The sequence below is a fragment of the Wolffia australiana genome, chromosome 4 (assembly GCF_029677425.1).
Source record: "Wolffia australiana isolate 7733 chromosome 4, ASM2967742v1".
Taxonomy (NCBI): domain Eukaryota; kingdom Viridiplantae; phylum Streptophyta; class Magnoliopsida; order Alismatales; family Araceae; genus Wolffia; species Wolffia australiana.
The window spans coordinates 11,060,688-11,204,866 of record NC_135838.1 but is presented as its reverse complement, the minus strand read 5'-3'; the positions used below and the strand labels follow the sequence as shown (position 1 = coordinate 11,204,866).

Sequence of the window (144,179 nt, the reverse complement as noted above, 5' to 3'; positions counted from 1 at the left end):
TGCTCATGCGCAGCGCCCACGACTAATGCACGCAGCCCACGATTAATGCACGCAGCCCCCGCTAGTTTGTGCGTGCAGCCTGTCACGTATCCCCCGTGTGCGCACGAGGTGTAGTGCTTCCTCCTACACTTCCTCAATGGCATGCGCAGACAACACACATGACCTGCATGCGCGACTTGCCTTGATCAGCCACCTTTGCGTGCCAACAAGCACGAGAACCTAGAGGGCATTGGGTTTAAAGATCACGACCAGGAATTGGCTTTAAAGAGCATGAACACTTAATTAATGAGTGGTCATTTAACCAATCGATAGGTTAAGTTTCAAACACGTAGGGTGCAAGCTACACAGCGTGCTCTAGATACTAACTCTTTCATGGAACTATCATTGTCGGTTATTATATAAGTATAATTCTTCCTCCACACAAGACTCTCAAATGACTTCTGACCTAAATATGTCTCTAGCAAACTAATCACACATTTCATGTCTGGTTAAATATTCATTACTAAAACTTTATAATGCATGTGTGATACTTATGATAAATTCCATGAATACATGATTCAACTAAGTGAATTATGATGATATCATAGTACATAGATCACTAGTATTTAAGCATGTATTCTGAATATTTTGATTCGAAGGATATCAAAGTATCTAGATAGAATATCACTATCCAATATCAATCATATGATGAGTATGGCCATATGAGTATCAACAATAGCACCTTGCAGAAATAGTTCATCGAATTGATCCATATGAATTAGTAAACTGTATGACACCAAGTTCTCAAATTGATTCATGTCAAGGTCGTGTATGTGGCTCTTAGATGTGATATACTATAGATGTCTTGTGGATGAATGGTTGTACATTGAATATGAATTATGAGTTCCTAATCATGGAATTATGAACAATCTTAGTCTGGGCGCATTGAGAAGTTTAGAAAGACAATTGAGTGGTCAAGATTATATTTTCAGATCTTGGTATAAATGTAGATAAATCTCAGTATATTAACTCAAGTAAGACAACTGTCGATAATGTAATGGCATATCAAAGATTAGTTTTTTGATGAATTTTTAATATATAAGTACTAATTTGAATGATTAAGAGGTACTTGATAGTTTAGCATACCCTAAGTCATTCATGGAGTGTCAATCAAATAAGGGACTATACATAAAATGTAACCAATGACAAAAAAAATCCATAAGTTAGTCAATATACTCCTTTCTATCTTCTAGAGCACGAGGTGTTGCCTGGCACATCTTGGACTAGATGCTTGGCCTATCTAATAGTTTTTTAATGCCATTTTGATTTCAAAATAATCTTCCTCAATAGAAATCCCTTTAGTACCATCCAAATTAAGGTCATAGAACCCAACGCTAAGGATATGTTTAACCATCAAATCCTAATCTATCTGTCCATTAGAATTGTTGCCTAATGGGGATCATTCGAGAATGCATCATCTTCTTTGAACCAATCTCCTCTTATTTTGAGTACAAGTGTGATGGAAATATATGTGGCCAGTAAGCCAATCACACATTCTATTCTCATTCCATGTTCATTAATAAAACATATTCATTATAATCCACGTGTGATGCTCATAATGAAGTCCGTGAATACATTATGATAATTAGGGAATTATGATGAGATCGTAAGACATAGATCAATTGTCTTTAAGTATCTGTTCTAAATATTCTTATTCGAAGGATACTCAAGAATGACATTGAGGTATCCTAATAGATTAGCACCATCTACTACCCTCTCTCATTTGCTGGATATGGCCAGTCCTGTAGCTATTAGTGCGGAGACACTGAGAATATATAGCGGATGCTGTTAAGTGGTGTCATACGGTCAAATCTCAAGCTAGGTTTCTTGCTCGGAATTGGCGTGTGCCGGCCTCAGTGCTTGGAGCAGAACACTAAGCAGCCTTGATCTTTTGCAGCGAAAGCTTTTGCAATTGCTTCAGATCGCTTAGAAGGGGTTAGAGGAGAAGGTGGTGCTAGGCACCGTCAGTGAATAGGGTCATTCCATTCATATCATAAAGAGTACATCGTCATTAGGGATAATTACACGGGGGAAGACGATGGGTGATACAACGAACGAGACGAGGCGCCATGCGCCGAGGTAATGTCGCCACACCACCTCAAGGCCGCCGCTCCGCGCGCGCGCACCCGCTCTGCCGCTCCACAAGTGCGCCGGGCCAGGCGCCGCGCCACCCCTGCCTGGCGATCACACACGCCACCCCTGCCTTGACGATCACACACGCCACCGGCACCCGTGTCGACACTCTAGCGCGCAGTCTGCGTGACGCCGCCGCATTCGACGCCCCCTAGTTGGGCGCTGCACGCCCAGCACTACCCGCAGGAGCGCTACGCGCCCGCTGTGCCGTCTTGGCGCTCTTAGTGCGCCACATGCCTTAGTCTCCTGGCAAGATGTCTCCCCGCCCCACGCCCCGCACACGCAATGCGCGCGTTGCCCGCGCGGCCACTGTGCGGCACCCCGTACAACTCCGTGCGCTGCAAACATGGCACGCCGCCTGGCCTGCGCGTCCCGCATCCGTGCGCAACGCTCGGCACTAGCGGGTAGCATTGGCACCCGCGCGTGGCGCTTGGCATTGGCGCACGGCGCTTGGCGCGCGTGTGCACACACCGTTCAGCCCGCGCGCTCAACACGCGCGGACCCCCACCTTGGGCGCGGACGAGCACGTGCACAGTCTGCCGTGAATCACCACCGACAGTGGCAATGGCCTGAAAGATCAGGTATTGGGCATCGCTACCCATTGTGACTCAGTCCTTAGAATGTCGTGAGCCGAAATACAACAGACACACCCTCCCAATAAGCACGCAGGTCTCTGGGCAGGGAATGACGCCTAGTTAGGGGCCTAACAAGTGAGAATAGTTCACTTAATTAATCTACACTAATCTGTAAAATTGTATTATATCAGATTGTCAATCAGGTTGATTCAGATCATAGTTGTGTAAGTGGTCCTTAGACCTAAGACACAAAATACGTACTCTAGATAGACAATTGTACTTTGACTATGAATTATGAGTTTTTAATAATGGAATTCTAAATAGTCTTAGTCCGGGTGCATTTAGAAGTTCACAAAGATGATTGGGTGGACCATATGGGATCGTCGACCCTTAGTATTAGAGGACACATCCCCAAGGAAGAAGATGTGATAAAATCCTTGGCAAGAGTAGTGAAATAATCAAAGAAAAATTCTCCGAGAATTTCCAAAAGTATAAGTACTAATTTGGATGACCGATTAGGGACTGATAGTTGACCATACTGTAAGTCATATTAAGAGCATCAAGTGGATGAGTGACTATATGTACATGGTAATCGATGACAAACATGTTCTATGAGTGAGACGTATACACTACTTTGTATATTCTAGAGCACGAGATGTAGCTTGGTACCTGATGCGTTGGAGACTTAACCAATCAATTGGGTTAAATCTATATAGCATTAATTTATCTATATGATGATATAGTTAATTAACTTGGAAGGTCCATAAATTTTATTAGGCCACTAAAGTTGTTAACTAGAATAATAATGGGCCTAGAGGGTCACACGCAAATGGTCTTTTGGATGTCAAAAGATATATTTATATTTTAAGGTTTTAATAGAAAATACCCATTTAGTATAAATAGGGAAAATCCCTGAACGAAATTCAACCAAGGACATAATTGCTTTGGATCATTCCCCTTCTTCTCCCTTCTCCCCGCAACTGTGCTCCATTCCCAATGCAATCGGGTTGGCATAATGACAACAACGAAGGTTGACTAGAGCTCGTCAAAGCGAAAGAGGAGATTTGACGTGTTGAAGATCATGTTGATATGTCTAGAGGCTTCACACATGAAAAACTAGACTCATCTCGCTCAAGGATCCAATAGATCACAGTTGTAATTTGTGCTCATGTTATTTGTTTCATGTTTTTGTTGATGCCGTTAAAATTCTGTTATAAGTCTTACGTTGCATGGAATCCTTGTGATTATCCAGATTAAGGACATTAGAACCCAAAAATGATCCCATCTTGACCAATTAATCACATTCATTCTCTTATTTCTATATCTGAGGCAAGACTTTTTTCAATCCTTTGATTAGTGATTCATAAGTCATAGTCAGAATATAGTTGTTCATCCATAATATGTCTTTGGTGTGTTTGGTTAAATGGTCACTTCCACAACTATAACATGAATCAACATGATTGATATTTTGGTATACTACCAAACACATATATGGATGACAACATGATTGACATTTAGGTATATTACCATTTAAGGACTCATATAGAACAATTCAGTGACTCTTTCCCTAAAGAGCACCCACCACTTGTCCTAAGTGTTTTTACACCAAGGGACACATGAACAGACATATTAATCATAAACATACATATTTATCATATAAGTAGGATCAAATAATGATATTATTTCTAGATAGTTTGATGTTTGCCACTAGTATCCTTCAAATAAGATTATTTATAATACAACTTTAAAGACTAGTGATCATTATATTATGATCACACCTGATGTTGGATGTCAGCGGTGACATGGTCCGACGGGTAAAATTCCTATGAGAAATGAAGCTACGTGATGCGGTGTCCTAGGCGGATGTACTTGTAGGCCCCGACTCGTGGGGTTTTGCCGAGCATTGAGCTCCGGGGTGGGCAACCACTGACTGTGATAGGGACGGTGACCTTCTCACCCTCGTCGGAGCGATGACATGGACTATGGCATTGAACAGAATAATTCCATTGGCACTCACATGTAACAAACGAGCTCGACTCATACCTAGGAATTCACTCGGTTCATAGTTCTCGATGTATAAGCTCTCACTTAATCTATCCCGAGCGCGGTGGAGTGCAGTAAAAAATATACTGAAAAAAATAATATAGCTGACGAGCAAGGGGAACGACCTACCTCGTCTGTGGTGTTGCTCGTTGTTGATGTCTTCGTCGGTGTGAGAACCAGTGCGGTGGGAGCGTGCTAGAGATGGCTAGTTGTCACTTGATTGGCAGCGGGATGCGGCGCATGAGGCAAGGTCAGAGGTCGGATGCGAGGAGAGAGATGCAGTGATGAGGCTGGGCACCGAGCGGGCGCGGGTGCGAGCTGAGTGATGCGATTGCGTGAGCGCTGTGGCAGGAGGTGGTTGGGCAGTGCTGGTGCACCGACACCGTACGCAGTTGGTGGCCCTGGTGTGAGGGTGAGGCGACAGACCAGCAATTGGCGCGGGACTAAGCAGTCGATGCCCCTAGGGTGAGTACAGCCAACGGTGCTAGAGCATGTAGTCAAGGCCACAGGCGGTGCTCGGGCTGGGCAACGCTGGGAACATAGCCGTGTGGTGTAGAGGCGGGCGGATGGTGCCGCACGATGCAACGGGCTGGGCAGCGCTGGGCGACATGCAGGCTATACCGGCGTTGGCGGTTGGTGCCTCGAGCACGCAGCGGCTAGACGAATAGCGAGAACGACGCATTTCGGCACATGTAGGTCGACCACGTATGCATGCCGCGTTGACCGGTTGCGGGATGACACAAGTTCACGATCTCACAACGGTCAACCAAGCGGTGATGGCCGTACTATACACTGGCTAGTTGCTAGTGGCTCGGGCACAAGCCAGTGCATAGGGAGGAAAGTCTGGCAGGGCGGGGCAGTGTTGGGCTACATTTCCGTCCTTCCTCCTCTCCTCCTTTCTCTCCTCTTCATCTTCCTCATCTCCTTCTTCCTTCTTCTCGATGAGACCAATAAAGGGAAAACAAAACTTCTTAATTTGAAAAAAAACTGTTCTGAATGTTAGGGCAGCCATCGTGCCCTTATATAGGGGCAAGATGGGCCCTTACTAAGGGCACTATACCCTTACAAAAAAAACATAAACGTGACATAAAATATCAACAACACGACGTTACGAACATGATATGACGAACACAAACACACAAACACGAACACAATAAAACAACAAACAAGACAAGCATGGGTTGCGGAAAAACAAAATGTTGAATGCGCAAACGTGCTTTACCTGGGTTATTTGAACCTAGGTGTCTTCACCTTCGCGTTGGCATACTGGTCGGCCTGGACGCAAACCGGTAAGGCCGTCGATGACGATGATGGTGACTCTGAAGACGTCTCTGATGGAGTGGGCTGGCAAGCCCCATCAACACCATAATTCATTAAGTCATTGATTTTGTTTGAGAACTTCATTACTAACTTACACCATGCCTTTAAGGCGCATACCGCTGGAGCCCAACCTCAAATGAAACTCTAGGAAGATAAAAAGTGGCACAATATGGAATTCTATGAAGGATTTGGGGCTCATGTCAACCGTCACCCTTTTTTAATGAAATCTACTACTTGGTAGTCGAAGATAAATTTGGGTTTTTTATTGTTTAGGATATTTCATGTCCTTAAACACGTTGGAGCAGTACCCTATTGCGTTGACTTTCCCCTAGATGTACATCTTTATCTAGTGTTTCACATGTCAAAGCTATGACACATGATTGTCATACTCGAATAACTAGCAGTTCCCTATCTATATCACCATCCCTTTTGGATGAAAACAAGTGATTGTCCTAATTGAAATCCCACACCGTTTGTCAAAATATGATGCCACGTGGAAATTGGCATCTGTTATTCCTCAACACTCTATGGTCTTTTAACTTGAAGACAAGCTGTTCAAAATAGAGGGGACAATTACCTTCCCCTCTCTGGCCTTCTCCTCTTCACTTCTTTCATCTCTTTCTCTCTCTCTGCATCTGAATTCTTATAATAGTTGATACACTTTTAGGATTTCTATGCTGAAGATTCATTTTGACAAAAAAATATCGTTATTGAAAGACCTTAACGGGGACTTATCAATCCGAAAATTATCTGAGAAAAATTCATTGCAAAATATCTTCAACATATTTCATTCATTGATTACTTCTCTACCCATTACGTATTCAACCTCCATTGTAGAAATGTTTTATAGACTATATACTGGATTTCCATGATTGAGCAAATCCATAGAATGTAAAAACAATGCCTCCCAGTGATCTAATCTGATCACCCGTACAGTCTTTCTTTGGATGCAGGCTATTTTAATTTGAATTTTTATTTCATTATGAAGATGTTCATAGTATATTTTGATTAGTCATGAAAAGTATCCCTATTCAAACTTCTAGTCATAAGCAAACGAGGATGTAATTTAATTTTTTCAGAGTTACCGAAAGGATAAATACCTAACTTTAAATTATACCATGAGACAGATCAACCATTATATGACTATGAGGTATAAAAAATGTTAGTTAAATGTAGCCTTACATATTATTTAGTCTCGAAAAAAAATCCCAATGCCTATTCAGTACGATGTGAGAATAGCCTCAATTTTTAAATTGAATCGTGGTTTCTGATAAGATAGAATTATCTGTTTATCTTCGTTGAAGATCTGATAATCTGGTTTGGTTTTTTCATTCATAACTATTTAGTTTACTGAAAATCCAATACTGATCAATATCTTTAGATCTTTGATTGGGTAATCTGAAAGCGTATCTCCTCTCTTATTCGTTGTCAATCTTCGAACGTGTTTCTTTTAATGTTTTCTTAACTATTTCTCTCATTCGTCGTCTATCTTTTAATATTTTCTTCTCTGATCGTCGTCCATCTGTGAATATTTACCCTTTGATTGGTCGCCAATCTCCAAACGTGTTTGGTTTCTGTTTCTTCAATTAATCATTCAATTGGGACCAAATCGCCAATAATCTTTTGCTTCTGATTCGCCGTCCCGGTCGGTTCATCAGCATCTATTGACTTGCCGTCTGGATATTTTTTAATTCTCTGATGATTTACAACAATTTGGTCTATGATTCGCCATTGATATCAGAACGATTTGGCTACTGTTTCCCAATTGATCTCTGAAAGAATTGATTTAACCAATGTCGTAATTTGGATTTAACCATGAGTTTCAAATATGATTGATTTCTGAGTCGTTCTTGGAACACTTCATGTGTAAAAATCTATGTGATATTAGATCATTATACGTATTACTACCTGTGTCTGGTTTATTGAATTTGATTTCATTAGAGTTGCACTTATCGTACTATCGATCTTTATACTCCAGCCTAATTTGAACCTCCAAGAGGAAATTATAAGATTAAATAAAGTGCATTTGGAATAGACATTGTAAATTCAATTCTACTCACAATATCTATTGATTTTAAGTTAAAATTGGTTTCGTGATTTTACATGGCTTCACGGTGCGATTGTGCTATCTGAAATCCTGATTTGTGACATCAAATTTCTAAAATAAATTTGCATTTGGACTATTAAAATTAAAATTTTAAATTTTATCTTCAAAGTGGATTTTATGACTGGTAGCACTGGGGTTATCAATGGTGATGTGATCACCATCCAACACAGCAAACTTCTATTTCAAAATATGCTGTATGATTGTTCAATGAACAGAAGAGAAAATGATAGGGAGATGGAACAAAATTAAAAGGGAGAAGAAAGAGGTGGTGCATGGCTGTGGCAAGCCCATGTTTTGCCTCATGGTCCAGCAAATCTAGTCACCTTATGAGGACAGTGGACCTTGGGAAGCTGGTCTAAATGCAGTCATTCCTTCTGCGATCACCAACTAGTCACTCTCGTCAGAGAGAGAGAGAAATCATTGTTAATCCATCAAAGAAACCATTACAATTGGTTGGTATTTATCCTAATAGCAAATAGTGTTAAATACAGTTAATTTCCATAACTTAATCATAGCTGTTATAACAATATATAACGGCTACATTACGATGAATATTTTTGCCGTTGGATCCTCAACGGTTTATCTTTAATCCTAGCCGCTAGATATTTTCGTATATATCTTTAGTCCTAGCCACTAGATGTTTCCTATCTATCTTTAATCCTAGTCGCTAGATGTTTTCCTATATTTAATCCTAGCCGCTAGTCTCATACCGAGTCTAAGAATACATGTTTTGATTTTACTATCTAATCTTGTTATAGTTCCTATTTGGATGCTGAGGTGGATGCTGATGTGGCGCCGAGTTTCCAACTCCGTTATCAGACATACCTCAGGAGAAAAATCCAAGAGGTAGGTCGCGTGACCTATGCGCTGGAAAAGATGATACCATCCTAAACATTTGGATCCCAACTTCTTAGTTGGCTGATGAACTAAGGTCTTCATCTGAAAGGGCTGGAGTCTAACATAAATCTCAACACCCTCTTGGAATAACACCTCATGCCATTTTTTGGTCAAATTTGTCTTTCATTTGTCCTAGAGCCCAGTCAACGTGGGTCTTCAAGATATCGAGCAAGTCATCTCTCTTGACAAAACTTGTCCAGGTCGTCAATCTGTGAGAGCAGAGCACTGTATTGAGAAATTAGGGGAGGATCTCGACCAGTGTCGTGAGACATATTTTAGTTCAATTCTGCACATGGAAGACAAGGGCTCCAACACCAGGGTGGTCTGCGGCAAGGCATCGCAGATATGTCTTGAGGCCCAAGTTGACTAGTGTAGTCTATATGTCCATTTGTGGGTGATATGAAGAGCTCCTTTTGAGCATAGTTCTGGTCCTTCGCGTCAAGCTGTGTGCCTGAATTCCGGTCCTTCGCGTCGGCTCTAGCTCCCCGGCGCGGTTGTTCACGTACGGCTTGATCTCCGGGATGGTCCCCCATCACTTTGTGATGAATATTGTCTAAATTGAGCCACTAAGTCATAGTGGTGGAGCCAATAATGGAATCTCGGGTGGGCAGGCAATGATGGAATTTCCCTGTTTTGTATTGGATAAAAAATGAATTTCTGAATTTATAGTAGTCCATATGGAATTCCCTCTATTAGAAGAGGTGTTTGAGAATACAATGGTGGGTCTGAATGGTGAATTGCTGGAAAAGTAGATAATGCCATCTTTACCTATTCATATGCATATTTGGAGCATGATTTTGACTAAAGAGCATAAATGTAAATGTGATGGGTCAGTCCTGTTGCGTGATGACAATGCGTACACCTATGGCCGAAATATGAGTTTCCATGATAAATTCCTTGGAGAAATCTGGTAGGGCAAGGACACGAGCTATGGAGAATTTTATTTTTAGTGTCTCAAATATCTCTTGTGTGGAATTGGTCCAATCAAATTACTCCTTTTTGAGAAGCTGGGCAAGGGGTCAGGCTAGAGTATTATATCTGATTATGAAGCAACAACAGCAGTCAGCCGACCATTAGAATCCCCAATATCTCTCAAACACTACGCTGGGTGGCCCATGAGGTGATGACATCCACCTTGCACATCAGTTTCTAACACTAACACTATCTAATGGCCCAATTACTCTATAACTGTGTCTATAAAAACACTTTCTTGGGGTTGATATGCAACTTGTGTTGAGCGAGAACATCTAGTGCTCGCCGAAAGTGGTTGGTGTCCTCGGTGTTATTTTTGCTAAAAACGAGGATGTCATGTTTTTGGTGCACTAGAAAGTCTGAATGGTATTACTATGCATTTATAATGTCCTTGATGCATGTGGAGCATTGTGTTTTCGATGTCTTCCTCGTGCATCCTCATATGATAGTATCATTGCTTAAAATCTAGCTTGTACAATGTTTTTATGCTATGCAACTCCTTGACAAGCTCTTCCACTAATTGATCTAGAAGCCAGTCGGGAACACTGATCTTCTCAATGCCCTGAAATCCGCACAAATTATAGGTATTGTCCTTATTCTGATCCAATAAGATGTGGCTTGAATAGGGGCTAGGAGGGTACATGTGATGCATGCTGCTAGTTTCTCTGCTAACAACATCTCATTTTTCTGCAGATGAGAGTAGTGATAATCACAACAATTGGTGGTCGGATACATGCCATGAGGATGATCTTACGATCTAGCTGTGGTGTAGGGGGTGGCATGTTGGGAGAAATCAAAACCATTATAAAACAATGGATAAGGGTGGTGACTGCCTCACCATTGTCTGTTCATGCGCAGGCTTGAGGTGGGGAATTTTTTTATGAGTAATCGGTTGTGTTGAGATGCCCCTTCCACAAATTCTAATGAGGGGCGTCCGGGGGGGGGGGGCATCGTGAGGCAGTTGGGTTGCCCTTGAGTGTATGCTAGAGTCTGTCCACCTGAAAAGGCAACATCAGTAAACTCAAATTTTTTTGGGTGCATCTAGAGATTTGAGCCATTCAAGCCCAAAGATGATGTCGACGCGTGACCCCTTGGCAAGTAGTAGATCAGTCACTTCAATATGTTCATGGAATAGTATGGAAGACAATGATAATGAGTGTTCCTAGATAGTGCGACCATCTCCTTGACAGGTGTCGTACGGGTCGTTGTTGATTTTATTTTAATCAATGAAACTTATAAAAACAAACTCAAGAAAATAAATCTGGCTAGCAAATGAGTAGGAGTCATTTTCATAGGGAACATATCTGAGGGGTTTAACTCTCTCTATGTACATATAAGGTATGATGAGAAGGGATATGTATAGGGTAAGAAGAAGTTACCCGATGAGAATGCTGAAATGAGAGAGCAATGGAAATATATGTGCCCGTCAAGCCAATCACACATTCCACATCTCTTTCAATGTTCATTGGTAGAAATTATTCATTGTAGTGTATTTGTGATGCTTATAATGAAGTCCATGAATACATGATCAGACTTAGTGAATTATGATGAGATCGTAATACGGAGATCACTAGTCTTTAAGCATATGTTCTAAACATTCCTATTCAAAGAATAAGCGAGAAGGACATAAAAGTATCTAGATATAATAGTACCATCTAGCCTCACTCATATGATGAGTATGGCTGGTCCCGTAGTCATTAGCGTGGAGACTCGAAGGATAGGTATTGGGTGCTCTTTAGTTGAAAGAGTTCACTGAATTGATCCATATGAGTCTGTGAATGGTACTATACCTAGCTCTCAATCAGGTCTATTCACGTCATGGTTGTTTAAGTGATCCTTAGACATGAGACACCAAAGACGTATTGTGGACGGACAGTTATACTTTGGCTATGGCCATCAACTCTCTAATCATCGAATTCTAAATGGTCTTAGTTCGGGTGTATCAAGAAGTTCACGAAGATGATTAAGTGGTCAAGATAGGACCGTCCACCCTTGGTATAAGAGGTGGCAGCTCAAGGAAGATGATGTGATGAAGTCCTCGGACAAGGTAGTGAAATATCAGAGAAGAGTTCTGTGATGATTTCTAAATGCATCAGTACGAACCCGGATAATCGATTAGGGTTTGAAAGGTTATCATATCCTAACTCATCCAAGGAGCATTAAGTGGACGAGGGATTATACACACTGTAGCCGATGATGAACAGGTTCCATGAGTGAGTCGATACGCATTCCTTTATATCTTTTAGAACACGAGGAGTAGCTCTCCAGTTGTTGGAGACTTGACCTATCGATTGGGTAAAATCGATATGGCATTAATTATTATATATGATAATATAGTTAAATAATTTTGAAGGTTAATAAAGGTTATTGGGCCACTGGAGTCATTAACTAGACTAATACATGGGCCTAGAGGGTCACATACAAATGGTCTTTTGGACATCAAAAGATATACTTAAGTTTTGGGATTTTTATGAAAATACATAGTTATTTTAAATAGGGGAATGCCCTGAACAAAATTCACCCAGGAAATAATTGTTCAAGGGCCTTTCCCTTCTTCTCCTCTCTCCCAATTCCCCTCTCCATGCATGACGCGATCAGAACAACATAACGACCACAGTGGAGATAGAACGGGACTCGTCAAAGATAAGGAGGATATTCGACATGCAGAGGATTACATGTATATTTCTAGAGGCTGCACACTTGAGCAGCTTGACTCGTCTCACGCTGGGATCCAAGAAATCACAGATGCGATCCATGCAAAGGTACTTCGTTACATGGTTTTATTGATGCCGTTCGATTTTCGTTCAAATTTTCTGCTGTAGAATATTTTGATTTATTCATCCATGTTAAGGCCTCCATAACCCAACAAGGGGAATATGCTGGATGTAGGAGACGAGTGAGAAAGGAAATGGACACATAGTGATTCACGGTTTATGATTCAAATAGAGGAGAGAACACAGGACAAGATCATGATGACGTAGATAAGGTATAGTTATGATAGCTATATAATAAGAAAAAAACAAAAAAGAAATAAATGAAAGTGATTAGAAAGTGGATAGAGGGGGTATATGAAAAGATGATATATATGGATAAGTGAATGAGATATGGATGAGAAGGCTATAGAATGGATGATTTAGGGTTTTATATTTTAGATGAAAATATAAGAAGATGTGTGGTGGAGATGATGTGAAGTATGTGATGAAGATGGGTGATGGTATATTGGTATGGAAAAGATGAAATGAATATGGATCTAACTAGTGAATGCGATGAAGACAAAACAAAGTAAGCAAATGTACTAACCTTAGATCCCTATGTTGTTCTGGGATTAAGGAGATTTCTTGATACAGATCAGCCTCTTCTCTTCTTTGTTGACCTTCTCCAAACACTCAAGCCACTAAGAAAACCTTGATGGATCTTCAAAACCTCACTCTGTTTTATCTGCATCTCTCAAAGGAATTGAGCTCAAAGATATTTTTTACAAAGATCTAGTGATCAATTTATAGTTCCAATTGTATGGATGGGTAGAGGGGAGAAATAAAAATCTACCCTTAAAAGTTCAGCTTGATTGACGGATTCTTCGGCGTTGATTTAAACCAACTATTTCTGTCCTCCTCATCAGTACTATCCCATCAATTATAGGGTTTTTATCTTAATCTATCATTAAATAGAATCATTGGCTTAGATTCTCTCGCATCATCCTTTATTGACGGCTTGTATCACACCATGTATCCCTATATGAAAAGACAAAAATAATAATATAATAATAATGGTACGATGAGCATGAATTTGTGACATGTCAGCACACAACACATCAACACACTTTTTTAATAAAAACTTAATTAATGTTAGACACATCAGATCCACGTGTAGCCATGCATGATACATGTACACGTGGTGTTCACACTACAGTTGTTGACCAATCAAAAGTAAAAATAATAACTACAATTTTAGACCCATTAAAAGGAGTGTCCTTGAATGTTGAATAAGATGATGGTAAATGCATCATGAAAAGGAATCATAGATCTTCCTTAATCAAGGTTCTCACATCTAGTACAGTGAGTTCTAAAATAATTTCGTAGAGAGCCTATGAAGAAATACCTTATTTTATAGCAATGAAAAAGAGACTTTTATTTGAAATATTTTGACCTGTGATTATCTTATTTTTCATAAAACTGAAGTTTAGATCTAAAGTAATAAATGTACATTTAAAAACACTCTATGAGATTTTAGTTAGAGATAGAAAAATAGAAATTTAAAAGAGAAGTTTCTCTATCATTGTACTATCCATTTTATATCCTTTTGGAGTTATATCTATTTAATATCTTCACAAGGAAACAGTCCAACATGCTAGGAAATTTCACATAATATGTTATATTTATTATAATTATTCATAATATGTTCAAAGATACCTATGTAAAATATATATTAAAAACTGAATGACACAATTACCCTCTTGGGCTAGGACTAAACATTTATTTAGTTAAATTTTGTAAGATTACATGACCTTCCTTTGTTAGAAAACTTCCTGGAGTATGCCCACCAACCAAATTTTTAATAAATTATAATAGCTGAATTTTTATGAGAGAGTCCAGCCATAAATTGGTAGAAGAGATCACTTAACTTCTCAAATAAATTTTCATGCACATAATTTTAACTGCATACTAAATGAAATTCAGATCAAAATACTAATATTTGACCCATTGACCTAACTATCAAAGGTTATATTATAATATATAGGGATACTAAGTACTAGCTCAATACATTTATAATTTAAAGGATTAATTTATTGCCAAATGATGCCTTGGAGATGCACCTATATTCGTGGATATATTAATTTGATATGAACATGTTTGCCAAATTTTGACTCTTGTTTTTACTGGAATGAATAAATATTAGGTTCCAAAAAAGTGAATCAAAATATTTCATTTTAATCGTCAAACAATTTTTCACGGACAGACAAACATACAGTTAAAAATATAAATTCGTAGAAAGATTCATGGACGGACATACGCATAAACAATTGTAATATACAAATATACAAACAGCGGGGTGAAGTGCAGTCTATATTGGACGGAAGAAATAGAGAGGGCACAACATATAACACAGTAAAAGATATGTTCATGATCCAAAGCCTAAAACACCATCGCAGACAAAGGGGTTGAGAGTAAGGATCGTCAAACGTCATCCATCACGTCACGCGTCACCGTGACTGACACGTGACGGATGACGTGACGGTGATGGTGATGAATCAGATGAGCCGTGACGATAACGATGACGCGTGACGGGTTGCCCGTGACGGTGACGTGACAGTGACGGGGTAGTCCGGACGTGTGACGTGACGAAAGGTCCATCACGGATGACGTCCGTGACAGAATTTTAATACAATTATTTTTTTTTATTAAATAGATGTAAATAATTAATTTGTTTAATATGTTATGACGGGGAGATTTAGGATTTATTAATGCAAAGTACAGTAGAATTGAATAATTGTTTTTACATATTTAAAAAATTTAGCTACATTTACATAATGAAAAATCCGAGTATAAGAATTTAATAAATTAATATCCAGTTGGGAAAATGTAGTATTTACTGTTGTATGGTTTAATATGTTAGGATACCAAAATTGTTGACATAATGTAAGTAACTTAAGATTTAAGTGCTTGGTTGGGAATTCAAATATTTAGCTAAAATATTTTGAAAAAATTAGAATTTCTTTTAAGAATGTGAATTTATGAATGTAATAATTAACCTGTTGACATAGTCTTCAAAAAGTCATTTTAATATATTTATTTAATAATTTATTGAACAATTTAGTGACTCATCAGTGATAGAGAAAAGATATAATAAATGGATATAACGATAGAGAAAATGCCAAAATGTAGAAACTGATTACAAAAATGGTATCTGTTTTGAAGTTTGCTCAAGATAACGTAATGATAAAAGGTTCAGCTCATTTTTCTTGCAACCAAGGCCCTCTCTCCTCCAGGCTCCAACCAGCTGCTCCTGTTACTTGAAGCGTAGCGTTTGGCACCGGCTTCTCCACATGCTAAGCAACCAAAGGCATAATTGAAATAATGAAAGAGATTAATTGAATGAAAATTCAAAATGTCTGCGGTGTATCCATTTTGAACAGAGATCGTACCTTTGAAGAAAATGGAGACCTGATCCCGTCCTAAGTGATGTACAGTTTCAATCTTTGTGCTGACACCTCTTCCATAATTTTCAATTCAAATTTCAAAGGCACACCTCAAGGTAAAACAAAGTTGGAACAAAGAACCATATTGGTCAAAAATTTTCATGATACGATTGTCATCAAAACGGTTTTTAATGATGATTTCATACACCTAGATGTTGAACCAATAAACCACCAGGATGTTAAAAAATGAAGAAAAATTCCATTGACTCAAAAGCATTTGGGATGTACGATTATAAAATGGACTTTATTCTTGTGCTTAAATTCAGGCGACTCGATTGCAGAAAGGTCTTTCCCCAAATTACAAAATTTTCATGGATCTAGAAATAGAATTAGAACGTAGAAAAATAGAGGAAAATTGAGAAAATTTGGATCTAGAAATAGATGTGAATTTATACATGTTTGATATGATTCGATCAAGTGTTAAATTAGAGATCAGAAAAAATGGATCTAGAAATAGATGTAAATTTATACATGTTTTACACAATTAGATATCAACACTTATACCATAAACTCCATGATCCTGACCACCACAGATCAGTTTAGCAAATACTACAGCATGCGTAGAAACTTTCCCCAGACCTCCAGGCCATCACTGTTCACAATAATACAGAAAATCAGTTAGATTTCAAAATTTTCTCTACAATTTAAGCGTGAAGAGATGTTTGGTTCTGCAGAAATGTAGCGGTATTCATTTTCCGTGTATCATTGATAAGAGGCAAGGCCTTCTAGGCTGTCCTTGACTACTTAGCATGACTTGCTGCAATTAGAGGACTCCAGGAAATGAAGTATTGTTGTAGACATTCCCCGATCAGTTACTTGTTAGAGAAGCTTCCTTATTAAAAACTGAAAACTGATAGAAGGCAACAAAAATAAAAGAAAAATAGAAATATTCACTCCATTGACAAGTACAAGAAAAATATTTTGAGTAGAAAAGGATCCTTAAACATGTAAGGACAGAAACTTGGTGCACTAGTCAATGATAAATGAAAGAAAGAACGTAAACGCTCTACAACATATTGACTAATGTGACGAGGAAAATCAGTAGAAATGTTTCACAGAAACATAGGAAGGAGACAGAGAAATAACATATGCTTTCATCAAATCAAAAGAACCTAGAGAATGTAAATAGGATAAAATGTTTCAGAGAAACACAGTAACGAGATAGAGAAATGACATATGGGTTAATTTTTTTTCGTGACAAAGTTAAGAACACGACAACAAGATCGATGTCACAATCGGTGAGAAGAAACTTACGGTGTCAGTTTTCCCCACCAAGATCCATGCTGCCGCAAAAAATTGTCCATTAAAATTATATTAGATGATTGGATCGATAGAAGTAAATTAAGAGTAAAGACTTACACTAGTCTTCATTGTCAGGAAAGTCATCCCCCCTATCTCCATCGCACAGCTGAGCGTTCTCGGCACGTAACCAACACTTCACTGTAACCAGAAGCTTGATGCTTTCAGCACTAAGATGTGCCTGCTTGAAAGTGATAACTGCACATCCCGCCGAGAATAAACATTCTGCTAGGGCACTGGTTGCACATACTGAGAGAAATTCTTGCGCAAGTGTAGAAAGCGGCGGGGAGGTTTGTGCACCTATACGTGCCTACCATCCCAACGTTGTCTCGTTTTCCTTCCTCTCCGTTGATTGTAGATATGCCTCCAATTACTTAGCTGGAGTTGGTACTCGTCGTTCCTTCTCTCTAGCTAGCGCTACGCCATCAATAAATTCTGCGAGCCGACCTCATCCTCGGGGTCACTAAAGAAGGATCATGTCGATATGTCGCATCAGTGCCTTCAAGATGCGGATCACTTCCATGACTCTCAATGTCTTCGAGCCACTAATGTATTTTGTCGTCTAACAAAAGGGCCCTAAAATGTTGCAAAAGTCTGCCAACATTTCCCACGCTTCACGTGAGATTCTGATGTCCTTATCGATCACAGACATGATTTTTAACGCCATAAAATCCATGCCTTCATGCTTCTCCAACGTGGCATGCAACATGTCATGCGTACTGTTCCACTGCGTCGGGCAATCTAACTGAAGTTGATTGTGATTCTTACTCATGTCATTTCACGCCTTCACGTACTGTTGTCATTGTTGTGTCGATGCTTGGATGCTCGTGACTAATTGCCGAACACGAGCAATTGCATCTCCCAGGACGAGGCCACTATCATGGCTGACCATTTTTGCATGACTAGCCGCAATCTCTCGCGTGGCGTCCAAGTTGTTTTTGTCAGTGTCGTAATCAGGTTCATATGCTGCGTCTGATGCGCTGCTGTCAGCAGTCTTTGGAGGATGTGTGGTCACTAATATACGTAATGACTGTAGTCCAGCCTAGACGATGATGTTGAACACGTGGGCAACACAAGGGACATGTCGGTCCTCAGTAAAACAGTCGTTAATCGGCTTGAGTTCCTTTGCGAGCAACGCTATCATCCGCCTGTTGCCTGATGCATTTTCCATAGTGATCGATCCAACCTGCATGATAAAAACGTTAGTCTTTCAATACGGTAGTACAAGCCTAAAATGAAGGCAAACTAGGAGCTGCCGACCTTTGTCTTCAATCCGAAGTCTTCCAATGCTTGGATCACTAGTGTGCTCATATTCTCGCCATTGTGTTTACCGACTAGCTCGTGTATAGCAAGTACACGTTCGCATAGTTCCCACCAATTGTTAACCCAATGAATTGTGATGCCGAGAAGACCACAGGAATTCTCGGTGGTCCATGCATCAACCATTAGGGAGACCTTGGGGACATCTGCCAATAAATGTATGAGCTTTCCCTTAATGGTCCCATATAGCTTACGCGTCGCATCCTTTATTGCCTTCGAACCTGGCGGGTCAACTTTCGTCTCCATGGTGTACCTCCACATAATCTTGAACCCCACGTTGTCTACTACAGCCCATGGGGAGTTCGTGAGATAGACAAACTGCACTATAATCTCCTTAGTCTTCTTGACGACACCACCTTGCCCTACGCCTCAGTTATTGTACATTGATCGAGATTAGTCCCTTTATCTCGTGTTATATTCTGCTATGACTGAATTCCAAATGCCTCCAGAAGATGTTTGTAGACCCATCTTTTCGCCGCTTCAAACTCTTGCGCAATGGGTCAACTTCTTGGTCGCAGTATAGTAGGCACACCCACACGCCTGACCCTACCTCCGTGAAGTACCACAGTATTTCAGCCTTCCCTTTACGTTTGGGACGTGACGGGCCTACCACCGATAGGGCCGTTTCTTGTACGTCCTCATCCGAGGACTCTACGACCAAGTCAACGCACTCGTCGCCACTTGGAGTGCCCATTGCCGACTATGTCCTAAGGAATAGGTGAAAGAACTCATTTATTCATTCATAAATTTATCTTCCAATGAAAGACTAAATATTTCACATTAAGGGATCCATCTATCTCGAAGATATTTCACTGTCAAGTATTTTTAAGGTATTTGCAAGCATTTTCCACAAAAAAACCAAAACTAACTAGATGAGCACAACCTTCATTGACAAGATTTATCTCTAACACGCCATTTCAGTCGGCTCTAAAATCTACACCATTCAAGGTGCTTTACTTAGAATGAGAAAATGAGAGTGGGACAGAAGAGCGAGAAAAAAAAGAGGAGAGAAAAAAGAACGATGAGAAACAGAGAGAGAGAGAGAGAGAGAGAAGAGATAAAAAAAAGCGATAAAGAAAAGAAGAAAGAGAAGAATGAGAAAAAGCGAATGAGAGAGAAGAGTGAGGAAAAAGAGAGACAAAAGAGAGTGGTAGAGAAGAGTAAGAAAAAGGAAGAGAGAAGAATACGAAAAAGAGAGTGACGGAGAAGAATGAGAAAACAAAGACAGAGAGAGTGAGAGTGAAGAGAGAATGGGAGAGAGTAAAAGAGGAGAGAGAGAGAGAGTAAGACAGGAGAGAGAGAGAGTGAGAGTGAAAGAGGAAAGAGAGGGTTAGAAAGAAAAGAGAGCAAGAAGAGAGAATGAGATAGTGACAGGAGGGGGGAGAGAGAGTAAAAGAGGAGAGAGAGTGATAGAGAGGAGAGAAAATGAGACAAAGTGAAAGAGGAGAGAGAGGGTGATAGAGAAGAGAGAATGAGAGAGAGTGAAATAGGAGATAGAGAGTGATTGAAAAGAGAGAGTGACAGAGAGATGAGAGTGAAGAGGAGATAGAAGGTGATAGAGAAGAGAGAGTGAGAGAGAGAATGAAAGAGTGAAAGAGGAGAGAGGGTGATAGAGAAGACAGAGTGAAAGAGAGAGAGAGTGAAGAGAGAAGGAGAGAGAGTGAAAGAGGAGAGAGAGGGTGAGAGAGAAGAGAGTGAAGAGAGAATGAGAGAGAGTGAAAGAGGAGAGAGAGTGTAAGAGAGAAGAGAGTGAAGAGAGAATGAGAGAGAGTGAAAGAGGAGAGAGAGTGTAAGAGAGAAGAGAGTGAAGAGAGAATGAGAGAGAGTGAAAGAGGAGAGAGAGTGTAAGAGAGAAGAGAGTGAAGAGAGAATGAGAGAGAGTGAAAGAGGAAAGAGAGGGTGAGAGAGAAGAGAGTGTGAGAGTGAAGAGAGAATGAGAGAGAGTGAAAGAGGAAAGAGAGGGTGAGAGAGAAGAGAGTGTGAGAGTGAAGAGAGAATGAGTGAGAGTAAGAGAGGTGAGAGAGAAGAGAGTGTGAGAGTGAAGAGGGAAGGAGAGAGAGAAGAGAGAGTGAGAGTGAAGATAGAATGAGAGAGAGTATGAGAGGAGAGAGAGAGGTTGGGAGAGAAGAGAGTGTGAGAGTGAAGAGAGAATGAGAGAAAGAGAGGAGAGAGAGAGGGTGAGAGAGAAGAGAGTGTGAGAGTGAAGAGAGAATGAGACAAAGAGAGGAGAGAGAGATAAGAGAGTGTAAGAGTGCAGATATTGCATACCACATGGAATTTCCCCAGGACTACTCACTGCACCCATTATTCAGTATGACAAAAAGTAATAAATATATAGATTGCACTAAACAAGATCAATCTATCCCTCATAGGTTATTTTTCAGAGATGGAGTGGCAACTCAATCTAGACCAAAGAAATTATTTAATGCCCAAATCAGACCAGGAGGACATAACCAAGTGGCAATTTTTCAGTCAATAACCAAGAACAAGTTGGTTTTTTGCTCTAGAACTTCATCCGGGTTCAAATCCTACTAAGCGGACCTCAAGAGACAAGACAATTTTTCATAAAATTTAGCAAGCAATTCATAAAATAAAGAAAAACAAGATCAAAAGCAAATAAGAGAGCTGAAGAGAGTACCTTATCAGGGATCAGAGACGTCGTCGCCTCGTCTTCAGGCCCAGCTACCTTCTCCACACTTGCCCCTTCCATTCCATTACCTATATAGTTTAATATCACGTGACAGACGAAAATATACGTTTTGTTTGACAATTTATTTTTCATAGAAAAAAATAATTTTGGACTTTAATGGTTTAATGGGTGGATATAAATAGCCCTCTAACCATTTGTTTTACTTTGGAAAAAAATGCAATTTCATTTGGTCTTTTTATAAGAGGGAGGAAATATTTATTATTATGGAATATGGAATATTTATTAATTCTTCCACCCCCATAAATAGCAGAAAAAAGAGGGATCTAAGAAAAGATAACGCCCATTTAATTTCCTTCCAGAGCAGTAAGAATATCAAATTGAAATGCAACAAGGTAAATAGAGTAATTGGAGAATGAAATTTACATCCATTCCCTTTCCCCCAAAATCAACAGAAATCAAATGGGGATCTAAGATGAAGATCAAGCCGATTTGAAATAATCCAATGACTAAAAGAATAGGAAAAAGCAACTTCATTATATTGATACTCGAAGTGAGATGAGAATGCTCGGCAAACCTTCTCAGGTGTCACGCCCTCGTAGACACTAATCATGCCAGCGTAGAAGACTGTCAGCTCCTCTGCTCTTGAGAAGATCTGCAGTGGACGTTCATCCACGGTCGTTCAACAGCCCAGAGAAGGACCCCACCATCTTCGCCTCCTTGCATTCCGCCTCTCGCTGAATAGAGCAGAGCTGGTCTATGTAGCCCGCTTCCAGCCTCTCTATAAACGTCGTCTCTTCCTCTCGTTGCCGTCGGATCTTCGTCTGTACTTCTTCAAACAGCTCTTTCCTTTCTTCGCCTACTCCGTGTACAGCTGCTGCTCCAAGCTTCAACCTAAGGGCCAAGGGCCTTCGACGCAGAGAAGTAGAGGAGCATATACGTTAGTCGTTAGATAGTAAGCGAAATAATAACATATTAAAAGAAATAATAATAATAATAATAATAATAATAATAATAATAATAATAATATTTTCCCATAATTTAGTAATCTCCGTCACCGGTGGCGGTGACGCCGTCACCGTGACGGAACGAGGATGCATGGACACATGACGGGTACATGAATACTCGGTTGCGTGACGTGACGGTGACGTGACGAACATTTTGTCACGTCACCGTTCTTCACGGCTCGTCAACCGTCTCGTCATGTCCGGGGCGTCACATCCGGACGTGCCGTTCCCTAGTTGAGAGGAGGGAATATGAGAGAAAAAGAGAGAGAGACTAAGAGAGAGAGAGACAGAGAGATAGATAGATAGAGAGAGAAAAAGATAGACTAAGAGAGAGAGAGAGAAAAAGATAGACTAAGAGAGACAGAGAGAGAAATATAGAATAAGAGAGACAGAGAGATAGACTGAGAGAGAGAAAGATAGACTAAGAGAGAGAGATAGACTGAGAGAGAGAGAAATATAGACTAAGAGAGAGAGAGAGAGAGAAATATAGACTAAGAGAGAGAGAGAGAGAGAGAAAGATAGACTAAGAGAGACAGAGATAGAATGAGAGAGAGAGAAAGATAGACTAAGAGGGAGAGAGAGAGAGAGAGAGAGAGAGAGAGAGAGAGAGAGAGAGAGAGAGAGAGAGAGAGAGAGAGAGAGAGAGAGAGAGAGAGAGAGAGAGAGAGAGAGAGAGAGAGAGAGAGAGAGAGAGAGAGAGAGAGAGAGAGAGAGAGAGAGAGAGAGAGAGAGAGAGAGAGAGAGAGTGAGAGAGATAGAGAGGGAGGAAGAGACAGCGAGAGAGTGGGAGGGAGAGAGACTGGAGGGGGAGAGAGAGAGGGGAAGAGAGAGGGATGGGAAGAGAGAGGGAGGAGAGAGACAGAGGGAGGGCGAGAGAGAGGGAGTAAGAGAGAGCGAGAGAGAGAGGAAGGGAGAGAGAGTGTGGGAGGCAGGGAGAGAGAGAAGGCAGGGAGAGAGAAAGGGGAGGCTGGGAGAGAGAGAGGGAGGGAGAGAGAGGGGGAGGCAGGGAGAGGGAGAGAGGGGGGGAGAAAGAGAGAGGGGCGCAGGGAAAGAGAGATAGGGAGGCAGGGAGAGAGAGAGAGGGAGGCAGGGAGAGAAAAAGAGGGAGGCAGCGAGAGAGAGAGGGAGAGAGGGAGAGAGAGAGGCAGGCAGGGAGAGAGAGAGGCAGGGAGAGAGGGAGGGAGGCAGGGAGTGAGAGAGTGGGAGGGAAGGAGAGAGAGAGAGATAGAGAGAGAGGCAGGGAGAGAGAGACGGAGAAAGGTAGAGAGAGAGGGAGGCAGGGAGAGAGAGAGGGAGAGAGGGAGAGAGAGAGGGAGGCAGGGAGTGAGAGAGTGGGAGGTAAGGAGAGAGAGAGAGGGAGAGAGATAGAGATAGAGAGAGAGGCAGGGAGATAGAGACGGCGAAAGGTAGAGAGAGGGGGAGGCAGGGAGAGAGAGAGGGAGAAAGGGAGAGAGAGAGGAAGGCAGGGAGAGAGAGAGGCAGGGAGAGAGAGAGAGGGAGGCAGGGAGTGAGAGAGAGAGAGAGGGAAGCGGGGAGAGAGAGAAAGAGAGAAATAAAGAGAGAGGGACGCAGGGAGAGAGAAAGAGAGAACGGGAGGGAGGGAGGGAGGGTGGGAGAGAGAGGGAGAGAGGAAGAGGAAGGGAGGGAGGAAGGAAGAGCGAGAAAGAGAAAGGGGGGAGGGAGAGGGAGAAAGAGAGAAAAAGATAAAGAGAGAAAGAGAGAAAGAGAGAAAAAGATAAAGAGAGAAAGAGAGAAAGAGAGAAAAAGATAAAGAGGAAGAGAGAAAGAGAGGTAGGGAGAAAGAGAGAAAGAGAGGTAGGGAGAGAGAGAGAAAGAGAGGGAGGGAGAGAGAGAGGAAAGAGAGAGAGAGAGAAAGGGAGGGAGGGAGAGAGAGAGAGGAAAGCGAGAGAGAGAGAAAGAAAGAAAGGGAGAAAGAGAGAAAGAGACCGAGGGGGAGAGAGAGAGGGAAAGAGAGGGAGGGAGAGAGATAGAGGAAGGGAGGGAGGGAGAGGGAGAAAGAGAGAAAGAGAGGGAGGGAGAGAGAGATAGAGGAAGGGAGGGAGGGAGAGAGAGAGAGAGAGAAAGAGAGGGAGGGAGAGAGAGAAAGAGAGAAAGAGAGGGAGGGAGAGAGAGAAAGAGAGAAAGAGAGGGAGGGAGAGAGAGAAAGAGAGAAAGAGAGGGAGGGAGAGAGAGAAAGAGAGAAAGAGAGGGAGAGAGAGGGAAAGAAAAGAGAGAGAGAGAGAGGGGAGAGAGGTGGGTGATGATGACGTAACATGGTTTGGAGAACATGCAGGTGAGAGGGTGCGACTGGGTCTCCAAAGCGCCAGAGCCAGTCCAAGGTGAAGATTCGCACGAAGCCCACCGCGACGGCGTCATCTCCTTAGAAAATACCCCCAACGCCCCGCCGGCCCCCACCTGCGTCCAACCCAAAGCCGGGCTCATTTTCCCGGCGGCGCTCTCCTCCCCAAACTAAAAGAAACAAAAAGGAAATCCTCTCCCCTCTCTCTCACTCTCCATCTTTTCTCTCAAACAGCCCGTCTATATCTTTATCATTTGTCTCTGAAGGGAGAAGAAGAGAGAGGTTGAAGAGAGAGAGCAAGCCCATGGCTCGTCTTCGCGCCCAGACCGCGCTTCTGTTGCTGGTTCTCGTTCTCGCGGCGGCAGCGGCTGTAAGAGATGGAGGTCCTCGGCGCTCCTTCCTTGAGGGCAGAGGAAGAAAGATCACATCTTTCGCAGCCTCTAACTTTTTCTATGTTAGCAAGAGAAAGGTTCCCAATGGAGCAGACCCAATTCACAACCGGTGCTGTCCCTTTCTTTCATCTTCTCTTTGCCGTTCCCCTTTTCACTAAGTTCATTTCTTCTCTCTTTATCTTCCTCTACCACTGTCTATATGTTTTTGTTCATGTCAGGAGAACGGGGAAGAGGGGACGGCCAGAAGGGAGGATATAGCCGTCGAGGCCGGGGATGGGGTGTCCACTGTCCAGGAACATCGGACATTGTTTCTCTCCCTAAGATGGTGTTTCTGTTTCTAAGAATAGTGTGAATAACGTAGTCCGGAAGCCAAGATATGTGTTTTCTTCGTCGCTGGGCTCAGGCCTCAAAGAGAGAGAGAGAGAGGCCAGATGGGTAAAGATAATGATTCCACTCTCTCGTGTAAGACAGAGAACGGAAGCCAATGACAGCACTTTTCTAGTGTCTTTCGTTCTTTTCTTTATTCCCCTTTATTCGAGTTCTCTTCAGCTTTTTTTTTTGTTTTGAAGGGATCTGGACCCAAGACCCGGTCTAAATGGATAGATATCGCGAGATTGGTGTATCGAAAAAAAACGATAATTCAGGAGTCCAACTTTTCGTTTCTACTAGCAAGTTATGTTTGGGCCTGCTTTAGTCCGAGTACGGGCTTTTCTTTGGCCTTAGATCACCTGGATTAATGTAGGGTTAGAAACACGAATGCCAGGTTGTTGTTTTGAAACCTGTCGTGCATGTTGGCAGAGTCTCAAACCCGGCTCTCTGCCGACAGCCAAGTCAGCTAAGGAGCTGATGTGGCCCAATAGGACTTAAATTTAAAGATTAGCTAGTCAGAAACGACCCATATACTCGTCAAGAGAATAGACGGTCAAGACTCAATCTAGGATTACACATAGATACGATTAAATCTTACGGTTAGGATTACAAATAGATATGATTAAATCGAACGGTTCACATTTGTCTTGATCTAGCTGTTACGTTTGTTATAATAACTGCTAGGATTAAGACCAAGATAAGAAACTATTGTATCGTATTATAAATACTAACCTACATGTATCAATGCTTTTATGGATTAATACAAACGATCCTAATTACCTTGGTCTTGTTCTCTCTCCCTCTCTCTCTCTCTCTCTCTCTCTCTCTCTCTCTCTCTCTCTCTTTCTCTCTCCTCTCTCCTTTCTACAACTTCTTGTTCTTCTTGCTCATCGTGTGCGACGATTGGGGTTCGACATATCCAACCTGCTCAAATCTTTACAGTGTGGTTGATTTGCCATCATTTTTGTTGCCGGTTATTGATCTTCTTTTGATTTCTGGCCATCGCTCTGGCTCGTGAGTTGCTCTTATATTAAATTACTTTTCACCCTGATATCGTCATGGGATCATACTTCAAATAGTCTACGCAATACACTAGTAGTTTTCACTGCATTTATGTCAAATTACTTATTTTTAGTTAGATGAAATGTCACAAAAGTTCTTATCTCGGCTTTATCTAACTTGCATTTATGTTGGATAGGTGTGGCGTTGCCACAATTCAAATGACCAAAAGGTATAAAATTTAATTAGTAATGATGCCTTTCAAAAATATTAGTAATGCTAGGAACACCACAATTCCACCAACATTCCAAAATTGAGGCCCGAGTCCAACGTGCTAAGATGGTTCCTAAAGCCTAAAATTGCAGTCCAATGGGTTCCCGTTATTTATTTGGTCCAGCAGTCCTCGACCAAAAAAACCATGTTTGTCATTTGAATATGGGCTTGGTGAGTCCTCTCAAGTCAATGATAGCAACATGGGTTGCACAACATCATAACTTACTCCATCTACCGTGGACAGTCGGCTACAAACCAAATGACAAGGCTGCATGGTTGGTGGGATGACATCCCAAGGGAGCCTGGTTTGGAACAAGATGATGAAAATAGATGAATTTTAACTTGGGACTGGTGGGATAGTGTTCTGAGGGATTTTCAATATCTATGAGATAGATGATAGAATTATACGGCCTAAAATCCAACCACACATCCACATACCATTCACATCATAAATACAAATCAATTCACTGTTAAACATGTGGAATGTTCATATAAATTCTAACGATATGCTAAATGAAAAGTAAATTATGATGATATCATAATATGAAGATTACTTATCCGTAAACACATATCCTAACATTCCTATTCATAAGGTTTTTGGAGGACAATAAAAGATCCCGATACAGAAGCACTATCTACTCCTGCTAATATGATGATGACGGTTGATTCCATAACTATTTGTGTAGAGACACTGAGGAGAGATAGTAGGTGATCTTTACAGAAAAAGATTACTGCATGGATCTGTATGAATCTTTATACAGTTTTATACCAGAATGTCAACTAGGTCAATTCATATCACAGATGTTTTGATAATGGCCTAGGAGTTGGTAATCACTAGATTCCAAAGTCTTCCCTTGGATGCAAAAATATGTCTTCAAAGGTGATATGTGGTTAATATTGGATTATCTACCCTCTAAACAAAAGGAGATAATCTATAAGATGATGCAATGAAATCCATCACCAAGGTAATCTAGATACTAGAGTAGCTTATTATAATTTCCCAATGTATTAATGTTGATTCGATTACTAATAAGGTTAGATAATTGACCATTTATAAGGTCATTATAGGAGTGCTACACTGAAGAGGGATTATACATGAACAACAATTAACGATGGAGAGGTTCCATAAAAATATAAATATATATGTTAGATATATTAAATAATTAGATTATCCACTAAAAAGTTATCGCGCTTATAGGGTCATTTTCTAGTTTGATACATGACCATAGATGATAATATGAATAATAATTTATTGTATTTCAGATGATATCATTAAAGATTATTTGCTTAATTGTACAATGCATGGTGTAAGATGAGGGGTTGTGGTGAATTATATTACGTAAACTTAATTCGCTCTAATTTATATATGTGAAATATGGCCTAATTATGTAGGGAATGAGGTAGAGGATAGGGTAGAATAAGTTATTTTTTTAGATCCCAGACTAGTTATTATTGTTTGGGGTTATCCAGCCCCTGGTGATGCTAAAACCTTATCTATTTTGTATGACGATGCCCAATAGAAACAATAAACAATTAGATATTGCAAGGCTAGTCAGTCCCCAAAGCCTTCACCTAGTTGACTCCTAAGTCTACTAGGATCCACATAAAGTTTGTTTATTTGGTTAATACAAATACTCAAAGATATGAAAATATTCAAACCAGAAGTAATTTCAAGGATAGTAAATAAAAAATAATCACTTAATGAATTTTAATGGAAAATATTTTGAATTCTCAAAAAGATATAACAAGATTATCCAATTTACCTTGATTTCCTTCATTCCTTCTTTTATCTCTATCTGCTATTTAATATTCATATTTTTTTGATGTAGAGTTTATCATATTTAAAATCAAATTCATCAATAATCGAATTCCTGTTGGTACGCCTAAAATTGAGTGTCTGATTTAATGTGAATAAATTGTGCTATTGAAAATTATATAAAAAATATATTTTTCAAGATATAGGAAGCATAGGATGAGAAAGGATTTGATTGAGATGGATGAAATTGTACACAAAAAATTAAATTTATCTTTTGATTAATAATTTAAGGAAATAGGTAATTATTTCTATAAAGAATTTTTATAAATGTTTTTTTTTCTAATTTTATATATTTAAAATCCAGCATTGGAATTAATGTCAAAGATTCATTTCAGCAAATCAATACGTTCTTACATTTAGCTTATAATCTTTCTTTTTACACTCAGTGCCATGGGTGCGCTTCAGCATACGCTATTCCTCGACTCGAAAATGATGTGTATAATAATATTGAGAAAGTGCACATTAATCAAACACCAGTATTGTCAATATTTCGATTGTTCCTAAAAATATTAGCCTACTTAATATTAGTTCAACGCCCGTGGTTATTGCCGTCGTGTTTGGATTTAACAAATAAATAGACAATTGTTCTTCGGATTATGACGGTCTAACTAAGCCAAAATTTAGTCAAAAAGAATAAATGAGCCTACTAGTTTTCTCTTCCAGTTACAGTCATTCAAACACATTTCACACCGCCAGCTGGTGGCTCCATTTATATAAATATATCTCGATTCAGAAAAGAAACAGAGCAAAAGGGTAGATCGTTTCCACATGCGTCTTTCTGAATCAAGTTTCACACGTAAGGAAGAGGGAAAGCACTGGGGGACAGATATGAGTATCAAACGTCTAAGGGGAGGCTGCGGTACGATTCAGAATAGTAGTATCAAACGCCCTACTAATTTTATTCTGAATTTTTGGTACATCCACTTCCTGTTACTCACTATAAAGCAACATAATTGGAATACTCTTGACCCCCAACTTGCTATCTGGTAAAGGGGAAATCTACCTGAGAACGTCTTTCTACAACATGAAACGAAGGACTTCCCGGGAGACATGTTTGTCTGATTTCGTGACCTTACGTTTTTTCCGCAGTCGGGAAATTAGCTTGCTCTCTTCGATAGGAAGTCCTAAGATCTCTGTCTTCTCAATCGTCATAGCCTTCAATTGATTTCTTCCTTTTATTTGTCGAAGTCATGGAGGGATCGCTCATTTTTCTTTGTATCTAAAACATTAATTTATCCTTCATCAGGCAAATGTACTTCTGGTCGCTGGAAAGCTCAAGTAAATAAACAAAATCATTGTCATTTCCACACCATCTCTTGTCGGAGGCCTCAGGACGGGACACTTATTTTGTCTCAGGTCAAAAAATTGTCTCGTTTTTTTGTCCCAGGATGAATTTCTGTTCAGTGTCATGTATTGATGTTATTCAGAAACAATGTCGATAGTTTAAAATGATGGAAAACATAGACTTATCTACCTAGCTTGTTTATTTATATCTGCATTGCGGACTTTTTAATAAGTGCTTAAATAAATGCAAATACTTAAAAAAATTCTGAATAAACATAAAATCCTTATTTATTTATCTACGAAAAATGATTTCAGATTCCCATCTTAATTTCTTTTTACTTTTTTATGTGAAACCTATGGAGGACGGATGACGATTTCGTCATCTGTCATTTCATTTTCGCCATCCGTTTTCGTTCGCATCGATTGACGGATGACTGAACGGTCCTATATCCGACATTCGTCATTTGTCATCCGTCATCCGTGACGAATGACGAATGATGAAAATTACGAACGAATGACGGAAACGACGGATGACAATATCGGTTGACAAAAATATTTGTCATAATTTTTGCTACTTCTCCCTCAATCCGCTTCCAAGTCGCAGTGTCAGCGAAGTATTCTCGGAGCTCATCACCACCAAAATTTCAAGTTCGGCCTTTGATTTGCTCTTCCACGGACGGTAAGATCCGATTTATGGACTTTTTACGGTTTTTGTTTGTTTTTTTTCATTTGATGAGCTCTTGACGTTGTTTTCTCTGTTGGATTGTGGATTTCTCGCTTTCCAGGGTGTAGAAATGGAGGACTGTCTTTTGCTCGGAGTAGTGCTGTTGGCAGGATGGCGTTGGGAGCGTTGGTCTTCTGGGAAGGAGGCTGAGATGGCAGTTTTTGTTAATTATGATAGCTTCACTTATAGTCGGCATTTTTTAGGAGCTAATTTTGAAGTTTATAGAAATGACGAGCTCATAGTGGAAGAAGTGAGAATTTTGAATCCAAGAGGCATCCTGATCTCCCTCAAGATTCAGGGATTTCTTTGCAGACGATTCTGGAGCTCGGGCCCTCTATTCCCCTGTTCGGTGTTTGTATGGGCCTGCAGTGTATTGGAGAAGCATTGGGAGGAAAGATCGTCCGTTCCCCTTACTGTTCTATGACGAGAAGGGCGAGGATGGGTTATTCTCTGGCCTATCAAACTTGTTCGTTGCTGGTAATTGATAAGGACACTTTCCCTAGTGACACACTTGAGATCACAGCATGGACAAAGGATGGGTTGATCATGGCTGCTCGCTACAAGATCTACAAGCATATTCAGGGAGTCCAGTTTCATCCAGAGAGCATCATCACTGAAGATGGCAAGACAATGGTCCATAATTTTCTCAAAATGATAGAGAGAGTAGAGTCAAAAATCATGCTTCGGGAGGGAGAGAAGGGAGAAATGGAGAGAGGGAGAGCAGCGAGATATGGAGAGGGGGAGAGGGGCTCCGGTAGAAGAGGTATCAAGGCAACAGCGTCGAAGGGGAATAGAAAACTTAGAGCAGCGACAGACGCTGAAGGGGTTCAGAGAAGAGGGGAGAGACTGAAGAGTGCCCAAGGGGGAGACTGAAGAGCGCCATAGCGTTCGGAGTTCGTGAATAACTGGGGGGGGGAGGAGTGTTTTTCGTGAGAAGTAGAGGGTGGGGGGTTTTCGTTTTCTGTCACCAAAGCATCTGTTCTGTTCTGTTTACGTCAATAGACAAATCACGGAACGGAGGAATGACGGAAACCTGTAGATGATGGAACGGTGACGAATGACGAAAATGACGAAAATTTTCGTGATAAACGGATATCGGGCGGAATGCCGTTCCCATACGTTCCGTCCATTCATTTTGGTCATTCATTTCCATCCTCCAGCGCTATTTTGCCTTCTATGACTGATGGAGTCAATGCCAAGGTTATAATTATGTCAATTAGGGCTGTTGGACGAAAACAGATGACATTTTTGAACTGACGGAATGGGACTGAAGGGACTTCCATTCCATTATCCGTCCGTGGAATTTTGTTTTGTTTGCTTCATCATTCTTACAGTTTCATCACCGTCACAAGTTTGTCACCGTTATCCGTTCCGTTATTCGTCCGTTGCAGAAAACGGAATGGATAATGGACGAATGGATGATGAAGGAGAGAGAGAGAGAGGGGAGCGAGAGAGAGAGAGAGAGAGAGAGAGAGAGAGAGAGAGAGAGAGGGAGGAAGGGAGAAGGAGAGAGAGTGATCGAGAGAGAGAGAGGGAGAAGGGAGAAGGAGAGGGAGTGATTGAGAGAGAGAGAGGGAGGAAGGGAGAAGGAGAGAGAATGATAGAGAGAGAGAGAGAAGGAGAGGGAATGATAGAGAGAGAGAGAGAAGTTGAGGGTGATCGAGAGAAAGAGAGAGAGGGAGAGGGAGAGGGAGCGATTGAGAGAGAGAGAGGGAGAAGGAGAGGGAATGATCGAGAGAGAGAGAGGAAGAGAGAGTGATAGAGAGAGAGTGAGGGAGGGAGAAGGAGAGTGAACGATCGAGAGAGAGAAAGTGAGGGAGAAGGAGAAGGAACGATCAAGAGAGAGACAAAGAGGGAGTGACCGAGAGAGAGAGAGCGAGAGAGGGAGAAGAGAGGGAACGAACAAGAGAGAGGGAAGGGAGTGATCGAGAGAGAGAGAGAGAAGGGAGAAGGATACGGAACGATCGAGGGAGAGAGAAAGTGAGGGAGACGGAGACGGAACGATCAAGAGAGAGAGAGAGAGGAAGAGGGAGTGATAGAGAGAGAGAGAGAGAAGTAAGGGAGAAGGATACGGAACGATCGAGGGAGAGAGAAAGTGAGGGAGACGGAGACGGAACGATCAAGAGAGAGAGAGAGAGGAAGAGGGAGTGATAGAGAGAGAGAGAGATAGGTAGAAGGAGAGGGAGCGATCGAGAGAAAGAGAGAGAGGGAGAGGGAGAGGGAGCGATCGAGAGAGAGGGAGAAGGAGAGGGAACGATTGAGAGAGAGAGGAAGCGGGAGTGATCGAGAGAGACAGAGGGAGAGGGAGAGGGAATGATCGAGATCGATCGATCGATAGAGAGAGTCAGAGATAGGGAGAGAGAGAGAGAGAAAGTGAGGGAGAAGGCTACGGAACGATCGAGAGAGAGAGAAAGTGGGGGAGACGGAGATGGAATGATCGAGAGAGAGAGGAAGAGGGAGTGATCGAGAGAGAGAGAGGAAGAGGGAGCAATCAAGAAAGAGGGAGAGGGAGCGATCAAGAGAGAGGAAAAGGGAGTGATCGATTGAGAGAGAGAGAGACAGGGAGACGAAGAAATATTTCTGTCACCAAAACACCATCAGTCCCTTTTTATCGTCCGTTCGTCATTTTTGTCATCCATCATCTGTCACGAATGACGGATGACTAAAAGCTATCCGTTCAGTCATCCGTCCCTTGGTCCTACAGATCTAATGCCAATTCAAGAAATTATTAGGTCATCATCTGTCCTACAGCTCTAATGCCAATTCAAAATTTAAGCAATTATTAGGTCTTGAAGATGAAGATTTAAGGGCACTTTAATGTGTGTGTTTTGATGAATTTTCAAAGTAATGCATTCCCCAATAAGGTTGTGATCAAAGCACAATAGGTCCTTGGTCAACTTGTCCACTGATAATAAAGATAAAATAGGAGGCCTATTTATTTTAAAAGGCTACTTAGTTTGACCATACGCTAAACAAGTCAAATCATCTATTTAGGACTTGTATTTTCAATGTCATGAAGATACACATATTTTCTAACACTATTCAAGTATTTGTCTGAATTTGATTCCATTTGATTTGTTTAAGAACCTATTTGAATTCCAAATTACTACCTTCGAGTATTTAAGGCTGCATTTACTGACGATTTATTGAAAATTAGTTACATGAAGATATTAGTATCCAATGGTGATATCTTTATTAAAATGAGGTTGTAAACATATCTAAAAGTTTAAGATTATTTTAAAGCTCAAATCCTTGGCATAACGGCTAATTTTGCTCTTAACTCTTGAAAGGTATTTTGAACTTATCACAAAATTAAAATGATTATCATTTTATATTGCTTAATCATAATCAATACGTATAATTGTTGGACTTCAGAAAATTACCATTATGCCATTTTGGATTTCTTTGTCCATGTATACAGTTTTGAGCTGTAATTTCAAATTCTCTTCTCCTTATCCTATGAAAATACAGTCCAAATGCTAGAGAGATCTATCAATCCCTGGAGCCATTTTCAAGAACATTTGTTTCTAACATCAATCAAAGTCCATAGAACTTAGAATCGTGGTTTTTGGTGCAGGGTGTTTCAAGAGTCAACTGAAAGAAAGCTGGCCTCCAAACTTTGGACGTCCTTGATGTTGTGATAAGTTTACAATCTTTAGCATAAACTTTATAATGATTTTTAGCCTTTGATAACCATATGCATTGTTTCTAACATCCATACAAAACCAAATAACTTTGAATCACATCAGTTGGTTAAGTGTTGAAAGAGTTATAGGGGTCTCTAGTTGGACACAGAGGAATCAGGCGGTAAACTAGGGATGTGAAAAGATTGATCTTTGAAGACTTATCTGATTTGGTTTTTAACACTTTATGTGAGATAAAAGTTGTGCGCAATTGTGTTGAAAAACTGTTCTAGGTGGAATCATCACATTTAGTGCAGGACAGAAAAAGATGTTTGAGTTTTAAGCACCAAAGGTCAAACGCAAATCAAGAATTTTATCCAAAGATAGACGAGGATGAGAAGAGGACTGAAGAAACAACGACCAAAAACAAGGAGGTATTTCTGAAGGAAAGTCATAATTATATTTATGAATCTTTATCTCTAAATTAATAATTTTTTTATATAAAAGTATTCTTATTGAAATACGTAAAATTGTTCATTATCTTGAATACTATTGAAGTAGATTTCATACTAAGTGCTGTTGAGGAGAAGACACCATTTAGAAATATATTTTTACTGCTAGATCTTTGTGATCGGTTAGGTTAAGGCTTTGGGGGCCAAGTGTAAGTAGATCAAGTGAAATCATTCCATGGAAGCCTTTGGGGGTTGAGGACGACAAAGCTTCATCGACTTTTTCTTTTTCTTGGTATCCATGTTCAGCCTTATTTTCAAGTGATTTGCTTCGCGGGCATTCACATAAACACAGTTAGGGCACATCATCTCCTCGAGACGGATAGCCCAGAAAAAAATTAAGGATTAGCGTAAGCTATTTAAAAAATAATAATTGTGTCTCCCATTTCCTCTACCTCATTCTTAGGTATAAAAATCCTAGGCTAATTAAAACGAAAAACATAGTACAGATAGAGAACTTAAGTCACCCCTCCTCTTAGCTTATTCCTTGGCCACCTAAATTGACATCTCTTATTTTCTCCCTCTTATTAAATCCAGTTTACTCGTGGTTTTGTGAGAATTACAGAATTTTCCTTTTTACTTTTCATCCCGTATAGAAAAATTGAGTTTTAATTTCAAATTACCTCTTCTCCCACTTTGCAAAAAATCTAATGTCAAAGGGAAAGCATCATATCTAGCCCTTTGTACAAGTATGCATGATATTTGTTTAAAATTGTTTTAACATCACCTTTTTCGCTCGCACATTCCAGAGCCATAGGATTTAGTGTCATATTGTTCGGTGAAGGTTTAAAGAATTTGGTATAAAAATATTATTTTTCTCATCATTTTTCAAATTTATGAAACATAAATATTATTTCTAACATCAATTACAATCCATAGTCTCTACAATAATACCATTTGATTTAGTATTGGAGTTACAACTGTATTTATGGGCTTATTTATATGTTATATTGATGCATTGAGGATAGAGATAATAAATTTCCCTGAAATTTTACATCCCAATACTCCCTATAAAATCACATTTTGAAGTTTAATAATTCTTAACCATCAGATTTTTCTGTCTTCCTATATCATATGTTGGATCACCAGCATGTCACTACATTTACATATTTTGAAAAATATTATGCATTGTTTTCTGCATTCAAACAGTATACTTGACATGTATCCATCTGAAGAAGGTGTGTCTTTTGATTACCTGAAACTATTCATCAATCTACATGTCATAGCATGACATGTATACCTATACCGTTTAAATCATATCTAATTCATGATGTGATGATGAGGCCACTGAAATACATTATTTCTTTTCATTCAAGAAAATACTGCCACTTATCCTTGTGGGTTTTCCCTTTTTCATAGCATTATTGGTGCTTTAACGGCTTATTTTCAGAGAACTTTCAGGAGCCTTCCCTCTTTCCAAATTGCATTAATAGCAACCTTAAGTGTACCTCTTCTTCGTAGGACCACTTTTCCAATTGCATTAATTAATAAATAATAAGCTCATTATTGGCCCATTATGACACTATGATTTTCAATGTCATAATGATACCTTTTGCAATGATTAACTCAGCTAATCAGTGGGGGAAACCAATAATAGGTCACAATCGAAATAAACTGGATGGTGACATGTGACAGAATGCAATTAAAATCTGAAAAGCTATTAAAATCAAAATAAAGACTTAAATATTTTCCAGAATAATTTATTTTAAATCAGAAAATGTATACCTATTTGAGATTGTAAAGACATTATTATATATCTCTCTCTCCTCTATGAATCGATACAACATCTAAATAATCCAGTCCATGTATATGATATCAAATTTGAACTTCTCCCATATCTGTAGGCTAAGTGAAAGAAAGTTATTTTGAGATCCATCAAGTTCTTGCAAATAAAGAAAGTAATGTAGAAGGTGAAAGAGGAAAGGAGCGGCCCTCCCACTGCCATGCCCCATGATCCTGGTAAAAAGTTGAACTACGGTGTGTTTCCTTGTGCCCACATCAACTTTTGCTCAACTTCTATCCACCGATATCCATATGCCCACATCTATATGATATATATCCATCTCATCCATGTCATGAATACACATCGTGCATCCATATCTAATTAACCTGTTATTATTATTTATGATGCCAACTTATTCCTCTTTTTCCATTTAACCATATTTCCTATTTCATAAAATATTTCCTTGTTAGAATGAGAGAGAGAGAGAGATAAAGAGAAAATGCGACAAATGTCGAAACACAGAGAGAGAGAGAGAGAGAGAGAGAGAGAGAGAGAGAGAGAAAGAGAGAAGGCGAAAGATAGATAGACTGAGCAACTGAGAGAGAGTGAGAGAAAATGCAGGAGATAGGGAGATTGATATAGAGAATGAGAGTGAGAGAAGTGGTGGGAAATACCAAATGAGAAGGCGACAGACACTGATGGATAAGAGATGAGAAACATCAAGAGACTGAGGTAAACATAGAGGATGAAGGTTTTCACACATATTGTTTTAAATATAAAGCAAAAATATATTATGATCTTTTAGATGGACCAATTTTTCTGATCAGTTTCATACTATACAGTTGAAATTAAATTGGGCGCTGTTATTCGAATCGACCATTAGGTTGGATCATTTAAGTCAATCCAACCCACTGGTTAGATTGTTGTCCACATCTGATATTGGATTATCGTCATCATTTCATTGTTAATATTGCCGAAACAATATTTCTTATGGAGATTTATTGAAAAGTACTTGAATTCATACCTTTGGTTGCATGAATATTCTTAACAAACTTTTAATCCACATAAATTAGGAGATCATAAGATTGATCATTGGTTTCACATAAAAATATGAATCCACATCTCTAAATGCATTCATTTCTCATCATCGAGACAATTGGTTTTAGTTGCTACTTTTCAGTAGGTTTTAATAATAACGGACATTTATCTACTTATTGTCACGAGCATAATGACTTTTACCATGCCAATCGATAAAACATTCCTGAGTTCCAAAATTATATGCAAGAAAGAACTGAAAGGATAGAAGCTCAAAATATTTGGATTTTTACCAAGTAAAAATTGAGATGAAAATATATTAAGTGAAACATGCTGAAATTGCCTCTATCAGAAGTTAATCAGTTCAAGTCCTACCCAAAACAACCCAAAATTAATCAGTATAAGAATTGGATGATTGACTGGAGAATGATGTTGCTCAATTCCCTTCAAATTATTTTCAATTTTTGTCTCATATCAACCTACAAAAGTGTGCCTTTACGCCAATCTATAAGTACCATGGTCATTGAATAGGATAGAAATAATTGAACGATACAAGAACTATATGTTTGTTAAATGTCTTAATTTATTTTCCATGGGAAATGCTAATTCTCCCTTAACTAGTTATTTTTACTCATTTTGTATCTTCTACCTTATCATTTTCATATCTTATTCATACTTCATTTCTTAAATTATCTCATTACATACTTAATACCTCTAATCAATCACTTTATAATCTCATTTTATCAAACTGTAGCTGAAGTATTAAATTTATTTTTAAAGTCTTGTCCCTCCTACTATACATATTTTAGAGAGTTTTATATAATTATAATTTTTATTTGATTTTGGAAAATGCAATATACAACAACCTAAAAATAACACCGGATTTTGCCTCCATTAATCACCCCCATTCTAATCTTTCCTTGGGGAGACCTAAACCATTAAGATATTGTTCAGGTCAAACTGAATCCCCATCTCATCTCATTCTCTCATAAGCAATATGCACTTGAGTAAAAGTTCATCCCGTCACATTTCTAAAATCACATTTCAGATTTTACGTCTCCTCCCTAAAGATCAATGCTTTATCACTGTATACTTTCTATAGCATCAAGAGGGAGAAACATAAATATTATTGCATAAGTCAAAAGTTAAGTGACATGATTCATTGACATTATTCAAACACCGAATTTAGGGTGACCAGTAACATATATTTTAGTCCAGTGTGGATTAATTTAACCCAGTGGAAGGTCAATTTGCCTACATGTGAGCTGTGAATCTAGACCATATGTTAATAAGGTACAAGCTTATTATTCAACCATTTCATGGAACCTGTTTCATCAATAACCATGTACATATAATCCATCATGTGTGATACACCCCGAGAGTGACTTAAGTATGCTCAACGTTTAGAACTTGAATGGTCATCCTAATTAGGACAGATGCATTATAAGGACTTTATCTGATATAACATTGCCTTGTTTATGGACTTTATTGTGTCATTTTCCTTGAGTTATTTTACAAATATTAAGGAATACAAAGCCAATATTGACATAACAATCAATTTCATAGCACTGTTTATTCCTAGAAACTTATATTGTTTAGAATCCCCTAATCAGGGACTATTAATCATTGAGAAAATGCAAAAAACCTTTCAGAAGATGTCCTTGGTGTCGGATGGAGGCAAGTTAGGATGTTTTTAATTTTATTGCAAATTTAATTGATATAAATCAAATAGAATTCATAATTATATAAACCCACTCAATTATGTATAGTAGGATTGAGGTGTTCTTCAGATGGACTGATAGTTAAACATGGATCTAGAGTTTGAGTTAGGGTTTAAAATAAAATAGGATAATATGGATAATAAGAGAACTTAATCATAGAGTAGAATACTGGAACTGATCAAGTCATAAGAGGGAGATAGTGAGAAGGTGGAATATACATAGTAAGTTGAAAGAAGTAGTTAAAAGGATAATTACGATGATATATGATAATGAGTAATAATAATAAATTTAACAGATAACGAAATGGAGATGTGTTATTTTTATAACAAAACATGATATTTATATTATTATAAGATGTGAAATTTTTATTGATAGTAAGTACATAGGATATTGAAATTGATTTATAATATTATATTGAAGTAAGAAAGTAAGGAAGATGCTGGAAGAGTTATTTTCGGATGTTAATTCAGTTTTAGGTTTTATGTAAGATAGGAGAGACAAATATAATAAGTAAATGATTTTTGAGATTAGGGAGTCAGTGAATAGGGAATTTTACTTTAGTAGATGTAAGAGGAGAAGGGGATAAGAAGATTAATGATAAGAAGAACAATATTATTTAGTTATTTGTCTCTTAGTGAAGTAGAGAAAGATTTATATGTAACAAGATTTTCAGATGACAAGAGATTGGGGGGGAAAGGATGGGTTTTGATTTTTAAAAGAGTTTATTTAATTATAGGAATAGAGAGATGATATAGGAGGAATATGAGTAATTAAGACATTTGTATTTAAATTATAATAATAGAATATTGGTCATAAGTGTAAAATCAAAATTTTATATCCTATATTGTTTACTAAATAATTTAAATATGGGGTATAAGATAAAATCAATAGAGTATATGATGTAATAAAAAAATTCCAGTAGTTTTTTTTCAAAATGTCTTAAAGAGTCCGAACTATGAAACTCTAGCTCTGGATATGATTAGAAGTCAATCTAAGAATTGAGAGCCAATAAAATGTATATATCTGCAGATGGAGTGCAACATCTTACCTGAGTCTCCCCGATCCATGTGGTGGGAGAATGGGGTGCTGATCATTGCTCCCTAGGTTTATTTTGTGTCTCGGTCAACTTTCCTCTAGGTTGGTACTGTTCGATCTCATACAATGAGGATCCAACAATTCATATTAAATCACAGCCATGGAGCACATCTAATTCTGATGCATCATGGACTACATCAGCGGCCCCATTAGATGTCTGGCCATCCTCCCCATCAGGATTTTGTGCTTTGATTCACCATTCCATTGTCCCCATTGTCCTCATCAGCTTCTCACAACAAATAAGAGGCCAGTAAATAAATATACATAATAAAATTATTTTCGTTAAATATCACCATCTGATATTCCTTGAGAAGATAAAATAGTCAGGTTTATATCAAAACATTTAACCAAATCCAGTATGACATGGGCTTCGATCTTGGTCGGCTCCAAGCCTGGTCATATTTTCTTCCTATGTTTCTTGAGATCACAACCAGTTAAGCAGTGATCCATTTCTTATTTTCTTGGCCCAGCTCATGAGAAGCTGAAAATTAAAAGCCAATCATTAATCTCTTATCAAAAAATTATAGAAAACAAATCACAATAAACAATTCACGGGATTCGAGGCTAAATTATTTTTTCTTATTTCCCCCTTGCACATGTGTAGGCTAGGTTGCCTTTGAGTATGTTCTCAGGGCTGCACATGGGTTCTGCTTTTTTGCAGGAGCCCTAGTTCTGAGGATACTTGTGCGGTGATGCTCGCTGGCTACTGGATGGCTTGAGCACTCTATGTTGGCTGGCCTGTAGCTGTCGTGAGAACCGCTTTACATAGCTTGCTCCGCCTTCAATGCTGCAATGGAAAATTATTTTTTCTTATTTCATATTTCATTTTAAATTTAAAAAATACAATAGAGAGACTAATAAATCCCAAAAGTATTTTACACCCCAATAAAACTCACAATGTTAAAACATATTTTGCATGAAAATTAATAGGGCTAGTAAATTATGTAAATTTCATAATAAAATATTTTTTAAAAATGGTTCAATTAATTCATGAATTTTATTAGGATAATATCAATAACATGATACCAAAACAATGTTAAAATATGTAGGATTACATGCATTAATTTGGGCTCATCAATGTCTTACTAGAGAGAAGCCAAAGGACCACTTACACAAATGTAAGACAAATCAACCTGATTGAACATTAGGTATAAATCATCTAAGGATTCATATGAGAGGCATCATAAAATAATGCGGTGAAGTATTATTTTTGGGATGAGACACACTTGTTTAATGTGGAGTTTCCTAAGTCATCTGACGATGTGTGCCATAGGAGGAACATCAAGAAATCCTGGAACTCTGTCATTCCTCTATGTGTAGGGGCATTTTTCAGCTTGGATAACAGGAGACAAAGTGCTCCAAAGTGGATTCTTCTGGCGAACCCTCTTCAAGGATGCACATCAGTTTTGCCCCAGCATGTTTGAAATGCCAGTTGGCAAAAATTATATCTAAACATGATGAAATGCCGATGCAACCTAATATTGAAATGGAAACCTTTGATCTATGGGAGATAGACTTCATGGGACCATTTTCATCGCTGGAAGGAAATGAGAATATATTGATGGCAGCAGATTATGTATTGAAATGGGTTGAAGCTGTGTCGACACGGACAAATGACTATCAGCTGGTCATTAAATTCATTAACTGATGATTTTTTGTTTGATTTAGATGTCCTCAAGCAATTATCTGCGATGATGGAGCACACTTCACTAACAACAATTTCCGTCCACTCCTGATGACATCACAACCCTGTATCAACCCTATGTAAATGGACAAGCGAAAGTAAGTAATCAGGAAATCAAGAGCATTCGCAAAAAGATCATTCAACCAGATGGAAACGATTGGACCAGAAAATTACCTGGTGCATTATGGGCATACAGAATGAGATAAAAGATTTCAATCAGAATGTCTCCTATCGCTTGTCTTAGGTAAGCCTAGCCATCTCTTTGTTGAGCTTGAGCATTGCACTTATTGAGCGATCAAAAAGCACAATCTTTGCTTCGATGATGAAGAATGAAAAATATTTCTCCTACTCTAGGAGCTCCAAGAGCTACGCAATGAGGCATACAAGAATGCAAAATCGACAAAGCCAAGAATGAGGCCTTCCATGAAAATCATATAAATAGGAAAAGTTTTAATGTCAATGACAAGGTCTAGCTCTATAATTTTCACCTCCAGCTTTTCCTCGGCAAACTGTACTCTAGGTGGAATGGGTCATATCTTGTCAAAGAGGTTTAGGAAAAATTTTCCATTCTCATTTTGGACCCTAAAACTGACTTAATTTTCAAAGTAAAAAACGATTGGCTTAAACTTTACAATGGAGCACAACTGCCTACCCTGCCGCAACAGTCCTCGTGGACCCAACAGAGGCACCTTAAACGGAAGCCATATTCCTTTCTATGCCAGATCCAATTGTCTGATGCGAGAGCGTTCTGTTTGGTTGAACGCACCAAACTTAGTGCATTTTGGGAGGAAACCCAATAAAATAGTTTTCTTGTTTCCTCTTTCTATTTTTTTATGGGGAAAAATAAGAGAAGAGATGAGAGGAACCAGAGGATCGATGATACAATTGAAGAATGAACATCCCCAGCATAATCAATGAGTTTTTGTTAACCCATTTTTCACAATTTTTTACCCTCTACATCCTGCAATGCATTATCCTCATATGTGCATGAGGGTTTTATTGAGGACACTAAAACATTCAAGCTGGGGGATGTGGGTTTAGAAAACCCTAAAGAGTTCTCTGAAAGGTTGAATATGCTTAATTATGGTGAAAATTATTAAAAATTGTGAACTTTTGAAAAATTTGACCATTTCTTCAACCTAATTGCACTCCCATTCCTCTTATGCTCTCAGAACTGAAAATGCATGCCAGTTTGAAAAAGATAATATCTCTACAACATGGAAGCTAAAAATAATAGAGTACACAAAAATGACCCCAAGTATATTAGCTGACCTATAGAGAAGCATCCTAAGGTGCGACACCGAGCCAGAGGATGGGTTTTACAGTAACCTGTGTTTTTTCAGGTATTTGTTTGGGGTGAACTTTCCCGTAGTAAACCAGAACCCTGGGATCTCAATGATTTCAGAGAGTTCCTTTTGGGTGGGTTAAGTTAAGGATTGAGCAAAAACCTCTTAAGTGAGAACAGACTTAAGTGTCATCTGTGTTTCATCTGTCTTCTAATCCCTTCATGATGTATTTTCTAACCTCATTCTGCCTGATGTAAAGGGTGATCGAACAGCAAGAAAAGGCTGTGATCGAGACAAAATATTGAATTCGTCATTTTGACGAGTTCATAACCACTTTTTGAAGTCGAACTGATGTTTTCATCCATAACTCGTGTGCTTGTTGGGATTGCTGATGCTTGCTCTCTCTTTGTTGGAAAAAAAATCCAAGAGGTGGATTGATTGAGCCCTGTGTGCGTGGGAGTTGAAGGAAAATGTGGTGAGCTTGAATCGGGAGCTTAGAGGAGAAATTCTTGATGATAATCATCAATCTGGGGCCGATTGGATTAGCTCCTACGTCATCCAGGAAAGTTCTTCACCCTTTGATCAATTCAATGCTAACTGGGCCTTGATTTTATATTAGGAGTAGAAATTATGATATTTTCTATTTTCTCTCTCCTCATGACCAACTGTCTCTCTAAAATTCCCTTCACAATTTCTCCCTCAAGTTAAGCCTGATTTGTGCAATTAGGACTCATCGAAAAGATCTTTCTTTTATCACGAATTCACTCATCTGATTGCAATTGGTCACCAAATTCTCTGTAGCATGTAAGAATGTTCTGAAATCCCATCGATAGTCCCTTATTCTCCATGGATTTGACCTCGACTCGCCAATATGCCTTGTTTTCATTGAAATTCAAGTGCATTTCTGTTATGATTATTTCAATTACACGGTTTTATTATTGAGGCATGAATTTGAGTCATCAACTACTGAAAAGATACTCATGAGCCCACTTTCACAATCCCTCCATGTGGGTTCATGTCCACTAGCCCATATAATAGATTTTTTTTGACTTCTTGAAGGTGGCCTATCTTGGATCGACATTTTTTCCATTTGATCAACTTTTGATCCAAGATGGAGAGCTGAAATTAAGGATTTCTCATGTAGATATTTTGATTAGGGTTGGGCCATGTTATGTCTGGGCTGTTGGGCCTCCACATGATCCAAATATTTCATTCCATTCTGATGCATTGGGCAAATTATAATTGATGGGCTGCAGATGGTTGAATTTGTGTCGACAATTGATTTGGAGGGATGAAATTAAGCATTACTCATGAGGATATTTTGATTAGGCTAGAGCCATGTTATGTCTGGTCTATTGGGCCTCCACATTATCTAAAGATTCAATTCCATTCTGGTACGTTGGGCAATCATACTTAATGCGTTTCAGATGTTTGAATTTATGTCTACACTTTATTTGGTTGTTACCTTATTTAAGATGTTGCAATTGTTAAAACCCTTGACTCATAGTTGTAAGTTAACTGCTTCTTGCTTAGAAAAGGGTGTCAGCGACCTTAGTAGACGTAAAGCATTTGCAGATAGCAGAGACCAAAAAATGAAATCAGAAAATGGCAGGAAACCAAAAAATAGGGTCCTTGGATGCCCCAGACAATACCATATCAGATTCTCAAAATTTTAGAAAAATCATGCCAATGGCAGATTTTATATCACATGGATGGAATGGGTAGTAAAGGGGAATTTTATCACATCTATTAGTCAGACCTGTCTAGTATATGTCATAAACTAGTATTCCGTCCCACAGAAATCCTGTTGGATTTTATTACTTTTCTATTCTAAAAAGAAGGGTTCTCAGAGCACATGCAATTTTTTGTCTTTTTCCCAATAACTTATTTCTATCAAGATTTTTTAATTGAAGTGGTGATAAACTTCAAGAGAGATCTTGTGGCTTGAAAGCCAGTCACATTTCCATGTCTTGGTTATAATCATTGAAATGAATACTTATTCATTATTATTATTACTGTCTTGGTTATGAAATGAAGTCATTGAACACATCCAATGACTATGTGAATTATGATGAAATCATAAGATATAGATCATTATTTTATAATCATTTGCTCTAAATATTATTGTTCAAATGATACTTGAGATTGGAAATCAGAGTATCCATAAATAATAACACTATCTAATCCTACATCTATTAATCAGAATATCCATATGGAAATCACTTTTTTCTTTAGGGGAATCTGGTTCGGTTGCTTCTAACACATAAAAATTTAGCTAATAAGAACAATGTTTGAAGCTTGGTCTACTTCAATATTGAGATGGAATATAAACGCATCCAAATGAAGTTAATTTGTTTCTATAACACATATGGAACATAAATGAATTCCTCACCGCATTCGTTAAATTATGAATATTTTAATTTAGGTAGATTATGTAACACACCATAAATGATTAAAATATTAGCTGAAGTAAGAATCATTATTCTGCGTATGATTCCATTACCACGGGAAAATAAATATGTATCCTGACCTGAATGAGTTCATCACAACGATACCTAATTTCATTCACCATTTTACGACCTATTCATCATCCTGAAAATTCTAGTTAACACAAAGCACTTGGACTATTGCAGTGTATCTAACCTTTTGAGGTTCTGCATAGAATTTCTGTAAATATTCAGTACTAGACTAGCTATTTATATGATTTATGTTACTAAATTTCAAGAGTACGTACCTTAACGGATTTATGTCACTAAATTTCAAGGGAGCCCAGCAGTGTTCATGGCCCCCGACCTCGACCTGATACCTCAACGGAGGAGGAGAACTTGTTTGGACAGGTATGATCAAGAGTCAAAAGCGATTTACATACGTTGAAGTGGCACCCATCGATAACAACAGAGACGACGGTGGACACCACGGTAGGATCGTCAAAGAGGGCATGCCAAGAGGACACCGGCATATCCTCAAAAGATAGCTGGATCTCTCCGAGGCCAACCCTCTTAAACTTTCAGCTACAACCACGTTTTGCTTACAAATCTCTCTAGTTTGACATGGGCCCATCCGTGTTTTCAGCGTTTGGCCAACTGGGGATATATTTTATCTTTTTGGATACAATTTAGCTGTATCAAAAAGGACATCTGACATTAAGACATCGCAGAAGTTACTTTCGATTTCATTTAAGATTGATTCTGAATTTATTTGGCTTACCACGTTAAACCATTACCGGGTTCTGTCTTCCAAATGGGTTCACTAGCTTATGGTCCTGCCGCGATCCCCAGGAAAATAATTGGTTTCTAAATTCACATATGTACCGAATTGTTACGAGATAATTCTCATAAATGATATTCGGGAATGCAGGCGCTTAAGTTCTCTTTTCCAACTAATATGTAATAATCGTTGGGGTAGAAATTGACAAAGACCTGCCGACAATTTAAGTTCTTCGATTTTCGGAATCTAATATCTACCCCGGTCAATGCGGCAGCTTCAATTACTCGGACGGTATGCGCATATTATAATTCAAGTCGATCCATTGAACGTGGGCCTAAGACAGGGGACACATTGCCAGAAACAAACAACCCGTTTTTTCGGATATTGTGGTCATTAAACTGATTCTCGCATTGAGAGTGGAATATCAATGATACTATGGCCCAAAAGGCCAGTTTATTTAGCACAATCGATGATGTTAAAGTCAGCAAACACATGGCGAGAACATGAATTGAGAAGAGTGCTGATTGGTCGATATCTTTTCCGTTATCATCTCCTAAGGGTTTCCCAAATATATCAACTTCGTCTCTTCCTCCCTACACCTGCATATTTCGACATGAAATATTTCTGCGGTGGAGGTCGTGACCTAAAGAGATTAGCGATAAAGACTGTATCTGTTTTTTTTTTCCTGGATCGCGTTCAAAAGAGAATTTCGGATACTTTCAGATCTTCAAAGATTTGACGAATGCTCTGCTCTGAACATAAATTTTGTCGCTTTGGAAGATGTGGGACCTTTGGCAATGAAGAATACCACGGCATCAAAAAACTAATGCCACGCCTAAAAGAAAAAGAGGAATAGCGCGCGGTCACCTCTCAGGAACGTATAGATAACGGCAGACGGTACGACCAACTTGATGGTGATTCTTTCCTCCCTGTTTTGTATTCTTCGTCTCTTTGGAAACAAATTTCTCTTCATCATTTCTCCGTTTTTTAATTTAAGTTCCGCGTAACAGGCATTAAATATTCGATCATTAAAGATAATTTTTTGTCTAAAAGTAACGGTAATTTAAAATAACAACACGCAGCATAAAAATGAAGTTGCTTCAGTTCCAAATGGATGTGTCCAAAGATCCGCGATCATTACGTATGCCCATCTTTTTCTTTCTTTCGTCCGTTTCTTCTTCTTTTATCAAGTAATATATGTATTTATCAATCTATTTTATGCATTGTTCATTTTCTATCCCATTTTCGCTCTCTAATAATATCATTACACATCTATCACATCTGTGTATGTATCTCGAAATGAGCACGGATATATCTGTGTATTACGGTTAATTTTCCAAAATTATCCGTGAAGAGCGACCGACGTTGCGTCACTAATCCCGCCGACGTTCCTTTCTAGGATTTAAACATTGGGCGACACTCACTGGTTCCGACAACCAATGACAGCAGTTTCCTATGCTTGACCCCTTGAATTCTGTCGTCTTTAAGAGAAATCACAAAATAAAAGTTATCCTTTTCCGTCCCACAATTATTGTCTCGAAAAATATTCAGATCTCTTGTACTTAAAAGCGTCGGCAGCCGTCCTCAACCTTGGTGCGTTGGACGTTGGCAACCTGAATAATTAATTGCTCTGTAATCCATCTTCCTGATGAACTTGTGCTGTCCATTTGTACACCTCTCCTAGCAGGAAGGCTATAAATTATGCTATTGTCTGAGCCAGTGCAACAGCAGATAGCGGCCTTTTCGAGACAGCTCTTTGATCGAAACCGCCCTCCTCAAATACTCTCTTCCTAGTTCCTACCAGATAGTTACGCTAAGATATCGGAGAGGAGGTTCCCGGTGGCGGGAGCTCCTATCCCAACATGCTGAAAGTTACCTACCACTTCATGGCGTGCCATGCTGCTTACCTTTTGATCCTCTTATTTGCGAACACAGTCTATATCTACCGGTCTGCCGATAGCTTCCGTTTTTTTTGGGAGAACCTGACACATTACCGAGTGATCGTTATCCTTGGATCGATGTTGTTCGCTGCACTCGCCACTATGTTCCTCATGTGGCGACCTCGTTCTGTTTACCTCGTAGATTTTGCGTGTTACAAGGGTGAGGAATCTAACAAGTGCCCTAGAGAGTTGTTTTTGGAGAGATCGGCTCTGGCCGGCGTCTTCTCCGAGGAGAACCTCGAATTCCAGAGAAAGATTCTTGAGAGGTCCGGGCTTGGCCAGGACACCTACTTCCCGGAGGCTTTGCTGAGAGTTCCGCCAAACCCGTCCATGGCGGAGGCGAGAAAAGAAGCAGAGAGAGTAATATTTGGTGCCGTCGACGACCTCGTTAGCAAGACGGGTTTAAACATCAGGGAAATAGGCGTGCTCGTGGTAAACTGCAGTCTCTTCAACCCCACACCCTCCCTCGCTTCTATGATAATAAATCACTACAAGCTCCGGAACGATATCTTGAGTTTCAACCTCGGAGGCATGGGCTGCAGCGCCGGGCCCATCTCCATCGACCTCGCCAAGCGAATACTTCAGGTTCGGTGTTGTCTCTTTTCCCAGTTCTCTCATAGATTACCTTTGGGTCAATGCTACTTCTGTCATCTACTCTCCATCTCCTGGACAGGGAAAGCGATCTGGGTCCCCTTAGACGCATTTGTTAAAAAGCTTTTCTCTTTCGCCAACGCATACGAACCCCAATGATGAGATTAACGACATGCCTTTATCGCTATCGTGTTGAATGGCAAAGTGGCGGGGGCTAAAGTAATCATAAATATCGCTATCGTGTTGAATGGCAAAGTGGCGGGGGCTAAAGTAATCATAAATATCGCTATCGTGTTGAATGGCAAAGTGGCGGGGGCTAAAGTAATCATAAATATCGCTATCGTGTTGAATGGCAAAGTGGCGGGGGCTAAAGTAATCATAAATATCGCTATCGTGTTGAATGGCAAAGTGGCGGGGGCTAGAGTAATCATAAATATCGCTATCCTTCATCAATCGACTACGTCCACGTGCAGTTATTTCAGCCGCGAAGCAGGAGGAGGAAACATATTTTGTCCTAATTTCATTAATCTTCGTCCCTGCAGACCCGGAGGAACTCTTACGCACTAGTGGTGACCACGGAGAACATTACTCTGAACTGGTATATCGGCAACAACCGGTCGATGCTCGTCTCGAACTGCCTCTTCCGCATGGGCGGCGCTGCCATCCTCCTCAGCAACCGCAGCTCCGACAAGAAGCGCTCCAAGTACCAGCTGATGCACACAGTGAGGACTCACAGAGGCGCCGACGACGTTTCCTACAGGTGCGCGTTCCAAGAGGAGGACGACGAAGGCAGAGTGGGAGTAGCGCTGTCCAAGGAGCTCCCCTCCGTCGCAGGGGAAGCGCTGAAGATCAACATCACGCGGCTGGGGCCTCTGATCCTGCCCCTCTCGGAGCAATTACGCTTCCTCGCGTCTTGGTTAGCGAGAAAGCTCTTCAAGATGAACACCAAGCCGTATATCCCCGACCTTAAGCTGGCGTTCGAACACTTCTGCATCCATGCAGGGGGCCGCGCGGTGCTGGACGCAATGCAGAGCAAACTCCAGCTTACCGATCGGCATATGGAGCCGTCCAGAATGACGCTCTACCGTTTTGGGAACACGTCGAGCAGCTCGCCATGGTATGAACTAGCTTATTGCGAGGCGAAAGGAAGGGTCCGCCGTGGAGACCGTGTCTGGCAGCTGGCCTTGGGAACTGGCTTTAAGTGCAACAGCGCCGTGTGGCGGGCTCTGCGGAACGTTGATCCAACCAAGGAAAAAGTTAACCCTTGGCTGGACGAGATCCACCAGTTCCCTGTAGAGTTGCCGGGGAAGGCGTCCGTCGCTTCGTGAGCTAAGGGATAGGTCGCATAGCGATACAAATCTTATCCCACCCCCTCTATTAATGACAAAGATGCTCTATCCTTTGAAAGATAAAGGTATCCGTATGGAAGGCGATGGTACTATCCACTTATTATCCATAATTCATTTTTGTGTTGCTGGAATATTTAAGATGATGTTGACCTATATATATATGCAATGGGTAGAACACATTTGATTCGGCGCAAGGTGGTAAAATTATAGACTTGCTTTTGATTTCATTTTAGGGGCCCGATTCAATTAGATTTATTTCGCCGGCATGAATCATATTTGGATTTTTGGTCACTGCTCTGAATTTTTCATCTTCGGATTCAATTTGTATGATCGATGGTGACAGCTAATAACAAATTTTATAGAGATTATTTATTCTGCAAAACATGAACAAATGTGAATGTGGCGATAAAAGAAAACTATAAAATATAAATTTATGAGCTTGTACATATTTGTTTATATTAATTTATGCGCTGTCTACGATAAGCATCTCTACTAAACTTTGCGAAGTTTCAAAGGTCCAAAATTAAATTAATGCCTCACATCATTCATTTTTAGTGCGTTTGTGGAATCACCATACCAAGTCAACATATTTGCATAATTAAGAATGAAATCAACTCAAATACATGTAATCTGAATACTAACATGTATGGATGTCAATAAATTTTGTTTCTGAATTAACTTCGTCATAAAAGTTTCCAAGTGAAGTGTGCCTTATATTGGGAATAGTCCTATTTCTCTATTAGATATCACTTAGCTGACGGGAAAAGTCAAATAACTGAGTAAAAACATAATTGGCAATTAAATAATGAAATTGTATTTATTCATTTAAAATTTACCATTTCCACAAAAATGCATTCGTATGTCAAGAAATTCTCATGTTCTTGATATTATTTATATTGTATTATACATATAAATCATTTCACTGTACGTGAAAATTCAGAGTCACGTACGATAGAATTCATTTGCAGACCACATACGACTCATAATTAACAAACCAGGTAATTAAGTCGCCTTTTAAAATGAAAAACCAGAATACAATATTTAATGAAACCGCATATTTGTCACTCTCTATCCGATTTGTATCATATTTCTTTATGGTTGTGTATCTATTTTCAAAAATATATTTTGAATAAACCAACTGCATGTTTGTTCTTAATGTTATGTTGGGTTCTATATGACCATTGCATGTCTTCAAAGCCTCCTTGATCTAGGAATTTAGTACACTAATCGAGCTGAAGGTCATAGTTGTGTCTACATCGTATGAGAGATTTAAAAGATCATTTTAAACAGTTTTGTGAATCAAGACTAATTTTTTTCTGCATATGATTCCAATACTTCAATACTATACGTATGTATCCTGAGTTAAATTAGTTCATAAAAAAAAATTCCATCTAATATTAAATTTCTCGAAGCTACCCAACTACATTCACCATCTTGTGACGAACTAATCATCCTGAAAATTTGAATTAAGACAAAGCTCTTGGACTATTGCAACATCTCTAACCTTTTGAGGCATTGAATTAAGTTTCTATAAGTATTTAACAGTGGCGAAAAGGTTATTTGATTTATGTTAGTAAATTTCAAGAGTAAGTACATCTGACCTGAGGAAGCCCTGCAGTATCCATGCACACTGATCTGGACCTGATACCTATATTGAAGAGGAGACATCGGAGAACTCTGGTTAAGAGGCAGCGACTGACGGACGGACAGATGGGCACCCATTGATGGCAACAGAGACGATGATGGATACAAACTGTAGGATCATCAATGAGGGCATGCTATGAGAAGACCAATAGACCCTTCAGAGATAGGTAGGCCTCTCCGGGACCAATCCAAACAAACTTTCAGCTACAACCTCGTATTTCTTACACATCTCTCTTGTTTGACATGGGCTCATCCGTGTCTTAGGCATTTGGCCAATTAGGAGCATATATCTTTTTGGATACGGTTTAGCTATATCAAGGAAGACCTTCGACATTAAGCTCTAGGAACAATATTTATGAGATGAAGGCTCCGCAGAAGTGACTTCGGAAATTACTTCTTGACCTTTGGATTTCATTCAAGATCGAGTTTGGATATGTTTGACTAACCACGGTGTTAACCATTGCAAAGTTCTGTCCTCCAATCCGGTTCACAAGTTTGTGGTCCTCTCGCAATAACCATGAAAATTACTGGTGTCTACACTCATATCTGTCTCACATTATGACAAGAGAATTGTTATAATATGTTCTTCGGGACTGCACTCTTATGGCAGCTGAACGTCATAATTGTTGGTGTAGCAATTCCCAACGACCTGCCGACAATTTATGTTCTTTGTTTTTTCTTAGGCTTGAAGAACTACCCGGTCAATATGCCGGCTTGACTATTGTCGGACGGTACCCTCGGATTATAACATATGTCGCTTCATAGAATGTGGGCATAATAATTGTTACGAAAAGAACAGGAGAGTTGCGATGAAGGTAGACGGAAGCGAATTCGAACAGAGACAAAGAGGATCTTCACAAACACAAAATAACTTCCACTAATCTCAAAAGAAGTTGATACAAAGATAGAGAAGACACACAAGATGATAGGGAAAGAAGGAAATGACTTCAATATGTAAAGGGCCTCCTTGTCCGTGATTTATAGGCCTCCAAAATGAGGAAATCGTAACCTCCATCATCCGTAACTGCCCCGTTTGTTAGGGACAGCTGTATGAACGTGGACAGATCGTAACTGCCTGCTTTAGAAGCTTTCCACGTTTGAAAGAGGGTAACTGCTTTCTTGAAAGAATAGAAAGTAACCGTTTGGGAAGTAACCGCTCTAATGTAGGGGTCAAAATATTCAACATATCTCCCCCTTGACCAAAACATTGGAGCGACTCAGCGTCGAACATGAGAGAGCCCGATCAGTTGCTGACAGAGAAGAAATTTGTCTTGAGGCAGAGGCTTGGTCATCATGTCAGCCGGGTTCTCATGAGTGCTAATCTTCTTAATACATAAAACTCCCCCAATCAATATATCACGAACAAAATGATAACGCACATCAATATGCTTGGTGCGTTCATGGAACATTTGATCCTTGGAGAGATAGATAGCACTCTGACTATCACAAAATAGACTGATTGGCTGCATGCCAATAGTCAACTCACTGAAGAAACCCTTCAGCCAAATACCTTCTTTAACTGCTTCGGTAATTGCCATGTACTCAGCTTCAGTAGTCGATAGAGCTGTTGTCGGTTGAAGCGATGCTTTCCAAGATATGGCTGTGCCACCATGGGTAAACAGATAACCAGTGAGAGACCTCCTTCTATCAAGGTCTCCAGCAAAATCTGAATCAACATAACCAATAATTTCACCGGTTGATTTCCCAAAATGAAGACATGTATCGGCGGTTCCTTGCAGAAAACGAAATATCCACTGGACGCCCTTCCAGTGTTCTTTTCCAGGATTAGCCATGTAACGACTCACCAAACTCACAGCTTGCGAAATATCAGGTCGAGTGCAAATCATGGCATACATGAGAGAACCCACTGCAGATGAATATGGGATTTTAGACATATACTTAATAACCTCCTCCGAGTTTGGAGAGCGAGGCAGAAAGCTTGAAATGACCAGCAAGAGGCGTTTTCACTGGTTTTGCTTTCTCCATGTTGAACCGAGAGAGAATCTTTCTGATATACCCTTCTTGACTCAAGGATATAGTTCCTGCAGATCGGTCTCTTCTAATTTCCATTCCCAGAATTTTAGTTGCTGCTCCCAAATCTTTCATTTCAAATTCTTCATTCAATTGGTGCTTAATAGCTTGAATATCTCGAATGTCTTTTGCTGCCATCAAAATGTCATCGACGTATAAAAGAAGATAAATGAAAGATTCACCAGATTTCTTGAAATATACGCAGCAATCATATTGGCTTCGATTAAAGCCCAAAGTGGAGATAAAAGAATTAAACCTCTTATACCACTGTCGAGATTGTTTAAGGCCGTAGAGAGGTCGCTTCAACTTGCATACCAACCTCTCTTGCTCCATATCAACCAAACCTGCCGGTTGGAGCATATAAATCTCCTCTTCAAGTTCCCCGTGAAGAAAGGCTGTTTTAACATCCATCTGTTCCAGCTCATAATTCTTATGAGCAGTCAGCCCAAGAATAGCACGAATGGAAGAGTGCTTAACAACGGGAGAAAATATATCGGTATAGTCAACTCCTGGAATTTGACTAAAACCTTTTGCAACTAAACGGGCTTTATACCTGGGTTCTTCGATGCAGGAATGCCTTCTTTATGCTTGTAGACCCATTTGCACCGAATTGGCTTCTTGTTCTTTGGAAGCTCAACTAAATCCCAAGTACAATTCTTCCGTAGTGATTCCATTTCCTCTTGCATAGCGGATACCCATCGATCAGCAAAATTGGACTTTATGGCTTCTTCATAAGAGGATGGATCATCAGAATTATCAACTTCTTCAGCAACAGCCAGTGCATATGCAACACAATCGGCATGTGCATATCTCAATGGAGGTTGTATCTCCCTCCGAGGTCTATCCCTTGCAATGGTATAGCTTTGCTGGCCTGTTTGAGTAGGAGATAAAACATTAGTAGGAGAAACTTGTTCTACCTCAGCAGATGGCATAGATGATGAATTTGGCGATTCAATGTTGACTGTTGAATCCACCAAGGGCGACGGAGGAGTAGCAGCTTCTTGCTTTGGAGAAGACGGCTTCATAATTGCAGATTCATCAAAGACAACATCTCTGCTATAAATTATCTTTCGGTCTTCAGGCTGATATAATTTATATCCTTTAACTCCAGATTTAAAACCAAGAAAGATACATTTGACTGATCGAGGCTCCAGTTTACCCGTATTAACTCGAGCATAGGCAGGGCAACCAAAAATTCTAAGAAGAGAATAATCACAAGGAGAACCTGTCCAGACTTCCTGAGCAGTTCTCTTTCCAATGGCAAGAGATGGCGATCTATTAATCAAATAGACAGCCATATTCGCAGCTTCGGCCCAAAACTGCTTTGGTAGAGACGCATTAGATAACAGACAACGAACTTTCTCCAGAATTGTTCGATTCATTCGCTCTGCTACACCATTCTGCTGTGGTGTATGTCGGACTGTGAGATGTCGTAGAATGCCCTCGGATTTGCAGAAATCCTGAAATAACTTTGAGCAGAATTCCATCCCATTATCAGTTCGAAGAACTTTAACAGACCGACTAGTTTGCTTCTCCACCATAATTTTCCATTCTTTAAAACACTCAAATGCCTCAGATTTATTCTTCAAGAAATAAGCCCATACCTTTCTAGAATGATCATCAATAAATGTCAACATATATGAAGCTCCTCCATGGGATGGGGTACTTGACGGTCCCCAAATATCTGAATGAACATAATCAAGAGGTCCAGTAGTTTTATGTTGGCCCACTGGAAAACTAAAACGAACATGTTTTCCAAACAAACAATGTTCACAAAATTCTAGGTTGCTAGAATTCATACCGTCAAGTAGTCCTCTTTTACATAATTCTTCCATTCCTTGCTCACTCATATGACCAACACGCATATGCCATAACTTTGAAATATCCTCAGAGGATTGTGTTGATTTCACAACAACAGCACCACCAATAACTGAATTTCCTTCAAGGAAATACATATTTGCTGCTCCTCGATGGCCCTTTATAATGACTAATGAGCCTTTGCTCACTTTGAGTACACCATTTTCTCCAGCAAATCGGTACCTGAGATTCCAGCAAACTAAGAGATAAGATTTCTCTTTAGGTCAGGGACATACCTAACATTGCTTAGAGTACGACTTTTGCCGTCAAACATCTTGAATGAAACATTCCCGATTCCTTTAACATTGCAACGTGAGTCATTTCCCATTAGAACAACTCCGCTGGCCATGGATGAAAAAGAACTAAATTCTTCACGATTATAACAAACATGAAAACTACAAGCAGAATCCAAAATCCATTCTCTCAATGATTTTGATTCAGAATCAACGATAGCAAGAATCTCCCCCGAATCATGATGGTGAGTAACATTTGCTTCGGGTTGATTCGACATAGATGGCTGATCTGAAACAGATGCTTCTCTTTTCATCTTGTTCTGAAGCTTGTAGCATTCGCTCTTGATATGACCAGGTTTCTTGCAATAGTTACAAGTCTTGTCAGGATGACGAGACTGAGAACGGCTTCTGGAAGTATTCTTCTTTTTCTTCTCAGTATTACGGCCTCGAACAGCAAGGGCCTCACCTTGAGATGGCGTGGCCGCTTCAGAAAATTTGCTCATGCTTTCCTTAGATGAAAGGTCTTCATAGATGGTCTCCAAAGATAAACCCTTAGAACCATAAAATAAAATATCTCGAAAGCCCGAAAAGGATGGTGGCAGCGACATAAGAAGTAACGAGCAAAGATCCTCTTCAACAAGAGTGTTTGCATCAAGCGCATCCAATTCTGCCATAATATCCTTAAAATTGGCTAAATGAGATTCCAGAGAAGTACCTTCCATCATACGCAATCCAAACAATCGTTGTTTGGCGAGATTCCGCCGGGTGACGGTTTTAGCCATGCAAATTTCTTCGAGTCGTGACCATAACTTGTGGGCTTCAGTCTCCTTCTGAACATCCCGCAATATATCATTAGACAGATGCAACTGGATCTGAGTAAGGGCCTTACGATTGATCCGTTTCTTCTTGTCCTCATCCCAAGAATCGGGCATGGGGTCAATCAAAGCATCTTCTAGATCAAGTTGAGTCAAAATACCTCTCATCTTGATTTGCCAAATTGAAAATTTTGTCTTCCTATCAAGCAATGGAAGTTCCACCTTTGTCGACGCCATGAGAACCTTCTGCAACGTGGCTCTGATACCACTTTGTTATGAAAAGAACAGGAGAGTTGCGATGAAGGTAGACGGAAGCGAATTCGAACAGAGACAAAGAGGATCTTCACAAACACAAAATAACTTCCACTAATCTCAAAAGAAGTTGATACAAAGATAGAGAAGACACACAAGATGATAGGGAAAGAAGGAAATGACTTCAATATGTAAAGGGCCTCCTTGTCCGTGATTTATAGGCCTCCAAAATGAGGAAATCGTAACCTCCATCATCCGTAACTGCCCCGTTTGTTAGGGACAGCTGTATGAACGTGGACAGATCATAACTGCCTGCTTTAGAAGCTTTCCACGTTTGAAAGAGGGTAACTGCTTTCTTGAAAGAATAGAAAGTAACCGTTTGGGAAGTAACCGCTCTAATGTAGGGGTCAAAATATTCAACAATAATAGGTGACACGTTGCCAAATACCGCGTTTATTCAGTGTCACACAAACAAGAAGAGACTTGGCCATTAAAATTTATTATTCCCCAGAGAATGGAATTCTAAGGACACGGCGACCCAAAAGGCCCACTTATTGGACACAATCGATGATATCGTAGCCTGTAAACACATGGTGGGGACAAGATTTGGTAGAGTGCTTGTTGGGTCCATACCTCTTCTATCCCTCTTTGGGTCGCTTTCGTTGCCATCGTCTTAAGGTTTGCCCACTATATCCACTTGCTCTCTTCCTTCCTACACCAGCATATTCAAATGCGAATGGCATCACTAGTGGAAGTAGTGACGGAAAGACGTATCCTGCAAAGAATTTTTTTTTCTTCCTGGGGACCACTATGAAAGAAGATCGTCGATACTTCAAAAATCTCGAGGCTTGACAATAGATTAATTTATTCATCGATAGGAAATGATATATCTATGATAAACGAGAATTTGGGTTAGATAAGTCTTTTAGGGCTCTAATTTATGCAATAATATTTACAAAATTTTCGTTCCTTAGAAAAAGGGTAAGTAAGGGTCAAATCCACAAAGAGCAGGTAATGAGAGAGTAAGTTGTAATTCAAATATATTCTAAAATAATTTTTTGGTGATTTTATATTTTTCTGCATTTTTAAAACTATTTTCTGAAGAGCAAATCGACAAAATCAAGGAAAACAAGTCAAAACTATTTTAAAATATAAATGAAATAAATATTTTTATGTTATTTCTAATGAGTTCTAATGATTTATTATGATATTTAAGAATTTATTTGGTATTTTTTAGGGAAAGAAATAATTTTAATGACTAATAAATCAAAGGTTGCCCTTCCCCCTGTGAGATTGCTATAGAAACTAGCGGATGAAAAAAATTACAAATTTTGCGACAAGAGGAATTTTTTCCCTAAACAATACCAAAAAAGAAGTATGGATCAAAGAAATATGATGCATTAGACCTCTAAAAATAAATGGGAGAAAATATCCAAGATGAGATACATAGAGAGAGGAAAAGAGATTAAATAGAAGTTCTCTAATTCTCCCAGCGATTGGATTTAATTTCAAGGGTTTGGAGGGATGGGATTACTTGATGCACGTCCCCTCCTTCCCAGATTTGAAAATAAGCCTTTCAAATTCAAATTGTGTGTTAGTTCCCCAATACTTGCATTTAGTTGACCCGGTCCTTGAGTTTTGAATGGGCTTCTAGAGTGGGCTTCATATGTATTGTGCCTCTTCTTATTATCTATGAGATGGATTAGGTTTCTCCTTTTTCCCATTTGTATTTCAAATTCACCATTGTGTTTACCTAAGTCCCATTTTACAAATAAAACTCCAAGAATATGTGATAAGTTCACTTTACTCTAAGGAGTCAAGTAGAGTTAGTATCAAAAATCAATAAAGGGTATGAAAACAGAGCTTAGGAAAATAAATCATAAATTTATTATTTTATCCTAAATGGTGAATAATGCTAGAGAAAATCTAAAAATATGAGATAAAAATAAGTATAAAAGCATAATATTATTGATCTAATTTGATGATATCAATATGCATATCATTGCATATGATTAAGCTATCAATTAAAAATCCCAATTAGTGTGATTAACTTAATGACAATATTAAGACATTTATAGGAATACATATGGTTAATAATTATAATGATGAGATTAATTAAGATAGACTAATAATGATTAAAAATACCATCTTCCTATAAATGGGAGCCAGGTCCTTGGCTCATAAGAGTCAATGACTTTTCTCGTTATCCCATTATGCAGAGAGACTTTATAAAGTCATCATGTGCAGATCCAAAAGACCTCCCCTCAACTGTTTAATTCGATTAAGAGAAGCCGTGATGGATCAAGGTATCTTTTACATTGATTTTCATTCATGTGCAATCTTCCTCATCTTTAAGAATTGGTGAGCTTCCTACGGAGCTGACAAGAGGTATCAGAGCCAACTTGTGTAATGTTCTTAGGGATTAACATCTTATTTATCTCATGATCGTATAAGTTGCAAGTTCATATTCATGCTAACCTCATTCATCGTAGAGTCAAATTAGATATATTTTACATATCGTCGACATTTATGCGAGAATGATGTCATTTTTAGAGTAACATGATGCACGATATCAATGACAAGATGAGTATTCTTGTCAGATAATGGTTTCAGCCTTTAGAACAGTGAAAGTATTTTCATCAAAGATTGCTCGAGCGACTGCCATCGAATATTGTCATCTCAAGAGGAGGTACAACCACTCTAAGGCCCTCCACCTCCCCCCCCAACTTCCCCGCCATGCTGTCATGATTGTTAAAGGCAGTGATTGCCTGAAGGTGGCCGTACTATCCACCATGAAGTGGTCCCCACCCTGACGTAGTTGACCGCCGTCCACTTGGGTAGTGACTGCTCAAGTAGTCAACCGCCTCAAATGACCCAATTGTTTTAATATAATTATTCAACCCTAGGATTAAGCTGAGGGGTTAGTGTACTGAGACAGGTTCAATCACAACCTCCTTTAACTGCTCATTTGAATAAAGAATCACATTTTACTTTCAATTAATCTCATCCCTAACCTAATTCCCAACCCATTGATTAATTTTGATATAAATTCATGATTTTTTTGCATACATGAAAGATAAAATTTCAATAGTAAAAATCCTTGAATTTTAAAAATTCTATTGGGGATAACACAAAACATAGGGAAATACATAGTAAATTGATCACTATAAGATCCCCATTTCACAAAAATATTGCATGAAATAATATATTTAAGTATAGGCCATGAATGTTCACTAAGAATGTGTTAACATGATTTTATCATCATTGGAGGGGTTGAAAGTATCCATAACATATGTTAGTATCAGTGCATTTGTCATATTGTCAAGAACAATGAGGGAAGTAATTAGAATAGATAAAGGTAGAAACATATGCGGATAGGTCAGAAAGATAATTTACCTAAAAAATATGTCAAAATAATGATTGAAGGTATCTTAAATGCAAAAAACTTGAATGATTGGAATCAAATAAAGAATATAGTTTTGGCTAATATAGAAATTATTTTTCTAATTTGCTTATAACTCAAATTAATGCAGAGTAACTTCTAGACTAAAAAACCTTGATGCTGCATAAAAATGGTATCAAGTTTTAATATTTATATGATATTTGATTTCTCTATCCTTGGTAAACTAAGTCAAAAAATTTTCATCATTATATTCCTCAGGTCGCTGCTTTCCTGCAATTATGAATAATTTTTTTTAAATTGGGTACATGTTTCTCTGTGTTTGATTTACTTTGTTTATCACTAAACCCCTGGAAATTGAGGAATACATTGATATGTGTGTGAATAAATGCAAACCCCCATTAACAATGGAATGTATAAGTATTGAGATATTTATCATTCATAGAAACATAGCGACAACTGTTGGCCAATTCACCCACATCAAATAAATGATGGGTTCACTCAATCTAAGATAAGTCTACCCATTTGATTCAGCCCACATTTTCTTGATCCATCAAAACAGTAAGCCTGCTCGTCACCCGCTTCACCAGGGTGTTGGCCTGATGCTGCAAACTGGATAAGCCTGCTCTATGACTTGCTATACTGATATGATAAGCCCTAAAATTAAAGACAAATAAACCGATGATAGATATTTGCACTAGTGACTCATTTTGTGAGATAACGGCAAACATATAGAAAATTTGAAAAGATTAGGAAAAGTCAGGACAACTAAAATTCATTTATGTAATATTTATAGGATACATATAAGTTTACTTATGTACTCATACATATCAATATATCCATATAAAAGAATAAGGGGGCCATAATAGATATAAAAGATGAGATTGAAGATACTGCAGTTTATAGTATTTTTTCCAAATCCAAATTTTGGTAATAAAAAGTATTTAAATTATTTTATTTTTAGAGAGAATATGTGTCAGAAATTATTAATCTAAGGGGAATAAGACTGGTGGCGATGACGTCCACGCATCGACACCGGACGCGTCACCACCGTCGTCCGAAGTCAACACGACCGCTGAAGACTTGCCGCCATCGTCACCAAAACAAATCAACATGCCAGCATCAAACACGTCTCCACCTATGCACGCCCCCTCACGCATCCTGACACGTCACCAAAGGCAGATCTAGAACTGCCCCCTGACGTGACGCAAAACCACGTCGCCCGTCACGTCAGCGCTCGTCTTTATTTTTATTTCTTTAAACTGTATTTTCTCTTTCCTCTAAGGCCTATATGTATAGGCCAATATTTCAAGAAACAGTTAGGCAGTCATTATTCAAGAATTGAGTTTGTTCTAACTCTTCTTGGAGGACTGCCTAGCCTCCCCTATCCCTTCTCCAACCCTACCGTCGCCGCCTCCGCCGCTATAGCTGCCTCGCGTGGCCGGCCACCTTCATCTCCTTCCCTCTGCTCTCTCTCCTCTCGTCCCCTTTCTCCCCTCACCTGGATCGCCCAAGGCAGCCCGCCCTAGGCTGCCCAAGGCTACCCCAGATCGCTCACCCAAGGCCGCCCTAGGCCACCCCAGGCTGTCCACCCAAGGCCGCCCCAGGCCGCCCCAGGCTGCCCGCCTAGGGCCGCCCAAAGGCCGCCCCAAGCCGCCCGCCCAGGGCCGCCCAAGGCCGCCCGCCCAAGGCCGCCCCAGGCCGCCCGCCCAGGGCCGCCCAAGGGGGCCCCAGGCCGCCCGCCCAGGGCTGCCCAAGGCCAACCTAGGCCGCCCAAGGCCGCCCCTTGCCGCCCAAGGCCGCCCTAGGCCGCCCCAGGCCGCCCCAGGCTGTCCACTCAAGGCTGCCCCTAGCCGCCCTAGGGCAACCCAAGGCCAACCATCCCAAGCCCGCCCGCACGCGCACCTGCCTTGCCCGTGTCTGCACTCATCCGTCTCGTCCTCTGCCAAGGCCGCACAACGCCCGGAACGCCCAGATCCTTTCGTCCAGTGGGTCGTTCAATGCCCGGAATCATCTAGTCTCGTCACGATCAGAATTCCCCGCAATCTCTTCACGCACTACGGTGCCGAGGTACGCCTGAACTCTTTGGTGTTGACGTGTTCTTTGTCCAGTGTTCCCCGAGAATTCTCCATCATCGACAGATTTGATTTGATTTGATTTGATTTGATTTGATTTGAATTCCCTAAAATTCTCTCTCTATCGTGAGTCTCCTTCGCGACGTGAATTTGAGTATTGGATTTGGTGCTTTGGCATCGTCGCGGTGGTTGAAGACAGTACTCCCGCCCTCGACGAGGAACGGGAGTGGACCACCAGTATTTCATCGGTTTTAAGTTCCGAATTTGGTCGCGTGGAATTCGTGGTCTGTTTTATCCATCCACCCTAGCCCGTTCGGTATCCTCCATGCGTCGTCATCCTACCCATTCCCACAGTCGTCCTTTTCCCTAGCTGTCCTGCATCAAAGACTCATAAAATTATATATAATTAAAAACTTTACTTATTCATTTAGATAAAGAGATAATATTTTTTCAGTTTAGTAGACTATTTGTGAAAAATAAAACTAAAATAAAAACAAAACTAAGAAGACAACTTGTATATGTGTCATCCCAAAATAAAATTATAAATAAACAAATATTAATGTTTAGTCCCTAAAATGGTCATCAATAAATTTTAAAATAATACCTGATTTTGGGAATTTCTGTTCCAAAAAACAACCTCTAGACAAATCTATGAAATGAATTAAATAAACAGTCCAAACTTATCTGCTCTTTGTTAAGATGTTTTTCAAGGTTTTTGAAGCCCTTTTCACCTCATTGTTTAACGAGTTCAACAATGAGGTTTTCATTCACAAAACACATGCTAAATCATGAATGTATCAGGCCTCTGCCATATGGATATTTATGGGCACATGTCTGCAACACAGCGGAAAAACATCCATACCTGAGTAAAGTGGCTTCCGGCCGGACATTTTGATAAATACTCCTGATTGAATGTGATGATTCTTTTGACTCATCAGCAATCTATGATGTGGATTTAGGTGGAGAGAGAATTCATCAGCAGTCCAGAATTCTTCAAATTTTGAACATGATAGTATTGATCCAAGAGTAGTTTTAGGGATAAAATGTGAGATTAGATCTATCTTTCTCTCATCTACCCCTCCATGGCTTCAAACTAATAATTAGATGGCTCAATCATTGTAAAACTTGCCCTTGGATTTTATCGCCAGTTAAATTTCATAAACTGATTTGCCAATTTAATTTTTTTTGGCTCTATACTTGACTTTCAAGAGCTAGATATCAAATTAGCAGGGAATCGGATGAAGAATTCTGAATAAAACCACCCTTGACAATAAGGTGAGTGTGTGATTTCTCTCTATCTTATCCTGATTTTTTCATCCTTCTTCCTGGTATATGTTATTGAAGTATAGCATAGTTCCTCACTTTCTTGAACTCAATCAACCCTCTTTTTTTGCTTTCCGTGAATTTAAACGTGAAATTCGGATTAGCCACTTATTTGTGTTAGAAATCTCTACGGAACTCAGCGACAGCTTTATGAAAATCTCTTTGTGCTCCACTTCGTGAACACCAAACGTGTTGATGTAACACGACAGTCAGGATCAACACCTTGTGTTATGTGCAAAAGGTCGACTCTAAATGCAATGAGATAATGAGAATCGACTTATACAGTTTGAGTAAATTTATAGGCGAGAGATACGTTGATCGTCGAGGATTGAGACGCAGAGCAATTGGATGACACAAGACGGGTTTAGTCACTATCTGGCTCCCGATGACTCGCGTAATCAGCTCGAAGGGTCGACATGGTGGGGGACGATCTTCGTCCACTGAGATCCACACCATCAACATGAACGAGTTGAACCGATATCGCCAAAGGAATTTTCTAACACAAATAAGTGGCTAATCCCAATTTCACGTTTAAATTCACTTAAAGGCGATGATCAATCTAAAGACAGCACTGAGAGATGTAATCAACACTATAACGAGAGAGAAGGGTAGAACCTGTGGGTTCGAGTGCCCTTGAAAGATTAAGACACTCTCCCATCCAAGGGACCCGTCGATTAGGAGCGGCAGTCTTCGGAAGATTCACATCCGAGGCCCACGCTCGTCGTGATAATATAACTCGATCGTGTTCGTCCAGAGATTCAGAGCAATTGGGAAGGGGTTGACCGTGCGAGATTACTGAGATCTTCCCGTAGAAAATGCCCAAATATTCTGGCGACCAGTATGGGTCGAATGAATTACGAAAGGTCTCACGGCGGATTCCAGGAAGACCTCGGAGAAGAACAATACCAGATAAGGAAGTAAGATAATCCTCTTGGGGAAGATGGCGAATCTCGGAGCGAATTCCGCCCGTGGGTTGCGGGAAGAGTCGATTCACGGACGTTTTCAGAAAATCGGAATACCAGAATCAGGATTTTTTGTTTATGCGACGACCGATTGGTAACAAATCAGGATACCCAAACCAGAATACCAAGTGAAATATCCCACCGTGATGAAGGCAATGGCCGTCTGATGGTTGCCGGTTTCCTCGTGATTACCACATTGACGGTGGAGAATCCAGCGAGAGCTTCTTCTGTCAGCAGCGAGGGAATAGTCTTCTACTTTCCTTCTTCGAGAGGCAAGTCAGCATGAACAGCCAGACGATTTTACTTCTAATGTTGATGACGATTTCACCTCTTCTTGACGAAAACTTCTTCTGGAACACTTTCTCTCTTCTTCCTCAGCAAACAACCACGATGGAACAAAGAAAATAGAACAATTTCTTATTCAACGAGAACAAAGAACAATAACTGCCAAAACAACAACGATATCTGGATTCAACAAGACATGCCCCTCTTAACGGGATTCAACAACGATACCAAGTGATGATATATGAAGAATAACTCACGTCCATTCTTCCCATTCTTATAACGGGAAGTGGCAGTTGTTGATGGGGAGGTGGCACTATTGGGCCCCCCTCTTAAGGGGTAGCCTATTGGGCTTCCCTTAAGAGGACTCTTTAGGAGAGGAGAAACCCATTGAGGTTTTTTTCTTCCCCTAAAGAGGACACTTCCTCACAATTTAAATAAACGAAAACATTCAGGAGGTTGGTACTTGCGCAGGAGGGGCCTCCTGACAGTCCAACACGATGAAAACAGAAAAACAGGAAATTTACACCCAGACATTTGACACGTGGCGAGACAACCATGCCGCTTCTCAAACCTGATAGTGGAACTGTGGATTCTTCACGTCGGATCGGGTCCCGGGACAGGGCTGGCGATGGGTCAGGGCGCAGTGGACTGGATGGTCCTCCATCACATGTGCACACAATCGACCCTCGCCAAGCACTACTAGAGAGATGGCGAATGTATCTAACTTATTTTTAATTTGAGCTCCTATTAGCAAATTTCATAAAAAATGCAAACACTTAAAATACATTTGAATACTTTTTTTTAATTTTTTGAAATAGTTTTAATTAATTAATTTTTTTCTTTCATTAAATAAGATTTGATTCCTATTTAACTGAAGTTTACAATTTAAACACTTTCTCAGTTTGAATTCAACCTTTACCTACACTATACTGAGGAAATTTTCTCAAATATTATAGCATAATTTAGAAACTTTAAACAAAATTTCCATCCCCAATTATTGATTTGTCATTAATCAACAAAATGATGATTGAATCACCTTGCATGGAATCAAAGCTGCAATCATGTTGGCTCCTTCAATGAGTCAACCATGAGCCCATAAGTATCTGGCCTCTAGAACATCCACACCGTCCTCATCACATGGAATCCTCTTGTATTTTAGTGTGGTGATCATTTTGAATTGATCTGAAAACTATCTCATTGTCATCTAAGACTTACTAATAACAAAGGGTGTTCAATGAGAGAAGAGAGAAGGATGATAACCAAAATAAATATTGGGTCGGCGATTTTTTTGGGGCTTCTTCTTATTTTAAGTTAGCTAGATTTTTCATAAAACCCTTTATAATTGAAGTATGTCTTCCAACACGCAATACATCTTTTGTGGGTGACCCTCTAGGCCCACATATAAGCCTAACTTAAAACTTCAATAGCTTAAGAACTTTTTATTGTCTTAGCGGACTAATTAACTACATCTAATAAATTGACTAATTAATTATATTTTTCATTGATAGATGTTACCCAATCAAGTGGTCAAGTAGTTGTTTTGTTGAGTGTTGTGAAGGAAATCGAGCTTAGTGAATCAACACCAGAAATCAAGATAAGGTTGATCCTGCATGTAGCTAAGATAAAATATGAGATATTTGTTGGTACGCCAGAGATAAAGGAATGATATGCATGAATAATAAAATAATGTATCAAACTCATTAAACATTAAATAAAATCTGAAGCAGTGTATCAAACTCATTATACATTTTATAAAATCTGAAGCATCCTTCAGATCCTCTTGATTTTATTAAATGTTAATCAAAGGTAACTGAAGATGATTGGATGAGAACCTTCTTATATTTTTGATTTTATTCAGTTGACTATGGCAAATGGATAAAAAATATATTTATTTAAAAATCTTCCGTCGTCAATAATTATAGGGAAAATTTTACGTTCAGATAAAATATTTATACCATTTGACTAGTTTAATGGCACGTTCAGCGTTTGAAACGTGAAATATTCTAACCTAAGGAACCGCATTCTCTTCATTTAGTTATAACACATTATTCTATTTCATTTTAAAAAAATTAAACTTAAACTTGAAGAATTATCGCTGTCATACAGATTGCAATGGTTTAAATGATAATTGAGAATTATCACTAATATTTAACTAATCAAGGGTCACATAATCTTTTTTAACTTATTAACTTCTCTGAGAGATAGAAATTGGACTATTTTGATTTAAAGGCACAATTTATTGATACAAGTGGATTTGTAGCAAGAGTGAGAGACTGAATGAGAGGGAAAGAGAGGACGCGGGAGGGAGAGAGACTAATTAAGAGATGGTGACAAAGAGAGGTAGAGGGCGAACGAGGGAGAAAAAAAACTTAGGCAGAGAGGGAGAGCGAGAGAGAGAAAGGGAAACAGGGAGAGAGAGAGAGAGAGTGAGACACAGAGAGAGAGAGAGAGAGAGAGAATGAGAGAGGGAGAGAGAGGAAAACAGGGGAAGAGAGCGAGAGAGAAAAAAAGGACTCAAGGAGAGAGAGAGGGGGGGAAACAGGGAGAGAGAGAGAGAGAGAGAGGGGGAGGGAGAGAGGGAGACACAGAGAGAGAGAGAAGGAGAGAGGGGGAGAGAGAGGGAAACAGGGGAAGAGAGAGAGAGAAAAAAAACTCAAGCAGAGAGAGAGAGGGAAACATTGAGAGAGACAGAGAGAGAGAGAATGAGAGGGGGAGAGAGAGAGGGAAACATTGAGAGAGACAGAGAGAGAGAGAGAGAATGAGAGGGGGAGAGAGAGAGGGAAACATTGAGAGAGACAGAGAGAGAGAGAGAGAATGAGAGGGGGAGAGAGAGGGAAACATTGAGAGAGACACAGAGAGAGAGAGAGAGAGAGAGAGAGAGAGAGAGGGAAACATTGAGAGAGACAGAGAGAGAGAGAGAGAGAGTGAGAGGGGGAGAGAGAGAGAGACACAGAGAGAGAGAGAGAGAGAGAGAGAGAAGGAGAGGGGGGGAGAGAGAGAAACATGTAGAGAGAGACAGAGAGAGAGAGAGCGAGAGGGAGAGAGAGAGAGAGAAAGAGAGAGAGACAGAGAGAGAGAGAGAGAGAGAGAATGAGAGGGGGAGAGAGAGGGAAACATTGAGAGAGAGAGAGAGGGGGAGAGAGAGAGAGAGGGGGAGAGAGACACAGAGAGAGAGAGAGAGAGAGAATGAGAGGGGGAGAGAGAGGGAAACATTGAGAGAGACAGAGAGAGAGAGAGAGAGAGAAACATTGAGAGAGAGAGAGAGAGAATTAGAGAGGGAGAGGAGAGCGAGAGACAAAAGGAGAGGGAGAGTGAGAGAGACAAAAGGATAAAGAGAAAGGGAGCGTAAGAGAGACAAAAATGACAGAGGCAGAGCTAGAGAGACAAAAGGAGAATAGAGAGAGGCAGAGCTAGAGAGACAAAAGGAGAGGGAGAGTGAGAGAGACAAAAGGATAAAGAGAAAGGGAGCGTAAGAGAGACAAAAATGACAGAGGCAGAGCTAGAGAGACAAAAGGAGAATAGAGAGAGGCAGAGCTAGAGAGACAAAAGGAGAGGGACAGTGAGAGAGACAAAAGGATAAAGAGAAAGGGAGCGTAAGAGAGACAAAAATGACAGAGGCAGAGCTAGAGAGACAAAAGGAGAATAGAGAGAGGCAGAGCTAGAGAGACAAAAGGAGAGATAGAGAGAAGGAGAGCTAGACAGACAAAGAGAGAGAGAGAGAGAGAGAGAGGGAGCGTGAGAGAGACAAAAAGATAGAGAGAGGGAGAGCGAGAGAGACGAAAGGATAGAGACAGAGAGGGGGAGCGCGAGAGAGACAAAAGGATAGAGAGAGAGAGAGAGGGAGCGCAAGAGAGACAAAATAAGAGAAATAGGGAGATGGAGAGGAGAGAAAGAAAACAAGATAAGCAGAGGCAGGAGAGACGGAAGACGAAGTTTTGTACAGCGGCCGCCGGCATCAGAAAAGTTAACGACGCAGTCGTGTGTGCATTCACAGTCGTACAGAGAGAGCAAAAAAAGAAGAGATGGCGCGCAAGTCATTACCTCACACGGTGTACGCCTGCTGGATGGTGTCAATGTCCAAGCCCTTCAGTCTCACCACCGACTCTACGTGGCCCTTGAGCGTGTGAAGCTCCCTCAACCTGCATTCCATAACGGATAACGATATCGGATATCGGATAACGACAACCCTACAAACAAGCACTGCAAGATATATGGATTGAGACGGTAAATTCTACGAGAGAATTATGGGTTAAGAGTACCTGGCGATCTCCGCCCGTCTCTTCGCTTCCTCGGCTAGCTGGTTGAGATCAGTGACGTTGGTTCTCTCCGTGAACAACTTCGTGTCCGCAGAGTGAAGGCCGTGGAGAGTCCTCTGCGCATGAGCCCACTTAAGCTCTCGAGCCTCCTTGCCGAAGTCCTTTTGCCGGGTGAACGCGATCTGCCACACACTCAAGAGTTAGAGAGTAGTTCTTTTAAGGTTTTCTCTCTTACAATTTACCGTCTCCATCCATATATCTTGCAGCGAAAGCTCAGTTCTCTCTCTCTCTCTTACGGAGATAATTTTTAAATGTTTTTACATATCCGTCACCGACGTCATCCGTAACGTCCGTCACGTCACCGTGACGGATGACGTGATGGTGACGAAATAGTTGGCCTGTGACGGTGACGAAATATCCGTGACGGTGACATCACGTTACCCGTCTGAGGACCTCCGTCACGGTCACAGCACCGTCACGGGCAAACTATTTCGTCATCCTTCACGGTGACGTGACGGACATCACGGATGACGTAGGTGACGGATTTGTAAAAACATTGAAAAAGGGCAAAACAAACCTTAAAAATTATCTCAGTAAGAGAGATGGAGAAAGATGAGAAGTACCCTCTGCTCGATGACGAGATCCCAGGCCCGGCCGCTGAGGACGTAGCGGATGAAGAACTTGATGGGGTCGAGGGGAAGGTAGAAGATGACGTTGTACAGCCAGACCACCCCTGCCCATCCCCATCCAATCCCCTTTATCGACGTAAAAGCCCAGTCCGCGTACACCGCGATCAACGTCGCAATCTGCATGCCATGATATCCATCAAGAGCGCGCTATAGATACAGAGAGGGAAGAGAGGGAAAGGGAAATTGTACCAGCTGGGCGACGAAGAAAGCAATGACGAGAAGGAAGCCGGGGCGTTCACTGTATGACCAGCTGCGAGAGCGCGTGACGAAGATGAGAGCTTGGCTAATGGTGCTCACTTGCAGGTAGATAGCCGAGGCGAGCTTCTGGAAGTCATCCTGCGCCGTCTTTCGAAGGTCCTCCACTTTAAAGATCCTCTGTCGGGCCGCCCAAAACTTACGTCAAAAACTATCGTATATGATGCTAGTTTTTGGATGATAATGAGGATTTTACTAAAGCACTCACCGGGAAGAAATCGGTTTTGTAGGCAGCCCAGAAGAAGATTACCGTCATCATCGCCAAATAGCTGCCCAGGACGATGCCCGTGGTAAAGATTTCTGCGAGTTTCCAGCTGTCTGGTAGTGGCGAGGGCTTCACCCTGTCCTTTGATATTGTCATTATGGTCCCTAATCCAGATTAACATGACCACCTATGAGATTATTCACGATGACGAAAAGACAAAAATCAAGGGAGGATATTGAATCCGGACCATCATTGAGGATGGCAATGATCAGGACCATGAATGGCGGGAAATCAAACTTCCAGACCAGCGCGAGCAGCATGAACCCAAGCTTTAGATAATCAAACGATATCCATTAATCAATCAACCAATCATATGATAAATAAGAAAGAATATCAAGCAACTCAGACATACCACGATACGGATGGTGATGGAAACTGCATAAATCTGCAGACATCAAAAGTCAGATCCAGAGATTAGTTCTTAAAATCTGAGGAAATGTGAGGGATACCGTGTAATTCTTCATTCTCTGGAAGATGGCACGGCTTGTCAGAACAGCGCTGATTATGACACTAAGCCCCGGTTCTGTGAGAACAATGTCCGAAGCACTACGAGCCGCGTCGGTGGCATCTGCGACAGCAATTCCGATGTCTGCCTTTTTCAATGCCGGTGCATCATTGACTCCGTCGCCTGTCATCCCGCAGATGTGTTTCCGAGCTTGCAACCGCTTGACAATTTCATACTTGTGCTCTGTCAGAAGAAACGAGAGTAACGTCAAAGTCATTAACCCTTGCTGACGATGCCGTTTAAGAGTGGTTAAAGAAAGCATCAACATTAACAGAGCATTGAATGGTTGACGATGACATCATCAATGCCACATCAACAGGATGACACAAATAGATGGAGGCAGGTGTCAACTTTCCGGAGTTTGAAAATAACGGACATCTCGGAGAAGTTGATCATCAACACGTCACCACACTTGTGACTGGCATTGACGTAAATGATAAAACGTCCCCAACAGCGCCACTAGTAGTCCAGACATGCCGAGCATTAGAGCAGTGACTAAGAGAAAAGATGGAGAAAATTTACCAGGGAAAACTCCGGCAAACCCATCAGCCTTCTCTATCAGTTCATCAACCGGTAGTGCCGCAATAGACTCATCCTTGTTCTGGCCCAGCAAAGCAGACGACGGGTACATGTTCGTTCCCATTCCCAGACGCCGTCCTGTTTCCTTCCCGATCGCCAGCTGATCTCCTGTCAAAGACATTTGCACAGAACTTTCATCAGAGTCTATCGGATATATAGTTTAACAAGAGTTATGAGGAGCTCACCGGTAATCATTTTTACGTTGACTCCGAGATTAAGAGCTCGGCGAATGGTTTCGGCACTATCATGGCGTGGAGGGTCAAAGAGTGGGAGGAGACCGATGAACTGCCATGGTCCTCCAGGGCTGTCTTTTCTCCCCTCTGGCACATCCTGAAAGATGGAGAATCAAGTCAAAACCGAGGAAATAACGACAGTTTGCTTCCACCGAAATCATTCACTGCATTTGTCCTCCCAGGATGGCTCTTGATGAAATCTCTTGTCTCTGTCCTCTTTGCTGACTTCACTCAGATGAAGGTATACAGCGTCAAAATCGTCACGGTCATTCATCTATGCAGGATGATGATGACGGAGATGATTTTCGTCATTGCCCATGAACAATTTAGGATGACACTGGAAAGAACCCGCAAAAGAATGGGAGAGAGAGATACGAAAGTCACCTGAATTGCCACGGCGAGGGATCGGAGACCTCGTTCTGCAAACTTGTCAATTATAGCATGGACCCTTCTTTCAATCTCTGACTTGTTGTGCGCGAGATTAAGAATCTTCAAAGAGAAAAGAGAGATTTAAGAAAAAACAAAGAGGACGCGAGAGAAAAAAGTAGGTAGAAGGAAAGTTGCCTGTTCTGGCGCGCCTTTGCTGACACGGTGCATCTTCCCGTCGCTGCCTAGAAAAGTAAGAGCTGTCCTCTTATCCGTAGGATTAAATGGGAGAAAGTGAATTTCTCGGATCCCGGCACGAGCCTTCAGATAGAAGCCAGAATTATAATGAGAACAGAGAAGCCAACCGACAACATAAATATATTTTTTTTCATTTGCAGCAGGGACAGTGGACGTTGAAGAGTTTGCAATTTAGAGCAAGTAGAATTGAACTAAGTCAACGTTTCACGTTGATGCATTTGCATACCTCCTTCGGATCAGCAAGCATGCCAACAATGGCAGTATCAATTGCATCCTGGTTTTCAGTGCGGGAAGCTCGAGCAGCCATCAGAATAACAGTATCTTGGTCGATCCCCTTGGCAAAGACCTTACCAACAGGAGAACAAAAAAAAATGAGAGAAAAGACTATGATGAAATAGTCCCTTAGTTAACCTTGTTGGTCAAATGACAAGACAAATTGTTTTTTATGACGATAACGATTTTCATACCTCAACGAGGTTCTTGTCGACGGTCAACTTGTTCAGGGTTAAAGTGCCAGTCTTATCACTGCAGAGGACGTCCATGCCGGCCATCTCTTCAATGGCAGTCATTCTCTTGGTGATAGCTCCCTGTTGGGCCAGTCTGTGGGAGCCAATTGCCATGGTGACGGAGAGGACGGTGGGCATGGCAATGGGGATTCCACCGATCAAAAGAACGAGAAGATTGTCGATTCCAGGCCGGTAGTCACGGTCTTGAATTGGGTACATAACGATGATTTCCACCACCATTCCCACAGCAATTGAGCAGATACAGAAATTTCCGATCGAGGTCAAAACCTAAAAATAAAAGAAAAACAAGGGATTAAAGTTTCCAGTTTTCACTGAGAGGGAAGTTGTGTACAGTATCACCAATGACGACTCATCATGCTTCCTCGTCCACGCAAGGATGATAATGACGATTTTGCCATCGTCTCATGGTAAACTTTGGTTTGACGATGAGAGATGATGACAAAATCATCCTCATCATTGTCAATCACACCGAAGAGGACGACAATAATGGGCTTCTTGGGTGACGACGACAACTTACATCACCCACACTCATCATCCGAAAGAATGGGTCAACAAATGATGAAAAGTTTCGTCATCCAAAACCATCATCGTCCTCTAAAGCCATGACCGTCATCACCTGCAACTCGACTAAAGTTTACGGTCGGATGAAAATTAGAAGCTAACGGAAATCCTAACCGTCTCCCTCACTTCCGTTCAGTCATCAAACCCCGCTAAACTAGCTTATTTTAAATCCTTCCACGAAAACCGTTCTGTCACGTATTCTGCTCCGCCAACTCTTTAGACAAACAACAGGCACAGCGATGGACGACAGAACGGAAGGACCAAGCAGTCCCGTTCCGACCGTCCCAAACACAAAGTTTGGGTGACGGTTACGATTACATCACCGTCATCCTCCCGCCGACAGATGACGATATTCATATGATAGTGTAAACTAAGGGACGATGACGATTCCATATCGTCATCGTTTAAGGTGTAGACTATAGAGGTTGGGTGCGGGACCGACCTTCTGAAAGTGACCGACTTGGTTGGTGCTGTCGACGAGATGGGCAGCTCTCCCGAAGAAAGTGTGAACGCCGGTGGCGATAACGACAGCTTCAATTTCTCCTTGTTTGCAAGTAGAACCCGAGTAAACACCGTCGCCCGGACCCTTCGTCACCGGTAACGACTCCCCCGTTAGAGAAGACTGCAAAAATCGAAAAAAATAATAATTAAAGAAGCATACCCCGTTAATAATTATACGAAGAACAGTAAAAACAAAGATAAATAACTTACCTGGTCGATCTTCAACGGGTCGCCGTCAAGAAGCCGGGCGTCGGCCGGGATGATATCGCCGAGCTTTATACTGATGACGTCGCCAGGAACGAGGATCGACGCCTCCTCTTCGCTCCACCGCCCGTCTCTCAAAACCTGAGATCGGAATCTCAGCTCTTTCTCAATTTAAACAACAGGTTTGCTCGATTACTATTCTAAAGTGATCATGGTCTCCTCAAAGTTTGTGTATTTAGTTAAATATCTCGTCCAAAATATCCACCCCTGTAAATTATTAACCTTTAAATTCCGTAATGGAGTGATGAAAAATGTACCTTGGCCTTGGGGGCAAGCCTGGCCATGAGAGCGGCGGCGGCGTTACCGGCGTTGTTCTCCTCTATGAAGCTGATGGTGGAGTTGATCAGGAGCAGAGTGATGATACCCACGAAATCTTGCCAATCCGGAGGCTTACCCTGTCGAGAAAATTAGGGTTAGGGTTTGAAATCATGGGTAGAAGAAGGTGAGAAAGAGAAGGAAGTCTCACTCCTCCATTGGCAAGGGCAATGGCCATGATGGCAGCGGCCTCCATGACCCAGGAAAGCGGGTTCCACATGAAGCCCAAGAACTTGAGGACTTTGCTCTCCTTCTTCTCTTCGAGCTTGTTATGGCCAAATATGGCAAGTCTCTGCTCCGCGGCCTCCGTCGAGAGCCCCTCCTTGCTGCATCGAAGATTCTCGAACACCTCTTCCAAAGGAATGTTCTCCTGAAGAAATCAAAATCAAAATCAAAAACCAAAAACAAAAAATATACAAGTGACGATGGCACCAACCAGATCAACAGTCTCCTTGAGGACGGCGTCCATCATCTCCGGCTTCTCCGCCATTGCTACTCCCTAGCTCAGAAGAAAGAGAGACAGACAAAGAGTCCTTCCCTTCTTAGTAACCACCCACCAGAGTGAGGTTCCAAGAGCGTGCTCTTTGCAGTTAATTACTGCGGAGTAGGATCAACGAAATGCAATACGCCTGTCAATGTAAACAAGAAAAAGAAAAAGAAAAAAAAAACCCACCAAAGAAGCTCCAGAAAACCAGAGATACGAGGGAGAAAGCACTCACCCGGCGGCACTTTGCTCCGACACCTATCGCTTACCTCGTCCTGTAAAGCGATGCTGCTTGGACTGTTCCCTGCTATATATAGTGTGAAGGAGAGATGGGCCAACGAGGAGGCGCCTAGGGCATCAAAACCCTCCCTCCCCGCCACCGCTCACAAGGAGTTACGAAGAGAGAGAAAGAGAGAAGAGAATGAGAGAGAGAGAGAAGGGGGGGGGGGTTTGGAAACGGATACGGACACGTACATAGCCAGACATGAGACAGTTCTGCAACCTTGTTTGTCTTATTGCCAATGTACGACGGTAAAAAATCCAGCTTTTCTGAAATGGGCCACTCCGGTTTCACTTGCGAACGCGCTGCCTACGCCCGCGGATTTATTTAAACGAAAAACCTGCAAACAAAAAACAAGAAAGAACGAGTTTGAAAAAAAAAATTGGCCGGGGTAAAATAATCGCAGTAAAATCAACCGATTTCCCGGAAAAGAGAGAGTGCAGTCTTTTAGTGCAGGGATGCAGACGGGATGGTTTTTTCATCCCAGGACGAAAAAATCGTCCCGTCTGCAAGATTGGAAGAAAACTGGGACGGAAATTCATCTCGGGATGAACAGACCGGATGGTTTTCCTACTGTCGGACGAAAAAACCGTCCCTTCCGGAGGTCTCGGACGATGGATGGTAAGGAATACACTAAAATCCATCATATTTGCATCGCTTAAACAATTTGCATCAAAGTAATTGTGCATATGTCCCTCTGCTTTCTCTCTCCTCCATATTTCCCTAAAAAACTTAGAAAAGTATATTAAAAATTTAACACATGATTTTTTTTCCATCCAGGACGAGGTATGGGACAAGGTATGAGAACTGGCAAAGTCGGGACGTGGACGGGACGATTTTTTCGTCCTGTGACGAAAAAACTCTCATGTCCGCGTCCCTGCACTGATTCCGGATGTCCGTCAGGACAATCTTTGTCCTGTCCCGTCCATCGTCCACGTCCAGGGCGATCCGCAACTATAAATAATTTGAGCAGATGATAATTAATACCTTTGGGTGTTTTTTCTTCATGGGTGTCTGGGGGCGGGTGGGGGCTTGTTGAAGGGCCAGAGATTGGCGAGGCGCTCAAGAACGGCGGAGCTCTTGGAGAAATAGCCGGAGAAAGCTTGCGGGGGGGCAGCCGGGGGGAAATCCTCAGCCGGCATGGCGAAGGGGCGGAGCAACGTCTCCACCTTCCCCAGGGTGGGGTACGTGCCCATCTCCTGCAGCCTCTCCGGCCCCATGATCGGCAGCGTGTGCTCCTGATGCAGCCACGCGGCCTCCTCCCCATCGTCCTGCCCAACATCAAGACCGGCTGCTCAGAAGAAACAAAGAGGTATAGTTCCAGATCGTCCCCGACGTGGACAATGGACATGACGGGAAGAATTTCGTCCCGTCCGGCATCCAGCGTAAGTTTAGGGACGAAGGACGGGACGGTTTTTCAGATAAAAAAACCATCCAGTCCAATCATACCGGGATGGTTTTTCATCCCAGACAAAAAAAATCCATTTTATATTTTTAATATATTATTATAGATTTTTCTAAGTTTTTTAAGGGAAATATGGAGGAGAGAGAATAGAATGGACATATGTACAATTAATTCTGAGCTGCGTCAAATTGCACGTGCGAAAAATAATGGACATACGGTCAGATCTCAACCATCGGATGTGAATCCGGCTGTTTTTCTACCACATCCATCCGTCCGTTGTCCGAGACCTCCTGACTGACAGTTTTTTCGTCCCATGGGACGTAAACCGTCCCGTCCGGTGGTCCCCGGGACGAATTTCATCCCGAAATTCGTCTGTATCCTTGGACGGGACGATTTTTTCGTCCCAGGACGAAACAATCGTCCCGTCCGCGTCCCTAAACTACACAAAGAAGGCAAGGCAAGAAGACAGAGGAAGAACCTCCTCAAGCGGGCTGAGGTCAGCGCCTCGGCTGAACGTCATCTCCACTCGGTACCTTCTGGGGTCCTCCAGACCCACCTGCAGATCCGCGTTGAATAAGATAAATTGGTATTTTTGAGGTTCATTTGATTTAGATTTTTGATTTACCTCGGTGTTTTCCAACATGCGGAGGACGATGTAGCTCATGTAGTCGAGTTCGCGCACTCGGTGGAGGCGTTCCAGGGCGTGGTGGCAGATGAGGCTTTCTTCTCCTTGCAGGGCCTCGTCCAAATTGCAGTAGCGGAGAACGTTCATCACCGAGTGTATGTGGGATTCCTGCCACAGTCAAACCCGTGAATTAGTAATAATAATAATAATACTGGATAATAGAAATAATAATCGTATCCTGGTGCGAGGGAGGCTCACCGATGTGAAGTAGAGCCGGGTCCGGACGTGGCGGTCTGGGGTCCTGACGTTGGCGTACCTGCGAGATTCATGGAATGAGAGCGATAGATCGAGAGAGACAGAAAGAGAGAGAAATAGATGGATAGATAGGGAGGGACATGGGGAGAGAGATACAGTGAGATAGGTAGAGAGAGAGAGAGAGTGCGTGCGATAAATAGAGAGGAAGAGAGACAGATGGATAGGGAGAGAGAAACAAAGAGATAGATATAGAGAGAGAAAGAGCGCGAGCGATTAGAGATACTGAGAGATAGATAGAGAGAGAGAGAGCGAGAGATAAATAGAGAGGAAGAGAGACAGATGGATAGGGAGAGAGATACAGAGAGATAGATATAAAGAGGGAGAGCCAGCGATAAATAGAGAGGAAGAGGGACAGATGGATAGGGAGAGAGATAGATATAGATAGAGAGGGAGAGAGAGAAATAGATAGGGAGAGAGATAGAGATAAATAGGGAGAGAGATAGAGAGAGATAGGGAGAGAGACAGATAGGGAGAGAGACAGATAAATAGGGAGAGAGACAGATAGATAGGAAGAGAGATACAGAGGGAGAGAGACAGATAGATAGGGAGGGAGATAGAGATAGATAGGCAGAGAGAGAGATAGGGAGAGATAGACAGACGCGGAGACATAGATAGGGATAGATATAGAGAGATAAAGAGAGAGAAGATACAAATAGAGAGAGATAGACAGGGAGGGACATCGAGAGATAAGGAGAGAGATAGACAGGGAGAGATATAGAGAGATGAGAAGAAAGAGAGAGATACGGAGAGATAGATAGATGCGGAGACATAGATAAGGATAGATATAGAGAGATAAAGAGAGATCTAGACCGGGAGATATATAGAGAGATGAGAAGAGAGAGAGAGAGATAGGGAGAGATAGATAGACGCGGAGACATAGATAGGGATAGATATAGAGAGATAAAGGTAGAGAGAGACAGGGAGATATATATAGAGATGAGAAGAGAGAGAGAGAGAGATAGGGAGAGATAAAGAGATAAAGAGAGCGATAGACTGAGAGATAGAGAGATAAAGAGACAGATAGACAGGGAGAGCTATAGAGAGATAAAGAGACAGATAGACAGGGAGAGATATAGAGAGATAAAGAGACAGACAGACAGGGAGAGATATAGAGAGATAAAGAGACAGACAGACAGGGAGAGATATAGAGAGAGATAAAGAGACAGATAGACAGGGAGAGATATATAGAGATGAGAAGAGAGAGAGAGAGAGAGATAGGGAGAGATAGAGAGATAAAGAGACAGATAGACAGGGAGAGATATAGAGAGATAAAGAGACAGATAGACAGGGAGAGATATAGAGAGATAAAGAGACAGATAGACAGGGAGAGATATAGAGAGATAAAGAGACAGATAGACAGGGAGAGATATAGAGAGATAAAGAGACAGATAGACAGGGAGAGATAAAGAGACAGACAGACAGGGAGAGATATAGAGAGATAAAGAGACAGACAGACAGGGAGAGATATAGAGAGAGATAAAGAGACAGATAGACAGGGAGAGATATAGAGAGATAAAGAGACAGATAGACAGGGAGAGATATAGAGAGATAAAGAGACAGACAGACAGGGAGAGATATAGAGAGATAAAGAGACAGACAGACAGGGAGAGATATAGAGAGAGATAAAGAGACAGATAGACAGGGAGAGATATAGAGAGAAAAAGAGAGAGAGAGATATACAAAACGAGAGAGATGGACGGGAAGAGAGAGAGATAAAAAGAGGAGATAAATAGGGAGAGAGATAGATATAAAGAGAGAGATAGGGAGAGAGAGATGCAAAGAGAGAGAGATAGGCAGATAGATAGATAGATACAAATTGAGAGATAGAGAGAGAGATACTAAGAGAGATAGGGAGAGAGATTGAGAGATGGAGAGAGATATATAGATAGAGAGATATTTAGAGAAGAGAAATAACGAGAGAAATACGGATAGAGAGATAAAGAGATGGTTTCTTACTTGGGGTCCAGGCGATATTTGGTCTCTTTGTCGTCGTCTTCTTCCTGGTCGTGGGACTTGTCGCTAGAGAAACCACTGCTCGCTTCGTCGCTGCCGTTTGGAGATCTGGACAGGTTTTTGTCGCCCTCGTTTCTCGTTCCGGTCAGGCTCTGGCAGTTTTTGAGCTCTGCGACGCTGATGGCTTCATCTCGCGTGTTTCTCAAGTCTATCAGGATCTTCCCCAGCAGGCGACGAGCGATCTACAACGAAACGTGAGCAGAATACAGGGGTTTTCAGAAGGGGATTTTTCTTTGAACTATTTCTTCAGAGCGATTGGTTGCTTACATTCGACCCGATCGTCAGTTTCTGCCTTGGGTTTATTCCGTACTCGTTCGGGATGACGCCGTCCGCGAGCACCTGAGGAGATTAGTTTCCGAAACGTTAAAACTATCACATCATTCTTGCGAGATTTGACTCACCAATTCTGTCAGAAGATTTGTGACCTTCCATTCTTGTATACAAATGCGAGTCAGTTTAAAAAATGAGAAAATACCTGGGCGACTTTGAACAGCTCATCTAATCCTTGTAGATTAAGATGCGAATTATGCAGGAGGTCGTACCTGTTTATTAACGGAGCAAATTAACAAAAAAGTAAGGAGGGAATTAAAGTTGGAGGAAGTAATGGCGTACTTGCACGAGTCATAGACGTCTGGAATTTGGGTGATGTCGAATCGGCTGCAGTAAGAAAACAAAAGTTGAGCAAATTTCAATCAATTCCCAGATTGAGGGGGGAATGAGACACCACTCTCGTAGCAGAGATAGAGTGAAGTGGATGAATCGAGAAGGAAACCGAGGGCACGTACTCTTTTCGCTCGTTGTACAGGTCTCTCTCCAGCTTCTTCCAGCGAGCAAACATGAGAAGAAAACTCTCACTGCCACAAGGCAACCCGGCTGAAATACGAGCCATGTCAATGTGGGATTTCCCGAGAGCCTTGGCTTGATCGTACGGTGGAAGGACAGCAAACGAGCTCGTCAAGGCAAGTTTCTCGTCCTCGTCTTCTGCGAGCAGCTTTACTTGCTTGGTTATTTTTTTGGTTAGTTCGGCCTGTCAAAGAAAATAGCACATATCAATGAAAAGGAAGCTTTTGAAATTCACTAGCTACATTTTTTCTAGATCCAATGGGAACGAATATCTTCCTTACGGCTAAACACGTTCTAAAGAAAATGCTTTCTTAGAGAATAAAAACGTGAAAAAAGTAAACTGTCAAAACGCTAGTTTTTCATTTCAAAAATATTAAAAACAGTATTAAAGAAAAATGAAATAAAAGACGATGGGCAAGCACGGTGGTGGTTATAAGGGCTTCATTATATGTAATACCATTCTTGGAAGTAGTTTGACGGAATCGGGAGATAGACCGGCGCCGTCAACCATCCAAGGAGACTCATCATAGCCATTCTGGAGCATCGCCTTGCGCTCGGAGATGATCTCGTGTATTTTCGCCTGAAATAAAAGACGAGAAATGGGCAATAAATATAACCAACAAAGATAAAACTTATGACACGTTGTAATTTTTACTCACGGACGCATCAAAGACCAAGAAAGATAATCACGAATGTGGAAAGAATATTCAACTAAATTAATTTCATAATTCACATTTTCTGACATTTGTTTTAAATCTGTCATGTAAGAAAGAGAATAACCGAAAACTGATTTAAGAAATTCTAACCTTTGCTTCTTCCATTTCAGTGCTGGCCTCCTCTAGACCGTCCAACATTGAAGAGTCTTTGCTCACAAGCGAAACCTACAGATTTGTTCGACGGAGTCATTGAACAATATCATTTCGAAACATGCATTGGAAATTACTTCATAGGAAATACAAACCAGAATTGGCGTTAGTTGACCCTCTAAATCAAGAAGCCCTTTGGCAAAAGCCGCAGCAGACATCTGGAAAAACAAGGACAAGGACAAAGAGCTATCAAACAAAATTGAAATATCAAAAAGACCAAAAATTAAAGAACAACATGATATTTTGGAGATGTGGAACACCTGAACCCGCCCCTCATCTGAGCTGTATATTTTCAAGTCGTGCCTATACGTACTGTGGAGACGAAGCAACCCGGGCCCTTCACCTAATAATGTGAGTGTAGAAAATAAGCTGGTGTCAATCTATCCTATTATCCTTGGAAATAAATATAAAAACTGAACGAAAATAGATCCAATGGAAACATTACTATGATAAGTTTTAAAGAAAATAGGATAAATATTACGACTGAGGTGGGCGGAAAAAATGAAAACAAGAAACGTTGGAAAGCCAGGTGATATTATCGAGCCGTTCGGCTGTCCAATTATTTGAAACAAAATAAATTAAAATTTTAAGGTAAAACCAATTTCACAGTTTCTTGTTCCAAAAAAATTAGACCATAAAACTAATAGAAAGAAATCGTATATAAAGGAATTTTAGGACGCAATGTCCCTTTTTTATGACATTAGTCGTCATTCAATCCCCATAGTTGCTCTCAGTATGTGAAGAGAGAAGATAGCACGACAATCACATTCTTAAAAAATATAATAGATGGGACACCTGGATACATGTTGTTTCTGAAGTATCTTCCAAGTTCTTCAGCCTGAAGAAAAATGGATATATCAATTAATCATGGAATTAAGCAATAAATTCAATTTCTTTCTTTGATGAAAAGTTGAACCACCCTTTCAATGTGGCATCAAGAATGATTAAAACACATGATATTGAATACAAGCTGAAAGCAGAGAATAACACAAGCGTGTAATTTTCGGAATACAGTCATTTGTAATGATAAAACGCTGTCTGTTTTTTGAGAAAAAAATCGCACCTGTTTCCTTCCAGCATGGGTAAGGACACCCCCATATTTGAGGACCATCAATGCTTCGGTGGGACGTCCTTCCTCACCACTTCCATCAAGCCTTGGTACCTTGGCCCATTTAAGAGGCTTTAGCTGCACTTTTCTGTATATACCAGAGAAGTGTCCACCCTGGGATCCAGAATGCGAAGACAGTTCACAAGTTTTTTGAGATGCAATGTCTGTTTGAGGTAGGTCAAGATTTCAAAATCAATGCAAATAATGATTTGGCCTCGTTCCTACGACAGCCAGGTCTATGCAGGATCAAATTAGGGATACTTTTCATGTTATGTGGGGAGCAAGCCTTATTTCCTGATGGAGAAAGAACCAACCAATGCAGACAGTGGAATTACAAAAACTCGCAAGGAAAGTTACAAATCTCTCTGAATCAAAGGCCAGAGTAAATAGGTTAAAATTGAATTCATCAAACTAAATAAGTATCAATGCATGACCAAATCTGTCACTAGCATTGCACGCATAGTGACCCAGACAACATGGAACATTGAGGTTACAAACGCTTCCTCCTAAAAAAACAGAAATCTGAGCTAATCCTTGTTCCTTCTTTACAGTCATCACAACAATCTACAGAGTTTTCAATAAGGAACTTTCTAAGATGCAATTCAAACATCGACAAGAAAACTGAGGATGGCTGACGTTCATTCCCGTCTTGAGAAAGGAAGCCGAGAATAGATGCCTATCGTACTTGTTACTTAATTCCCCTCCCACTTTCACTGTGAGTAATTGTTTTTATCTTTACTGCTAAATTTGACCATTACCAACAGCTCAGGTGTTTTAAAAAATTGTGTCACTGATACAGGTCTTCCTAAGACATAAAAAATCAACATGACTTCAGACAATGTGAAGAGGTGTGCAGGGTCAAACCAAAAAACCAATCCCTCTAGTAAAAATGGGAGTTGACAAGAAGAGGAGTATTTTTCTTTCTTGAAGATAGTTGCTGAGGCAACCCGCTGGAGAGGGGGAAGATACCCACCCAGTCGGAGGATTCGGAGATTCAGTAAATCCTACCAGGTGTACCATTTTTTGTTTCTCTTTTCCACCATTCCCACTCAACCCCTACCTTTTATAGTACCTCTCACCATCACGAATTTGCTATTCTTGATGATTCTTGAAGTTTCTTGGTCTCTGGTTCTCACTGATTTCTACTCCAATCTGATAACATCCCAACCAGGATCGTATTGTGAATGAGGTTGACCCTGGCGGAGTGGACGACGCTGAGGGGATGAGAGCGGCAGAGAGTGGCGGAGTGGACGACTCTGAGGGGATGAGAGCGGCAGAGAGTGGCGGAGTGGACGTCGCCGAAGGAACAGGGCTCGACGGAGTGGACGTCGTCGAGAGAGAAGGAGAGATTACTGGAAGGAAATAACACTTACAACTCATGTCCTGCCTTATAACGAGGAGGGCTACATATTTATAGGAGATACAAAAGACAATAATGCCCCTAGTGAGCTTACTGGAAGTAGTGGGTCGTAACACTATCTTAAGGAAGCGTATCAGTTACTGAGTATCTTTCTTCATTTATTTATTACTCCTATATTGTACTTCTATATCGGGCATACATTTATCCTAAATGGAGCATGTGATACTTTTTAATCTGCTGCGTACCACAATTAATAAAAGGTATCCTTCTTATAATTCTTCCCCAGAGTTTCACTGCTGCAGCAGATTAAGTTTTGTAAAAAACTCAGAAAACTTTTACACCTCTTAGAGTTCATACTACTTTGAGTAACTGGGTTGTTGCTGTGCAAAATCCCATACTCGTTGATGATGAAATGTATTTACGGAACGGAATAGTATTTTGATTCGAGAACAATTTGCACTAAATACACCATCCAGAAATAATAGTGATTATAAATCCTGAAAATAGAGAATACCTCTTCTAGGACTGCTTTAACCTGACGAAGTTTTTCTGCATGTTCAGTGTCTTCAGCGTCACTATCACTTTCACGACCTGATCTGTTCATGATGCAGAAATTTATCAGATCAATAAAACTAGTGAAAAAAGTACTAATTTTATAAATTTTACGTTCTTGATAAGTTGGTGGCGAATTAATGTAAGGGGCTACTGCAGAGCCCAAGATAAACTCCATTAGCCTGTGTTAGACATATCATGTGTCTGACATGTGATACCTCCTGATAAAAATAGCCTTGGGACCATGTATCTATATATATACATCTAGCATTCCATGCTCAATAGAAGTGTTGTGTTATTTTTTCCCTAAAGAAAGGATCGTCTTCTTCCACCGCTGCTTGTCTGTATCTCTCTCGATCTTGTCTCTCCCTCGTGGACACCTAGGCGACAGCTTCATTTCTTGCATGGTATCAGAGTGGATGGTTTGAGAGGATTCAAATAGGCTTCTTGAGCGCTACGATTTTCCAGCTGTCACCAATGGCTGAAGGCTTTTTTCCTTCAACAGCAGCCAGCATCACCGATGGAAGATATTTATCTACAGACTGACTGGTAGACTTCTTACTCCTTCGGGCACTACTACCAACATATACCAACTTACCGGTGGACCGGCAGATCTACCAATGCAACATTCCACCTCAGCTGATAAGTATTTTTTTTCTTGAAGAGCTTCAGAATGACTATCGACAGCAATTATTTTCTCAGGTATTCATCTGATCACGACGATCAACGGCGAAGACTGCTTCGATCAGCTGAAGCTACTTATCTATCAACTTACCAGTAGATCAACAAAATTTCCTCTGCCAACAAAGCGAGGACCTCTACCCAACGACTGGTAGTGCTTATTCTGGAGCTTCTTATTGGTGGATTCTAGGTGTGAAATTCCAATTTTTCTTTAAATTGCAATTGGCGGATCTACATTATATTATCCATTTCCGTTTATTGTCTTTGCCTTGCATGACCAAAGCCAAGGCCACATTTGAGAAGAATGCTAGTTCCAATGTTGGACAACTTCATCTTGGGGAAAGATGGTACACTCATCTCCCCGTCACTGCACCCTGTAATCTATTTACGGGGCACAATCAATATCAATGGACTAGGTACATTCAGGTCATATTCCGACTTTGTAAGCATATCCACCCTACAGACCTCCCACCCTCTGAATCTGACAACTCTATGCACCTTATGCAAGAACATTGGACAAGTGATGGTCATACTGGTAGCACGACAAGTGAAGAATCTTAAGTGACTGGATCAAACGACACTGAACTTCAAACACAAAGTTTTAATCTTAGCAGGGAGGAACTCCTCCAACTAAAGAACCTCTTGAAGTCACAGGACTCCATCTAGAGAACTGCTTGAGACTTATGAACCCTGCACTAGAAGTCGAAAGGTTCAAATCGCCGATGGTACTCTACTGCCAATGGTTGGCATTGGTAGCATCAAGGTACGCACCATATTCTTCATTCCCAAAGTTATGCGTCAGTTTACTTTCTGTTAAACGTAGTGCTCAACTGACATCTTATTAGTCGATTTTTGAAGAGATTGGTGTATTCCTCTGTGACAAGGCGGTGGGCCTGAAGCATGGCATAGCAAGAATCTCAGAGGGACTCCACTATCTATGCCAACCACAAGGGAGAAAGGAGGCGCATTTCCAAGTTTTAGCTGCAACAACTTCTGGGGATGAATGTTTTCGGCTACTCCAATCAGTAATTAGGACACCCATCATTTTCTATTATGAAAGACATGTTTCCAAATTGATGTTCTCATTTGAATAAGAATACGTTGGAGTGTAATGTATGCCAGTTGGCCAAACATAAGCATACTACTTATCATCATTCATCAAATGGAGCAACATACGTATTCGAGTTAGGTCATTGTGACGTACGAGGACCAGGACCATTTTCTAATCTCCATTGTTTCCGATGGTTCTTGGTGTTTATAAACGACATGAATCATTTTTGTTCGATTCATCTGATAAAGCATAAGTCTGAAGTTGCTAACATAATCAGTGCTTTCCTGAGTATGATCTACCACCGATTTGAGGAACAGATTAAGAAATTTTGCACCGATAACAGATATGAGTTTTGAAACTCTGAAATAAGAAAACTCTTTAGAGATGAACACATTATTCATGAAACCTCGTGTCCTTTTTAACCTCAACAAAACAGATTATCAGCTGCTTACCCTCTCCTAATAAAGTCATATTCTAGAAAAGATGAGAGCCCTCATAATTCAGAGTTCTGTCTGAAGACATTTTCGTAGAAGCTGCTATGCACTCCGTCTACTTGATCAACTACTTACCCTCTCCCACTCTCCGAGGACATTGTTACAACCTAGTACCCAACTTCGCGTTGTGGATCCAACTGGAACTTTGTGTCTCTGGATGTGAGTGTTATGTTCATTTACATCCACACCAAGCTAACAAGTTGGCTCCGCATGCCTTAACATGTGTTTTTGTTGGGTACTCGAATACTCAAAAAGGGTATAAATGCTACCATCCTTCCACAAGATGTATAATTACAACCAAAGACGTCATATTTAACAAACTTAAATAATATTAATCTCAAGCATCCTAGATTGATGACAACAACATTCAGTCAAGTCCATTGTCATTCTCATCTTCTTATTTAGACCCACAAAATGATGAACATCAGAATGTGGATCCACAGCCTACACTTGAAACATAACCCCAGAGGTTGTCCCAGAGGGGGAAGAACTGGGAGATCCCCAACAAGTAGATAATACATCACAGCCCCCTATTGAAAGTGTTCTGCAACTTACTCGGGTAACTCCATATCCTTCTCACTATACACGCCACAGAATTAGACATTTCCCAAAATAGTGTCCAAGACCCTATAACTACGCCACAAGAACCAACCATGATCTCAGATACAAAACTACCAATTCAAAACAGTAGAATCTTATGTCATATTACCCTTTCCTATTGAGTCATGTTCTCACTTATTAGAAGGTCACTGCAGCTCATAACGCATTTCTGTTGGATCTCCAAGAAGTTTATATCCCCAAGTCAGTTCACGATGCCCTTGCTCAATCACCGTGGTGAACAGTTATGGACGCTGAAATGGAGGCCCTACATTTCAGCGTCCATAACTGTTCCTCCTAGTGTTGACTTAAACTTCAAATGTTATGCCAAGGACCCCAAATACAGTTCTTCAGAGGGAAAGATTTATGTTGATAAGGTGAATCTGGTGATACTACTCTGTTCAAGATGTGAAGATATTTCTTGGCGTTATTTGAGAAGAAATGTAGTATGCTCGCAAGGATTCACAAGGGAAATATGTTGCTGGACCACAGGCACTTAGAACAGAATACGTTGTGAAGGGACACATACTACAGTGTACTTAAATAATAATTTAAGGGACCTTCAGAGTTCCAGGATTCACGAAAATATTAGTCATATTCTAGATTTCGTTCAAGAAATATCTTCTCAAATAGTTTTCCCATAATTGTATGTTATTGCTATTAGTGCTGACTAAAATTTCAAATGTTATGCCAAGGATCCCTACTACAGTTCTTCAGAGGGAAAGATCTACGTTCATAAGGAGAATCTGGTGATACACCACGCAAATGGCTCCACATCTTGAACAGAGTTCACAACTAAATGACGGCAGGGAATTCCTCCTAGTGTTGACTAAAACTTCAAATGTTATGCCAAGGACCCCAAATACAGTTCTTCAGAGGGAAAGATCTATGTCGATAAGGTGAATTTGGTGATACACCAGGCAAATGGCTCCACATCTTGAACAAAATTCCCAACTAAATGACGGTAGGGAATTCCATAATAACCATTGGGCCATGAAATTGAACGTTCAGCTTTGAAACGAAGAGATAATTCTTTTCCTGAAATGAAACTATCATATCGTTTGTATTTAATGAAGCTAATAACCCAGATGTCAGTTATCCACCTTTGATAAAAATGTTATGCATATTCCCATTTTGCAAACAATGAATTTTCAATAACACCAAGAGAAGGCTAAGAATTGGCACATTCATGCAAGAATTTAGTTTGAGAGCTATTAAAATAAGATTACTCACAGGGTCCCATGTAGAGCTTAAATCACTTTATATTAATTGCAATATTCCCACGGTTTAAAAATCCATACCTCACAGGTGGAACCAGAATCCTCGTTGCATCCAACAAATCTTGCAGTTGAACTGCACTCTTTAGCTTTGTCTGGAAAGAATTAAAATTTTCTGATGACTTACTTCAAGATTTTACAATCTCAAAAAAATATTAACCTACGGAAATTGATATTTCTTCAAACAAAATTAATAGATTAAGTTTCTGTAAAGCTGCAAACTTCGAGCAAGATGTCACTCTCATTGTGGCACTGAGATCATATAAACTTGGGTTCTTAAATACTATAATGCGAGATGCCCCATGGGGATCTGTCAAGAATCAAGAAAGAAGAGAGAAGAAGAAGAACAAGATGAGACAGGTGCACAAACCCTAGCATTCTTGATTTATGGAACAAGAGGGAGTCAGGATATTTTTGAAGAATTGTTTCATCGAGATCAAAGATTTTAACCAAGAAGCACTGAAGCACTGATCCAAGAAGTAGAACACATTTGAGTCCACAAAGGAGCTCTGCTGAAGTGCAGAAGCACTGAAGCGCTCTCCAAGAAGTAGAACACCCAGAAACAGGTTTCTCAGAAAAAGAAAATACTTCAATAATGGCAATGCCAATGAAAAGATAAAGACAACTAAAAACATTGGGACGAATAACACTAACAAGATAGAACAAAATATCAGAAACATGACAGGCCAAGGCATCAATATTCTACAGATTCTGGGGCCTGTAGAACATGCAGATTCTAACAAGACAAGACAGAGAACCTCGATCTTTAAAAAGATGTAGCAAATATATTCTACAGATTCTGCAGAAGAAGAATCCGTCAAAGTATTTTTGGGTCTCCAGGCGATTTACTACAGATCTTGTCAGCTTATAGAAGATTCTATATCTTGGCCCACCATCTGATAATGGGCCTCACAAATTGGGCTTCTAGGCTACATCAAATAATATAATTGCAAAAGTGAAACTTAGTTTGTAACTGAAGACACGAAACTTTCTAGGTGCCTCGTCCTAACGTGTATGTAACAATACTTGTGCACCATAAGAAAATGAATAAGCTTGTAATAACTATGATTCAAAATATCATCCTTGCTTTGTCATATGATGCTTAGATTTGAAAAATCATACAAAAGGGAAAAAATGGCATCCTTTTCTATGGACTACACAAGAGAGTACTGGAATATTGGGGTGAGATCCCTGGATATAACATGATAACTCAAAAGAATTTCCCGCAGAATTGCGGAACTCCACTCAATTTCCTAATGCACTCAATTCTTTCAAATTTAACATACATCACGATGGAAGAGTCACCTCCTTTTATTTTCTCAGTTGTAACTACCTAACACATGCCAAGGGAACACATGTGACAAATATTATCACATGGCCAGGAACATAGTTTGAGAAACACAACTGTTGCATTAAACGGGCCAGTTCAAACCTGCAGATATAGTACATTTTCTGCTGAAAGAAAACACTCAGGTTTCTAAGTATCTTCTGGCTTTCTCTGGCAAAAACTTTTTCCACCCTCAAACTCTTCTGGTGAGGCCGTGCTGACGTGCCATAGGCTTGCGCAAGATCATCAATTTGAATCGATAAACAAACAAGGGTCTTCGATGACATCTTTGATGTCTGAGACTATTCATGGAATATTGAATCTATTCATAAACTATTTTAGTTTCAGTACCTCTGCTCTTGGTCTCCCACCATTGTACTTGAGCATCAGATTCAACAGTTTTTCCTCCGTGACGCGTAATTTAACTTTTTGCTTGGGTGTACGATCACCACTGTCAGGTTTCCAAAAAACATGGATTAAGCAGCAGAGAGAGCATTTAGAGATTTCCAGATAGTACATCTAAAACCTCTATGGACAAAGATATAGAAAAACTTGATTATGGGGAACCAGGAATAAGGATGTAAATAGTAATGTTCAAATGATTAACAAGTTTTTTACCCCTTTTATGTCTTCAAGTCTCATTCAAGAGCAAAACATATAGTTAACTAGCCACGTCTCCGAGGAACTCGTTTAGGGATGTTTTATTCGTTAAAATATGATGCAAAACTGATGATATAGCCTTAAAAATCGAAGGTCCCTGATCTGTATGCCAACATATTTTGTTGTTCCTCAATGAAACTTCAACTTTTTACACAGACCAAATCTTATTTATGAATCATGATATATTCCTCAAAAGTATGTTCACCTATCGAAAAGAAATTATTGTCATTTGTTTCAAAAGGCAAACTACAAAGTGTACTATTGCATCAGTTTAACAGGTTTCATGCAATTTAAACAACAGAAGAATGAACCAAGAGATTCACCAAAAAGCATTGTCATAAACATACATAACTACACACCAGTTATTTCAATGAAATGAAGAACCTTTGTTACACGACCGAGGTGACGGAAACTTACTGGCGTATGACAGCAATGACACAACGCAACTCTTCTGATTGGCCAAAAGTACCAATAATTCCGCTAGCCTGACGTGTTAAACTTTCTGGTGTTTGTACTGTCTCGTTAACTTTCCAAGGAAGAACAGATGGCATTTCCAATGAAAGATGCGGTGCTTTTGCCTCAAGGAAAATTTTTCTCAGTACGCAAGCAGCATCATCATAGTACCTTAGATTGAAAATCAGCTCAAGTCACCCATACGACCCAGAGAATACACTTAAAATTCTTTCAAATCGTAACATGACATTGAATTAAACACATACTTGTGAGAGTTTTTCACAAAACTCCATCCATTCACATCGCAAACATATGACCTTCCATCACTCCTTAAGAGATCAAATCCACAAACCTGCCACAGACATCCTTACTGAGATCAAACATCATATATGATATATGAAAGATATTTATCCTTTCAAAAAATGAAAGACATTTATTTCTGATGCATTTTTTAACAGAGGGGAGAAAGACAAGGAGTGCACCATGGAATACACTATAGATTTCATTCACTGGATTTTTTTCTTAAATAGAAAACTATGGAGGATGTTAATTAAAAAAACTGAAAGCCAAGTATAAAGTGATTAACATGTCAAATCCCAATTCTAACATGTTACTCCGACACCACAGAGCCTACCTCGATTTACTTAGCCAGCACATGTACCATGCTGAGACCGTCATGAAGTCCCAAGCCAACAAGCACCACCGGCCCATGGAATTCAGTGGGAAATCTCTTCTACCTCAAGCTGCAACCCAGCGCATGCAGTCACTCGCCTCGCACCCATTCACTCAAGCTACACCCCACAGTAACAAGAAGCGATACCTATCCACTCATCAAGCGACTGGGTCCCGTCGCCTACAAGCTCATCCTTCTGGCGAACACCCAAATTCACCCAGTCTCCATGTGTCTCAGCACAAGCATGCCACCTCCACCACTGCCCAGGCCCAACTACTCCCTCTGAAACTCACCTAAGACTCAGTGTGGCAAGTTGCGCTGGAAAATATTTCTGCTTTCCGCCCTTCCACTCGTGGTTGCCAAGTCTTCACCCATTGGTGGGGGCTCCCCGCTTTCAAACCTTCTTGGGAACTTGCTGCTACCCTCTGCGATCAGTTCCCAACTTTCAGTTCGAGGACAAGCTGGTCAAAATAGAGTGAAGTAAGCATAAGGTACCTTGGCCAGTCAATAACGATGGGTTGCCTCAAGGCGATAGTCTGGCAGCCTGTCATAGAGAAGATGGAGTGGCAGCTTTAGGGATGTCAGACCAGAGTGGTGTCAAGGGGACGCCTAGTGCTTGTGAGGTTAGTGCTTCCAGCACTTCCCCGTTTCTACCTCCTTGTCTCCGATCTATCTGCCACCTTCGACAAACGCTTTGGAAGGTTTGATGCAAAGGCTTCTATGGAAAGACTCAGCTTTGGAGGAGGGAAAGGGGATGGTCCCCGTACCTTGGGACCAGGTAGACCAGTCAACCAAGGGGCGTGCAAGGGGTGCCACACCAACATGACATAAACCTAGCCTTGTTAAACAAATGAGGGCCCAACTCATGGGACAAGAGGAGAATACAGCAATCAAGGTCTTGAAAGACAATTACCGATCATGAAGGGTTTGACTGGGAGCAGCCCGCAGATCTGAACTAAGTGGCATTTATAGTTCCGGATCGTCCCAGACGTGGATGATGGGCGGGACGGGACGAATTTCGTCCCGTCCGATGTCCAGAGTAAGTTCAGAGACGAAGGACGGGACAGTTTTTCGTCCAATGATAAATAACCGTCCAGTCCAATCATACCGGGACGGTTTTTCGTCCTGTCCAGTCATCCCGGAACCAATTTTCGTTCCCAAACTCGTACCAGACGAAAAAAACCCATTTTATATTTTTAATATATTCATATAAATTTTTTTATGTTTTTAAGGGAAATATGGAGGAGAGAGAATGCAAAAAGACATATGTACAATCAATTCTGAGCGGCGTCAGTTTGCACGAGCAAAAAAATACAGGTACCTTGATGCAAATTGTCATAGAAGGCCACGTGGCGAGATCTCAACCGTCGGATGTGAATCCGGCGGTTTTTCGTCAACATCCGTCCGTCCATCGTCCGAGACTTCCGGACAGACGGTTTTTTCGTCTCACGGGATGAAAATCATCCCGTCCGGTGGTCCCCGGGACGAATCATCGTCCCGAAATTCGTCTGTATCCTTGGACGGGATGATTTTCGTCCCGGGACGAAAAAATCGCCCCATCCGCGTCCCTGAACTCAAGTGGCATTTGCATTTTCGAACGGCCTGACGCAAATCTATCTTCAAGATAGAGAATTTTCCACAGGAAAAGTTCCTCATGCATCTGCAACTTGAGAGCATTGCTCAATATTGGTTGATGTGTAAGGCAAACCCTTCTCTGTAACGAATGTAGATGAACAGATCACAAAAACCAAGCAACAGAGGAACTGTTGATCATCAACACATACCAAGTTCTATGGAAACTAAAGATCCCCCTAAAAATGTGTCTATTTGACTTGCTGCTTCGATGAAGATAGGTGAATCGGGCCTACGACAAAGAGATGGCTACCAGAAGCCGTGATAGAGTGCATTATGTACACAGAGGGTTAAGAAGACTATTCCCATCTTTTCTTTGAATGTCTGCTTGCTTCAATCTATGATAGGGGTGAATGTCTCCAAAGAGGAATCCTTCTGGGACTCACTACACAATGAGATACCTAGGGGTGAGAGGAACAGAAACCACTTTTTGCTGTGCTCTAAGCCATTTGGCTTCACTGCAATGAGGTCATCTTCAATGGACGTAAGGCGTAGCTAGTTGGTGTAATGCACCATGCGGAAACCTTAGCCTCAGTTTTGTTTAGAGGGAGGTGAACAGAGGGTGTGGGAACCCTTGGTTCAAGGCTATACTTATAATTTTCTCATTAATCCTACAGGGAGGACCACCAATCTTGAGAGACCTTCCACCACTTTCTTCACAAAAAACGACTCCGTACACCAAGGCCTTTGATAGGATCCTTGATAGGATCCTAAACCTATCTAGGGGTAGTTTCGTCATTTAGCCCACAGGGGCATTTTAGACAATTGCTATTATGTATTTCCCGTTAAATAGGGATGCCCTCTCTTTAGGACGGCAGCGAAGAAAGAAGAAGAAGAATGAAGTAGTGCCTTGTCTCCCCCTCTCCAAGTCCAGGTCTGGCCTCCCCTCTCCCTTCACGATCCCCATTCCCCCGAGATTGTCTCTTCCTCACCACATTTCCAGGTGGCTCGCCCCCAGCTGATCCCTCCCCCCTCTGCTCGGCCCGCCCTCTACCATTCCCGTTTCACCTCGCTACCCCAGGAACTTCTACCTTACCTCTTCCTCCAACCTCCTGATACGAACCTAGATCAAGGTTCGTATCAGCCTCCTTCGCTACAAAACTCATATTGTGCTGACTCCTTATTCATTCTTCATTCCCTTGGTGTTGAAAGGATTCCATGATTGCATCACAGAGGGCCAAGGAGGATTTCAATGGAATATCAAAAGACTATCTCAGCAAACATTTTGGAGGGGAATGAGGAAGGTGATCAACAACACAAATTTGGAGGAAAACCTACATCAACCAGTCTCCTAAATGTCAACAACACAAATTATCAACATTGTGACCAGTCGGACTTCTACAACCACTACCCATTCCAAATCAAACATGGGAAGACATCACCAAGGACTTCATAGAAGGATTACCAAAATCTATTGTCCTCGACTTGATCATGGTCCTAGTTGAACGACTAAGGGCGTCCACTACTTAGAAGTCAAGCATCCCTTCTCAACAAATAACATTGCAGATTTATTTGCCAAAGATATTTTCAAGTTACACGGAATAGCACGATCAATCATTTCTGATTGAGGCAGCCTCCTCACAAGTCATTTTTGGAAGAAATTACACGAGCTTCCATAGAAATCGGAAGGTATGGATGGTAGACTCTTTGTCCATTGGCCCTCTCAGAACGTTTTGTCTGCATCCTAAACTGAGAAGAACGTGCCTCTCCACACTTAGTTGTCCCTTGTCCTGCTCCAAGGCCTTAAGTGTAACAATGCCTGATGCATGCCTGGCAGGTCTTCCACACTCTGCTCTGAAATAATGCCCTCCAAAATCGAGTTCTATGTGCCTTCCCATCATCCTCTAACTGATGATTGAGGTTCTTTGCCAGCTGGAATAGATTTGAGAACTCCTCTCCTAGCGTACCTCCGGCCGACGAGTCATCCATACAGTAGAGGAATAGTGAACCATCCCCCAGACTGACTTCAGTAGAGGAATATCTTCCTCATACCCAGCTAGAAGGCCAAATGCAATACAGAAGAGAGCATTCATCCCTGCTCCAATATGGAACACCAGCCTCGCCCCTCGACACCATTGACCAACTCTTACTAGAAAGGGATTTGATGCTCAAAAATGCACTTGGCTAAGTTTCAGCCAAAGGATGAAATTTCAAGCTGAAAAACATAGGCGAGATGAATCATTCAAAGAGACTGAACTAGTTTATCAAAAAAAATCACCCTACAGGATGAAACCCTTGGCTAGAAGAGCTTCAGAAAAATTCGGGACCAAGTATTTCAACCATTCAAAATCCTCTGAAAGACTGATCCAGTTGCCTATCATTTAGAATTTCCTGCGTGTTCCACCCTATGCCCAGTATTTCATGGGTCGCAATTGAAACAGGCCATGGCAGAAACACATACTCCTACACCCGCACATGGGAAATAGACATTTTCTGCCAAGCTATTGTCTCCGTGAACACCCGCTCCTCCCCCTTTTCTTTTGATAGAGTTCTGGTATCTCAAGATTCTCCATATCCTCTGATTCAGCTTAGGTGTTCAACTCATCTTCCACTTTGCACCTTCCTAATTTGAATAAATGAGAAGGCTACCGCCCTTGCTCCTTTGGGAAGTGTTTTGGGAGATCCACTGAAAACAAGAAACAGTCCACTAAAGATAAGGATGTAGGACCTGCTGTGCTCGAAGTGTACATACAATCCACAATTCTCATTTCTTGGAGAGACACCTTCCCAATTAACGTCCTTGTAGGCTTCTGAGCCTAGTCTTGGCACCCTGCTCCATGAGGTATATCCTCCATCTCCAACATCACATTGAAGTCACCCTGGGAGCCCTTGGAATGTTGAAACCACCTTTGCCAATCTCCCAAAGGATTGCCCTTAACATCGCATTAACAGTGTGATAGAACCAGAAATAGAATTCCTCTCAAGAATTACCAACAATGAAATCCGTTTACAATAATGTTGCAGAATTTCCAAGAGTTGGTAATCGTGGTGATCGGCGTAATAGGATAGTAGATGTAGATCAAGCTCCTTCTCGAACACGGGCGTCTCCTCCTCTCAGGATGAGCTCCTCCCTCCAGGCGAACGGAAGATCAAGTCTCCTCCCCGCTCTGGCCTTCTCCCGTCCTCTCCAAGATCGGGCGATATCAATAAAATGACAAAAGTTTCCATACCTGTCTGGAGGTCTTTATTTATAGGGTAGCGGTCTGGGGAGTGTCTGGTTAACTCGCCTGGTCAACCTTGCGTTGACCAGATCCCCTTTTCTTCTTTCTTTGATACTTACGTGAATAAAATCAATCACAATGCAGCAGATAGATGACAACCAAGTTGAAGTCATCACTCGTCAATTTTGTTGCCACAGCAAACTGTCCCATCCATGTGTCCATCCAAAACAACGATCCTTTTCAGGGCCACATCAAATTACCCGATCGAGTTCATTGCCATTAAGGAAATCTCACACCACCTCCCTCCGATCCCCACCACGCACTTCTCCAACATCATCTCCTGTAGGCAAACCAACATGGCACCACATTCTTGTAGATATCTCCCCATAATTTTTCTCTTCTGTTCATCCTGGAGCCCCCATACATTCCAGGAGATGCATTTCATGGATGTATTGGATCTTCCCCTCCCTCCCTCTACTCCCACGGGTGCCCTTTTCCTTTGGCCACCTCTTTAACCCCACTGATGGAGCTCATAACCTCCTCCACATGGCGGTATTCCAATATACTTCAGAATAATTTGAACTCCACAACAAAGATTTTGTTTTCAGCCAAGCTCATACATCGTAAAACTAATAAGATTCCCTTCAAATGCTAGAGATATAAAAACTTGATCATTTTTTCCTTTCCACCTCTTTCTGTTCTCTCCCTCTCTTTTAGAGTCCTGTAGGACTCCCTTAGTGACCTATAAAGGACCACCCAACCAGAAAACTTTTCTTCTAAGAGGGGGACCTTGGGAGTTGCAAAAATTTTCTTCTAAGAGGGCCTGTAGGACCAGTTCTTTGTCATGAATGTGTAAATAAGACAAACCATGGTTCTAAGGGGGAGGCAAGTATTTTCGAAAAATATCAACTAGCGGCAACCAGAAATTAGTGAATGTAGCTGTATTCAGCAAGAAGTTAACGAATTCTCTTGGTTTATAAGATCCTTACTTCCACTTTGCTTGCTTTGGTTGCTCATGACATTGTACAGAAAACTCAAATATTATCTTTTTCACTGTTAAAGGGATGCCCACTGATTTTCTTCAAAAACCATGTATTAGAATGCTTGGTTATTCCAAAATCTCCCCATCAGGGACAAATCAGAAACCTTCTCTTGTAATTTGTCAGAAGCATCCCAAATATTCAGTGATACACACACTGACTTCTTGGAAACGTCTATTACAATGCCACAACACCCCAAGCCATCTTTGTGAATATCTTCTCTGATACAATTTGAGTCATTGAAAACTGGTGTCATACCTGACAGGTGAAAGAAAACAACAGAATACTTTATTGACCTTTACTGCAATCTGGTATATCCTTTATTAACCCTAACTACATATCAACGGGCCTATTATAACAAGCCATATTGTGAAATAAAGGATTGAGCAAAAAAGGTAAAGTAAACAAAAATAAGAGTGCAAATAATAGCAGTCAACTGCCAGCTAACAATAAATAGGCATTTTTAATATTTAAAAATATACATAAACACAATTTTATGAATAAAACAGATAAAACAGTGTATGTGAGACAGATGTCTTACCGCTTGCCGAAATGCTATGCAGACATCTCTCGCCATTTGTTTCTCAGCTGGGGTCAATAATACTGGATATCTCACCTTCAAAATGAATAAATCAGAACAATGGAGCTCATGAGTCTTACCTAAATTATAAAAGAGAGCACATCAATAGCAAAAGTTATAGGGTTGAAATTCTGATTGTAAAACGTGAATGTGATACAAACCGTAGATTATGTTCATACCAAAAAAAGGGGAAGAGGATAAGCCGAGTGGAAGAGGCAGGGATCGACTGGGGACAAACCACCTAAAGATGCAGTAAAGTACAGAAAATCATGGGGTGCGGGAATCGCAGCGGAAAAGATGGACTTGAACACAGAGGAGAGAAAAGATGGGAAAAACAACTTAAACTTCATAGATACTTCTTGGCTTGCCTTATTTCAAGGGAAACACATATAGACGGGAAATGACAGAAATATCCCTAGTTGGCCAAAATGTCATATCTAACCCCAAATGCTGGACAGATCAACACTTCCACGTTTAAGGAGCATCTTGTCATCAATTTTTATGAACCCGGATCTGATAGTAATTGATTTGAACCTTGTTTTGTATGGAGAACGGGGAAGAGGAGAGGCTGAGTGAAAAAGGCAGGGATTGCCAGGGAACAAACAGGCTGGGGATGTGGTCAAATGCATAACGCTTAGGTGGCTCAGAAAACAAGGATAACTAAGACCGACCAAATGTAACTTACTTCTTTACCATCAGGACTCCTCATGACAACACCATCAACTACTGGAGATTTTCGTGCCTCAGCATGAGCATACTCTGTCCCAACTGTATAAACCTGAAAATAAGAAAAAGTTAAATTCAGAAAGCAGTGGAAGGTGCCTTCATCAGCAATAACTTGAATGATGAGCAAAAGAAAACCTGACATGCTTATTGATTCAACAAAACCATGTCCTAATGAATATTTCATTAAATTCCAAAATGTATGCCCAAAATCTTCTGGAATGGTTACGTAAACACAGTAAAGTACGAGGGCCTAATCCCACACAATTTTTTTTTCTCTTTCTCTGGCTTGATTACACCATATCTCTACTGCTTTTCACATGTTTGATTTAGGGTAGAGTTAATATGAGTGATTGTGGCTTATGTATTTTTAACAGGTAAAGAACATCAGGTAAAGAAGATAACCATTGACCTCAAAGTTTGTTGCATCATATGATAGTGATATTATCTGTCAGTGAGTTCGTGCAAGGCCCGCCAGCAGCCCAACCCAGAAGACTGGGCCCATCCCATGTTGACAGCTCCTTAGGCCCCACTTCTATGGAAGTTGGGCCAGGAAATCACACTGTGAGTCTCTCTGGAACATTTCCCTCTTCCATTGTTCAAGTTGTAATTTTTCCCCCTGCCAAGTAGCAACTGTTCATCAGCAATCCGATTGTCATTCGTTTGGGCCCCTCTTTTGTTGCCTAGGTTATACCTTCAGATTATCCTACTCAGGGTTTCACTCTATTCCCCCAATCTTCACTTTATGCCACGTCAACTCTCCGTCGTGGAATTAGACCTAGGTATTAGTGAGATAGTCAGCCTTATGGGCTAATGGGCCCTATTCTATAAGCCCATTAGCCCTCTTATCATTCTCTCTCTCCTAGGGTATATGTATACCCAGCCATGTACTCTATTGGGTTAAGTCATTATCTTCTTCCTTCCTCTCTTGACATGGTATCAGAGCTCCAGAGCTCTTCCATCTAGGTTTTGACATCACCCTCTCGCTGTCTAGCGAATCCGGAGCGTGACCGACGGATCAGCCACAGCGCAAGCTGTAGCCAGCCCGCGGAGCTTCCGAAGACACAGCCACAGCCGCGCACAGCCGCAGCCGCGCACAGCCGCTGCCGCGCACAGCCGCAGCCGCGCACAGCCACAGCCGCGCACAGCCGCAGCTGCAACCGCACACAGCCGCGGCAGCCGCAGCGCAGCCGCAGCGCGCAGCCGCGCGCACAGCAGCAGCCGCGCGCAGCCACAGCCGCAGCGCGCCAGCCAGCCGCACAGCGCGGCAGCGCGCAGCGCGCAGCGCACAGCCGCAGCCGCAACGCGCGCCGCGGCGCAGCGCGGCTGCGCGCCAGCCACAGCCGCGCACAGCCGCAGCCGCGCACAGCCGCAGCCGCAGCCGTGCGCCAGCCGAAGTCGCACGCAGCCGCAGCCAGCGGCCTCAGCTGCCGCCGAAGCAGCAGCAGAAGCCGCAGCAGCCGCCGAAGCAGCCGCCGCCGCCGCAGCCGCAGCTTGCAGCGGCAGCCGCAGCATGGGCCGTAACCTCAGTCACAACAGCCGTCTCCGTAGAGACCACGGCTCTGATGTCGGAGGAACTTTACTCCACGGGCCAGACGCGTCAACCGGCCGTCCCAGATGATGGCTTCATCGATGCAGACTTTCAAATAGAACCCTTGTCACACAAGGTTACTCATTCTCTGCCGGCGGTTCCCGACACGACGTGTCTCCAGGGCCCGAATTTGTTACAGTGGCGTCACTTTGTCGAGACTACTCTCAAGGCGGGCCAACTGTTCAAGCATTGCACACAAGCCCCGCTTCCATCGACCCATCCACACTATGCGGCGTGGGAAGCCGAGGAACACTTCGTCCTTGGATGGCTCTACACGACCTCCCTGGCACCCTCGTTCCGTGAAAGGTTCCCTCGCTGCGCCACCGTGAAGGGTTTTTGGGACCAGGCCAACAAATTCTGCGACGCTGAAGGGGACAACTGGCGCCTCTTTATGCTCGTTGCTAAAGCCAGCAACTTTCGCCAAGGCACACTTTCCATCTCGGACTATGCGCTGGAACACAAGAAGCTGTGGGACGAGGTGGACTACTACTTGCCGACGGATAATCCGACGTGCAAGTCATTCTAGAACACTCTTCGCCTACGCCTCTTGGGGTTTCTTTATGGCCTAAACAAGGAGTATGACGACACTCGGCGCCGTGCCCTCCATCGCAAGGAAGGCCTTCCTTCCATTGATGACTTGGTGAAGGAACTCCAGGAAGAGGAGAGTCATTTTCATGTCATTGGCACTCTCTCCTCGGAGGCAGCTTGTGACTCGACTGCCCTCCTCGCCCGGCCTCCTCGCCCGCTCCTGCTCCCCCTGCGGGCGGCCCCTCCGGGCTGATTTGCTCCTACTGCAGCAAGCCTGGACATCTCCGCAAGTGGTGCAAGAAGCGTCAATCGACAACCGGAAAAAGAAGGAGGCTACCGAGAAAGCTATGGTTGCCTCCTCCTCTACCTCTTCTACCAGCCCGGCGACTCTTGAGCAGCTCCAAGCCGACTTGGCCCGTCTCCGTGACCAAGTGGCTCCTATGCAGACTCCGACTCAGTCGACGGCACATTTTGGTGGATTTGGTGCGTTCTCTCTCCCTCAGTCTGAATAGTGGTACTGTGGTACGGCTTCTTACTCGCCTCTCGTATCGGATACGAGCTGGGTTCTTGATTCGGGGGCAACCGAACACATGACCCCGTTCAATGACCGGTTTGTATCCTATGAAAGGCATAGTGGGGACCGTACAGTTATTACAGCCGGTGGTGGACGGTTGGGTGTTGCTGGAATTGGGGCAGTGTTTGTAGACGGCCTCGGAGTGGTCAGCAATGTTCTTCATGTCCCCACCCTGCGAGCTATACTTATGTCTCCTCAGCGTTTGGTTGACAGTTTGTCCTGTTCTTTTCACCTCCAGCCTGACGGGATGTTTCTATCTGACAAGGTGGGTCGGACTACACCGATTAGGCGGGAGAACGGGTTGCGTTTGTTGGACGATGGGGGGCGCTCTCGGTGCTTCCTGCTTCACCGCCAACTCCGACCGGCGGATGTGCAGCGTATGGGACGTCTCCAGTTGGCTCACCAACGGCTGGGTCACCCGCCATTTTCAGTTTTACAGCGTCTCTTTCCTTCGATGTGTACTGGATTGGACCTTCAGACTATCGTGTGTGATGCCTGTCAACTGGCGAAGCACCGTCGTTCATCTTTCTCTCCGTCCACCTCGCACTCCTCCACTCCATTATTTCGCATCCATAGTGATGTTTGGGGACCCGCCCCGCAGGCTAGCCTAAAGGGCCACCGATACTTTCAGATATTTGTTGGCGAGGCCACCCGCTACATGGGTCTACTTGTTGACCGCCAAATCTGAGGTTGCTCCGACGGTCCGTCACTTCTGCACCATGGTTCGTACTCAGTTTGGCCGAGGTATTCAGCGCTTCCGCTCGATAACGCCGGGACCGTCAACACCGAGCTGGCCACGTACTTTGCTGACCATGGGATTCTCCACGAGTCCTCTTGTGTGGCCACCCCGGAACAGAACGGTATGGCAGAACGTCGGATCGGGTATGTCACGTCGACCGCCCGTACCCTTCTGCTGAACTATTCTGTTCCGTGGGCGTATTGGGGTGAGGCGGTCTTAACGAGTACCCATCTCGTAAACCGTCTCCCCTCCCAACCCCTCGGGTTTGTCAGCCCACTGGATCGTCTCTCCACGGCGTTCCCCCATCTCTCACTGCGGACTGGACTCCTCCCTCGCATCTTCGGGTGCACGGCGTACGTCCACGATACGGCTCCCACTCGCACGAAGCTCGATGCTCGAGCTCTCCGGTGCGTCTTCGTCGGGTACGCTTCTCTCCAGAAAGGTTACCGTTGCTACCACCCTCCGTCTCGGAGATTTTTCATCTCGGCAAACGTCACCTTTGCCGAGCATGAGTCTTACTTCGGTGATTCTACCTCGCCACGCCTTCCGCTGGTTGAGGCGTCTTCGACTCCTTCCTTGGAACCCTTTCCGTTTGTGGGACCCATTCCTCCACCGTCGCCGTCCCCAGCCACCTTCTCTCCCTTGCCTCCTACCGTCTCACCTCCCGGTGCACCGTATCCTCCCCCTAGTGCACCTCCTAACCCCGGGCAGTCCACCTCTCACCCCGGGGAGCTACCTCCTACTCTTGGTGCACCGTATCCTTCTCCTAGTGCACCATCTTCCCCCGGGGATCCTCCCCCTACCCCCGGGGAGCTATCGTCTTCTCCCTCTTTGCTTCCGCTCCTCCGCCGGACGATCGTCACCCTCGTCTACTGATGATGATGCTCAGTTGGGATGGCCTATCGCCCTTGGAAAGGGGTTCGTCAGTGCGCCGCACACCTCTCTACCCCTTATCTCACTATCTCTCTTTTGATCGGCTAAGCTCTTCCTACCGGTCCTTTCTTTCTCACATCGAGTCGCATCCCCTCCCTCGTCGCCTATCCGATGCTCTTGCTTCTCCTCATTGGAAAGCGGCGATGGATGAGGAGATGCAGTCCTTGCTCAAGAACCACACTTGGGAAGTCGTCCCACTTCCTCCTGGCAAGAGGCGGTGGATTGCAAGTGGATTCATGCCAAGAAGCATCATGCTGATGGTACTCTCGGCGCCTCAAGTCTCGGCTTGTGGCTCGGGGTTTACTCAGTCGTATGGCGTGGACTACTTGAGACCTTCTCTCCTGTGGCGAAGATGGAAACAGTCCGTCTCCTCTTGGCGCTTGCGGCTCATTTCGACTGGCCGTCGACAGTTCGATGTGAAGAATGCTTTTCTCCACGGTGACTTGACGGAGGTGTACATGCAGCCACCTCCCGGGTATACCCTTGGCCCCCCGGGCACCGTTTGCCGGCTGCGGAAGTCTCTCTATGGACTGAAACAGTCACCGCGGATGTGGTTCGGTCGGTTCTTTTCGGTCATGAAGACCGAGGGCTACACTCAGAGCAATGGGGATGCCTCCCTATTCTTCCGTCACAGTTCCGCGGGTGTCTCCATCTTGGCCGTGTCACGTCGGCGACATCCTCATCACGGGTCCGATTCTGCAGAGGCGGCCGCCTCAGCTCTGCGTTGGCCAAGGAGTTCGAAATCAAGGCCCTCGGGCCTCTTCGCTAATTCCTCGGTCTTGAGGTGGCCTACTCCCCCTGGGGGATCTTTGTGTCACAGCAGAAGTATGCCGTTGACCTACTGGCCTTGACCGGAATGACTGAGTGTGCACCGGTCACTACTCCCATCGACCCTAACGTCAAGTTGGGTAGCGGGAGGACTCAGCACGGTGAGCATATCAGTACCAGCAGGTGGTGGGGAAACTCCTGTACTTGACCCACACCCGCCCGACATCAGTTTCGTCAACCTCCTCAGTCAGTTCATGCACTCTCCGCGGAAATCCATCGTCAGGCGGCCAACCGGGTACTTGCGTACCTAAAGGGCTGCCCGGGAAGGGCTTGTTCTTTCCTCGGAGTATGGAGCGGACCGTGAAGGTGTACGGATGCGGACTTTGCCGGCTCAGTTGTGGACTGTCGTTCCACCACGGGTACTGCACTTTTGTCTTCGGCAGTCTTGTCAGTTGGAAGAGCAGCAAGCAGGACAAAGTGTCCCGCTCCAGTGCTGAAGCCGAATACCGGGCACTTGCCGATGGGGCCTCTGAAGGCCAGTGGATATACGGAATTCTCCATGACCTTCGTGTGGAGTATTCCGGCCCAATCCACTTCTACTGCGACAACAAGTCGGCAATCGCCTTGGCAAAGAACCCTGGCCAACAGGGACGGATCAAGCATATGGAACTCCACCGCTACTTCTTCAAGGAGCGCGTGGACGAGGGCATCTTTGACTTGGAATTTGTTCCATCCGCTGATCAAGCTGCTGATGTCCTTACCAAAGGACTATCTCGACCTCTCCTGCAACGTGCAGTGTCCAAGCTCGGCATGGATGACATCCATACTTCGCTTGCGGGGGGGTGTTAGTGAGATAGTCAGCCTTATGGGCTAATGGGCCCTATTCTATAAGCCCATTAGCCCTCTTATCATTCTCTCTCTCCTAGGGTATATGTATACCCAGCCATGTACTCTATTGGGTTAAGTCATTATCTTCTTCCTTCCTCTCTTGACACTAGGTTCTATTTTTAACATAAATAAGAACCTTGTTTCCCTTATCTTTCGCACGTGGGAGATCAAAACACAGCACCAGATTACGAAGTAAAGTAGATAGATCACCCCAGGTAGACAACTACAAAGAGGATTGGGAGGCACGACTTTAGGAGCAACTTATGAGCAGAAGCAACAGAGAGAGAAATTCAGATGAGTCTGCTAAGAGGTCAATGGAGGCTCAAAGTGTAGAGGGCGCATAGCAAGGTTGCAAAGTTAATGTAGTCAAGTGACAGATTCCTCCCTCCTCCCACGCCATGACAGCGAGGCCGAGCGTGGGCATAGAAGAACTGACAATGACCTTGACGCCTTCTTCTGAATCTTCATTGGGTCTGCAGCCATGAGACCTCCCGTGGGGTCACCGACCACCCCAATTCCTGCCACAATTGAGGTCGCCCCTGTCACCAAACACACGAGCTGCCGTCGTTTTGACAGTGGGCTTCAATTGCTGGTCATGCCTCACGGAGCAATACTTCCGCACTGCCCCCCCAAAAACATTGAATCTCTCCGCATGGCATCTTGGTCCCTGGACAGAAAGGTATCTGCCTGGTTCTGCAACATCGACAACCATACAGAATTTCAGGGCTGGGCTGATTTTCAAACATCAGCTCAATCGGAGTTTTGGCATCAAACCTCAGGAGATGTATTGCCGCCTAATTTTCCTACAGCAAACTGGGTCCATGGAGGAGTTGGTGGCCTCTTTCACCGTGATGCATGCCCTACACTCCATTCTCCACCTCACCCTAGGAATTGATGCAAATTGTCTCTGACAACCGACTGACAAATTGATTGGGAGTTGAAGGGGATTCAACCCTCACCTCACTGAGTACAAGTTTCTTGGCTTCCAGGCTCAGAGTCTTGGCTTCAAATGCAATGACCCGTTCACACCACGGCATCACTGCAGGAAGGACCTCCACATTCGCATTGTCACCTATCACCTAGGCTGAACCAATCAAGGACAATGACCCAGCCTCTGAGAACAGCAACCCAGCCTCAGAGAACAATGACCCAGCCAATGATGTCAACTTTCAAACAGTGCAAGTGGGGTTGCTGACCGTCCTTTGCCTTAGCCCTTCTCACACCCAACAAATCTGAGGGGGACCCAAGGGCCAGACATGCAGATGCTTTTTGCCAAAGGGGGGAAACAACTAATTTCATCCGCTGCGGTCACGCCCTCAAGCCGTCACTTAGCCATATCATATTCACTATGGCTCTGCATCTCCCATTGAAGAGTTGGACAGTTTCCTCAGCAACCATGATACCCTCTTTGACTTACTCTTCCATAACCTGGACCGCGTCAAGGTCGTCATGAAGACCCAAGCAACCAAACATCACTGTCCCATGGAATTTGCAGTAGGTACCTCATCTACCTCAAGCTTTGACCCTACTGCCTGTAGTCACTCGCCAGGTCCACGTTTTGAGAAGCTCTCCCGTCGCTATTCTGGCTCTACACTATCATCAAGTGTCTTGGTCCCATTGCCGAGCAGTTGACCCTTCCAAAGGACGGCCACATTCATCTGGTCTTCCTTTTTTCCCAGCTCAAACGTGCTGCTCTGAACAATGCACTGACCCAACTGTTCCCTCCGGCGGTCACCAAAGACCGTGTGTGGCAGATTGTCCCAGAGAAGATCACCTCCTTCTGTCCTGCTGCGGCTGGTTCCCAAGTACTCAGCCACCAGCAGGGACTCCCTGCTTCCAAAGCTTCATGGGAACTTGCTGTCACCCTCCACAGCCAATTTCCATACTTTCACCTTGAGGGCAAGCTGGTCAAAATAAGGGGGAAATTTAAAATGATCCATCATCGAGTTTATGCTAGGAAGAAAGCCAGTCAGATCTGGTAGTAGCAAAAGAAAATAATTTTCTTGCTTTTGTGTATGATAGCTTGCTTTGGAAAGGAAATCATTAGATTATATGACAACTGATACAGTTGTATTTGTTTGAAACTATCCAGAAAATGAATCAAACAAACCAATGAGTTCTTCAGTAATCCAGAAAGTCCAAGATCTGATTCCTGATTAGATTAGAAAATACTTTAAAGAAGAGTATAACCAAGAGAAATATGGAAAATATATGCAGTGATGAATTAGGCCTCCCCTGCAAATATTTTCCTTTCTGGTTGCAGGCCTCTCATGCATTCCAGCCCTCAGCAGCAGCTGATGAGTCAGGTAACTACTTTATTCTTGAGATGGATCTTCGAATGTCAATTTATCCTGTTCCCCCATATTATAAAGTTTTTCTGACATGTGCCACCTGATATGTCCTTGCACGTATCTATGTAATTTGACGATGGAAGATGATCTTAAACGTTCCTTTGACAAATCTTGAATGTGTAACTGTCTCCAAGATTCATTAAATATGATAGAATTGAAGGAGAGGTTGCGAGAGAGAGAGAGAGAAAGAAAGAGATCACAACTCAGGCGTGGGTGAGCCTCTCCCTTGAAGCAGCAGCTTCGATTCCGCGGGATAGAGTTGCAATGCCTGGGGAGAGATGTGAGAGGACAGGGAAAAAGAAGAGGTAGGGTTAGTGCGAGAGATGGCAGGGAGAAGGAATTAAGGGAAGTTAAGGAAGAGGGTGACTAATGGTGGAATTTCTTCATACCCCTTCTTTCTTCCCCATACGGGAGGAAGCCCAACAGTTTGGGCCTAGTTGAGCCGATGGATGGTTTGGATGACGTACCGGGCCTCCGTTTGGCATAACAACCGCCCAGCATCATATCACCACCTTACCAGCACGTGTATCTGGTTCTTGCACTCTCCTCTTAAATCCCCTTCGGTACATTCTTCGAAAGAATGTATGAACATCCCACACTCATTTATCTCTAACAGCAATGTCTTCATTGAAATAGATTTGGTGGTCATTAGTTGGCAAACTCGATCGTCAGAGCTCGACCACCGGGAACCGTCGTCGGAGCTTGATCGCCGGAGCTCGACCGTCAGAGCCAGACGTCAGAGCCAGACCGCCAGAGCTCGACAGCCGTACCTCAATGGCTGTCATTCTCGCGAGCTCGACCACCAGAGCCAGACGTCGGAGCTCGACCGTCGGAGATCGACAGCCGGAGCTCGACCAGCAAGGTCGCCGGAGAGAAACCCCAGAAATCTCCTGATGTCGGTCGATTTGGCTGTCATGGGCGCCCACAGGACGATACAAGGAGAGATCGATCACGTCCTGAAGAAGGTGCAGGAAGGAGTCGACATCTTCAACAGCATTTGGAACAAGGTTTACGCCACGAACAATGCGAACCAGAAGGAAAAGTTCGAGGCGGATTTGAAAGAGATCATGAAGCTTCAGAGATCAAGAATGAGACCACATAAAATCATGGATTCAGCCCACTGAAATCAAGGATAAGAATTTGGACGGCGGCAGCGTAAATGGCTTCGGCGGCGGCGGTTTTGAACGGGGGAAGATGGAATGGTACAGAGGAGATTGAGGGGGAGGAGATCGACAAAGAGGGTCATCGAGGTGGTCGGACGGCCCGCTGGCGAGCTAGCTGCTTTCAGCTCAAGGTCAGTCTCGCAGCAGAGTAAGCGTCTTTGACGATGGCGGTTTTGGACAGGGGAAGATGGAAAGGCACAGAGATGATCAAGGGGAGGGAGATCGGCAAAGAGGATCGTCGTTATGGTCGAATGGTCGATCGGTCGAACGGTCCGTCGGTTGAACGGTCCGTCGGTCGAACGGTCCGCTGACGAGGGGTTTTGGACAGGGAATGATGAAAAGGCACAGAGGAGATGGAGGAGGAGGAGATCAGCAAAGAGGGCCGTCGAGGTGGTCGGACGGCCTGCCGTCGAGCCAGCAGTATTCAGCTCAATCTCAGTCTCGCGGCGGCGGAAATGGTTACAACAGCGGCGGCCGACATCATCCGTACAGAGGCCGCGGCAGTCGTGGCGGCGGCAGCGAGCCTGATTATCCCCTTGGAGGCAGCGGCGACAGGGTGGCATCGGCGAGCGACAACGCTCTTCCCAGGGTGGCGGCGGTGAACCTGACTATTTCCTTGTCAGTGCCGGTGGCGGCGATGGGCGAGGCGACAGAGATGAACATCCAGCAGGCCGTACCAGCGCTGACTTTCCGCCGAGTCTCAACGATGAGCGAGGAGCAGAAGAACGGCGTGGAGATTTCTCTATGCTAGCGAGTCGACCGAGACCCAACGGTAGAGATGGTTATTAGTGTGGAGCTCTCCCTCTGCGTGACCCCACACGTAGCGCAAAAGATGCGGAAGAAGGATGGTTGACAGTGAGATCCCGCCGAGCAAAGAAGCCACATACCGAGTATATGTCAACACAACTAAGGTCCTATGGAGAGAATAACGGATGTTTCAGATGTCTAACATTGGGACACCATGTACACGAGTGTAGAGAGCCTTTGAATTCCAAGTTGTGATGTCAGAATGACAAAGCAGAAACACACTGCTTTGGCCCCAGTGAGACTTTGAAGGACATTGCGTTACAGATTATTGCATCAAACCGGTCAGATTCAAGTTAATTTTTGTGTCTCCCACTTGACTAGATTGTGTGGAGAAATGTCTTCCTTTAAAGGGGAGCCATTACAACCCTTAGTCACTTCTGATTAATATCTGAGTCCAACCACAGGAGGTATTTTACTACAGGGAAATCAAGGGGTCATAAGGATCTTCCATCCCATGTGCCATCCCAGAGCATTCACAGTAGCCTATTGCTTTATAACCAGATGTTTAATTTAAAAAAAAAATAGCCGAAGACTAAATCAAAAAAACTAGAAAGAAAAGGGCAATTGTTTATCAAAATCCACGACCAAAACTTGTTCCAGTGTTTGGTCATATTTCAATATTTAATGGAACGAAAAGAAAAGTACTTCAATGGTAATTTTTTTCCTTATATATCTCTTGTTTTATCCATTTTTGTCTTCAAAGATAACAATTGAAAAAATACACACAAAACGCAATAACAATCTGATCTGAATAATTATGATAAGTCTGTCGTATCACAACCCCTTCGGTTCCTCGATACTCCTTAAATAACTAGGATCCATGAACTGAACAGAGTGATTTCAAGTTCTCAAGAAACTTTATTTTTGAATGATATGACCTAATATGTCATTTCTGCATCGTAGTTCATTAGGACATTTTGGTCATTTCATTTTTTAAATTATAACTTTAAATGGGTAGCCCTCCCTTTAGGAGAGTAGTCAATATCAAATATGCAAATTTCTGCTTGGCTCAGTGTCACACTCTGTCTTGGTCCCATCCCCTTGCCTGCCTAGGATCCCCTGCCTCCCTTGATCACCTCACTGAATTTTCAACCAGTCTTCCCTCCATTCAGATCACTATTCTGCCTGATCAGTTCTCATCTAGCCATTAACAATCCTAGTTCCTACCATCATCAACCATTGATAAGAACCTTGGTGTTCCTTTTGGGTAAAGAGGGATATAAAGAGGGATGAAAAGTCAGGAATAGACAACTGTGGAGGGAGAACTAGATGATGAGGTGAGTGCCGCCAATACTTCTCCATTGCCAAAAGAACTAACAATATCTAAAATTGTAATGTCCTTATATGTGAAGATTCGCTTCCCATCTGAGGGAGGGCTACCAAAAGGGTAAGAAGAAGTCTACTGACTCTAGAGACAAAAGGCTCTAAAAACCTTAATGGAACAAAGAGAACAAACTATTATTTAAAGGGTTCATGGTTCGTACCATTGAACTTATGGCACTCTGCAATTCGACAGCGATGAATTTCAGTTTATTCTACCATCATAGAGAGGATAACCTACAAGAATGCACTCGCTAAAATATTAAAACTTAAAATTGAAACCTTGACATCTGTGCCTCCTGTAGGCATGAATTCTTCATATATGTAGGAGCTTTCACGCCTCACTCGTCTAACTTCCGGATGGAATTCACTTGATCGATTTCCAATCTACAAGGATATGAAAACATATCACAAAACTAAGAAATAAAAATAAGAGCAGATAATTGAAAAGTCAAGGAAAAAAACTTGTCTGTAACACACATATAACAGTAGTCTCATATGTAAAAAAATACAAAAGAGATCCTGCTCCTTGCACAAAAAGCAAATATGCTACAAAAAGAAAAAGACTCACCTCCAGATAGGCTAAAAATTTAACATGTACAACAGAACTAGAAGGAATAAGGTGTCTACTAATCTAGTGTCTCACAAACAGCAGAGTTCAGTTTCAGGTAGCAGCATAGAGAGGAAAAAGAAGCCATGTATGCACGCTCATTAATCACCAAACACGATGGCTTTTTTACTAGAGTATAATGGAAGAAAAAATTTTCATTCAAGACATAAGTACCTTGCGGAAAAGCTCTTTCATGCCACCTCCAGCGGAACTAGGGTAATATATCATTATACTGTGATCATCACCTTCACATAGTTCAAACATAAAATCGTAAAGGGAAATACAACAAAATTCCAGGAAAATTAGCATTTGAAAGAAAAAATATATGGACAGACACGTCTCCAGAAAACTTCAAAATATGGGTACAGTTATCGGCGCCAAAAATCATCTAATATGCTTTCTTCAAGAAAATCATCTATCTTTATATATGTAATGAAGTTCTACCACTAAAGTGAAGCATATGACCAAATCCAACAATGAATATTCGAATAATTTTTTAATCCAGGCATTTTTACCTCGGAATGGAAAGATTACTGTTGAAGAGCCTGGAACCACCATCTATCTCTCTCTCTACCTCTCTTTCTCTCTCTAACTCTATGCCTAAGTGTAGGTGGGCCATGTACTATAAGTGGCCCACCAGGAGGCAACTCTCTTCTCCCTTTCTCCCCTCTTTTTTCCTCCTTGAACTGCAGCGGGAGAGAGAAGAACTCTTACACGTGTGACCTCATTAAAGAGTCTCACACGTGGGGGGGCTCACTTATTGAAAGGTCTCACGTGGGAGGTCACTTAAGACTCTCCCACGTGGGAGAATGTAAAGGGGGGCTATTTAAAGCCCCCCAAACCCTAGCCGCTATCAGTTGAATGTTCCTTTCTTTTTTATTCCTTCTCTCTCTCTCTTCAAAGGCGCCGCCCCTAGGGCTGGAGCTCTCCTTGCTCGCTGAGGCCCTCCTGCAGGGTGGTTTCTTCTCTGGAAGTGTTTCTTTAACAATTACTATGATTACTCATGACAACCAAGGACATGACACGGCAAGAAGAATCCACCTATCACGAATAGAATACAAAAGCCCTAAACACATTGACATGTGATTGACTTATGCAAGTTTCTTTAACTAGGTGTCTATCTGTAAGACTGAGATGATACTAATCTGTTAACACAGACCTGAGATAATCTGTCAGTTCTTAACAGGCGACTAACCAGTTGGTCTCTCTTCCTCCTGAACTTAAATATTGCTGATTGGCAGAGTGGTAGGGTCCTTTCTCCGTTTAAGTAAAAGATGAGACTTCAGGGTGAAATCAACCAAACAGAGTATGGCCTCCAGTCCAGCCGAAGTAACTAGGAAGGAGTAGGGAGAGATTTGGCGAGGGGAGGAGGGACAAGAGGGTGCCGGCGCCTCAGTGGGAGTCGCTCCGGGCAGCTAACTCTTTGAGCAATCCATCGCCTGGAGGAAGAGGGCAGAGGAGAGAGAGAAGACAAGGTAAGGGTTAGGGTTCAGAGAGGGTTCAAGAGGGAAAGGAAGGGGGAGATCGTACCAATTCGATGCCTACCTTCTTCCCTGTCGCTTCCCCCTTTTTCCACCGAGCTCATCCCCGTGACCTCTGCCCTAATGGGCTCAGTTGTAGGTCGTGGGCCCGCTTGTGGCCCACGTCTTTTCCTCTGATAGACCCGCAGTGGGGTCCTAACACAGAGTTTCCTACAAGGTATGGAATCGACCACATTTAGAGAACAAGGTTTGGAATAAAGGTATTATCCGGAGAAGAAAAGATTTCAAGGAGAGAGGTAAAGCAGCAAGGTAATCCCTCTCCCTCAGCTGAGGAATTATCAAAGAACTACCTGGTTGAACTTATGTCTTCCTCAAATCGGAACAACAAAATTAGAGCACATTGAGGGATAATTGCCTCATTCATTTCAAGAGTAAAAAGCAGCCTGCGAAATGATAAACCTTGGATGGAAAGCATATCTACCCATAGAGGTCAGCGACCAATGTCATATAATATGACCACGAGAATATAATAAATAAATGCCACGGAAATTCTCCCCCATTTCCCTCCCTCCCTCCCTCTCTCTCTCTCTCTCTAACATATATATATATATATATCTTCTCCAACATAATTGCATGGGTCGTGCATAACCTCACAAAATTTGAATTTGTGTTCCCCAATTTCCTCATCCTTAGGTTCTAGAAGGTTGAGGTTATCCGATATGGGATCCAATTGAGCAGATTACCTCAGACCGAGGCCTTCATCCAATCATCCAGATCGAGAACGTAATAAATATACGTTATTGATCCCGTTGCTGTCTCCCCAATCCCCACTCAGCAATATCTTTACCAAGGCACTACTAGGCCTTTGTGCCTAACCCCTCAGTTCCAAGCTTGGCTTGCATGACTTATAAGCTCAGGCTTATGCAATCATCCACGAGGGGCAAGAAGAAGAGACAGTATTAATCAGGGCATGCAGGTTCAGATGGCGACAAAAAGTCCCGTTAAAGGTGAGGGTTTTTGGGTCGCTGCAAGTATAAAGAAGACTAATGACAAGAGTCTTTCGCAAAAGGCTATACCCAGATACATCGTTGCAATGCATGCTATGCTTGAATGGTGAAGAAGACTGCAACCATCTTTTCTTTGAATGCTCCTTCGCTCGCACGGTTTGGGCCAGCCAGATACTCTCAAGGGTGAAGGTGACATCTGAAATGGCTTTCTAGCACTTGGTACTGTATTGCAACAGAAGAGGAAACGAGGAAGGTGGCCAAGCTCTAGCGGTGTGATAGGGACCTTGGTCGAGGTCTGTATTTGAAGGTGGAAGAGGGTGAGACGAGAAGGGAATTCCCCGGGTTGCGAGGTGAAACGGGAAGGGTAGGGGAGGGGCCGAGCAGAGGAGGTAGGGATCGGCCGAGGACGTGCCGCCTGAAGACGCGGTGATGCAGAAACGATCGCGGGGACGGGGATCGTGAAGGGAGAAGGCGCGTGGACGTAGGAGAGACGAGAGGAGGAGAGAAACCACTAATCCATAATAACCAAATGCCAGTCTGCCCTCCTTGGAGGAGGGCTGTGCTATTTAAAGGCAACATAGAAAGAAGGGCAACATATTAAAATGACGATAATGTCCCCACATGGGCTGGGAATCCTATCACGGTGTTGTGGGCCATATGGTTGCACAGAAACGAGGTGCTGTTCAGGGGAAGAATAGGCTTCTACGGATGGAGCTATACATGAAGCGGAAGGACTTAAGGCAGCATGGCTCCCCCAAGCGATGAGAGAAGGGAGATTTTGAAGATGATTGAAAGAAGGGAGAAGGCCCTGTAAGGTCCTGATGGGAGGTTCACCGATTCGTCGGGTGTTCATCTGTCAGCAGACATCCACCTTTCTCTTTTCTTTATGTCCTTAAAGAAATGTATTTCTGTTATAAGATATCTACCCTATAATTTCGGATCCCTCGGTTACGTTCTTGTAACTCACAACAGGATCTTGAAATTCAACTAGTCTTGATAGTTCTCAACACTGTAAGGTCCACTGGCCAGCAGGCCGAAACAGGGAAGATAAAAGAAGATAGAGGGATAGATGAGGGAGAGAGTGGCGGGGTTGACACGCCCAAGCAAGCGGAATGGACATGCCTGGACTCGTTCCGATGGCCGTCTCGCGCAGGGATGGTCGTCTGCAACGAGAAGGGTCTTCTCCCATGTCGCCTCGAAGTCGGGCAGACCGTCCCAATGCGTGAGAACTTGGAGTCCTTGAGCTGACGGTCGAAATGCCTTTATCCATGACGACACAACATGCCATTCTCACTCTGTTGTGAGGCTTGGTGGCAACGGTTGTACTTGGTCTGTGGCGTCCACCGCAAGCTTGAGCTGTGAAACATGAAACACTGGATGAATTTGAGCCCCCTCCAGTACGGCGAGCTGGTAGGCCACCGATCCTATGCGCCGGGTGATGCGATATGGTCCGAAATATTTAGCTGCCAGTTTTTTATTTGGGACTCTTGCAAGCGAATTCATACGGTATGGCTTAAGCTTGAGGAATACCCATTCTCCTACATGGAACTCGACATCTCTCCGGTGGCGATCTCCTTTGCTCTTCATGATTGCTTGTGCCCGTTCCAAGTGTTGGCGGAGGAGCTTCAGAACTTGATCTCGTTCTTGAAGGAGACGGTCCAAGTCGTGCAGGGGTGTCGCTGGGCTGCCGTGCTGTAGAAGTGTAGGCAGCTCCTGTCCGTACACCGCTATGAACGGCGACATTTTGATGGCAGCATGATATGAGGTATTGTAGCTAAGCTCTGCCCAATGCAGCCACGAGCTCCACTTCTTTGGTTGATCTCCTGCAAAACAGCGTAGATAAGTCTCAAGGGATCAATTTACCACCTCAGTCTGTCCGTCAGTCTTCGGATGGTACGCTGAGCTGTGCTGCAATTTGGTGCCTTGTAACTTATGCAATTCAGTCCAAAAGTGACTCCAGAGGATGCTGCCTCGATCTGATACTATGGTGCGTGGGATGCCATGTAGTCGTATGATTTCTGTAGTAAACTTAACTGCCACGTCTCGAGCGGAGAAGGGATGACAGAGTCCAATGAAATGGGCGTACTTACTGAGACGGTCGACCACAACCAAGATGCAATCCACGCCCCCCGATTTGGGGAGGCCCTCGACAAAGTCCATTGATATATCCTCCCAAATCTGCTGCGGAATAGGCAAGGGCTGGAGGAGTCCGGCCGGAGATAGTGACGATGCTTTAAATCGTTGACATTGGGAGCAGCTGTTGACATACACCTTGATATCTCGTTTCATACCTCGTCAATAAAACTGCAATGCCACCCACTTGTATGTTTCCAAGAAGCCCCAGTGGCCTCCGATGACGCCATCATGCAGTTCGGACATGACGTGCCCAATTCTTGGATTTCCTGCAGGTAGCACTAGACGGTCGCCATGAAGGAGTATGCCTTGCATCAATTTGTATTTGCCTTGACTGTTGGGAGTCCCTTGCAACCTTCTGATGATTGACTGCAGAGTCGCGTCTTGGGCCACCTCTTGTTGTAGATCTTCTACATCACCCCACGGAGAGAGTGACAAGGCATGCACCGACTTGTCCACAGATGCTAGCGGACGGGATAAAGCATCGGCCACCTGATTTGAGCTGCCCGCCTTGTACTGAATGGAAAAGTGATAACCCATCAGTTTTGAAAGGAGATGATGATAGTCACCTTGGATTTCTCTCTGCTTGAGTAGATGATTGAGGCTTCGTTGATCTGTGCGTATGACAAACGCATGGAAGATGAAGTAGTGCCTCCACTTCTTGACTGCCAAGACCACCGCAATTAGTTCTCTCTCGAACGTCGAGCGGCTCCGAATGGTGTTGGGCAGGGGCCTTGCTGAAAAAAGCAATGGGGCGTTCCTTTTGCAGTAGTACTGCAACAACTCCCATGCCGGATGCATCCGTGTCAATCGTGAAGGGTTGTGTGAAGTCCGGGAGAGCCAGCACTGGTGCCGACTACAAAGCCTGCTTCAACTCTTCAAAGGCAAGTTGTGCTGCATCTCCCCATTGAAAACTTCCCTTTTTAAGCAACTGTGTTAGCGGCCAAGCTTTGGAAGCATACCCTTCGATGAATCTTTGGTAATACCCTGCCAAGACCAAAAACCCTCACAGCTGGCATAGGTTGAGGTGGTGGCCACTCGCAGACCGCTTCAATCTTGCCCGCATCCATTGCCACGCCCTCGGCTGAAATCCAGTTTCCCAAATCTTCGAGTCGCTGTTGTGCAAAAGAGTACTTTTTTGCGTTGATGCTCAGCTCATGCTCCGCCAATACTAGCATGACCGCTCGCAGGTGTGCCTCATGCTTATCTGCGGTGCAACTGTATACTAAAATATCATCGAAAAAGACCAACACAAACTTGCGGAGGAAGGGTTGGAAAATCAGGGCTTGGAACGTGGCAGGGGCCTTGCACAGTCCAAAAGGCATCACCAAGTACTCGTAATGCCCTTGGTGAGTTCGAAAGGCGGTTTTCTCAATGTCGTCGGTCTTCATACGGATCTGATGATAACCTGACTTGAGGTCAAGCTTTGAGAATATCGCTGTGCCATGTAGTTCTTCTAGTAACTTGTCCACCACTGGAATAGGAAATCGATTGGGCACGGTGACACTATTGAGTGCCCGATAATCGATGCAGAACCGCCAACCACCCGTCTTCTTCTTCACAAGCAGCATTGGGATGGAGTAGGAGCTGCGTGATGGTCGGATGATGCCGGCTACCAGCTGTTCTTCCACCAATTTTTCTAGCTCATTCTTCTGTAAATGGGAGTATCCGTACGGTCTGCAGTGGACTGGTCCGGTTCCCAAAAGCAACATGATCTGATGGTCACATGAGTGGTGCGGCGGCAGTGCCTTTGGTGACTGGAAGATGGACGGAAATTGCTTCTGGAATAATGCTGCGACACTGTCTTGCGTCGCCTCCCCCATCTCCTGCAATTTCACTGACAAAGTCATGGACAATTTGCAAAATCCCATACCTATGGTTTGGTCGTGCAGTGTCTGTGACGGTTTCGTTGCTGCTCCAAGTTGGATCTCTCCTGGATCGCCACGTAGCATGTGCCATACGCCGTCCACTTGGAATTGCAGCAACAGTAGGTTCCATTGTGTCGACGTCCTTCCGAGCGTGCGGAGCCATGAAATGCCCAAAATGACGCCGAGGCAGAGATCTCACACCGGATAGAAAGAGACCGTCGCAGAATATCCTTGAATGAATAGTGGAACGTCCGGACACAACTCATGGCCCTTGGTCCATCTGCTGTTTCCGTAACGAATGCGATACGGGTTAGTCGGCTGCTTTCTCAAGCTCAATACATGGGCCAGTGTCTCGTCAATGAAGTTGTCGGATGCTCCCAAATCAATGAGTATGACGACCTCTCTGCCTTGGATCCGTCCTTTGAGTTGCAAGGAGTGCAGCGAAGACATGTTGCTGACGGCTTGAAGAGTGAGTGTGCATAATTCGTGGGCCCTGTCATCCAGAGAGTTGGCCTTGCCCCCCGTCTCAGTGTCATCATCAGATTGAATACCGGTAGATTCTTCTGTATTCATGACAATCGAAACGCTGAGCGTCTTACGACACATGACTGGGAGTGAATTTGTCGTTGCACTGGAAACACTACCCTTATGCTCCCCAGCTAGCAAACTCATCCGCTGTCAAGCGGAACTGGCGTGGAGCCCGCAAAGGCGGTGTTCCCCCCGTCATCACGCCCGGTGGAGCTGGCGCTCCAAGGCTTCTCGACGGCTCTCCTCCTGGTCTTTGGGTGCAGCCAATTCCCTTGGAGGTTGTTTGTTCGGCTCGACCGAGAAGCCTCTCCACTTTGAAGGCACAGTCTCTTTGGGCTTCCGTGGAGCGAGGCTCTCGTTGATCAATTTCCACTTTGAGGGACGGTTTCAAAGCAGAGCATAAGGCGTGCGTGGCCGTTTCTTCTTAGATCTCGGCAAAGTACCCAATCAAATCCACGAAGGTGGATACCACTTCGTCCACCGTGCCTGCTTGATGTAGCTTGAACAGTTGATGGTAGGCCTCCAGGGGTTGTAAGCCGAAGCGATACAACAGTTGTCGTTTGAAATCGTCCCAGCTGACAAACCCGGCTCGATCGTCTTTGAAACAGAACCATGCCGATGCCTTGCCTTCCATGTACGACGACACAATCTGAAGCCTCTCTGCGTCCCGAGCGAGGTATGCTCGGAAGTAGTGCTCCACATGGCGCAGACAACGTTCCGGATCCCCTCCCGTGAAGGACGGTATTTCTGCGGACCGATTGTGGCAGGGAGACCGGTGTTGCCGATTATTCGGGCGGTGACCTCGTCATACTGGTCCTCGACCATTATACTCTTTGTCTTCGTCGCGGTCCGAGTCAGAGTCTCCCGCGAAGGCCTGGCAGTAGTGACAGGGCATCACCAGCGGCAGGCGAGGTCCCGGTCGCGGTCCCCGTGATGGAGACGGCTCCCTCGAATTTCCACGGCCGAAGCGGTGTTTGGGTAACCTCAAGTCATCATTCCCCTGCCCCGGTCCGTGCTCTTGCAATGCTAGGCGGGTCCTTGGTAAATGATGTCCCCAAAAAGTTCCAGGAAACTCTTCATCAGCGAGCCGGCGGCGTTCCCATCCGACGTCGGGTGGCAGAAGGTCTTGCCGTCCTTCAAGCCGCCGAACCTGACAATGAGAGGTCGAGAGGGGTCGTCGGCCGATAGTCCTCTCGGGCCACCAATGAATTGCTGAATTGGAAGCTCATGGACGTCCGCCAGCAGGCCTCCTCTTGATTGACGGGCCAAGCCGCTCGTAAGTGAGCCAGGCTGACTTAGCTCGCTCATCAGCGGGACCAAGGACTTGAGGCAGGCCCGCTCTCTGCGTGAGCTGAATAAGTCGGGCCCAATCTCGGCGTGAGCTGGGTAAGTCTGGTCTTTAGTCGCCGGCCCAATAAGCCGACTGGGGTCCCCCGCATCTTGCTCATTAGGGTTGGCCTTTGAAGGTTCAAACTGGTCCGCGACGGTCCCGACGGTCGCACCTCCAGGCAACGGTGGTGGCGGTTCGTGCGGCGGAGGCGGAATTGGTGGTGGCAGATCCTTAGGCAAGGGTGGGTGCTCCGATGACGAAGCAGCCCATCCGACGCCCTGTGCCGGTGGAAGGGAACCATGGTTGTGCTTCAAAAGCTGGAGAATGCAGGCGAGCTGTTGCTCGATATTGTAGATGCGTTCTTCCATAGGTCACAGAAAAAACGGCTCTGATACCACTTGTTACGTTCTTGTAACTCACAACGCGATCTTGAAATTCAACTAGTCTTGATAGTTCTCAACACTGCGAGGTCCACAGGCCAGCAGGCCGAAACAGGGAATATAAAAGAAGATAGAGGGATAGATGAGGAAGAGAGTGGCGGGGTTGACATGCCCGAGCAAGCGGAATGGACATGCCTGGACTCGTTCCGGTGGCCATCTCGCGCAGGGATGGTCGTCTGCAATGAGAAGGGTCAGCGATGGCCTTCGAAAGGAAAATGCACGAAGCACTTACAGATGTCAAAAGCCCCCTCATCCTCCTTGTCGTCCAGTTGAAATAGGCGTCCCTAGAGGGCCGCCCGCGTGGGCCTGGGCCTGCGTTCATAGATACGATGGCCTGGGCCTTTCTCTTGTCTTTATGTCCTTAAAGAAATGTATTTCTGTTATTAGATATCTACCCTATAATTTCGGATCCCTCATATCGGGTCCACGAGACCCGATAAGTGTAAAACCCAGTATAAGTACTGGGTTATGATGTAAAACCTAAGGACTTAACGTTGTTGATTGAATTTTCCTCTGGCTGCTAGGTTTTGGACAAGTGGAGAAGAAGCTTCTCCATTGCTTCTCTCCAAGATCAGCTGAAAGCTGACATCATCCCTTGTTATAGTTCCCAAAAAAAAGACTTATAAGCTCAGGCTTGAGGATGGTATTATGGATATTCTCCCCATTGCACAATGTGATGTTTTGTGCAGGTTGGTATTAACGGGTATCATTTTCTTATAAAAAACTTAATAAACATCATGCTAGCCCAGAAGAATATATGAAAACACAATAAAATGTTATTAGACTATTGATCATCCATATGAATGTTAAGTATTAAGCTTCATAGTTTATGAATATGCCAAGAAAAAAGATAAAAAAGAGTGATCAAAGTTATTAAAGGTTAAAAATAAATAAAATAAGATGTTTGAAAATAAAAGTGTTAGAAAATAATATGGAAATACACGACATCAATTACCAGCACATGTGACAAAAAGAAAATATATAAAGCTGAATATGTTTTTTATGTTTTAGAAGAGAATATTGCAGAGACATCGGGGAATGCTTTACCATCAACAGGTTTTTCCACGAAAGGCTTCCAAAAGCGTTTTCCATGAATTTCCACATAGTCGTCTTCCTCAATAAAATAATCCACTTCTTGATATGGGAAATCTCTGGTTACAAGCGCATAGTTTGGAACAGGGATTCTGAACTCTTCCAATCGCTTCTCAAACCAAAGAAGGCTTGGATTAGGAGACTAGTAAGTATAAGCCAGAAATGAGATTTTTCAAAAAACAAAATAAGCCAGAAATGAGAAACTGATAAAACCACATGGAAATGCTATAGAATATGATGTGTTACATTTAAGGAAATATAAAAGATGAGATAAGAGGAGACAGACGTTGACTGCATGTGCTGATTAAGGTGGGACAAAACCACATTTAACAAGAGAAAAGAGGAAAGCGGGAGAAAGACTTGTTTTCTTGAAATCTTGAAACAGACGGTTACATGCGTTTGTCGGGCTGGAGCAGCAGGAGTTGGTCTGCTGAACCAGAGATGGGAAGCTCCATCCAGGAGGGAGGAGCATTTCCACATCTCTGCATCGTTCTTGTCGAGTTTCTCAACTGATACGTTCTTTTCAAGAGACATGCCCCCATGAGGCAACTTTTTGTCAGGTCGCATGTGCAATCCAACTATAAATAAGCCAGATCACTGGGCAAGAAGAAAGATTTTTTTCAGTTGAATCAGCAGCGAGAGCTGAGGCTGGAGCGGGAGGCACTCCGCGACCAGAAAGGGGTATTGAAATATTACTATGTAATGGGCCAATTACAGTTATACTGTCTCATGGGCCCTTATTCTGACCCAATTAGACATGACTTCTCCCTCTCCTCTATAAGAAGCTGCATCAACCCCTAACGTAAAAACAACAGGGATTTATTTTTCATTTTCAGTTTCTTCTTTCTCTCTCCTATCTCTCTCTCTCTCCCCGATGATCGGGATTCCTCATGGTATCAGAGCACTGATCCGCCAGCCAGTCGCTCGCCGTTCGTCGCCGCGGACTGTTTATCACTCGTCGGTGATTCTCTGTCCTCAGATTCGTGGTTCAGCGTCACTTCGATGGGTGTCTTCACCTGCTAAGCAAAACCCCTCTGTGCATCGCTTTGAGATTTGTCCTCGGCATGCTGTGGCATTCTCGTCGTCTTTGGCGTGCTGTAGCATTCTCCTCGGCTTCTCGATCTGCGGCATTCTCGTCAACTACTATCTTCTGAAATATGACTCTGGTACTTCAAGAATGTCCTCAGCTATTCCTCCAATGACTCCTGTTCCAGCCAGTCTTGACCTCAGCAGATCGCTTTCTCCAATGCCTTGTATCCCACCAGAATTTCGTTTCAATGGCTTCAACCTTCTCCAGTGGCACCAATATGTTCAGGTGGTGTTGAAAGGGAAGCTCCTGAAACACCTGCTGGAAGAGGCCCCGTCATTGACATTGCCTGGATATGATCATTGGTTGGATGTAGAAGGCGTTATCCACCTGTGGCTTCTTAAAAGTATTAGTCGTTCTATTGCTCCAGATTTCCTGCCTCTTGCATCCGCCAAAGATATATGGGGGACAGCCCAAGAGGCTCATTCAAAGAAAAACAATCTCGCTATTATCTATGACCTCATCAGTTGATCAACTAACTTGGTTCAGGGGCCGCAAAGTGTCCTTGAGTATAGCACTGAACTGACTGCATTATGGGCTGAACTGGATCATTACATGACACCTGATCCAAAGTCTGTTGATCGCAGTTATGTACTCCAACTTCGAGTATTCAAATTTCTCATGGGTCTTAACCCCAAGTATGAGCCACTGCGCTGTCAACTTATTCATCGGGAGAATGTACCAACTTATAAGGAGACTCTTAAGAGTATTCGGACCAAGGAGTCACGTCTCCACATTCTTCATTCTGAGCCTATTTTCGCTATGGCCACTTATCACATGGGTACTCCCCGATCAGCTGCTAGTCCTCAAGGGCCACATCTTTTATCTTCTTCTCTCATTATGAAACCAACGTCGTCCTCTCAAGGATCCAAGGGTGTCCCCTCTCTTCTGCAATTACTGCAAGAAGCGGGGTCACCGTAAAGAGATGTACTACAATTTACAACGCAAGACACATCAAAGCCATCTTGTTACGTCTCAGTCCAGCCTATTTCTTCCAAGTGGCTCTCCTCCAGTGATGGCACCACCGCCTGTCTCCTCTGTTTTAGCTCCACCACCACCAACCTTATCTCCTATGGGTGATCTTCGGCAAGATGAAATTTCCCAACTCCGTCGTCTTATTCAGACAACCGTGGTTGGTTCCACGTCCTTGGCCAACAGTGGTATGTCTTCTCCTCTTCTTTCACTGTCTTCATCATCATGGATTATCGATTCTGGAGCTATGGCTCACATGACACCGGACGCCCATTCTTTTTCTACCTATACCCCGTCCCCCAGTAGTCATAACATTCACGCAGCGTCAGGTGATCTTCTCACCGTTGCCGGTGTGGGCTGCCTTCACTTATCTTCCCTTATTACTCTCACTAATGTCCTCCATGTCCCACACCTCACTGTTCATCTTCTTTCTCTTCGTCATCTTGTTATAGATCTAGGGCAGGATCTCCTCTTCACCCTAATCAGTGTCTTTATTATGATAAGGTGACGAGGCAGCTGATTTCACTTGCTTAGGAGCATGGGGTTCTCTACATTCTTCGTCGATCTTCTTCCGCTCATATGTTGCGACCTCTGCTCTCTCCTTGGTGTCACACGACCAACTTTGGCTTCTTCATCGCCGCTTGGGACATCCTTCCTTCTCTACCCTTAAAATCTTGTTTTCTCATCTTTTTCATGGTCATCCAATGGAAAAATTTGTATGTGATTCTTGTCGTTTATCTAAACATATGCGTGCTACCTATCCCTCCACTGATTTATGTTCGCGCTCCTCTGCTCCCTTCTCTCTCATCCATAGTGATATCTGGGGGCATGCTCCGGTCACCAGTCTCTCAGATGCATGGTGGTTGGTCACTTCTATTGATGATTGTACCGGCGTTACATGGGCCTTTCACCTTAAGCATAAGTCCGACCTTGCTCAAGTCCTCATCTCTTTTCATGCCCTCATTCACACTCAATTTGGGACATCTTTTCAATGCCTCTGCTCAGACAATGCACGTGATTATCTCAATTCCACCATTTCCTCCTTTGATTCCCATGGGATTTTTCATGAAACCTCTTGTGCCTACACGTCCCAACAGAATGGTCTGGCTGAACAGAAATTCTGTCATATTTTTTATACTGCCTGAAGTCTTCTTCTTCACATGAACACGCTAAAACACTTCTGGGGTAAAGCTGCTCTTACTGCCATTCACTTAATTAATCGTCTTCCTTCTCGAGTTCTTTCTAAACGTACCCCCTTGGCATCCCTTCAGCATTTCTTTCCTTCTGTTAAATGATACACCCACCTAAAACCTCGTGTCTTTGGATGTGTTTGTTATGTCGCTCTTCACCCTCCTCACCGTGATAAACTTGACGACAAAGCCCTCCGTTATGTCTTCACGGGGTATTCATCCCATCAAAAGGGGTACAAGTGCTACCATCCATCTATCCATCAGTTCTATGTGATTAAGGATGTTACGTTTGATGAGTCTACTCCCTTCTATTCAACTCTTCCTGCCTCTTCTCCTCCCCTCGACCTTCTGGATGTGTCTCTTGACTTCCTTATTCTGTTATCCCCTTATGTTTGTGTCTCTACTCCGTCTATGCCACTGGCCCCTACTCTATCTACTCTGCCCTCTTCGTCAGATTTTCCTCTTCCTGCTCCAGATCCTTCCCTTCCTTCTTCCCTCTCCTTACCCATTAGCCAATTACCTCACATCTCATCGTCTTTCCCCTATTTATCATGCCTTTCTCACTAGTGTTGATTCCATTGCTCTCCCAAAAACTGTCGCTGCTGCTCTTTCTGATCCCAAGTGGTGCCAGGCCATGGAAGACGAACTTTCTGCTCTGGCTAAAAAACCCACTTGGGATCTTGTTCCCTTACCGTCTGGTAAACGTGCAGTTGGTTGTCTTTGGGTGTATACTGTCAAATACAAATCGGATGTCTCTCTCGAACGCTAAAGCTCGCCATGTCCGCCAAAGGTTACACACCAGCAATTTGGTGTTGACTATCAAGACACATTTGCTCCTGTTGCTAAGATGAGCAATGTACATCTTCGCATGAGTCTTGCAGCTCATCATGGCTGGTCTATGGCCCCATTTGATGTCAAGTATGCATTTCTTCACGGTGATCCCCAGGAGGAGATTTATATGTCCTTGCCTCCAGGCTACTCTGCACCATCATCGGCCACTTCACTGGTCTGTTGGTTGAAGAAGGCTCTCTACAGCTTGAAGCAGTTTCCTCGTGCTTGGTTCAGTCGCTTTACTCACTTCATAAAACGTCTTGGTTATTCTCACAGTAATGGCGACCACACCTTGTTCTATTGCCATTCCTCGTCAGGGGGAGTGACTCTTCTTCTGGCTTACACTGATGATATTATTATCACAGGGACTGCTTCCCCTTGTCTCGTTCAACTGACTGATCAACTTGCTCGAGAATTTGATGTCAAACCTCTTGGCCCACTGCGCTACTTTCTTGTCATCGAGGTTGCCTATTCCACTACTTTCTTGTCTCGTTGAATTTGATCTTCTTCAAGAACTTGGGAAAGGCAATGCACAACCTCTTCCTACTCCCGTTGAAGCCAACCATCGTCTCTCCCTTGCCGACGATCTGCTCGACCAAGGCCGGTACCAGCGCCTTGTTGGCAAACTCATCTACTTCACTCATACAAGTGCAGATATTGCCTATGCTGTCAGTATTTTGAGTCAGTTTACGCATTCTCCTCGCCTATATCATATGCGATCCGCTGACCGTGTACTTCGTTACTTCAAAAGACAGAGTGGACTCCATTTGGACATTTACACCGATTCTGATTCTGCGGGCTCCCCGACTGATCTTCGGTCGACCACAGGGTACTGTTCCTTTCTTGGTGGCAATCTCATCACCTGGCCCAGCAAAAAACAAAACGTCGCATCTTGCTCAAGTGCTGAGGCTGAATTTCGGTCCCTTGCTCAAGGTATCTGTGAAGGACTGTGGCTTCGCAACCTACTGACTGAGCTCCAACTAATCAGTGATCAGCCCGTTCATTTCTTTTGTGACAACAAGTTAGCTATTAGTATTGCTCATGATCCAGTACAACATGATCCTACTAAACATGATAGCTCGATCGCCATTTCATTAAAGAAAAGCTGGATCGCGACAACTTCTGCACTATTTATGTTTCCTCTGTCCAACAACGGGCTGATATCTTCACCAAAGGCTTACCCTGGTTTGCTTTCAAGAATTGTGCGGCAAGCTGGGTCTGGACAACATCCATTCTCCAGCTTGAGGGGGAGTGTTGAAGTATTACTATGTAAGGGGGGAGAGGGGATATAACTCCCCACTTGGTCAGGTGATCGCCATTTGAATCAAGTTTCTTTCAAAAAAAAACAGCGCAAATTTCCATACTTCAGGGGATTTATCTTCATTAGTTCCAGAGTTTTTTTGGGTAATTTAAACTGTTGAGAACATGTTCTGATTGAGAAGCCCAGAATAAAGGAGAAATGTATCGGGCCCCTTCAGGCCCAGTATTGGGCGTTAGACCAATAACGGCTACAAAAACTAGCCGTTACATGACCGTTGGAACTAGCTGTTATTGACTAGTATTAAAAGACATGTACAGATGTGATGTAAGATACCTTTTTTTAGTGTAATAAACCTCTCTTTTTTTCTTCTGTTCTTCCGTTGTCATAAACATTTGGAATCTGACAGATTCTATTCAAAGAAGTACAAAAGAAGGGGAAAGCAGAGGGAGGGCCAATGGGCAGCTGACCAGACGTATTGACCAAGAAAAGGGGGAGTGATAAATTCCCTATAAGGGATGACCGAATCAGTTAAGTCATATTTTCTTTTCTTGAAAGTGAAGTCCGACAGTTACACCATCGAGGAGGCCGGAACAGCAGAGGGTCCTCGCCTGCTGATCTGGAGGGAGGAGCTTTGCCATGGAGGAGCCGTCCAGATCTCTGCCCTGATCCCATTCATCAAGCTACATTTTGTTAGATTGGAATTCATATTGGACAACAATATCAAAACAGCTGGACTTCGGGTTGATCTGTTAATTGATCTGTTAGCTGGACTTCAGGTGTTCAGAATCATACAGTATCTCCTCAGAAATATGCTTGATGGAGTAAAAATTTGGTCAAAATATGTCAACTGAGATAGGGAATAGAAAACATCTATCCTCTATGACAAAAATATTGACCAGTATGAAAAATTACATCCGTTAGAGTACCTAGAGCAGTAGAATGTGAGCACCAGTAGCCATTAAAATGGGATAAATACCTCATAAACCATCCTTCTGTCATGAAGCAGGTGCTGCGGTTCTAGTTCATTGACCAAGAAAGGCCTGAGATTCAAGGGCAATGCTCAAGAACTATTATTATCTCAACATAATTAAAGAAATATTAATCAACATCAAAGGGGAAATAACTTCAATGAAAAAGGTGAAAACAAGGTGGAAAGAACCTTAAGAGGTTTCCAAATTCACTTGATGATTCATTATCTGAATCTCCCCATTACATTTTATGAGGCATTTAGTTCAACCCGTTCTACTCCAAAAAAAGAAGTATATAATTATTACCTTTTTTCCAAACAAAAATAAATTTGGTCAATATCCGGATGGTTTATCTGCCCTTACACTTTCCCCACAATTTGGTCATTTGAGGGATGATATCACAATATAAGGGTATAAATAACTAGCATAAGGAGAAGAAGCCAATGGACGCAAAGTGCAGGCGGAGACACTAGGCCGGATCCACAGGCTACAAGCAAGTTGGCCAGCCGCGGAAGAGATGGATCCATGCAACACTACTCAACAGAAGTGCTAGGTGGGAGATGTGCTATGGGCCCTTCAGAGGTAGAGGAGGCCCATAGTGGCCTATGGAAGAATTTTCCAACATTGGGGTCAGCGGAATTGTGGAGGCTGGATACCAACACCCTGTTTCTCCGGGGGTAATCCATGACGACATACGTCGCTGTCTGCGGCTGGACTCAGAGGATCGATGACATAACAAAGATAAGATAGCGTCGAGTTCTCCCCATGGATGGGATCAAAGGGAGACAAAAGACGGAGGTCATGGTGGAAGCGCATGGGGTCCCAACATTGCAGGGAAGAAGGTTGACATTGGACTTTATGGTCACATTATTTGGGAGGCTCAAGGGTATCATCTCGACAGGCTTGGAGTTGGGGGACCCCAACATGGTGCTACTAGAAGTTGTAATGACAGAAGGAGATCCTACCCCACTGTCGGTCAGGTTCCAAGATTTCAGGGACATCTTTAGTGTGCAGTTCCGACCCAGGACCCCACCGCCGGCACCATGCACCACTGGGAGACTTGGGACTCGACAAAATAAGCTGGAGGGGGGCTCCCCCATTCGAGCACAACCGGGACAGCAGACCACAGAGGAAAGTCCAGCAAAAGCGGGAGAAAGCAGTTCTATGACACACAGGGCTTGTCTGGCACTCGTCCTGCCACCATCCCCGACTAAGACAGTGGAAATTATAGAGCCAGACGGCTCAGATTACCTTCAGCCACCAGATGTTCTGGATGAGCCAGACATGGTGATTTCCCAAAAGGGGAAACCAGCAAGGAAGCCCAAAGCCCACATGGAGGAGTATTAGCAGTTCACTTCAGAATGGTAACTAAACGGGGGCCTTGAAACCTGTGGAAGTGGAGCGGAAGAAGTGCATCCCAGGCGACATAAGAGCAAAAGACTGAGATAGTGAAACCATTCCTTGTGGAAGAAGTGCAGGAAGCGATCCAAGGGTTAAATGGTGAGGGTGCATCGGGCCCCGATGGATTTCCAGTATTCTTCTTTGGTGAGTTCTGGGAGCTGGTCAGGTCTGAGGTTATGGACACATTAGACAAATTTCGAAGAGGCAATTTTGGCTTGGAAAGACTCAATGGATCACACTCGTCACTGTTTCCCAAGCGACCGGGAGCAACCAATGTGTGGGATTTCAAACCCATTGCATTATCGAACGCAATCTATCTCATCATCGCTAAAATGTTGGCCAGCCGGTTGAGGAAGGTAATTGGAGACTTAATCAGACCATTTCAATCTGCATTCATTCCAGGGAGACAACTAGTAGACGGAGCAGTGGTAGCAGGAGACATTTTATCAACATGGAAGGGAGATGGGACAAAGGGCTTCCTATGGAAGGTCGACTTTGCTAAAGCCTATGATTCTCTTGATTGGAGATTTCTTTGGTCTGTTATGTGAAAACGAGGTTTCCCTGATGAATGGGATGTTTGGGTGCGACAATGTGTTACGTCCCACTCATTCTCAGTCATGGTGAATGGAAATGAAGATGGAGGTTGGATCTGCCCACAACGGGGAGTCAGACAGGGTTGCCCGTTAGCACCTCTACTTTTTGTTCTACCACTGGATATGTGGATACTTGCACTATCAAAGCCTACGAGCACGGCCTCATAAGAGGCTTCCAAATAGAGAGTTATCCCGCGGGCATCCCCTTACGTCAATATCAGACGACACAACGTTCCTCATAGAAGGATCGCCAGAGGAAGCAAGTACTCTATCTACATCACTAGATTTATTTTCAGACTTCTCAGGCCTACAATTGAATCGAGCCAAGTCGGCATTTGTGGGATTTGGACTTTCTACTGAGGAGGTGGCACAGTGCACAAGGGTCAATCCCAATGAGCTATTTGGGTCTTCCGTTGACGGGGAGACGTATTTTAAATGCAGAATGGCAACCAGTGATTGAGAAGATGGAGAGGAGATTGGAAGGCTGGCAGAGCAGAGTGCTATCAAAAGGGGGCCGCCTGGTGCTGCTGCGATCGGTACTCTCAGCAATCCTAGTTTTCTATCTTTCAGTCTTTAAGATGCCAACAGGTGTAGAAAAACACTTGGATGGATTTCTGAGAAGGTTCTTTTGGGTAGGAAATTAACATGAAGAGCGCAAGGGGGTGCCTCTAGTCTTGTGGAACATGGAGGTTTGGGGATCCTCCGCCTGGAATCAATGAATTTGGCATTATTGACCAAATGGCTGGTAAGATGATAAGGAATTTACGAGGACTTATTTGGAAAAACAGAAAAAGCAAAAGCGCGCTCACGTCGCTCACGCAACAACCGCTTCGGGTCAGACGCTGCAAGGGACGAGGATGGCGAACAACATATAAGGCGCCAAGGCGCCTGAAGAAGGGACACGATAAGAAGTTGTGAGCAGTGTTCCTGGGAGCCAGCGGAATAGGGTGGAAGATCTTCTCGTCATCTGCTGTAGCCGTTGCCGATCCGGCGTTTATCTTTTCTTCGTCACTACGTTTCTCTCTTTGGAACTTCGTATCCCTCTCGTTGATTGTCCCTCGGAAGAGTTTATCTTATTGGGAACGGATTTCTTTTCGAATCGAGCATCTATTGTCCTATTGAAAGATCAGTCGAGAAGTCACGGCTATATTGGTCGTTACATTTCTGAACTACTTCAGGAATACCGTAACATAAGACTTGCATCAGCAGAAGAGGACCTGGTCTTGAATGTCCTAAGGGACAGATATGGCTCACAGATTGATTGGGAGAGGCATTGGGCAAAAACTCGAGGGGAGTCCCCATTTTGGCAGGGTCTACGTCAAGCCATACCGTGTATCCAGAGGTTTTTTGACGCCAAATTGGGAGATGGTGCTGATTTTCATTTCTGGAAAGATAACTGGTCCAATAAAGGCATCTTGAAACTAGATTTCCCAAGACTTTTTGCACTAGTGCGGAACCCTCACGCTAATGCTGGTGAGTGTCGGGACGGAGCTTGGACCCCAATCATGGCTGGGCCATTATTGAAGCCACGCTTTTTGGAGTTTATGAAGATGCAACAGGTCCTCCTCCATCTTAGCCCGACGAGGGAGTCACGTGATGGATGGGTGTGGCAAGGGACATCCTTTTCGGTAAAAGAGGCCTATATGAAGATCAGAGGGGAAACACTGGAGGATTCAGCAATCAGCACCACATGCTTCATGTTGATGAAACAAAAAATCCCTCTCAAGGTGCGGCTCTTCAGCTGGTTGTTGAAGCGGCAACGATTGGTTACAAGTCCTACGCAAGAGATGGGTTCCGACGGCTTCCACAAAGTGCCCTATGTGCGCCAGAGATGATGAAGATTGCTCCCACTTATTCTTCACATGTCCCTTCGCCAAGGGAATATGGGCATCGTTACAGATGGCGGGGGCGAATGTGTCCTCCGATGAGGCATTTTGGGCCTCAGCTGGTGACGGAAGATCCAGGAGCAAGCTGGATTGGGGGAGACTCCTCGCGGTGCTCTGGGCAATATGGCTGCACTGTAATGAAGTACTATTCGAGGCGAAGATGGCTTCCATGGAGAACATCATTCAGGACGTTAAGGCGCTAATATTTTTTTGGTTTGGAGAGAGGTAAAGGGCAGACCATTCTGATCAGTTTGTATATGGATTTTACACAGCTTCATATTTTGATAGCATCAAGTTGACCACCACTGGGGTGGTCTTCCTTATTTTCTTCAAAAAAAAACTAGCATAAGAAAATCTTCACAGACCTCAACATAATGTGGATTCCTTAATTCAAAAATAAAGGAAAATAAGAGAGAAAATTTTCAGGAGATAGTTAAGTGTGAAACGGGGATGAATAAGTTAAAGACCAAGCATAATGTTACCTCTAATCGATCTCAGAAGTGTAGTATCTTAATTATAAGCTCAGGAAAAGTGAATAAGTAGTCAGGTCCAAAGTTATCCTTTTTTTTGTAACAGATGTATAACAGGGTTTCAGAAGGGACTAAGATATTTGAATGATTCTGCTTCAATGATGTGTACTCTTCTAAAATCTCATGGCCGCTCCGCATTAATAAATAGTCATAGATTATTTTGGGATAGTCTTAAAATAGTCAGGGCCCATGGACCCGTACATACCCTCAGTATTTTAAATGTCAGACAACCAAGAAGTTCTTGTAAATAGTCTCCGCCATTAGCTAAATTTCCAGAATACTGTTTTATAAAACAAGGAAAATATGGTATAAAAAGAGCGTAATGACAGATGTAAAATGGATGAAAAATGAAAAACTTGCATCAAAGACAAATAGATGACGATTAGGAGAAAAAGGGAAGTATCAGTCAAAAATAAATTAACGAGATGATAAATAAAAACTTACTGAGGTTGATCTTTAAATAATACAAAAAAATTATAACTACAGCGAAAGTATCATACTTTCTTAGTGCAGCATATTCCTCCGCCTTCTTTATTGGGTAGCCAGAGGAGTAGAACGAAATGAGGCAATCACATATTGGCCAACTGAAAGAAAATGTAGAAATATTATAGTCCCATTTTTGAACTCTAAGATGGTTTTTACATCCTAAAAACTATACAACATTAGGTTGAGCAACAATTAGGTCAAGAAAAATAAACCAATAAAACAAAAAAAAGTTGCAACAAGTCATGAAAGGAACCCAAGTTTTTTTAGGTCAGTCATTGGCCCCTCTTCCTTTAGCAGGGGTATCTACTTTCTGTAGGAATTCAATGGCAGAAAAAGCAGAGAAATAACCAGGATCTCTTCAAGAAGAAAAGACTTCCATTTTAGGTGGGAATAGAAGAAGTTTGCACGTCTCTTCTTTCAACCAGGGCCTCCAAATTCAGAATAATTAGGCACACGACTCACTTCTTACAAGGATTTGTATATTTATCCCATAAACCTACCTTCATGTGTGAGTTTTAATACCTCTTACTCCTCTTTTATAGGCCATAATGGGTGTCATATCCATCCAAATCAAGAACCACGCAAAAAGAGAACAAAAATCAAGCATGAAGATGATTCTTCAAAATTAAAAGGTCACACGCCTTTATTATTATTATCATTTTATACAAATAATAATAAGTCAAAGGGAGAAATTCAGTTCTGAATGGTCTCATACGATCCTTCACATAACCGACCATGTGCTATATTATTTGCATCCTTCTTCAAAAAAACAATTATTTCCATCAGTTCCCAATCATCCTCTGATACTAACAAGGACTTTGTGGTGTTCAAGTTTCCACCGCTTCTGTGTTTTCAGGTTTTATTGTATTTTTACCCGTTTTAAGCTCATAATTATAGAAAGTTTCTAGCTCAAAGGTTTGAGAATCTGATTCTCGCTTTACAGTTAAACTCACAAGCCAACTAGTTAGGGTTGGCATTTGATTATGAGGCCTCGACCTTAAGTATGGCCACGAGTCATCTAATTTGTGAACTCAAATACCTTGATTTTGAGTTATAATTTGTGAAGTCAGTTTTCAGCGTCCTGGCAAGAGGAAAATGCAGGTTAAATTTAGGAGGATATTGATATGATGCCGGGTTGTTCTTATGCTAAACTTGGCCAGGTACCTTGTCAATGTCCCCTTTTATCAGCCCTACACCATGACCAGATGATTGTCGGGTCTTCCTCTTGGCACTCTCAGATTCTCGCATAAGCCCTTTAGACCAAGAAAAGGCTGCTTACACATGCCCACCTATCTTTTTCCTCGCCTCTTGGGCTTAATTGTACCAGGGATTGCCGTATTTCTTAGAATTCTGCAACCCGCTGGTCTGACAAGGCACTGAAATAGAGTGTGGAACCACATCAAATTGTAGTAGAGATAAACCATGATAAGCCGCAAGAGCAACCAGCACCTAGAAAGTCTTCATCGGGGAGACAGGTGCAAATCTTTCCAAGTGCTCCACCCAAAACTATTGTGTATAACCCAAACTATTGTGTACAGCAAGACAAGATTCACGCCGCGGCCGCGAGCCATCAGATTTCTGCTTCACAGTATAGACCCAGCGACAGCCCGCTTGAATGAGGGAAAGAGGTTGAGATCCCAAGTCCAACTGGGGGCAACAGCCCAACATTTCTCCTCCATCGAAAACATTCTTACTATTGCCACTCAGGATGTGTCATAGCATCATCCATCGTACGAGAGAGAAATGAAATCAATATGGGTAAGAAGGGCCTAATAGGAAGAGGAAACCTGATGAATAGAGAGATAGTAGGCAAGGGGATATAAAGGTTTGGAGGTGCAAGACTGGGATACTAGTCAAGGGCAAGGGGAAGATCAAGGGTGGAGAAAAAGGTGTCAGAAATATCAAAAGCACATAAATCAGGGACAGCGGACATGACTCCGGACCTGAAGAAAGCCAGGTCAAGAAAACAACCGACGAGATGCCAACACAGTAAGTAGGTGAAGCCAATAAAGCAGTTGGGGTGGGAAGAACAAGGAACAACAGCCAAGGGAGGCTGAGGAGCCGTGGCAGGTGGAATCAAGAGGTCAAAGACAGGGAAGGAGAAGCAGCCAATGAATGATGGTGCGAAAACATTAGGGATGAGTTGCACGGAGAAGACGGGAATGATGAAATCAAAGGAATCCAAAGGAGGATAAAGAGAGAACTGGAAGATAGGTAGTGGAGGATTGTAGGTTTGCAATTCATGAAAGGTCACAAGGCTACTGACATGACTATCTCCAACATTTTGCCTTTTTTCATAATGAGGATCAATGGGTAGAGGACCATCCTCTAGAAGATGATATACAAGTTTGCCTTTGAACGTAATTTGAACGTATTGATACCTTTAGAGTAGATTATATCCTGAAAATTGATAAACTGGGGAGCTCTGAGGAAAAAGATAGTGCCAACCACCAAAATCTGAGGTACCAAATTGGAGAGGAGTTAGAGTCAGTGCCGGTAGACCAGCAGGGGCCAGAGCAGAACAAACATCAGAATTGGTTAATGCCATGGAAGAGCTGAAAAGGCCACCCCTTAGGGTATCTGTGCATAGAGAGAGAAAGAAGAGAATGGAGTGGGCTTAATAATGGGCCCTTCCCAACAATTTGAACCAGTACAGGATAAAGATTGACAGCTGGTATGAGTTTATGAAACAATGAAGAGGCACAGACAGAAACAAAGTCCCAATACCGAGAAAAATGGAAACACCTGTCCAGATGGCTCGGATGGCTCTGACCTGGATGAAATAAGGAAGAGGCACAGATAGAAACAAAGGCCCAATACCTGGGAAAATGGAAACACCTGTCCAGGTGGCTTGGATAACTCTGGCCCGGCAACATAACTACTGGTTGTCAACTGGTAGTGTAGAGAAAGAATTAATGGAAGGGTACAAATAAGACGAGAAACCAGGAGGAAAGGTATCTTTGGTATTTGGTCTTCTCAGAAGGTGCAGAGATATCTGGAAATTGGTAGCTCCATTTGGCTTGTGGGTTCGACCAGAGTTCTTGGCTACTAGGGAGTATGAACGCAAAGAAGAGGAGCATACCACCTGAAAGGTTTAGAAGAGCAGAAACTCCACACTGAGTAAAATTCTCTATATTGATTCTTGCTGTTTCTATACACATACATATCAACAGCCCTGGTCAAAGGCCGGATATTATCACCCATCTGGCCTTAGACAATACATTTTGCCTAAAAATGACAACAGTCATTGAAATCAATAAGCCATAGGATGCCATTGATACTCAATTGTACCATTGATTTATACACATCAACACTACCAGCAAAAATCGTATTAGGACAAGTGATTTTTTTGTTTTTGAAAGATGAATAAAAAGGTGATTGCCCTACGAAACGGTAAACATCCGACATACATGTGTAGACCCCTAAAGCTCTACCCATACATGGTCATCCCCTCCCCTCTCTACATGAAGCTCAAGAAAAGCATGTCACCATGAGGTCCTCGACCTCATGGGCAAGCCCGTCCGTAGAAGCCTTCCTCTCACTGAACAGAACCTTATTCCCATGGAGCCATAATGCACATAGCACTTTTATTGCTCAGCCCCTCTCCTCTCGCCTCCTTGAGCCATCTCCGCAGATGGAATCCCAGAAAGCCTCCTCCGATGTCACATCCACCGATGGTAGGTCTTGGGTGACCCAGATCATGCAGGAGAAGTGGCACTCAAAAAATAGATGATGGCAGTCCTCATCTCCTATTGTGCATAACACGCATGCCGCCGATGTATCTGGGTACATCCTCTGGCCAAAGACGCAAGTCACTAGTTTCTTTTGCAATAAAAGCCACCCAAAAATCTTTACCTTCAGCAGATCCTTCTGTCGCCATATAGACTGGCATGCCTGCTACCCAGTTGGGCCCCCGTACGTCCCTCTCAAATCCTCATCTTAGCCCTTCGGACCAAAAACAAAGCACTGGTCCATTCCCGTCCATCTTTTTCTCCAGGTCTTGGGCTGCTTTTATCAGGTCAAGTGATTTATACAAAGGTATATTGGGCCTTGTAAGTCATGGTCCAATATGGCAACCCTCTAACACGTAGTTTTCATATGCATCTCATCATCCAGTGAAAAATCTCCTTCTGAATGAAAGGACCCCTGATACAGTAACAGTCATGATCTAAACCTGAAGGAAGAAATCAAACTGTTAAGCCAAACCCAATACCATGGCCATGGACAAAAAGATGCAGACATAACTACTGGCACGCAGGGGGCATATTATGGGAAGGAAGCTGTCTCTCAAACATCCAGAGAACCCCAGAATAGCATGTCTGAACAAAAGATCGACACACTTGACCAGCAAGTCAAATCTACCAGCATCAGCCTCTTCAATTTACAGATTTTGATTTTGAGGACAAGGTATGGCTGACTGGGAAATTATATCAATATATATAAAATAGTATGGCATTTCTCACCACTTGTTTCTAAATTTGAAAGTCGAGATTTCAGAAATTTTTTACAGAAATCAAGAATATCATCGTAATATATCAGTGACAGACCTTGTACACCAATGAAATGTGAAAATAGGATGAAGGAATAACCGGAATTTTCGGGGCATAGTGAGTTAAGGTTTTTTTGTGGAGATCAATATAACACTTGAATAGTGCTCAATGTCTAAGGTGGATGCCATCTGATTTTCCTCAAAAGACCCAGATGTCCTAAAGTTAAAGACCCAAAAAGGAAGAAGTCTTACTGAACCGACATTGGTTTTAGGCATTATGTCTTCTGCATCTTGTTACCTTTGGCAATCATAAAAAGGTTTGATTCTTTAAAGTGACAATATATGGAAATAAGCTTTAAAACTAGAATCATCTTGGTGGAATAAGCTAAAAAGAAAGCAAAAGACCTAAAATATATAAATTATTGAGAAAGTAAATTTCATGTTCTGGACCAAAAAAACCTCATTCAGCAAGCTCGAACATGAAAATAGATACAGAGAATACTTTTCAGGAGTTGAAGTTTTCTTTCTTAAAACTGAATGCATAACAATATATAGCCTCAACCAAAGAAACTTCTGTCCACCATTTCTATTCTACATACTAGGGAGCTGAATTCTCTTCAAAAAAACTAGGGAGCTAAATTAACATCATACGGGAGGATCAAACTTTGGAAAAGAAATCATACTGTAAGATCAGTCAAAGGGAGATATTTGGTTTCTTCCTATAATAACCAGGGAAGTTTTTTCTAACTCAAGTCCAGGAGCAGTACATCATATTTTTGAAACTTGACAAGGCTCCCGCAAGACTACTTACAGCAGTCAAGTCAGTGCTTTCTGTGGATCCTCGGCCATCCCAGGTTTGTAACAACTTCTAAACAATTTTTTTGACAAAAACTTGTGCAAGTAAGGATACCTCCCATTGAACACTTTTTGTTATTTAAAAAAATCTTCCTTTGCGGCTTTTAAAATATTTGAAGCAAGATTATTTCAAAAGAAATAAAATGCCCTGTCAAAGAAAAGGATTTACTTATCCACTGGTTCCTCGAGGATGACTTGATCTCCAAAACAAATGATCTGCAGCATAATCAGACGAATTTCTCATTTAAAAAAAATTCCCACACATCAAGAGGATCATGAGAATATTTGCATACGTTAAGCAACGTTTGGTACAGCCCGTGCATAATTTTTTAGTAAATTCAACCTAAAATACTATGCATCAGATAAAATCATAATCTTCCTATCCACATGATTCTGGCCCATATTTACAGTTGAGAAATAATACCAATCTGAAAACTGATACGTCGAGCAGGAAAGCATCAACGTGTACATTTTTCTTGCGACACATAAAATCTATCAGGGTAAACAAAACCTCAGATCCGTTAAAAGATCGGCAGAGGATTTTTTGGGATATCATACAATTACACTTTTTGAAAAGGATGGTGATCAAAGCCCTGCATGTGAATTCATTACCCTAACGCTACAATATATTTAAAAAAACTTATTCAGCTTGATATTTGCTTATTTTTCAATGAAGGGGTATACAATCAGAAAACTTGTTGCAAAATACAAATTGAATAATATTCAAGATTTAGCAAACCCTCCATAGTATTTATAAAAAAGTTCATCACAGTTAACTGAAATATTAAGCTAGCAGGTCTTACATTTTCCCTCCAAAAAATGGAATCGAATGCATGAGACTCTATCCCTCTTCGCCGCTAATTATCATGAATAGATCATTGGTAAGCGGAAAGCCAGAATGAGGTAATACTCGCACATGGAGCAACAGAAGACAAACGAAACTAGATCAAAGTTTTCAATAGCCGAATATTTTATTATTGAAGAAGATGTAAGCTAACTTCTAATGATCATAAATTGCTGCCTCCGGTTGGCGCGAGAAATAAGCACGATTCCATGAGTTCTGGCCATGGAATAAACGAGTGGCGTTCCCTATGGATGATATGTTCATTCGTTTCCTACGGATAAGGGATAATGACAAAATACCGGATCAGAAACGAGTAGCTACCTCAAATTCTCCAAAGGCCTCCAGCCTATCCAGGATCTGCTTCATAGGAGCCGAACAAGCCTACCAAAACACACTGGCACATTACCAACAGATGTAGGAAATACAAAAAAAAACAACACAATTTCTTTCAAAAAAAAGAAACAGCACAAGCAGCAAGTTCGAAAAAAAGAAAGAGATCTGTCGGAGTCTACACGGACGATCAAATTACCGATAATAATAATAATAATAAACCTCAGATGAATAAGAGAAGGAACAAAAGCAACAATTCCCACATCTTCACCTTCTTTTCCAACAGATGTAGGAAATACAGAAAAAAAACAACACAAACAGCAGGTTCGAAAAAAAAGGAGATCTGACGGAGTCTACATAGACGATCAAATTACTGATAATAATAATAATAAACCTCAGATGAATAGGAGAAAGCACGATGAGCAACAATTCCCGCACCTTCAACTTATTTTCCAACAAATGCAGTAAATACTAAAAAAATAGCACAAGCAGCAAAACAACTAGCAGGTTCGAAAAAAGAAAGAGATCTGGCGAAGTCTACATAGACGATCAAAAAACTGATAATAACAGTAACAATGAACATCAGATCAATTAGAAAAAAAAGAACGATGAGCAACAACTCCCGCAGCTTCACCTTCTTTTCCAGCACGCAGACACCAATTCTGATCTTCCTTTCGAGAGCGTCCTCCCTGTCGCCAATCTCCATCTCTTGCAAGCTTCACTATTCAAAGTTCGAAAAAATCGCCCAACAACCTATCCCCCGCGTAGCCTCAATAATATACGTCAGTTCGAATCCCCTTCTGCTTGATCAGTTGATCCTTCATTTTCCCTGATTTTTTTTCTTTTTTAATTAAATTCCCACGGCGGCACTGCCGAAGCAACTAAATATTCAGTGGGCCCTACTCTTTTACACTAACCGAGTGTCATCGTATATAGCTCTTTTGTTTAAATTATTGTCCCTAGTTGTTTAGTAGGGTATTGGTGTCCTTCATAGTTCATCATGTGATATGAGATTAGATACTAGAGAAGAGAGACAAGAGAGATAGATAAGAGAGAGTCGGGAGAGAGAGATATCAAACAAGAGGAAAGAGGAATGAGAGTGAGAGAGAGATGAGCAACAAGAGATAGAAGGGAAACGAGAGAGAGAGAGATGAGCAACTAGGGACATACATAAGTGAGAGAGACGAAAAACGAGAGAGAAACCGAGAGAGGAGGGAGAGAAAGAGAGAGAGAGAGAGAGAGATGAGCAACGAGAGTAAGAGAAGAAAAAAGAGAGTGATGAAAGATGAGCAACGAGAGTGAGAGAAGAAAAAAGAGAGTGATGAAAGATGAGCAACGAGAGTGAGAGAAGAAAAATGAGAGAGAGATGAGAGATGAGCAACGAGAGTGAGAGAAGAAAAGAGAGAGAGGAGAGAGAGATGAGCAATGCGAGAGAGAGAGAGATAAGAAAGAGAGGAGCAACGAGAGTGAGAAATGGGAAACGATAGAGAGACGTGAGAAACGAGAACGCCGAGAGAGGGAGAGAGAGATGCAAAGCGAGAGTGAGAGAGAGAGAGAGACAAAACGAGAATGACAAGAGAGATGAGGGAGATGATCAGATGAATGAAAGAGATGAGAGAGAGACAAACGGGAGGATGAGGTGGCAGCGAGCTGGCACAATTTTAATTTTCTTTAATAATAATTTATCCGGAACCAACCACCGCACAAGCCCGCAAAGACCCTACGTTAAATTGACCCTCCCTGTGCTGTGGGTCTCCAATTAAAATAGAATGCATTTCCTCTCTCTTTTGTAATTTCTCTTCCTTCATCTCAGTCCTATTTAATTTTCTGACTGACATTATTTTACGTATGTCTAAAATTAAAGAAACTCCAATGTTTATCTCTTTATTGGCAAGGGAAGACACTCTGAGTCACCTTTTTGAATTTAAAAAAAATGATTCACGAATGAAGGGGAAAATGAGCTCAATAGCTGAGTCAGGTTCTAAAGATCAGATCGGACCAAAGGCGATCGGATTTGACCCCTCTTCTAAGGTCCGATAGAACAACGTCAAGAGCTTTCTAACTTGACTTTTATATTCTTTCCTAACTGTCTAGTTTGGTATATTGGATCCTTTGGTTAGATAGAAACTTTCGTTAGGCTAATGATGGATAATATGTGGCCATCAAGTCTATCATGCTTAAATGTCATTATTAAGTTCATTAAAATAATTATTTGTTCATTATTTTTCTGCAAGGACTTAGCAAATTATGATGAGATCATACTATAGTGATCACTATTGTTTAAACATGTATTCTGGATATTCTTATTTAATGGATAAGGAAAATGGACATCAAACTATCCAAAAAAAAATGGTAATATCTAATCATTCTTATATCATATGTAGGGTTGACCCAATGGTTATTAGTGTAGATATACTAAGGACAAACCGTGGGTGATCTTTAAGAAAAATAGTTCATTGAATTAATACATACAAGTCCTTGAATAGCATTATACCTAAACTTCAATCAGGTTGATTCATATCACGTTTGTATAAGTGATTCATCAACTTGAGATACCAGGGACATATTGTGAATGTACACCAATATTTTGACTCAAACGTGCGAGTTGGCAATGACGGGATTCAAATAGGTCTTCACTTGGATATAGTAAAAAGTATGCGAAGGTGATTTAATGGTCAATATGGAATTTTTTGCTTGTGGTATAAGAGAAGATGACTCGAGGAATAAGACGCATTAAATTCCTAGCTTGGGTCGTAGGGATATTGGAAAAGGCATTCTCCAATGATCCCCATTGCGTGTCCAATACGCCAAAGCGATGCGACACTCGAGGCCTTCATGCCAACTAGAATGACATATTAGTGTTTGGCAGTAAACCATATCCTGAGTCATTCACGAGTCTTGTGTAGATGAAGGACTAAGTGTATGCAGCTATTGATGATGGCAAAAGTTCCATGAGGGACTTGAATCACTACTTTGTATCTTCAAGAGCATGAGGCGTAGCTTCCACCCCACAAGCCAGAAAGGGAACCTGTTTATTTGGTTAAATATATCCCTAATCAATTAATCTACATGTTGATATATTTCATTAAAAAGTTGGTTAATAAACATTATCAGGTCGTTAAAGTTATTGACTAGATTGATACGTTGATCCCAAAGAGTCACATCCATAAGATCTATGCATATTGGTAGATATAGTTAAGTTATAATGCATTTCGAAAAAAAAATTCAGAATAAGTTTAACTAGAGGGAAGCCCCCATTTTAGGGGATCATTCCAGCTAGACCTGGACTTCTTTTCAGCCCTCCCTTTTTTCATCTTTTTTCAAGCCACTCGCGCCACTGGTGAGACTTGATGCAAGAATATCTAGTAGACTTTTAAGAAGAGTTTGAAGATAAGAAAAGAATATCCATCATCACATTGATCACATCGATACATCTAGAAGTCAAACACTTGAGTGGCTTGAAGACACTTTGTCAAGGTAAAATTAAAGTAAAAGGAGGAAAAAGTTGGGCATAAGGTGATAAGATTATGATTGAGGTTCTAGTTCAATCCTATTTATTTACATTGATTTGATTATATTTCTCAGTTTGGATAATCTTATACCAATCATCATTAAAGGAAATATTGACAATGAAGTGCTGGTTGTAGCCATGAGAAAGCAAATTTTGTACACAAAATGTTTTTTGGGACAGAGAGATACTAATAAATGGGTAAATATTGTCAAGGCCTTATTGGTTTCTTACATTATATTAGATGACATTATTAATTAAAATTTGTAGTACAGATTTCCAGATCTTTAGACAAGCAATGACAGAGTGTGAACCTTGTGCAACCAATGTGAGTAAGTGTTTGATGGGTACGGATTGCATTTTTTATCTAAATGAAACATTTTAAAACATATATCAAACCAATGAGTGATCACCATGTGTTGACTATCGATGTAAAGCTGGGTGGCAACAGGGTTGAGCAAGTATTAGGAATGGGTCTTCTTTAGGACTTAGTGATGGAAGGCTTGAAACAAAATTATGTCAATTCTATTTGTATGCTTATTCATCACATGTTCACTAGATGGTTAATTACATTTTTCTCTATAGTCATCATTCCATGGTTTTCTCTATAGTCTATATTAGAACCAGCTGCCTAAACTTTTTGGGAATGAAAAAATGTAGCCATATTATTTAGGAAGTAAAACGGAAAAATAATACAGGAAAGACAATGAATTTAATACAGTTTAGAGATGTATTCGTTGAGAATATTTTTCAAGTTTATTCAGCACAACGCATAATCTAGTGAGTTTTGTTGGACTTGCTATATGGTTCGGTGACGTTAATAAAATCAGTCATGTTGAATCCTTCATATGGGTCACTAATGTCACTGAAGTCATCTTGGTTAGAAGTATCATATGGTCAGTGATGTCGTTCAAGTAGATTCCGTTAGACACACCATATTGGTTAGTGACATTGATTAAGTCATCTTAGTCAAACCCATCATATGGGTTGACAATGTTTGTCAAGTTTTTTTGGTAGGACCCATCATATGGGTTGGTGTTGTAAATGAAGTCGTCTCAGTAGATTGGTTAGTCATATTGTACATGCCGATCAAGTCGATTTGATTGGATCCATCATATGGGTGAGTGACATTAGAGAGACTTGACTATCATCATATGTGCGAGTGACAGTGCAGAGACTTGACCAACATCATATGGGTCGAGTGACATTGCAGAGACTTGACTATCATCATATGGGCGAATGACAGTGGACCTTTGATACAAGTTGGTGACATCGGCCAAGTTGTCTTGCTTTGCTAGATAAATCAGAGCCAGTGATGTGGGTCAAGTTGGTTTGATTAGGCCTGCATATGGTATAGTGATATTGATAGAAATATATGTGGTCGGCAAGCCAATCACATATTCCACATCTCACTCCATGTTCATTAATACAACATATTCATTATAGTGCACGTGTGATGTGTTTAATGAAGTCCATGAATACATGATCGGACTTGGTGAATTATGATGAGATCGTAATACAAAGATCACTAGTCTTTAAGCATGTGTTCTAAAAATTCCTATTCGAAGGATACACGAGAAGAACATCTAAGTATCCGGATAGAATAACACTATCTAGTCTTACTCATATGATGAGTATGGCCGGTCCCGTAGCCATTAGTGTGGCGACACTA

The 144,179-nt window shown here is 42.4% G+C and overlaps 3 protein-coding genes, 1 long non-coding RNA gene and 1 pseudogene across 10 annotated transcripts; 2 read left to right on the top strand and 3 right to left on the bottom strand.

Annotated features, from left to right (window-relative positions):
- Nucleotides 1–30,541: 30,541 nt before the first annotated feature.
- Nucleotides 30,542–31,584, top strand: LOC144702498 (anthranilate synthase beta subunit 1, chloroplastic pseudogene; annotated as a pseudogene).
- Nucleotides 31,585–48,310: 16,726 nt separating this feature from the next.
- Nucleotides 48,311–50,617, top strand: LOC144701926 (3-ketoacyl-CoA synthase 11-like). Its single transcript, XM_078573746.1, has 2 exons — nt 48,311–49,119; nt 49,668–50,617. Exons 1-2 carry the CDS (start codon nt 48,457–48,459, stop codon nt 50,451–50,453), a joined length of 1,449 nt encoding a protein of 482 aa, XP_078429872.1. The 5' UTR covers nt 48,311–48,456; the 3' UTR covers nt 50,454–50,617.
- A 12,267-nt stretch (nt 50,618–62,884) lies between these two features.
- LOC144702619 (uncharacterized) lies at nt 62,885–65,704 on the bottom strand. 4 transcript variants are annotated; one of them, XR_013581289.1, is made up of 3 exons: nt 64,720–65,682; nt 63,644–63,723; nt 62,885–63,156 (listed from the first exon to the last, which is right to left on the bottom strand). It is a non-coding gene; the product is annotated as an uncharacterized LOC144702619 (long non-coding RNA). The 4 variants fall into 4 exon arrangements; XR_013581288.1 differs by having other exon boundaries at nt 62,885–63,151; XR_013581287.1 differs by lacking the exon at nt 63,644–63,723 and having other exon boundaries at nt 64,720–65,704.
- A 3,566-nt stretch (nt 65,705–69,270) lies between these two features.
- Nucleotides 69,271–75,982, bottom strand: LOC144701924 (plasma membrane ATPase 1). The gene is made up of 20 exons (XM_078573745.1): nt 75,645–75,982; nt 75,362–75,522; nt 75,077–75,295; nt 74,868–75,005; nt 74,557–74,691; nt 74,288–74,467; nt 73,225–73,551; nt 72,984–73,103; nt 72,698–72,820; nt 72,518–72,622; nt 72,086–72,230; nt 71,844–72,008; nt 71,266–71,504; nt 71,169–71,201; nt 71,004–71,085; nt 70,760–70,920; nt 70,486–70,671; nt 70,231–70,413; nt 69,611–69,789; nt 69,271–69,490 (listed from the first exon to the last, which is right to left on the bottom strand). Exons 2-20 carry the CDS (start codon nt 75,413–75,415, stop codon nt 69,394–69,396), a joined length of 2,871 nt encoding a protein of 956 aa, XP_078429871.1. The 5' UTR covers nt 75,416–75,522; nt 75,645–75,982; the 3' UTR covers nt 69,271–69,393.
- On the bottom strand, nt 75,902–139,794 carry LOC144701923 (inositol hexakisphosphate and diphosphoinositol-pentakisphosphate kinase VIP2-like). Of its 4 annotated transcripts, XM_078573744.1 has the most exons (31): nt 139,634–139,793; nt 138,991–139,050; nt 137,995–138,041; nt 132,496–132,579; nt 127,594–127,657; nt 121,232–121,385; nt 111,572–111,642; nt 111,070–111,174; nt 99,088–99,180; nt 98,364–98,438; nt 91,583–91,668; nt 91,281–91,487; nt 90,555–90,654; nt 88,901–88,971; nt 84,739–84,820; nt 82,820–82,978; nt 82,552–82,594; nt 82,017–82,099; nt 81,852–81,914; nt 81,697–81,771; nt 81,348–81,470; nt 80,833–81,074; nt 80,660–80,704; nt 80,523–80,589; nt 80,315–80,386; nt 79,991–80,229; nt 77,978–78,035; nt 77,720–77,887; nt 77,573–77,650; nt 76,677–76,960; nt 75,902–76,029 (listed from the first exon to the last, which is right to left on the bottom strand). In XM_078573744.1, the coding sequence occupies exons 1-30, from the start codon at nt 139,703–139,705 to the stop codon at nt 76,694–76,696; spliced, it is 3,153 nt and encodes a 1,050-aa protein (XP_078429870.1). In that variant the 5' UTR covers nt 139,706–139,793; the 3' UTR covers nt 75,902–76,029; nt 76,677–76,693. The 4 variants fall into 4 exon arrangements, with proteins under 4 accessions (XP_078429870.1, XP_078429868.1, XP_078429869.1 ...); XM_078573742.1 differs by having other exon boundaries at nt 75,902–75,998; nt 77,573–77,887; nt 139,634–139,794; XM_078573743.1 differs by having other exon boundaries at nt 75,902–75,994; nt 77,573–77,887; nt 139,634–139,794.
- Nucleotides 139,795–144,179: the final 4,385 nt, after the last annotated feature.

Excerpts from the sequence above, each read along its gene's own strand:
- LOC144701926 (XM_078573746.1), top strand. The coding sequence starts at position 48,457 with ATGCTGAAAGTTACCTACCACTTCATGGCGTGCCATGCTGCTTACCTT. Across the intron at positions 49,120-49,667 it reads TCGCCAAGCGAATACTTCAG|ACCCGGAGGAACTCTTACGC; the intron begins GTTCGGTGTTGT and ends TCGTCCCTGCAG.
- LOC144701924 (XM_078573745.1), bottom strand. The coding sequence starts at position 75,415 with ATGGCGGAGAAGCCGGAGATGATGGACGCCGTCCTCAAGGAGACTGTT. Across the intron at positions 75,006-75,076 it reads TTGCCCTTGCCAATGGAGGA|GGTAAGCCTCCGGATTGGCA; the intron begins GTGAGACTTCCT and ends TTTTCTCGACAG. Across the intron at positions 69,491-69,610 it reads AGACGGGCGGAGATCGCCAG|GTTGAGGGAGCTTCACACGC; the intron begins GTACTCTTAACC and ends TATGGAATGCAG.
- LOC144701923 (XM_078573742.1), bottom strand. The coding sequence starts at position 139,705 with ATGGAGATTGGCGACAGGGAGGACGCTCTCGAAAGGAAGATCAGAATT. Across the intron at positions 90,655-91,280 it reads GTCATTGCTGTCATACGCCA|TGGTGATCGTACACCCAAGC; the intron begins GTAAGTTTCCGT and ends GAAACCTGACAG. Across the intron at positions 82,595-82,819 it reads CCCATGCTGGAAGGAAACAG|GCTGAAGAACTTGGAAGATA; the intron begins GTGCGATTTTTT and ends ATTTTTCTTCAG.